The following is a 144,179-nucleotide window of genomic DNA, read 5'->3' on the forward strand; positions in this document are numbered from 1 at the left end:
AATCAGTAGAAATGAATATCTGTAAGGCATGAGATTACTGGGGTAAGTTTTAAAGAACAGATTATAACTTTTAAGTCTGAAGTTCTTGAGTCAAGCATTGTAGAAAATTGCATTTTTTTTTTTTTTTTCATTTTAAATGTTGTTAGAACATAGAGGTGATAAAAATGTCAGCTCACATATTGTGCAGAAACCAGTGTTCATTTTCTACTATTTAATGTATGAGATTTATATCTACATGGTGACATAACACCGTTGTTGTAATTACAGGCAATTGAAATGCCATTGTCATCTTTATCTTTCTTCTGCATTACTTCTTATGCTGTATAACCTCACAATATAATATTGTGTGGGTTGCAACCTTGTCTCACTGACTCCTGCTTTCATCCACTTAACAAAGTCCAAAAAAAAAAAAAATCTAACCTGTATAACTTTGAAGCTACCGATGTGCTGGTAAAATTTCTATGAGTTTGTAAACATACACGTAAAGGTGATAATACATAATAATAATTCATATGACTACAAAGTCAAAATATACTCACTCAGTGTGTGGACCTGTGAATCATATAATCTATAAATTAAGGCCATGTAAGTACCAGTGAAGATGACTTGAGGCTGAAACACTTGTACTGTTTTCATTCCCTCTTTTCTAATCAAAAAAATGTTAAAAGCATTTCAAGCATTCGGACCAGTTCTGTGAGTCCATTTCATGAGACAGTTTCTTCCACTTTTGTGACAGTTGGTTTGGTTAGAAGCACGCAGCTGAAAATAGCTGACACAAAGAGGCGGTCGAGTACAATGCAGTTCCTTCTGCAGGATGGTGGAGTTTGCTTTGTCTGGACTTGAATCGTGCTCAGATCTTTTCACCACTAAAAGGTTCTTTGGTTCTAACAAGGACTGAGCATCAAAGCTGTAGTTGTGTTAATTTTATTGCCATATGTGCTGAGGATGATTGAGCCATAATTTTTAATGCACCTGTGAATCAATCTTCACTCAATATCTGAATATCCAATTTAAGCCTTTTCCTCTTGCTGGTTATTTGAGTAGACTTAGATGTTTCATACACAGTGAAAGGCTCTACATGCCTATAAAACCTCGTTTTGGCTGTGATATCAGATTTTATCAGCTCTGACTTAGCAGGTTGCCCCAGTGTGTCTCTCCTCCTTGGAAGTTCTTAATTATGGGCTTGTGAGGTTGCAGAGAGGCAGCATGAAAGTACCCACTATTCTATCCTCTCTAAAGCTGTGGGCCATGTCAGCTGGTTGAATTAATGATTGGGCTCACGCATGAAAACGAATCAGGCTCACCCAAAGGGTGCACTGACCTGTCAGCTGGAATAATGACTGGAGCGTAGCGGATCACTAATGAGAACAGTAAACAGTCAATTGTTCAATGGTATGGCCAGAAGATAAAAGAAGTTGTGCTACAGCATGATTAGACTGTAATACAGTCTTAACATGGTGAGAAACATCAGGTTAAAACTATTACAGAACAATTTGCAGTGTGAAAAAGTATGGGGTTGACAATCCAGTGTGTCATGTTTAAAAAGAAAAAAAAAAAAAAATGAAGCACCAGAACACTGCCCTAAAACAATTAGTAATGGTTAATGACTTGTCGGTCGAAAACCCTTCACACTCCAACAGACTAGTATTTGAAACATTATGAAAGCAGCGAACCAAACAACAGGGACTAACACAGTGACAACAAACATAGACAAAGGAGAATATTGAAATTAGGATTAAGGAGGGATTAATCGAATAATGAAGGTCATTGTTTGAAAATTCATGTCATTAAAAACAAACAAAAAATAGAACAAAGGAGAAATCAACTGCAGGTAATGTACCTCTATTCAGAGATGAAAATAAAATAAAATATGTTTTGCTGTCCACCTATCTGATAAGAAAAAAGCCACTGCAAGTGTTTACATGGTCCAGACCACGCACTGATGACACTTCAGGATACTTGGACTTAGTAGCAAAACATGTTGCGACATGGCTGTCAACAGTTGAGGAAACTGCTAAATCTGAGAGTAAAACAAAATATTATCTGCTTAAATTAAAGGCAGTTTGACTCAATCATAATCATCACAACAAAGAACCAGTAGGCCATTGACATGTGGTCAGGAATCTGATTTCAGTGCCGGTGAAATACACAGAGAAAAGCCTGAAAGCATTCGGAGGCCTTGGTGCTTGGTTGTATTTCAAGGCGGGATTTCACTCTGGTTGTATGTGGACATCTTTGTACAAATATTTTAATTTTGTTTCAGCTTTTATTTAGAAAACTGTAAGCTTAGCTAGGCCTGTTTTGTTCATAGCTAACACTTCCACCTAGTAACTTTATAAAGTTGTGCAGGTAAAACACAGCCAGAGAATGACTGGGCCCCCATTGAAACTTGCTGCGGAGAAGAGAAGGACAGTTTTGATAGCCCATGTACGGCAGACATGTTTGCATGAACCAGCATTGATGTTTGCAGTTTTGTCCAGGGTGAGGTTATGCAATGACACACCTTGTATTTCATTGCCATGTCAGTGGCTTCAGACAACAAAGAAAATCTACTGCTCTGAATGGTCCTCTATAGATACAACCTGTCCCAGAACACAGTAGAAAGGTGTGAGTCATCACTCAGCCCTCTGAATCACTTGTTAGGAGGCATACACCAAGACCATGTCATCAAAAAAACAAAATTTTGATGTAATCCCCACTGGATTCTACATTTCTCCACAGTACCCCCATCTTTCTGCATCATCTGATGAGAAGGTGTCTTGTGACTGTTGCGAGAGAGCTTGGAGATCAAATGTCAGACACTGTTAGAACTGTCAAAAGAAAAAGACTTTTGCTTGGTTGCATCCTTACCCTCAGATGTGACATTGGAACTTAACAGACAACACAACTATTTCTTTCAAGTACAGCACAAGATTCAGGCTACAAAATTACCACTCTGGGACTTTGTGTAGGGACACCTTCAGAATCATATACTAAAAGAATAACCTCGAATTCCAATTTTGACTGACGTGTTATGAAGGCAACAAAGTTTTTCAAGTGTGGAGTGTTGCCAGAATTGCAAGGAAAAATGGTTTACACAAAATGCAGTGCTGAATCTTGGTGTGCCATCTTATCTTTGGGCCTGTTTCCTAGAAGGGAAAACAGAGCCAAGAAAACAACTGTTTGTAATTTCAAATGGGAGATAAATCCCTCTTTACACAAGGAAAAAGTACCACGGTTGAGTCACTGTACGACTGGGGGGCAACGGTACTGTGGGGAACTACTGGACCTTTTGAAAGGCCTTAAGTTACTGGCAGCTGCTTGTGGACTGTTACCTCATATGTCTCTAACTCACATTTAAAGGATCAACTTGTTACATATAGAGCTAAACTTTTGTTTGTTTTTTTTAACTAAAAGATGAAACACAATTAGTGATTCAGCATATTCCCAGTTTGTGAAAACTTTGTTTTCTGTTTCGTCTTCTTCTTGTCATCTATCTGTCATCACATTTTATATGGAATATATCTGTTTCGAATCTTGGGCTTGATAAGGGCTCTTTCCCCACTTGAGGTGGTAGCATGTCTAGAGCGACTTGAAAGTTGTGTAAAAACTACAGAAATACTCAAAGCTATAAGAGCATATTGATGAAAATCAATGTTAAAAATTTTCTTTTAGACTGACTGAATGTCTTCAGCGTCACAGTCAAGATATCGCGGGTTATTTGAATAAAATTTTACCTGAACTAATGTTCACTTTGTCAATGCAATGTTGTCCTCCACTTTGCCACTTTGTTCCACTCTAATGAGGCTTAGAGACGAAGTTGAGCGCAGAATTGTATATTTCTGCCTCAACATTCAGATCACACTCAACATGGATTCCCACACGAGAAATTTCTCAAGCAGATTCAATCTCCTTGCGGCTAAGCTGTGTCTTCCCTCGTGTGAATAGAGGTGTTACTAATTCTGCACAAAATAAGCCAACACTATCTTCTGCTGTGAAACCCTGGTCGATCAGTACCAAGTCCCCTGGCAGGATCTTGTCAAGGAACCCTCTGTGTTCACCAAGGTGTTTGAGACACCTCCACCCCAGGCCTTTGGAACAAATGAGATGGTTCATTGTGAGAAATTGAAATAAGAACCTTAATAGTGTTGTGTTGTTGTTGTAGTTGCTTAATGTTTGAGCTTAGAGCTGAACGATTTATCGAAATTGAACCGCAACCATAATTTGAACTAATGCGATTTGCAAACCTCAAAGACTGCGATTATTTTTACAACAGAGAGTCAGTGGACGTGTCGTCACACTTTTTTTTAGCTGCTTCACAGTTCACACACAGATTACTGCAGGACCAACAGAGCGACAGGCTGTAAACTTTACAACCACATCTTGTCATAAGATGATAAAACAATCAAACTAGCCGAGTTAGATACTTGATGAAAATGGAGGCAGAGCGACAGCATGAAGCAGGCAGTGTGAGTGTAAGTTATACCTGCATGCCCGTCGCGAGAACGGACACAGCTAAAGCTGAAACTACCGGTGATATGATGAGTTAAAAGCAGCTGACAGTGTCAACAGGCCGGCGGGGGATGAGCTGTGACCAAGACAGCAAGTTTGTCTGCAGCATTTCGGCTATACATATTTTGTAGCAGCAGCCCGCTGTGGGAAAGTTGTTGCCACTGATATTATAAAGTTGCAAAATACCCAGCTGAGCTGAGAAGGAGAGAGAGAAAGAGGAGAAAAAGAGTGAAAATCTACCAGCTCTCTCTGTGCCTGTCACTCTCCTGTCATTCCCTCTCAGTGTATCAACATTTAAAAAATCACCACAGGCAGCAGTATGACCGATGTAAAGTTACTGCAAAGAAGGCAAGCAAACGTAGTGCTACTGTTTGTTTTGTGAGAATTCTTCTATGGTTCATTATATGTATGTTCTATACCACTTATTGTTAGAACAAATACATTGTGGATTTGTATATTTTCATTCTCATCCTTGGATTAGTACATAGAGCAGTTAATATTTCAATGATCTCTTAAATGGCAATGCTCCATCATGTTTTACATGTATATAGTGAATCCTGGACTGAAGCTTGACTTTCAAAATTTTATTGCAAATCAAATCGCAATCATAATACCTGTTAGATTTTTTCCCAACAATTACATGAAAATCTGTAAGTTGGGTTGTCCTGTGAAAAATGTCATTTTGCTGTCATCAAATTGTGAACTGTCAATAGTACAATGTGAGCTGTGAGCTAGCTCTCTACTAGCGTTGACAAGTCTTTTCTCAGAAACTTCTTGAGATCCTAGATTTCTTTCCAGGTTGTAGACAGCCAAAGTTCAAACTGAACAAACGTGGCATGTAGTCAGAATGTAGAGAATCATTGCTTTTTTCCAGTTATTAACCAGTTGCCAGTAACTGCAGTAACCAGTAATGTAATATTCATTTATTTGCATCTCTGCACAGGAAATATACATGGTTTCATCAATACTTACGACATTTGACTTGTATAACAGGGGTATATTCCACAAAGCAGGATTACGAAGGTAGCCTAGGAATGTGATTCAGCCACCTATAAGGATGCTAATAATAAACAAAGTTTCAACATATTTTGCAGAGTTTTTTTATTTTAATTCATTTATTTGTTGGCGACCATGTACAATTTTGAACATAAAAGGTTAATTTACATCTGCACTCCCCTGGCAGGTCACAATTAGACAAATGACATCAACATTCAACAAACAACCAAATGAGCTAATTTTTTAAGTTATCTAGCTAACTGTCTAAACTTGCTTTGTGTAGTTCCCCCTTATAAGGAATACTCTGTTAAATGGTTACATGGTTGCACAGTCAATCACACAATGGCTCTTTCCTATTTTAGATGTGTTTTTTGTATTTTCATGAGATTTAAACAGAACCCTAACACTTCCTCTTAGTAAGAGTCTTTTTGTGTGTGTGGGTGGGTTACACTTCTAACAAGAGGGAGAGAGAAAGACAAACAGAGAGACAAATTGTACATGCGAATTAACTTGATCTTTTCCAACCACAAACCTTATTTATCTTTTTTGGGATCACCACATGAACACTATATCAATTTATTTTGTATCTCTTACATCCTGTATACGCCATGCACTTCACCTTCATTAACTTCAAAAGTAATGCTAACAACCTGGCTCTTTATCTATTACTCTATACATTTTTTTTATCACAATAATTGGAAATATAATTGTGCATGCTTTTCAACTTTTGCTACAGTAGTAGGGGTCAATGTGAGACCAAAGCAATGCGTGCAAGGGTGCTTGTGTATATGCAGTACCTTGTTATGTCCTTGTGTGTTAAAACATAATTGTTTACTGACTTGTACATTTTGCTTCTCGTTTTCCCTTTTTTCTCCCAGTGCAGAATGGGTTATTTACTGTGTACATGCACCGTGTGGAGGGTATGGACCGCCATTTAGGCATGGAGTCACATCAGCTGTTTCTTTTCTTTTGGCAGTGACAAGCTTGACTGGGAGGGCCTAATCCACATGGAACCTCTTGGCACACTGTTCACCCCTGAAGATCCCACTCTGTTGAACCAGTAGGAGTCATGAGAGCAGTGAAGAGAATGTGATCCCTAAGCCACTTTCCACCTGCGTGCACTGCCAATTGTGTTTGCTGGGGTGTCTGGCCAAGTCAGAATTGATTCTGCTGGGGACTTAACCAGAGAATCTGAAATAGTTGGTGAGTGAGATTGTTTTTGTTTCTACAAAATATGTTAAAAGCTAGATATCTAAAAAAATTAGCATCTCAGAGCAATGAGTTTCCAAGATATGTGGTATCCTACATACTTTGGTGATCCCCAGCCTGTTCCTCCAGGGTCACTATCAACCCCACATATGTGGCTTTAAGTGAAATATCCTGGCAATTGTTGGATTCATTGTCATTCATGTCATACTTATGTTTATGACAAAATACCTGCAAAACTAATGACATTCCCATCAGCCTCAGCTGCACTGTGGGTGTAAACATTGTCATTGTGAACACGTTAGCATGTTGATGTTAGCATTCAGCTCAAACCACCACTGTTCCTAAATATGAGGGGGCTTCAAAAAAATTGTGGAAAAAGTACATAGCTAAAAATCATATGCAGGGATTTTGATCTCAATGCACCTGTATGTTCTCATACTAATGTGTCATAATGTGTTCTAAAATGAACCCTTAAATGCATGTTGCAACGCAAAAATAAACATCATAACTTAAACCGTTTTTTCCAACTGTCCTTTTTCTATGAACTTTTTGAAGCCCCCTCATACAGCCTCACACAGCTGCTTGCATGGCTGTAGACTCTAAGCAGGATATTTACTAAAGTTTGTTGCAAATTAACGTCAGAGTGCAAAATTTTGTGTCACCCCAAATTGTGAATTTAGTTGAATATTTACTATTTAGTTGAATAAGACAGATTAACACAGATGCACTGATTTTCATATAGTTCTGCAATGACACCTGTAGAACTACAAGCTTGTATTTGTCCTGCAAGTTGAAAGCTGTCTATGAGGGACAGTTTTCTGTTGTCAACTCAACAAAAAGATCAGTAATTAGATAAATAAAAAGTAAGTATGGGAGACTTTCTGGTCCAACACATTTGACTGGATTATTGCTGAAAACAGAATAAAAAAAAGATATAAGGGTCCGTATAATATTATCAAAATAAAGCTGCTGTGAAAGATTAAAAGTCAGGAGAACTAAACAGGAGGGATCTTCACAAAACAGAAAGGTAAAGTCATATAAAACATGTCAGGTTGTTGCACCGCTGCTCTTTTGTGTTGCTGAGCTGAGCAGAGAGTTCCAACTGTTCCTGACTATACTCCTGACTATAGTCTCTCCCTGCATGTGTGCCCGATACAACGGTGTCACAGATTTTACTCCTGCTTCTCTCCGATGTAGAATGTCAGACACAGTTTCCTCTGTCGCAGTGGTCGGTCTGTGTTAATGAATCAGATACAGTGGCTTTTTGCATGAGTTTATATTCCTTCCTCTTGTATTTTGTGCCTCTTTACAGGAATGCCTTAAAGTATAAAGTACATATTGCATGAGACCAAACAAGCAATTTTCTGTTGTGTTGCCTTCCCTCATTTTCACCAGTGCAAAACCCCAGTGGTCCTTTAATAAATATGACAAGACTAACGTAATTTGACTGTTTAGCGCAGACAAAAGAAATATTTAGTAGATATCCCATTCATCTCAATTTTAACAACTTGTGGGGTTTCCATTATCAATAATTGTACAACAATAAACAATAACCTATTAAAACTTAATTCTGAAGACAAATCTTAGTCAGACAAAAAGCAATGTATTTCTAATTGCACATTAGATCAACTATAAAGAATGTGGCAGAAATCATTCAGATGTTAGAGAACATCAGGCACTCTCAGTTTGTTTTCCAGTGGCCAATGATTGAACCTACAGTAAATTTTATAATATGATATGACAATATCAGCATTTGTAGAATGAATGGTGGAAAGTGGCATGAAAGCAGAATTTTATCTTCATAAAAGCAAATGTTTTAAAGTGATCCAAACATTCAAAGTTCAGCTGTGATTCAATCACACTGTATGTCGTGTCGTGCTTAAGAGGGACACACTGGGTTGTATTGAATAGGCACATTGTGTATGTGAAACTCTTAAAGAAAGGTTCTCATTTTATCAGTCCTTATGAGACTGGTCCTGTTAGGCAAACCTTGCTGCTCTTTCATGCCGTGCTCATATCACCATGGCAACACACCAGCCCCTGCAGGCGTCTGCCAAATTGACAGTGTAAAACAGAGCGCACACATCCACCCATTCATCCAACCCCCTCGCTTTCTTTAGCACAGAGACACCAGTTATATAGTTAATTAGTTTATATATACGCATCATACTCTTCTTTTATCAGGTAGTATTGATTGTCCTATGTTAGCAATAAAATCAATGATTGCTTTGTTCCTTTTTTAAGGGTTAATTTGTTGAAATTCAGGAGAAGTAAATTGCAATAGGTGCTACTGACCAAAAGCCTTACAGGTTGAGATAGAATCAGGCGTAGGAGCAGGATCACAGTGTAGGAGGATTTAATAGACCCTTACCTGCAGGGTATACAGGCATTTTCAGCAATTGAGCTGTGATGTTAGTAAGCTGTTAGAAAGCTGGAGATGACACACACTGTGACAGTTCACCACTGTCTCTCTACATAAAGACCATCCATGTACTTTCAGGACACAGCATGCATGAATAGATATGCTCTTTAGCATTACAAATCCATTATTTTTGACATTTTGTTATTTAGATGAAAGAGCAGAAAACCAAATCTGGGTAATTGACATGACTAACATGCAAAATTGCATGCAAAAGTCCAAAATATGTATCTGAAAATGTACTTTTGAATGGTACTGAGTGAACAGCAAATGAACTGCGGAAGCTTGTTCGAAGACAGTGAACTGATAGCCTGCAGTCTGCAAGGTCTTTGTAATAGACACTCCCAAAGGACTGTAGAATGCCTAGATGCTCTGAGGCTACGTATGATGCACTTCTCAGTCTCGACTTGTTTTTGGAGCAGTGAATGTAAATAATTACAGTTAAAATATTTCTGATTACAAAATAGTCTTGTAGATATATAAGGGGGAGTAAATTAATAAAGTCATTTGGAATCTAAGCAAAAAAAAAAAAAAACAAACAAACAAACAAACAAAAAAAAACCCTATGAATATAACATATAACATGTTCCAGTAGATGGTAACAGTAGCCCAGATGGATGCCTAACACAGTCAACCAGTCATACTTTATGCTGTAAACATACATATGAAAAGATATTTCCAAATATATGGTCATAAGTGGTTGGTTCGGGCCCCACTGTGCTAAAGATTGAAGTGATCTATGCTCATTAACAGTCCCTAGTGCAGTCTAATTAGCATGTAATAGGACACCAAATCCAGCACAGGAGGCTTGTTATTTAAGGATAAAGCTCATCTCTCATTTGAATGCATTTTTCATAAGCTGCTCTAATTAAGTTTCATTAGCATTATTAATTAAACATGAAACGCTTCTCATTTCCTCTGTATCATGGCGTCTACTTCAAAACAGCACAGAGTGACAGTTCTCATAGTAATGGAAATCTCCATCATGATATCTTATGCCTCAAAACATGACGTTGTCCAATTCTTGAGTACTTGAGAAGAAAAACCCTACAAAATGTGTGTTCATTCTGTGGCTGAGTTCTCAAATCATCTTGTCCTTTTTTATATCATATATTGAATAACATTAAAAATGACTACCTGTGTCAACCCCTTGCCCAGTGTGACCCCAAGGAACAGACTGGTGCTTTGAAACACTGTGGCACAAAGTAACACAATGGGTGGCTGAGGACTCCAGGAATAGATTACAAAAGCCTGCTGCTCACAAAACTGCTGATCTGTATCCCCTAGGTTCACTCAGGATAGCTCTGTAAGTCACAATTATTCATTCTCAGTCAAAGTTGAAGTATCATCATCCTTTCAAAGAAAAGCCTCTTGAAACTGTCTTAATTCTGTTTCCCTGTCGCCCATAAATCATGTAGAGTTACAGTTGTAGAGCCCATCTGGCATACTGGCAAAAACTGACCTTGGTTTTCAGCAAGCACATTTTTAAAAAATTTGCCACATTAAATATGACTCATTTCCACATGACTATACTGGCAATTTATATGCAAACCAGCATTTTCAATTTTACCACCCTTCCCTCAAAATCGCCTTTAAAAATGTCCTTTGACATTAATCTACTATACACAAATGGAAACATCTCTGAAAAGGCTTTATTGTAGTTTATCAATAGAACTGGTCTGATGTGATATGAAAATTGGTTAGGCAAACTGGAAAAATACGTACAAATTAAAATGTGAGATGTTTCCCTGAATTTCTGTTCCTAATTATAATACATACACAAATTCTGTTGACATCAACAACAGTCCCTCTGGTGTTACCACTGGTGCAAAGTTTGACTTTTCATTTTCATGCCTCATGACATCTATCACAAACCCCTACTTTCCAGTTGTTCTCACAGTCCGGGCAGTTCCCATTTTGAGGCTAAGTTATCAAAGGCACATTTTTCTTTTCCCGATTTAAATTTTCAGCATATGCAAAAGTAGTCACTGTTTGGATGCCCCTATCAAGTGAAGTTTGTTTGCAACATGCAAATAAATTTGGCAGAAGAGGAAGTAAACATCTCTCTACATTGCTTTGCCCGATCGTTATCAAATTTCTTACTATACATACAAGTCTTCAGTGTATCTACATGCAAATTTCCAACAGTCCCTTTAGTACCACCCTGGCTAAACTAGAGGCCAATTTTTGTCCCCAATATTTTGCTTGTTTTAAAAGGTGTATTCACTATGCTACTGTAGTGCTACTAAAGAGCTTTTGGGTGTAGAACATTAATAAGTTTAGAATCTGACTCTTTCACAGATTATAGCCTGGTACAGATAGAATATGTGGTTAACATATTGGAAAATAGTTGGTGTTTAAAACTGTACACAAGTAGCAAACTATGGGTTTATCTGAGTTTTTTTGCTCAAAACATCAACCTGCTACAGCTGATACAATGTTGATGAGACTTGTGAAAGAAAATTAAACAGAAAGTCTATGGGCTGGGAATCAAAAGCTATGATCTTAAACAGGCTGTAAATCTCTCTAGATGTCAGGAGGATTGCAGAGATGGGTGAAAATTGGTCAGGTTCGGCACTATGAGGAACCCCTTTAATCATTATACATTAACATTAATATCACACCAGCTTTGCACTACAGACAGAACCCTCTGGAATCATCTTGTGAGGCTAGTCATATATCACAGGACTTTATAGTTTCTTTTCACACCAAAAATGAGGCAGGCAACATTAACATAGATTGAGTGTTTTGTTCACAACAATACCAGACAAAGGTGTAGCCACATTGTCCAAAAAGCCTTTGCACAGCATTTGCACTTCACAAAGTTGGCAAGACATAAAGGGAAGGTATAAAATGAACAACAAAACAGAGATGTGATTGGGCCTGCATTGATTTTGTGGAGGCAAACAATGAACAGGCTAGGAAATAACTAACAGCAAGGAAAAGTGAGCAAGGAAACCATGAACTGGCAAAATACTTTTTTATTGTTATGCAGGAATTTTTTTAGGCATGTTGGCCTTTTTCTTAGTAAGAATGTACTGTACACATTGAAAATTACCATGGAGCACCAAGTTGCTTATGGATAAATGTTGTATACTACTATAGTAGCATTTTCTTTACTTGGTTGACAGTTTTGGTAAATTTTAATTGTAACTGCAATAACTGCTGCTAGACTAAGAAGATTACACACATGCCAGACCACACTTCCTCTATCTGAGCTTCTCTGGGCTGGTTGTCTGTTACTGTTATGTGTCTGTTGTTTCTCTGTTCAAATTCATGATTTTATGTTGTACTGATTACCAATAACACCCTGGTATGTCTGAGAGAAGCTACCTCTGATCTTTTAACTTGAGCAAGTATGTAGCCTGACAACCTCAGGACCCCCTTAGCCATTCTGCAGTCTAGACTAAAGACCAAAGGCAGTTCAGTCTTTCCTTTCCAAGCCCTCAGGCTTTGAGAACATCCAACCTGGGGAGCTTAAATTGGTGGAGTCAGTGCACCTTCTGGTTTCTTTATTAGATGTCTATGAATAGAAAAAAAAACATTTATAAAATTTAATCATTACTTATGTAACTCAATGGTTTTTGACATTTTATTTTCAAATAGTCCTATTTATTTATTTAAGATGAAGATTATTATATTTCAAATTTTAATGCTGTGTGTGAAAAGTGCATTACAAAATCATCAAATTACAGATTACTGCTCTCTTAAATTATGCCATGCACCAAATTATTTGGAAATACTTTTAAACAGCCTCAAAGAGCAACGCAGGCTATCATAACTTAACCACATTCTTCATGTCAGTTAAAACTTTTTTTAATGAAGAACATCTAATACATTTTAATGATGAATGCATCCACTGTGTATAATTTTTATCTTGTTCTTTTTGTTCATTTATTTTATCTCATTTGTATTTAATCTTTTAAATATTTATTCATTATATTCATTGCCTTTATTTGGCGAATCCAACAAAGGTCAGTAGACTCTTTTGAAAGAGGTAGGGCCAGGTCAGCCAGTGAATATTTACAAATACAGTTTTTCACTTGGAATGCATTTCGTAAAATGTGAGTAACAATTAGACTGTAAGAGCAATTCTTATAAATCAGAAAAATTAAGGTTGTTTAAGTCTAAGTGAAATTTGAATTCTCCTCACTTTTTAAGTAAAGAAATATGTGTTTATACTACAGTTGTTGTTTTTTTTTTCATTTTGCAATAGAGGATAAACCTCTTTTGGCCATATTTGTGGGAATAATGTCTAAGCTTCAGCTCCTATAGCTGCTGCTCACTGACATTTGAAAGGTGACACACTGTCAACTTAAGTGGTCCACTACTGACAGGAGCACCTCATAGACTTGCATTACCTGCCGATTCTGGTTGTTTTTTCTCTTTCTCCTTTAACAACAGCCAACAAAGCATTTGTTATGTACAGATCGACATTTGGTGAGGACCCATTATGCCATTCAATTTTTATTCCAGCTGGAAAGTGTTGACTACCAAGCTAGCTAACTAGCTTCCATTTGTAAAGTGTAAATTAATTAGCTTAGCTTGCTAATGTGAGCATTGATTCTTTCCATGAATTTCCTTTTCATTCATGTTACTTCAACACCTGCTGAGTCATTAGCAGCCCCTGCACACAAAAAACATTGCCACTAATTATAACAGCTTGTGTGGCCTTTGGAATTATAGTGATATTTTAATGCCTGCCCTACATATTAGACCAGTCAAATTACCAGCACGGCCACTGTCAGTCGGAACCATTAAGTCCCATTCCCTGAACAACACTACCGTAAGGAGTACTATCCCAGACAAACTAATAAACTTAAATTTTTTTTTTTTTTTTTGCCCATTAAAGCATCTTTGATATATGATTCACAGCCCTAATGAGTGCTTAAAACACACCCACATAACTGGTTACTAAAGTTTCAAGGCAGGCTATGGCACAGGGGACAGGGAAAATGAAATTTGAATGAAAAATTTTCTAACTGTATGTCCAAGCTTATGTCAGCAGAAAAGAAAAACTCACAGGACTTTGCACTACTGAGCTGGACGTTATAGCTTAAATAATAGTAGGCCTTATAAAGTACTCCCCTTTAGAAAATAAAGGTATGCCCTACTTGAGCTCATGCAAGGGCAGGGATTATCAGCCCTCAAATACAATGTAAAATGGTGACTGAGAGACTGCCCAAAGAATGCTTGAGGAAAGATAATGCTTCAAACTCTGAACCCATTTAGAGCAGTGAAGCTGCAGTTTTCCTCCCTGTGTGATGTAGACTCACTCTAGGGTACTTTCTATTGATAAGAGTGCATTTTCTGCTTCAGTGCCAGTTGCTTGTCAGTTGAACTAGTCTAATTTGAGCATATAAAATCTTAAATCAAACAAACAAACTGCCAAAATAACTTTGCTTGTTTACAGTACAACTTCAGACAGCATGATCATGCCCTAAATCCAAGTCTTAGTCTGTGGTTTCGGTACAAAGTACTATTCTCAAATCCTTGCAGCATCATTTACTATAGCATGCTGAGATGTCTGGAACTGCTATTTTAAACTGTTCTTGACAGTCAAATTATAAATGAACACGAATTCCCAAATAAATGATTCTCCACTTTGAATGACTAGTTTATATTTTATTATTTAATTTCACATCATGTTGTCAAGTATTCCTCAAGGAATAGAAATAGCCCAGTATGTAAAATGAAAGAAATCCCAATGGTAAGTCTAATTAAAATTTGAAGGCCAGATGTTTTGCCTTCTCTCTTTTCTCTAAAGTATTCTATTGGCAGCCTCCAGCCTCTGTGTTTTTCAAGAAGCTATTTGGATGCACAATAAAGCAAGAAAAAATTCTTTCATTTTCAGCCAGTGGATATTCTTACATAGACGTCATTTGCTGAATGTTTTTCATCCAAAAAATGCCCTGTAAGACCAAGGGTATACACTGTTAGAGGTCTGCTTTCGTATTATTTTCTTTTTGCTTTATGACCAACATGGTCAGCACCAGTGAAAACACTTGATTTGTGTCTCTTCCTTTGGATATCTGCCATATTGGCTCCCACTGAGGAGAGGAAAACAATAATTTCTTTCAATGGTATAACTATTACTGACACAAGATAGCACACTGAGGCTCTTGTTCTTTGAGCTATGAGATTTAGGGATAGCTGGAGCTATTATGAATCACTTTTTTGCAGTCATAAAGATTTTATTATGCTCATCACATTCATGTCTAGGGCTGATAGAGATTTTCTTCCATTTTGGAAAGCAAAGGAATTCCACCTACAGTATACTTATCAGCCTCCTATCAGTCTCCAAAGTCCTCAAAGCTGTTCATAAAATAGTTCATTCTTTAGACTCTAAACATTAACAACAATAATGATGAGTGAATATAGTTCATTCATTTATAATTGTTTTCCATGAAAATGATATTTAAACTGGCCAGAGTTGAAAGGTAAAGCCAACTTTCCTACCACAGGTCTGTCTTACATCCCTGAAGAAATAGGTGTCCATTATTCCAAAAAAAAAAAAAAAAAAGTATATAAACCAAAAATATTCAACTTTATGTATAGGTTGTAGACAGAATAATAGAAATTCCTGATTAAATATGAAAACCTATACAGTATAAATTTTAGTGTAGGATTTACTCAGATGGTGTTGATTGCAAGATAATTGGAATGTATTAGATTAGATTTTTACTGTTATTGTATCCACCTCTTTGTAAATGTCTGTACTGCTTGAGGTTTGTGCCATAAATCAGCCTCTCACAGTTTGTCGCAAATTATAACTTGGAACAAGGAGAATAACAGATGAAGTGCAACACAGATTTAGTTAATGCACAATATTAGACCACAATGGTCTTATTTTTCTGCTAAATTTATTTTCAATTCCACTGCAATTAAGAAAACCTCTCAACACACTGAGACATCACTGGGGACTTAGAAGTTTGAATAGCATTGACATTGTGATTGTGGATTCGACCCATATGGCTTCAGAAAACTTTGTTTAATAGTCTCATCAAGCCTGCGCAATGAAAAACTGTAGGGTGTATACCTCTTGAACTTCTAGTCTGTATATTCAGTATAAATTACAGATAATGGTTACTTGTTAAAAACCCTCGCACTGTGCTCTGTCTGAACATCAACTAAAGCAGCACAGGCAGTGAATTGTAGTGGATAAAATTGGATTTGTATTTTGAAGGACATGGTCTTTAAATGTAGAACAGAATGATATGGAAAGGGTCAGAGTGTGCGGGTATATATGGTGATGGTGCAGTTACTATAATGTTATACTGTATTTAAGATTCAGGTTCTGATATAGTGTCATTTCAAGATATACTTGACATACACACTGGGAAACAAAATGTAATTCCTGTTGGATCTCAGTGTTAGATAGAACAGATATACGAACACCACACAGTCTTAAAGGCAAGAGTCAACACTTAGCAGCAGCAACTTGAATTTAACCAGGATCCTCTTGTGACAAACTTGAGATGTTGGTGGAATTTTGGCAAAACAGTTTTTAAATTTGCATGATTTCAGTCACCAGTGATGATGTGGTGCAGGGTGTGCTGTTCCTTGATCACCAATGCTGCTGTACAGCTCTCACAGGTAGACCTCTACAATAACAACAGCACTGAACTCCCTCGGTAGGTAATAAGGCCAGCACTTCACAACTGTAAACTCCACCTGCAGAGAACAATGTGGGGCACAACCACAACATTTGTGCATGTTTCCTGTGGATGTAAACACAGTCCACTGCCCTGAGTCCCTGCAGACAGGGATGATTCCCTGACATTTCAGAAGTGATTCAGCCCATTCACCCTGTTTCATAATGTCTTCAACTCTTTTTTTTTTTTTTTTTTGTTTGTTTGGAGTTGAAGACATAAAATGACAATAGCACTGAAATATTTTGAAAGCAAGAGGCTGCTATGTCGTCACCATGGCAACTAATCTTTTAGATAGTTGTATAACTCTAAGATTGCACGTAACAGAATAACAAGAAAAATGAAATAGTTTTTTGTGTTTAGGCATACTGGCTGTGGGTATGATGTCCTCTGATTGTTTGTTGTTGATTTGGATGATTAACTAGCTACAGGTTGACTGAATGTGTTGGATGTCATTACCTACAATATGCAGAGAGTACACTTAATATTTTTGACTAATTGTTCTCATCTTTACAACTGATTTTGTTTTATATTTGTTTTAAGTAAGGCTAAAAGATATAAAACTAAACCAAATGACTGAGCTGCAAACTTACTGTATATTTAGTATTGTGGTAGTTCAATGGTGCATATGCCATGAAAGATGATTAGTTTTGCTTTCAAGGACAACAGTGTTGTCAACAAAAAGCAAGAAAAATCTCTCAAGACCTGTGAGTTGAATAATAAAAAAAATAATAATATAGAAACTAATTTAGATTCATAAAACAGATCTGTAGGTGGTTTGATAGGTCAAGATCAAGTTTTTGAAAACCTGAAATTAATGTAAAGCCTCTACCTGGCTACAGTGTCTTTGAATAAAGCTGTGTGGGTGACCTTCAGCAATCATCAGATAACTCACTCTCACTTCAGCTAGCTAAAGCAATTAGCAGATGTAGCATTTATAAGACTATTGAATCAATTAATGGGTCAACTTCTGTCATGGGTGGGTTCGTGGGTGAGGTGTAAAGGCTGCTTTTCCTAAGGAAACACTTCATCTATCACACTTTTACTGCATGCAACAGCATTTGTGTGACAGGCTGACCAACAGTGACTCTCACACACAGACACTGCCGTGTTGTTGTTGTGCATCCAAAAGGAAAAACAGATTTGTTGTTATTATCTTATAAGCATCATAAATATGGTGTTCATTAAGTTCACTTTAATAATTTGAAAATGATAAACAAAAAGTGATTTCCTGCTTTAGCCCTTGCCTAAATTTCTTTAGAGGCTTGAATCTGATTTTGAACATTATTAAAGTCATGGAAATGAGATCCCATTTTACTGACATCTAATAATGAAAATAACAATACGGTTAATACAAAGGCAGCTTCATCTGTCCACTGAAGCCTTTCTCCTTGCAACCCATATATTTCCTTGACATTTTTAAGTTTCATATGGAATAATATATCACACGACATGGAACTTTTTCCCATCATCAGATTTTCAGTATTAGATTTTGTGCCAGGACATGTCAAGATCTTTAATATTACAAACATAACATTCATGATAATACATTTAAAATGAAAAGGGTTTTGCATCTGAGAATTTAAGAGGGTGAATTCACAGGTCATGATATGTACAAGTGAACTTATCTAGTTTGCCCAGTCACTTCAACCATGGGAGCTCTTTGGAACCTGAGCTACAACTGAACAGTGTATTAAAGGTGCTATATGTAAGTTTCTGCTATGGCCACATAGCTGTTAACTTACCAGTCTAGAAGAAATGTCAGCAACAAACTTCATTCCTTTACTTGCCAAGAGCTGTCTCCAGAGGTAGAAATGCAGTAATAACTCCTTTTTCTTCTGCTGAAGTTAGCATGCTAACCACCTAGCTCTGTTCCATTTCGTTTTTTAATGCCACTTTGTAATAGTAAGTCACAGTCGCATCTAATCTGCCCCCAGACTAATGTAAGAGGATGAAGAAGTACTGCTGCCCAGAGGGCATATTCTAACCTCTTGTAAATGCAGCGATGGCTGAAGCTCTTGGTTAGTAAACAGCTGATAATGTTAACATTGGCTCTGTAGCCATTACAAACACTTACATACAGTAACTTACAGTGTAAGTTATAGTCATCATAGAAAATCATGACTTATGATTAACTCTGTACATCATCCTCTACTAAACATAAGTACTGATGATAAATCCTGTCACACTTCATGTCACTTAGTCTTCTCCATTATGCACAGGACAAATATTTATCTAGAAGTGGATCACTGTGAAGTAAATATGAATAATTAGTCCAAAATGTATCACTAAATCAAGAAAATAACTGAATCACAACCTGTTATTTGTATTATCTTGTATTATTTTATAAGTGCTACCTAGCAGTTGGTCTGTTATTCTCATTAGGGTTGGACATGTCTTAGCAAACAGACATCTGCAGCAAGATGTCTAGCCTGTTAACCCCACTTGAACCTTTTTGTTTTTCATCCAGCCATCTTTTTCAGCTCTGCAGATGTTGCCCAGTGAGAATGTAGCCATGTGGATGATACTGTACCCATATTAAAGCCCATAGCTAAGAGCTTAGAGAACTCTGTTATTTTCCTGCAATTATATCAACTAGAGCATAAAAATCTTGAAACCTTCCCGCTGCCATTAGAGTGAGTCTGTAATCAGCTGAATGGTTTGGCACAATACTCAGTAAATTAAAGAAAAAAAAAAAATACAAGTTTGGAAAATGAGACAAAATAATTTGATCCACAATTCAATTAGTGGAGCCTCTGATTCAGACTGCAGAACTAGATGAATGCTACCATTTGCTAACCCATTCAAATCTATAGCATTTATTTATGACTTTGTACATAATTTAATCTTTTTAAAAAGCAAAACCAAACTGCTAAGTAGCTTAATTTTCTCTCTCTCTCTCTGTGTGTGTGTGTCTTTGTCTCTCACTCTTTTTCCCAGTTTAGTTAGATGGTGTAGGGTTAGCAGTTGAGCTGTTCAGTAAATGACTGCAGGAGTGTTTAAAACCCACTGTTTCACTATCAGAAATGTTATTGTTGCTGCTATTGCGTGCCTAACTGTCAGGATCATGTGGATATAATCCCAGCCCAGTGGCAAACATAAACAATGAGCAAGGAAAGCAAATGCAAACTACTGTAGCTCCTGGCACGGTTAAACACACTGCAGCCCCCCCAAGCTCTTCTATAAGAGAAAAACTGACATCCAGCACTGCTACATAGAACCTGGAATAAATGCACTGAATAAGATAAAGGGAATATAAGACAGAGACATGTTTACATGACAGTAACAGGATTACTCACCCCTACAGTGCAGTATACTCATCGCATACACTGTGTTAGAATATTACATTTAAAAATAAATTTATAGGTTGCTTGTTTGAAGTCCAGATTTGTGAACATGAAGGAACTGTTTCTAAAGCACCTTGTTTTCTCAAATCCAGATATTGCATTTTATACAGGAGGGAGGAGTGATGCGGATCCTCCCACCTCTTAATACTCTCTGCTTGATAGAGAGCCCATTCTGTTAATTAACCAAACCACATGGGGCCAAACATAAGTCCAAATGTTCTCTCTTGTTTTGATTTAAGTTCACTGTATATTCTCCCAGTGAGTACGAGCTAGCGGCAGAGGCTGCTTATGAAATATATATGAATGTATACCTGTATGTGCAATGCAAAGAGGAATTGAGGGTCAGGCCTCACACAGAAAGAATAAATGTTCTAAGTATGCCGTTCACCTGTGACCATAACCACCCTTGTCCTCCTACTCATACTGGCTTTGTCATACTACTGATGGCCTTCTTATTTTCTTCTTCTTTTTTTTTTCCGTGCATCAGTGTGCATCAGTGCCTGTCTTACTGCTAAGCTCCCCACCTGTTTCATGTGTGATATTGTTTGGAAGAGATGAACAAGTGTTCAGGAAGTGAAGTGATAACTGAATTGACAGCTACTGGTGGAAATATTAGTGGAGAAATTGTCCAGCCTTTGTAACTGCCAATCAGAAACAGCACGCACACACATGCACACATACACACACATCCACCAACACACACACACACACACACACAGCTAAATCATGACAGGAATGATGGTGAGTTGTTCATGTGTTGCTGACAGCTTTATAAACACACTTCTTTTAAATCTCCTCAAATGCCAGCATGCTATTAGGAAATCAGTTATCCATTAACACATTTCAATCTTCAGATTTCACCAGCCTTCAGAGAATTATGGCTTCTCTTTTTTATTCATTTCTTTCTTTCTTTTTTAATTTTTTTTTTCTCTAGCTCTTATTGACATGAAGAACATCTGAATTGTCAGGTGAATTTTTGAGGAGACATTTGTAATATAATAATAGCAAAATTAAACTCCATCTACATGAGAACAAATGAAATAAAACGCAAACACATGGGAGTAAAAGTGGGTGTTTGTTCAAGTATTTGAATTTAACACCCGCCCTGTTATAGTGGCATTAAGACTTCTAGAGTGATATATCAACATGTTCATTAAAAAGGTTTACAAAGCTAAACCTGCTCCAATTATACTGTAAATAATCCTCACTTCCTATTCTCCTCACTAAGTGGGGTTTAAAGGTGTGTAATGAATTGGTGATACCAAAATAAAATCTCTCTCATTGTTATATCATGAAATTATTTGTTCAGCTGAGAAAAAAAAAGTTTACTGGACCATGCACAATTACATTATTAGGAAGTTATGTAAATTGTGCACCAGACTCTGAAACTAAAGCAGAAATTAGTCATGTAGGAAATTTTACTGAAATTGGGCAGAGTACAGAAGAGAGTTTTGCTTTTAAGATCAAACTGTTACAGCTGATAAAATCTCAAGAAGTACTAATTAAATCTAGGAATTAAAATTAAGGATGATGAATGGATATGAATTCCCTGTTACTGAATCAATGCCCACATTTAGAAATATTTCATAATTAGATATTTTTTAAACACAGATTCACAGATCTACATCAGTACGTTTAATTCTTTCCTAATGACTCTATTGCACATGGTTCTGAGCAGTTCAAGAATGAGAAAGTTTCCTTTTTGCATCACTGCTCTTCCTATCCCTCAGCTGACCCATCTGTAAGTACTCCTGCTTCATAAGTGGATGTGCTTCAAATCTGAATGCAACATATATATTTTTTTAAACTCGGTGTCTGCCTGAGAAGAGAAAAGTGAGGAAGGTAAATGATATTTCTCTTGGTAGCTGAAGATGACATATTGCAGACTGTATTTTTATTGTGGTGACATTTAAAGGGTAAATCCACACCAATACAGCAGAAAACTGCTGCTGCACTGATGCCTGTGGGCGTCAGTGTTGTAGCAAGTCTGGCCACACCCAGTGATGTCACTCCTGGACATTTGTATATATAGAGAGCAGGGTAGCAGCAGATATTTGCCCACTCTCATTCAGTATGTGTTTATTCTGTACAGTGACAACTCTTCTTTTACCTAATTTATCCTCATTTGTGTCATATACATGGACAATACAATGTACAACATATATGTGTGAGTGTATCTTTGCATTCGTCTGTTTTAGTGTATGTCTTTTCTCTGTATATTCCCCCTGTGAAAGTGTATGTGTGTGTTTGTTGGAGGGTTGCTTCTCCAGGTGTGGTATGTGATAAGAGAATAGATGTAAATGTATACAGATCACATTCACTTGCTGTGTTGCTGTGTGCCGCAATAGCAAACAAACCTTGAGTTTGGACTTATAACATTCTGTCTGCCTATAGAGTATTCAAGCATGCCGAGCTTCAAAGTTTTCAGCATCATTTGACGTAAATGGAAATAGGTCTCCGAAATACATTCCTTTAGACAAACTCGCCAAACACTTGAGTGATGATTCTCAAATGTGTTTGTGTGACTAAGTCAGTTTTGAAAAGATCAGACACAGCTTAAATACGAGGCTATAATATTCAGGGCACCGGCCACAGACAATGTGCTGGCCAGGCACTACATGGTGGGCAGACTCTTTTGGGGAATTTGGGAGAGTTTGAGGGCATTCTCTGCCTTTGTTCTGATACACCGATTACCCTTGCCTTGTCCTTGTTTTCCCTCTCTCTCATATTCAAATGTGGCCACCAGGAAAAGGTGAGTGGGAATCAAACAGGCTTGCACTCTTTAAACGGACAAATAAAGACATCAAATGAAGTATTTCAGCCCACATTCAGTTATACCTAAAATGGACAATGCCACAGTCTGTCTCTGCCTACACTGATAAGCTGACAACACATGCAGTCAGCTGAAGTGTAATTATCTTGAAACTCCTATTTATTAAATTCCTATTTTCTTTTATTAAATTAGTACAAAAAACATAGCTGCAGCTTCAGCGAAAATATTCAGTTAAACAGCGAAAGATCATCAACCTTTATTTCTGTTAACTGACAAGATTATGAATTTAAATAGTTCCCATTCACATAAGGCCTTATTCTAAATGAGGCTTTAAAACAACTAAAATGAAATGTAATTATCTGATTCAAATGGCTGGTCACTCACTACTGGAACACTGACTTACTCAGATTCCTAATTATATAGTTTTGTCTTTTATTGGTATACATATAAATCTTCATTTCTGTTCCTCTAATGTGTTTTTTCTGCCTCTCTTTCTACCTGCTCTCCTCTCAGACAACTTATGGGCCACCTGTGAAAATACTTAAATATTATTAGTATGGCTGGTGAGGAGCAGCATAGCATAGCACTGCGTGGGCGGGAGCTCTAATATGATTGGCTCAGGGACACTGTAAGCCTGAGTGGCAGCCCTTAATGGGAGCCCTGGAGAGGTAACCCAACAGCTGTGTGTTTGCAGCTAATGAGAGATGGGGGAGGAGTAAAGGATCACAGACTGGAAACACTCTGATAAACTCTTGCTTCAGAATGGCTGGGGAAGATAGGAAATCAAGTTTTCTCTGGAGGACATTGCTTAAGGCTTTCCTTTGTGACAAAACCCGCGTTTGACTCATTGTTCCTGGTCCATTGCTTACGCTTAAGCAGCTATGATCACTGGCATCTGTGTTTGGGAAGAAAGGAAGAGAGTAACTGTGGTGTGGGATGGATCTCACTCCCTGCTGGGCCATGCTGATTTATAGCCCTGAGCAAAAGCATTGGGTTTTTTTTTTTTTTTTTTTTTTTTTTAATTACACTGCTGCAGTTTTAATAGATGATGTCAGATATAACTAGTTTATTCCAATACACACCAACAGCATTGCTGATAGTCATTGTCTTAAATGGCAAGAAACTAACATTATAACGCGCATTACTCCAACATCAATCAACATTAACGCTCAATTCCCCTTATTTCTCCAGCTAATGTGGAGGACTGTATCACTTCCCTCCTATATTATAACCGCCTGAGGGTGGCGCCAAATGAATAAATAGTGGCCAACCAGCTTCCATTTTAGGCCACTCATTTTGCTACATGGAATGCATATCAACAAGTAAACTGTCAGAGCAGGCTACCTGTTACATCAAATTTAGACAAGTTGCACAATCAGTGCATTTTAAATCAGACGGAGGCGCCGGTCGTTTTCGGCAGGAATAAAACCAGTGCGGGACACACACACACACACACACACACACACACAGTGACTGCATGACACGCTTATTTAATAAGGTGCATTCCCCTGCTTTTGGGGGTGACCCAGTTTGATGAGATCTTCTTAAACTGCAGGAATCACACAATTTCCTGGTAGGCAGCCCAGGCATAATGTGATGTTGAGTGTGAAGTTGCTGTGTGCTGCGGTGGATGGGAGCCCCACCTCCTCCCACGCTCTGATGAGTAGAGGGAGAAGGAGAGAGAGAGAGGGAGAGAGGGGGAAGCAACTAACCTACCCACAGTATCTCACCACTTGCTCTCTGGAAAATGCTTCAGATGGGCTCCTTGTTGTAGGACCGGTTCGCTGTTCCGTTTGCAAAAATGACATTCATGTTGCTGTCGTTTAGACATCCAGTGCGTCCTCGGAGTGCGCTCTAGGCTACTTATATCAGGGGGAAAGCGCTGGAGAAACTTGGACCAAAGGGGATGCGCCAGCGAGTGTATATCTTGGCAGGAATCAGTTATTGAGGATTGAAAATGGCACACAGTGGGCTCTCTTTATGGAATAAGACTCTTCATTTTCCAGCTCTGTCATAAAATAACAGAACACAAACCGCTCATAACTTATAATATTCTCACGGACAGAAAGCTATATCCGCTCCTCAAAAACCTTGACGGACGAACAGACGCAGGATCCAGAATTTTGATGCGGAAAGTTCTAAATGCTGTGACCGGATTCTGTGGCTGCCGAAGTTATTTTGATGCCAGCGCTGTGACGGAGGTTTGAGGGTTAGACACCTGCCTCTGGGAGCACCGGTGGACATTATCAGCTGCGGACGGATTGGCTACGCGACAAGCGCTCATAGAGAAGTCTCTGGCTCAGGTACTGAAATGACTGCAGAATTATCCAAAGAAAGTTGGTTTGATTGCTCGGCACTGTTGAGGATTTGCGTTGCGATGTGAATGAAGTTTCTTTCGAAAATATTCCTGACTTGTCTCAAGTGATGTCTGATAACGCAGGCCGTTGCCCAAATAAACTGTTAATACAACAAGTTGCCCGCGGTGCACTTTATAATGGACAAGCCGATACAGCAGCTGCTCGGTGTTACAGGTTGATGTAGGATACGGTGATAGAAAGGCAACCGTCTAGATGTGTCACCCGCAATAATGATGCGCTGCGTGATTGCAATAAGATGATCCACTGCAATTAAAACACATCCGAGTAGACTTGAGGTCTAGCCTCCATGAGTAATGGCATCAAGTCATTAAGTCTGCATATCATTGCACTTCAGCTACAATATGAGTGCATGCACTTCAGTCTGATCTGTGCTGGCGATCGGCTAATTGCATTTTATTATACCATTATGATTATGTGAAGCAGAAAATGCGATCCATTTATATCATGTCTCTCTCGCCATTTCTTTTACACTAGCTGCAAACATCATACTAATTGCCTTTTATCAGTGAATCTTTATTTGGAGCTGTTTACTCACGAGTAACGATTTCTGCGCAAATAATTTTGACGTAAAGCCTTCCATGTTAATAATTAAACGTCAGTTTTCCTATGGAGAGATTGGTGCATATAATTGGAGAGAGAGAGAGAGAGAGAGAGGGAGAGGGAGAGAGAAAATCTTTGATCAGCGCATCCGCACGGGTAATCTCCTCTGCTCTCCAGTGAGAGTCTGGGGTGTTGTTTCTCGCCACTCCACCGACCACCAGGCACATTTTAATAGTCTGCTCTACATAGTGATGTCGGAAGTTCCCACACATACTGTAGGCAGCAAGGCCGACAGAACGGACCGGATCAAAACAGGCCTGTAACCCAGTTTTAGCACGTATGTGACGAACTGTCTGAGAGACAGAAACCTGATGAATGTGATGACCTAAGTCAGTTGATTATGAAGCAGTTGTGTGATAGGAGTTTGACCAATTTGCTATTCTTGTGAACAAGTGCTATCTATCTATCTATCTATCTATCTATCTATCTATCTATCTATCTATCTATTCCCTTCCACTTGTCAAGAAAATACACATTGATCTACAGACAATAACATGCAATGTGTCATGTAATGTTGAAGGAAGCCTAACTGTTTGCCATCAAGTTAACATCAAATCACAGAAAGGGCTTGTATGGGTCCTCTGATATGACTCCTCTAACAGCTACCTGAGAGAGAGTGAACCTTTACAGAATAATACAAAAGCAGTAAAATACTCCTGTAAGGAAATCTAGCTAAACTCTGCTTTTAGTCACACACCAACAAAGAATAAAAAGTGTATGACCTGTCAGCGTGTTCATATCTCCCTTTAAACACTCTGATCTGAACGCAGCCTCTTTGATCTCAGTGCAATTTAATGGAATGTTTTGTGGTAGGAGTGACCCTCCATCAGTGTTTTTGTGTGGAGCAGCCTACATGAATAGCTAAATCAAATACCCATGCCCGTAACAAGTGTTTCCAACCAAAGGCCATTGCTTTCTCATTACCTGTGGCCAGGGTTTACAGTCACTAGAAGTGTGCAGGGTAACATTTTGCAGTAAATTCTATTGGTAGATCATCTGTAAGGAGACCCACACCTGTGATACTAGCCATCATAAATCATGCTGGTGGGAGGGTAATGGATTTTACCTGTTATACTAGCTAAAGGCGCAGAGTCAGCCAATATATCAAATCACATCAGAAAATCATTAAATCATCCGTTATCTTTCCACACTGTAGCAAAGCAGGGAGGAGCACATCCCACAGTAGAAATTCATGAGCTTGATTTGTACCAAGTAACAGGTGAAAATTCTGGTAGTGCAGAGGAAGGAAAAGAAGACTGATGGTGCTGCTGAATCATAATCATCCCTGCACTTATTACTACAAAAAACAAGCAATTTGTAGAAAATAAGCAATTTAATTACTACATTTGGATAGTTTTATTCCAAACACAACCCTAACCCTTTGACATATTTTTTTATTTTGTAATTATGCCTCAGTTAATTCTACGCTTGAGTCATTTCTGCTGGACCTGTGGAGCGGCCAGCTTAAAGAGCAAATGTCACCCAGTCAGTCACTGAGTTGACTCAGTCAGTAGATAGTCTGTCTCTATGGCAACCAGGACAGGGGCACATGCTCAGCAACACAATTATATAGCTAATTTTTTAAATACCTTTTTTATGTATTTTGATAGCACTCATGCACTTTAAAAATCTTCTTTAATACATTTTAAGATAATACTGTAATTACAAATTGCACATTGCATATGCATTTTACACATATATTTTCCACCCTGTATTTTTTCCTAATAATCATTAACATTAGTAATTGATATAATATCAGAACAGAATCTATTGTTGCAGACTTTCCATATATTCCTTTGCTAACCACATGACTACTATATTAAGAATCATTTCATATGAATGCTTTGTGCACAACACTGTTAGACTGCACCAATTAACCTTATATTCTTCATTGCTTCCGTCTATAAAATGTCAACCTTTCTGGAGACAGTTTGACAACTGCCTGTGGTGTGAAAGACACACACCAAAACATTTGTGGAGCAGTTTTTGGAGTCAGACTGAACGAACAGGGTCCTACCATAGGAGATGAGGTGATACAGATATTTCTACATTCTGCGACTGGGTTCAGCACCTCTGGCATCATTAAGGCAGGGACTCGTATCTCTCTTGGGAATGTGGCCAACTGCGTGCAATTTGACACAAGAGAATGGACGTTGATTGTAGACATGTAGAAGTTGAGATATTCTACTGAACAGTTGGGTCAGCTGGGTGGTGCAATGTGTGAGGGCTCCAGGCGAGACTCAATCAGACCTTGCAGTTTGACTGATGTTTAGCTGCTAGTGAAGTCTTTCACCTTCCACACTGGCACTGGGCAGGAAGCCTTTAGGGAGAGGTGGAGGGCTAGAGGATTGTCAGCAGTTGCTAGGATGAATTCAGGAGTTCACTGTCATTCAAAATGGCATTGGGGGGAATGGATAGATCCATGAGGTAAAGGAGAGATCAGAGGGAACAGGAAGGGAGAAAACCCCTTACCTGCTGTTGAAAAGTCTTCTCTCTTTTAGTTTTTGAACTTGTTGCAACTATTGTAATGTTCTGATTATAAATGCATAGTCTTTGCTTTGTCCTCTTTTGCATATTTTGTTTTCTAACAAATCAAATCCACTTTCTTTAGTTATTAAAGGGTTATATTATCAAGTAAATAAACAATAAATATATATATATATGTCCCTGAACTTTTGCACATTTATAGAGCTTTGAGTATCAGCAGTAGAGTGTAGAGTATAGTCATGTAGTCATTTATTAATCACAACACTTCTGTGTTTCAGTGACCTCAACCCTAAATGACAACAGACTTGTAGGTGACACAGTATGCAGGAGTGAGAACCATTTTCTCTTAGAGCCACTCTTATCTATAGAGGTCATTGGCAGGTGAGAGGGTATGCTTGGGTGAGCTTCTCCTGCAGCTTGTGAGTCTGTGGACCAATGGCTGTGCTGAGCATGAGTCATGAAACACTGACTCTGTAGTCCGGTCTTGTTCTTGGGCTTGGCACCCCTGATGGTCGTAATAAGCTGGGTTTTGGCCAGGAAGTGTTCTTGCAGAGTGGCAAGCCCACTCTGTGATGTTCTCGGTCTTACACTCCATTGCTGAACAATTTTGCCTTGACTGCATTCTTTGTTGCAAAGTTAAACATTTTCACAGGAGATGTAGCAAATGGCAGACCCATCAGGCAGTTTTGAGACTGTCTTTGAAAGTCCACTTCCATACTGCGGTACAGGCTGCCTTCAGTGTTTCTCTGTGTTGGAACCATCTGGGCCATTGCATGATCACAGCATGAGCCTATGTGCTGAATGCTGCTTCAGTGCTTGAGTTAAAGTTCTCTTCTCACTCAGACAGTAGATGCTTTGATTCTATTTGGAAAGATATTTCTTCAGAATATTTGTTGCTCCAGAGCACCTCCATAAGTGTTTGGCTCAATGTGCTTGTTGGTTCATCTATTTGAGCAGGATATTTTTTGCAGCATACAGTGCTTAAGGGAATTACAGTATGAGCTCTTTAGGCTGTGTAGGGCCCTAATAGCTCAGCGTAAAGGAAGTGCAGTGTTTACCACACTCATACAAGTTGTAGTGCAGTAGGGGTCACCAAAGAATTTGCCAGGTCTAAGTTGCCTGTGGTGTAGCTACCACAAAGTACATCAGCTTGCGATTTTCTAGTTATAATGGGGAGTCAGTACACAAATGAAAAAAAAGTTTTTGCAGTGATTCTTTCTGTTAAACACCACAGTGCTTGCTTGTTATCAGGGTGAGTTGCAGTAGTCAAAAGGATACCAATTTCTCAGCCTCACACTTCCTACGCACTATACACTTTGTGTATATTTGTGTTGCGTTGCCTGATCCAGTTGCAGTATATGCCCCATTTGTTGCCATTCTTACTGAAGAATACAGTCCTTACAGAGGCCAAAATCTTAATCCTGGAAACAATAAAGTAAACTATTTGATTTTAGACTAGTTAAAAAGGAATCAAATATGACACATTTGAACACAGTGTAAAACTAACCTCTTCCTCTTCCTCCATTTGATTTTATGCTGAGTTATGTATTGCGATCTCCCTGAATCAGCGTGCAGTCTTGTGGGTCTACCACACCATCTGGGATGGCAGATGATAACCAAGTTTTTCAGAGAAAAAGCGCTGAGATGCAGGAAATGTCACTCCTAGTTGTGTTCAGCAGTTCTAATTTATCCATTTTACTGCTCAGGTAGTGAACTTTGGTGAGACATGTAGCAGTCCACGAAGTCTCACATCCTCCAGTAGTGAAAAAATCTCAGCACAAGTTCCCCTTTGCCACCTCAGAGAGCTTTGAGATGAGGGAGAGAGAGAGAAAAAAAGTATGCTGTCAAGCTTTTGATAAAATATTTGTGAGATAGCTGAGAAATGTGAGATAAAAAACCCAAAGGCAGGGTGTCAATAATATTCAACCGATAAGAGACTCTGACTGAGTGATGGCAAAACTCGTATTTCATGAACAACATGAATTTTAATATAAATGTAAACAAAGAAAAAAGAACACCAATTCGCTGTGGCTGCCAGGCACAGTGCCATCTGGAAGACAGGCATTATGCCAACTGGAAGACATTAAGTCATGAGTGTCATCAACCATAACAATCATGTCACTATCAAAGCATGCCTATTCATTCTAGAAGTGGCTGTAATGGCAGGGGGACATTTAGTGTATAGCTAAACAAAACATTATCAAATTAATTATGGTTTTCATTCTTTAATGGTCATTTTTGCAAAAATAATTGTACAAACTTAAATAATGAATATTGAATAAAAAGAGATGAAAAATTATATAAGTGTTTAACAGAATAAAGAACCGTACCATGCAACCATAACATTATTGACTTGTGTTTCTTCCCTGGGTTTCACTACCATATCAGAAATAGTTTTATAAAGGAGTATGATTAGGTTCTTCAGAACGCAATAAATAGCTCTTGTCAGTTTGAGTGATTCCGCATCTAAATGTATAATGTCTTTATTTAACATACCCTTTTTACATGTGTTAAATATAGGCAGGGACAGTAGTGTGAAACATTTACAATTAAATGTAGAATTACCTTCACTTACTACTTTACTTTTATTAAAACTGATGATGTTTGCATGTTAAGTGTAAATTGTAGTTAAAAGAAATGTGTCCTTGCGTGTAACCTCCGATCATGTTTTTACTCCTGGCTGCTTTTTTTTCCCTGCACACATGAACACAGAAAACATGCTCGCTGTTCACGCCACATTTACTAGAGGCTCCCCAGCAAATGTAAAGAGCGACACATCAATAACTGAGCAATTAGTACATCAATAACCTGCACTTTCAATTTTAATGTATTCAAAAGGAATTGGATTTCTCATTGAATTTCTGTATATTTGTGTTTTGCTGTCTAGCTTAATACACATTTGCTTTGCTCCTCTTTGGAGCATTTTTTCATGTGAGGATACGCAGAATGTACTGTATTTTAGCTCAGAATTACACTCCCTGCTCATACTCTGTATATTTCTATCTTTCTCACGCCCGCACAAACTAAGGCTGCTCTGATCCCACGTGTTTTTCTTCTATATCTGAACTCAGAGTATCGGCCGATACTAGATGCAGGACCTATACTGTTATGTATTTTTTAATTCAAATCTGTGTGGAAATGATTGGAACCATTCTTTTATGTATAACATAATGTAATGCCCCAGCAAAACAACACTTTTAAAACTAAAAATGGAAACATCAGTACACTAATGTTATATATTAATGTTTATAGGCTGGTGCAAATTTTAGTTACATGATTCAGTAAAGTTTAGAAAATTCAATTTTTCCAACTTGTGACAGTGACTGAGAAACAGTGTTTAATATGGACTGGTCTAATCAGTGTAGCAGTAACAGTCTGCACTGAAAACATACAGAGGACTGAACAGTACCTGATTAGTGATTAGACACTCGCAGATGCAGCACGCACACAGAGCTGGTAAAATGTTGCCACCAGTTTTCCAGAGCACTGGACCTTGATACTTAACCTCAGTGTCTGCTCCCATTTCAATTACCAATAGAACACTAGACAACACGCACACACACACACACACACAGAAAGAGAGAGGAAATAATTATAGCCTAAAATCATTGCAGCATGAAAAAAGCCAGAATTCTTTAGCTGGAGGGAATAGAGATCAAAGAAGACACTAAAATAATGGGTCGTAATTACAGAGTTGAAAGGTTCAAAATCAAACAGTGATTGCAGTGTTTGAGCTAGCCAGTAGCAATAGAGCGTGGATGGGAATTTTTGCATTGTACATTGTTTCAAGCTGCATGTGGTGATAATGACCAAGTTGCATAATCTGCATGAGAAGAAATGGCCTCGCAGTCTCTATGACCCTTACTACACAAGCCGTTGTCGTTAGAGGCCTCTCTGGTAATGAAATAAATCAAACAGTTTAGCTCTGTCAATACACAACATCTTGGCAGGTTCATAAGGATTTATTTTTGATGGTATTTTTATACCATAGGTTATTTTTGAGCTTCATTGCTTCACTACTCAATGTCTAGTAGTGTAATACTAAAATAATGAGTCTCTTAGGCTGTGTTGAATCTCTGAGATTTTGTATTTCATTTTTATTTGATTACGCAGCTGAAACAATCCACACTGGCCCTCCAGTTTGTTTTGGTATAAGCTCACAAGATATAATTTCTTGTTCCTACATTCATTTCTACATGAAATTTGTAAAGTTGAGACATTAATTTAAGCTACTGAAGCTCTGAAACAGAAGCAAAACCATGCTGGGATATAGTTATGATTACGTTTTTAAAAAATGCCTCTTCCCTTTGTTGTTGTTGTCTAATTATATTGTGCTTGCAGATCTGTTGTAGGTTTTTGTACAACTTATTGATAAAATAACAGAACAAAGAACAGAAAGAAGAAGAATACAATTACAACAGTTTTTCCCCTGCTGACTAAATGTATCACTCTGGTCCTAATGACTTGTTGATGTTTTGTTGATGTTTCATCGCTTAATCTTTAAAAGTATCTTCCAAAAGGAGACTACATTTTGACGCTGATTTTTCTTTGTCATTTACAGGCAGATCTTCTGATGACCTAATGGAACTGAATTTACGAGTAGTGCTGTTTTGGATCCTGGTGCTGCACTGTGGCTCTGCTAAAGGCAGTATCCTGTACCGGGTCCAGGAGGAGCAGCCTCCCAACACTCTTATTGGTAGTCTGGCAGCAGACCAGGGACTGCCAGACTCCGGTCACCTCTACAAGCTGGAGGTTGGTGCCCCTTACCTCCGTGTTGATGGAAAGACAGGAGACATTTTCACCACAGAGATTCCCATAGACAGAGAGACCCTGAGGGACTGTCGATCCCTGGCTAAGGGTAAGCCCTGCTACCTGGAATTTGAGGTATCAGTGACAGATCTGATACAAAATCAGAGCCCACGACTCATTGAAGGACGCATTGAGGTACAGGACATCAATGACAACACCCCACAATTTCCGTCTTCTGTGCTCACCATCTCTGTCCCCGAGAACACGATCATGGGGGCGCTATTCTCCATACCCTTAGCTACAGACAGGGACTCAGACAGGAATGGGGTGGCTGACTATGCGCTGACTGCAGGGCCAGACGCAGCAACCCTGTTTGGTTTACAAGTGGCTGATGACAGGGGGGGGAAACTCCCACAGCTGATTGTCCTGGGCAACCTTGATCGCGAGTTGAAGGATTCCTATGACCTCACCATCAAGGCAGTGGATGGAGGAAACCCTCAGCGCTACAGCAGCGCTTTGCTCAGAGTCGTAGTCACCGACGCCAATGATAACTCTCCCAAGTTTGAGAAGTCCACGTATGAGGCAGAAGTTTCGGAGAATAGTCCAGTGGGGCACTCTGTGTTGCAGGTAAGATTGTAATGCTATTCTTATGTTAAATAACTTATTTTGCTGTCTGGAGTGCAAAGTTAAATTGCAACGAAAATTGTTTTGTGCAGCTTGATGTACTGTTTGGAATTTTAATGTTCAGCTGCTAAGAAACACAGCAATTCTGAGCTAATTTATCATGATGATTTAGAAAGAAATATCTTGTGCATCATTTTTTCACAGTATTTATTCCCTAGATGCAGTGCTAATGTGTAAATCCAAATCAAAGATAGACATTTTTACTCTGGTGTTGGGGTTTAAATATTTTAAATAGTGTTACAAGTCTGAATGTTCAAAATTTAACCTTATGCAGAATTCTTGGGAAACCAAGGCCACAGTTAGTTCTTGCTGAATCACATATCACAAAAGTTTAATTCACTCCTATTGCTCTAATGTGCATTTTTAAGTATTATTACAAGTATTAGAGTATCAGCACAGTATGCTTGTACAGGTAATTAAGCTGCTTATTGCTTTTGTTGTGCTATTATACTTGAAGAAATAGAGTTAGAGATACACAATGCGAGAGTGTAGGAGTAAGATCCTCTGTGTAGGATTTTCTCTGCATACTGCTGTGAAATTGCACTGACTGTCATGAAAGAAACAGCAGCCCTTAATATTTTACCATATGTTTTCATGTGAACAATTTCTCTATCCCGTTTCCTGGGATGAAAGAAAGGGGACAAAGAGAAAAAAGGCCAGTGACATAACCACCAAAGGCAGAGAGGAAGGGTGATAAATAAAGCTGTTCCCATGCTGTGCTTTTAAGTGATCAGACTGCAATTGATTAATTTATTCATTAATTCACTGACCACTTATTAGTAGATAAACTTCCTCACTGACTTCCTTTAATTCTAACACTAAATTATTGCACATAATTCACACCTTTAACTATAGAAATATCTTTTATTGTAGGTCAAAGCGAATGACTCTGACATGGGCCCTAATGGAGAAATTGAGTACACCCTCCACCAAGCAGTAGACCCAGTGCCGAAACTCTTACGCATTGATCGGTCCACTGGTATCATCTATGTCAAAGGACCACTGGACAGGGAGGAAATCAGCAGCTTGTCTTTCTATGTGGTGGCCAAGGATAAGGGTCCTCAACCTAAAAGCTCTAAGACATTTGTGACCATTGAGGTGACTGACCAGAATGACAATGCTCCAGCTGTGGAGATTCGTGGAATTGGTCTTGTGACGCACAGTGAAGGAGTGGCTAACATTTCAGAGGACATGCCAGTGGGAACAGCCGTAGCTTTGGTGCAAGTGTCTGATAAGGATGAGGGGGAAAATGCCGTTGTCACTTGTGTGGTTGCAGGAGATGTGCCCTTCCAGCTTCGTCCTGCCAGTGACTCCTCCAGTGACAACAAGAGGAAGTACTTCCTACAGACCACCACTCCTCTTGATTACGAAAGGGTTAGGGATTACCGTGTAGAGATTGTGGCTGTGGATTCTGGAAATCCAGCACTCTCTAGTACAAATTCATTGAAGGTGCAGGTGACTGATGTGAATGATAACTCGCCAATATTCTCCCCAACCTTGTTTGAGGTAGATTTTGCTGAAGAAAACCAACCAGGGGAGAAGGTTTTGGATGTAACAGCTTCTGATGCAGACAGTGGCACTAATGCAGAACTCCTGTATAATATTGTGGCAGACTCATCCATCAAAGGTCTGTTTGAGATTGACCCAAATACGGGTGAAGTAAGAGCCCGAAGCCCACTTGATCGTGAGCATAAAGAACGATATGAGTTCCGGGTCACGGCGGCAGACAAAGGATCACCAGTTCATAAAGGAACAGCAACTGTTGTAATAAAAGTCCTCGACCGTAATGACAATGACCCCAAGTTCATGCTTAGTGGCTACAGTTTCTCAGTTTTGGAAAACATGCCTCCCCTCAGTCCTGTTGGTATGGTGACAGTCCTTGATGTGGACAAAGGTGAGAATGCTCGTGTACACCTCTCTGTAGAGCCTGATGGAGGGAAGTTTGTCGTTCAAAATGGAACGGGCACCATTCTCTCAAGCATCTCATTTGACAGGGAGAAAGAAAGCAGCTACACTTTCCGTCTAAAGGCAGTGGATGGAGGAGAGCCACCCAGGTCGTCATATGTTGGCGTTACTATCAATGTACTGGATGAAAATGACAACGACCCTGTGGTCACCAAGCCCTCCAATTCCTCCTTCAGGCGCTTGTCACCTCTCGCCTCCCCAGATAGCCATGTTGAGGTAGTGGAAGCTGAAGATCTGGACAGTGGGCCTAATGCAGAGCTGGTCTTCAGTATTGCTGGTGGAAACCCTTACCAATTATTTCGCATCTCCCCTTCCAGTGGAGAGATCACTCTAGCAAAAGAAATGACCCGAAAACACGGTGGACTACATCGTCTAGTGGTACGAGTGAGTGACAGGGGTAAGCCTGCACGTCATGCCACTGCCCTGGTACACATCTATGTCAATGAAACCATTTCAAATGTCAGCTTAGTGGAAGCCCTAGTTGGACACAGTCTTTATACTCCGTTGGACAGGGACATTGCTGGTGATCCTGACAATGGCTTTGCTGCACAGCGTAGTAACATTTTGTTCGGAAGCCTTGCCGGTGTGGCAGGTGTTGTTATGTTGATTTTGGTGGTGGTATTTATTCGACACCGCATCCAGAGAGAAACTAAGAGTGGGTATCAGGCCGGCAAAAAGGAAACAAAGGACTTATATGCACCCAAACAGGCACCAAAGAACACCAAAGGCAAACGAGGAAGGAAAGGCAAACCCCAGAAGTCCCCAAAACCACTCGGGGAAGAGGAGGAGGTCAGCCTTCAAAAGAGTCTCAAGTTCAACCTTGATGGGGTCAATGATAGCCCCAGGATACACCTGCCCTTAACATATTCACCAGGAAGCCCTGATATAGGCAGGCACTACCGCTCCAACTCCCCCTTACCCTCCATCCAGTTGCAGGCTCAATCCCCATCAGCTTCACAGAAGCACCAAGCCGTCCAGGACCTGCCCGCTGCCAACACCTTTGTAGGAACGGGAGGGGATGACAACTCTACAGGCTCAGACCAGTACTCAGATTACAGCTACAAGACCAGCCAACCGAAGTACAACAACAAACAGGTAAAGTCGTGCCTTGCAAAATGTATCTAATGCCTAGATAGTGTGTTAGAGGAGTGGATGGTTGGTGTGTCACGTCGTTTGTGGGTATTGAGGAGGGACAGTTCAATTTTATAACTCTATAATATATTATCCTTATTGTGTGCCACAGTTATAAAACATCCCATAGAGTGAATTATTCTCATGTTGTCAGCTACAGTAATATGTCATCATATTCTTAAAAGACAGTAACATGATACCAAATTTGAATAATTTGTTATCTTTGTGCCATCATTTTGGATTGTAAAAATGTAAAGTGATACTTAAACATTTATTGCAGATATGTTACTGTCACTTCTTTCTTACTCATGATTCCATTCTCTGGAGAACTGTGCATAATGTGTGAGATGACAGATTAAGAAGAGACAAAATGTCTGCTCTCATTTGAAATCATACTTTATAAACTGAATTAAAATTGTATTCCTTTAAATTCTAGTTGCCATTAAAATGTTTCTATGGTCACATGGATGACAGTAATATGCTTTGGGAATAATCTAAGTATGATATTTACAGTTTTTTGGAATCTAGTTTTAGATAGAATATAACGTCAATTATTTTCTTAATATTAAGTGCAGTGACACGCTGTCTTACTATTTGTTTTACTCCCATGTAACTTCTCTGGAGGGTGAAATTGGATACACAAGGAAAGTTGCTGCCAAAATGATTAACTCCAGGTTATGTGTTCATGTGTTGCACTTCTATAAAACTCAGATGGCCCTTCAAATTTTGTTTTTTCATTGGTTTGGCAGTGGAGTTGAGCAGGGAAAGTACATTTCTCAGTGACTTACTTCTGCTCTTCTGCCTGACCTCTAGTGCTCTGATCTCTGCAGGTCACTTGCTCTTATCTCCCTGCTCCTTATGCTCTTATCTCCTCTTATCTGTACAACATTTGGCAAGGTTTGAATCGCCATGGAAACAGAAATATTAATAGACTCAGAGGGGATTACGAACAGAAAAATTGTAAAGTCGAGGGACAGGAAGCTAGTGTGTCTCTAGGTTTCTGTGTCATCTGCAAGTGTGTGAATGTGTGTCTTGGACTAAACAAGTGTAGATGTGTATTTGTGTGCATGTGTGTGCACAGGAGGATAAGGCAGACTATCATAATCCTTTAATAGTGTAACATTCTGTATTATGCTGCAAAATGTCCAGATGTCTTGATCCCACCAGTTTATTAAGACAGATACACTCAGGCTATTGTTTTTTTTGGAACTTTATTTTATTTTATTTTTTATTAAAGAGAAACACAAACATTCCTTGACAACATCACAAGTTATGTAACAAAACAAGGACAACAAACAAACAAGGAAAACAAACGAACAAAAAAAAACCCTGGGGCCCAGAAAGCTGAATATTACTAGTGAGTGAAAAATACTAAATAGATAAATAGGTGGACAGTTAAGACATTCCAGCATACTGTGGTGTTCCCCTCAGTTAAAGAGGTATCTTGCCATAGGTAGCCACCTCCTCACGAAAACATCAGACCTTAATTGTAGATGAGCACATTCAGGCTATTGTAATGCATCTCTCTTTTTCAAGTAATTACTGCACTCAACTCTCTTTCAATGTGAGAAAAAAAAATTCAGAATCAGTATGAAGTAAAAAACAATATTACGTGACTTCAAAGAAACCCCAAATCCAAAGACTGCCTACTACAGGGGCATTCTATCTCACACAAATCATAATCAGCAACCTAACATGACTGATACTGCTAAACTTTTTCTCAGTGAGATATCTGTGAATCACACAAATATTAACTAACTCTATGAATGCAATATTCTTATTGTGACAGTGGCATTCAAGAGATCCATCCAGCCATCATTTTGTACTGAAAATGTCTGACATTGATGTATACAGTTTATTTTCATTCAAGACAAGTTCACATGGGCTTCCAAGACGCTTCTATATGTTGCATAGTGGTGTCATACATACAGAAGAGTTTGACATTCTCCAAGGCTTTGCAGATAAAGTTTGCCACATAAAAATTAGCAAAAATAGAAGTGGAAAATATGCAGCTGAGTTCTGAACATGTGTAGGTGACACATTTTCTGTGGAGATATCTTCAGAGCCAGTCTCACAGTTGGCTGGTTGGTAGTTTCAGCAGATGCTAGCTGACAGCTTAGGTGATCACAAGCCTTTGTGGGTGGAGTCAGTAAAGAGAACAGTCACCACTGTCTCCTTGATGGACAACATAAGGGACCAAAATGACTGCAAGCCACAGGGTGTGTCTGGGTATTTGTGTGTAGTGCCAATCTTTGCGTATGTGTGTAGATTTTCTGCTTATTACAAGAGTGTTAATTGTAACTGCAGCACAGATGTAGGCTCTCAGCACTTGACAGTGTTTGTGGTTTCTCAATATGATAACATAAATGCGTATGAGACATGACTCAAGTGATTGACAGGTTGTGCAAAAACATGGACAGATGCTGAAGCTCATGTGACATACCTCAGCAGATGTTGTCTCATGTATGGCATCCCCTCTCACATCAGGAAGAACAGATTGTCCAAAATATATAATTAAATTAACTGCCAAGTGATGTGACAGATGTAGAGTGGTGCCCTTGCTTTAATTAACTGTGCTACTCTCGACAATGGCTTTTCTATGGGAGTGTGGTCAGGTGGCTAGTTTGTACTAAACTTCTTGATATCATATCTGAAAGTTACAGTTGGCATATAAACAGATTTTGAGCACATGAAATAAGCTATTTTTATTTATTTTTTTTGAAATTGCCATTAGAGCTCAGTTTTAAAAGGTTTTGAAGAATTGTACCACAAACAGAACTTAGCTCTGTAACTATGTGCGGCATTATCATTCTTCATCTCCAACTCCCTCTGGTTTTAATTAAATGCGGTCCACTTATGAACACCAGCCTATTGTTGGGTGAAATTTGAGTTGCTGTTCAACAAACCAAAACAGTCTGATCCTGAGACTAATATTTACTTCATGTGTTTGAAACCTGATTATATTTTGGGCATTTTATTAAAGGACTTCTATCTTGGGGTTAAGGTAAGAATTTAAGATTAAAGTTAGGGTTGGGGTCAGACAGTTTGTCATGAGGGCTCAGGTTAAGATTAGGCACTAGGGAATGCATTATGACACTGAGCGTCCACACAGCCACTGACAAATGACAGATGGCCCTCTTGCAAACGGACAAATGTTTGCAAATGTATGCATGTGCATAAGTAGTAGATTAGGTAGGTAGTGGTAGGTTAAGGAAGTATATAGATATTATTTCAGCACAAATGTACAAAGACTAATAATAGAGACAACTATTAGACATACTGTATTGTAGGGGTATCTCACTGCTCTAATATTTATTTAGATGCAGCCTTGTTTCCTTGACCTACATAACTAGATTTTTTTTGCACACATCAATTGATTCATCATTAGATTTTTTTTTTTTTTTTTCATCAGAGGATGTTTTCATTTTATAGAAATGTCTGCACCTACAGATGCTAGTCTTTAGAACAGTCTGAGCCTTTATAATAGAATATTCAAACACTGTATTCTCTAGAATGGCTTGTTGAGGATGCCAAAACCCAAACAGATGTTTAAGATGCCCTAATTAGATCACAGTATTATCTAAGCATATGCCAGCTATATGTACAAAGCCATATTTGGATTTGGTATTTGTATCCCACACTAGAAGATAGCACTGTTATCAATTCAGAAGCGTTTTCATCTTCTCCCAAGACTCTGTTGAGAATTTTACAGCCCTCTAATTGCTTTAGATTAACCCACTTTGGAACAGAATTCCTGGAATGCAGTTTCTGCAATATAGTATATTACAACAGGCATACAGCTTCTGAACACAGTTGTAGACAGTTGGGCAAAAATATCCATTGCCTCACAGCAAATTCAAAATAAATCCTGTTTCTAAAATGCTTGTTCCAAAAAAGAAATGAACCAGTAAATGCCAGAAATAGACTTAGACATCCGAAACTCTTAACCACAGTTGTAGCCAACGGTTGTCATGTACTGTATGTGTCTTGAACCAATGGAATTCAGAACCATGGACAGTGCTTTTTGTTGCCAACTGTTTCACAGCCTCTGTGCAGACAGAGTACCATGATATTTACAGTACGCATCACAAGTGGAGAGAAAGATGAAAGGCCCGCGTGAGGCAGATATAGATGCACTCCTGTCCTCTGTGGTCCTTTGTCAACATTCTTCAGAATTATATCACACACTATGCAAAATTAAAAAAGAGCCATCATTTACTTGTAGGTGGTGAAAGCCCACCAACAGCTAGAAAATCAAAAAAAGACCTGATCCATTTTCTCCACTATTTCAGATAAGACATCCTATTTTTCTTGGCAAGAAAATGCCTTAGCAAGTGCAAATGTACCATCAAACAAATCCAAAATGTTTCTATACTAGATTCAAATGAGGGTTCTGTAGCTTTCCTCTACTGAATAAAGGTCTTCACTGTTGCTTTCATATGGCTTGCACCTGTTTGGGTAATATTGTAATTAAAGTGGGGACATTGGGAATTTTCCTCAGGGTCTTGGCAAGTTAAACTATTCTCAGGTGTGTGTCACAAATTTGTTATTGAGCTAGGGTAGGCATTTGCATACAGTAAAATGTGCATATTTCAAAGGAATAATTATAAATGTAGCAATATCCTGTACTGTTAAACTACATGATGTACACCGTGTTGTATGCAGTGTGGAGTATCTGAGTAGACATTGCAGATGTTCCAGAATTATGACTTCATACGCTTTACATGTCCCAAACAAGAGAAGAGGAGGTTTGTGCACCTTTACAGCGACTATCTTTGTAGATTTTAGTTCCCCTCCTTGTCACCTTTGAATGTGTGATATTGCATGATGGTTGCTGGAGAAACCAGTGACTCACATTAGCCATTAGAGCTGATAATTAGCCCTTTTGGGTCCAAGAGATGGCACCTTTTTTCACACCTTGTTTCATGAGAATCCTACATCCAAGAAAACATGCTGTGAGTGGTATGGAACACTGAGAATCCTGTGTTACACAGCAATCATGACAGTTTAATAAGCTGTAAATTCATTCTTTATATACATTCACGCTAGTAAAATGCTTTATTTATCCAAAATGGATGAATGTTTTCCCCTGTGGGGGTACTCGTTTATCTCCTTTCCTGTCCACAGTTACCTAGAGCCAATCCAGTGAATTCTTGGAGCAGGATAGTGGGTAGAGTGAGTCAGTGAGAGTCTTAATTAACCTGCTTCTTTGTTAAGCAGGGCCCACACTTTGTGAACTTTAGGCATCCCTTTGAGCTGGGATTAGCCCAATTTAGCCCAATACTACTGTTTGAACTCAGCAGAGGTGTATTACAGACGAGGGCCCAAGGCAAAATTTGCACTTGTTCTACAAGACTGTGACACATTATTCTCTTTTACTTGTACTCAAGACCAGTGAAACCTAGAAATCATTGAAAATATGTCATCTGCGTTTCAGTGAATAGTTGAGAGAGCGAGGAGTGCAGCTGACTTATTCTCCCTATCTTTTCCTATCTCGGCTTCCAATCTGCCTGCCAGTATTTTTCAAACAGGAACGACACACACAGACATACACACACACACACACATAGAGACACCCACACGCACACGGCTCTTTGTGCACCACATATTTGCCCTGGCTGATTACCCAGAAAAAGAAGGCTGGAAGGAAAAGTGAGGTGAAAAGCATTGTGGATGCTGGAATAATTTACTTTGCTTGTATACCGCATGTTTTGCTTACTGTTTTATGGCATGAAAGCGTGATTCAATACATTGTGTTGGCACTGCATTGTACTGAAAATACTGTGTGTTGTTTAGTTGCCAATATTGCTGCCATTTCACATCTTAACAACACTACTAGGTTTTTAAATAAATGATAGAGATCTTTGTTCAGAATGTGGTATACCTAGTACTGAGTGTGTTTTTATAATTACAACATATTACCCGTGAGGAATACTGCTAGCACAGTTATATAACTGAACTTACTACAAAACGCCTACTATTTTCCAGTGTGTGTGTGTGTGTGTGTGTGTGTGTGTGTATATACACACCTACATACCTTCAGTTAAATGAGCTAGTGACTCTAGATTCCATGGTTGTTGCTGTTATTATGCACTATTAACAGTTTATTTAAGCTACAGCACATAACTTTTTCCAAATATTTTTTTAGGTGAAGTATGTTTCAAAACATATCTTAACATATCAGTTACATGAACACGCTTTTGGTCTACTACTCTTCTCGCATATTAGCTTCAAGCTAGTATTATTTGCTGCAAGATGCCACCATGGCTGACATGCTGGCTAGCAAGCTATCGATTCCTGCATTAGCTGAGACATCAAATAGGACGAGGATGTAGGTAAAGGTCTGGGCATAGCATAGCAGAGTGGTTTGCTTTTGAGTTTCTTGCTAGCACTAGCTTGATTTCCAGAACTTGCATATTGTGGCTTTTCAACAGGAGCATTTCAATATTTTATATGTTAATTTATTTAAAGATCTGCGTTTTATGTAATTTTATGAAAATATTCAGAAGTATACATTTGGTTTCAGTACCCTAATTAAGTTTAAAACATCAACCTGAAAGCAATTTGGCAGAAAATGATCATTTTTGGTTTAGATAAGGTGACAGTTCTGATACGGAAACAAACACTGAAAGGTTGGTTTAAGAGCAGAAGCCAGTAATGAATTTATGGTACTTTGATCCAGTCTTGATGGAGCCAAGGCATGGGTGGATCAAACAAAGTGATAAAGATAACAAGAGCAGAATCTCAGGAGGAAGCTTTCATAGGTTTGAGTAAATTTTAATTGGAAATCTTGCACTGCGGGAGAAAGCAAATAACATGAGGGTACAAAATAACGCGCACAGTGGACCCGTTTGTCATAATGCCTCATACTTCACCTCATTTTTTTCCCCTCCTCCATGGTTAGTACTGCGTCTGCTAGGACTGTAGTTTGGTCAGATCATACTGTCACATTCAGGTAAGTGAAAGTTGGACTCAAATGCAGACAACAATGGGTGAAGTAATTTCAGGCTTATAGCCCGGAACAGGGTGAGTGATTCAGTCAAACACGGTATAAATTGGCAGGATATCAAATGATGAAGATTGCAGGCAGGTACTGTAACAGACAAACGTGTAACAAGAGGAGTGGGTGGAATGCCAAAGCAGAGAGGTAACATGACCTGGCAGTGAGCAACCCTCTACAAATACTGGGACTAATTGCTGATGAGTAGTAGCTCGGTAGACAGGGTTATAGGACCAGGTGATCTACAGTGGAGGCAAAGAGTGGACAGGGGAGTGACAGAAACAGAAAAATTTCTGAAAACACAGAGACAAGAGAAAACAGAGGCTGTGTCTGAATGTGCCTGACTCTTGCCTTTAAATACTGTGTGCTTCTAATTTCATTTTGTTTAGGATGGCTGAACAGGAAGACTGAACTGGCAACTTCCCTTCCCTGGGACAATAATTAATTTCAAGCATAATGAAGTATTATTCACACATCAGGCTATTCTGAAAGTTTTACACAGGATAGACACAACAATTCTGAAATAGTTGAACAGTATATCAAAAGATGACAATCTTAAAATCAACTGCTTTCTTCTGACAAACTACTCTCTCTTGTTGTTATTCATTAGGACAAGTAGCTGCTACTAAATTTGGGCATTATCGACAGACTACAAACATTCCTAATCACCAGTAATCAGACACAGAGTGAATATTTCCAAAAAAAAAAAAAAATGGACACATGTTGGCAGGATGATGGCATCTATGTCATTTGCAAGGCTTTCAAAATGATGGATCTGTCCTTTATTCAGATATCTCAAGTCTTGCTGGATATTGAGGAGGAAGAAGAAAATGTTTTGATGTGCAACTATGCTGGATGCCTGTTTTGATTGGGTGTCAATCTGTCAATATCAACTAATCTACCACAGCGTTAGCTACGAGAAGAAGCATAACCAGGAAAAAAAGAAACTCTGAAAGTGAAAAAAGGAACAGAATAATGTCAAATCAAATTTTTTTCATTGTCAAATTTGTTTTTTTGTTTTGTTTTGTTTTTGTTTTTTGTATCACAAATCAACAAATCATGTGGGTAACAGAGTTAATAATAGAGTCTCCTTTTGCTCATTAGCCCAGTTGATAAGGCACAAGGCAACAACATTTATTAAAGATGTAAAAGAAATTTCAGTTGCTTCACCCTAAAATCAGAGGTTTGTCCCTAAACCTGCCTGTTTGAACTGCTGCCATACAGTAGCTCCAGCAGCTAAACATGTGCCAGTGACCAAATTCAATCTAATAATATTAATAAAACCATGACAAACTGATCTGCCTAGAGTATGACTTTATTTTCACCAGTCTAGTAATAATTTCACTGTAGAAGTCTCGTGGGCTAGTGCTTAAAATCCTTAAACTCCACCCCTTCATATCTTCTTTGGTGTGTCTGCTCATTGCTATTAAAAACTGCGCTAGGCAGGTGGAGATAAAGAAGCCAAAAATATTCACATAACATCCCTAGACATCCTTTGAAGTATCTTGCCAGGGTAGAGAGGATGTGTGTTACCTTGAGTTACAGTAGACAGAGACGGATGTCAGCTGTACGATCTGGCTCTGCATAGTATAAAAGATGGCACAGCTCAATAATCAAGGCTTATGCAGAAACACTGGGTGCACAGACCGCCTGCTATGCTCAGCACATTTATAGTGTCCTGGCACCCTCTGCGTAGCCTTCAGATGCTGTCTTGTTTCATGTTCACTTAAAGACTGGAGCTCCTAAACATAAGGATACATCCTAATTATTCAGAGGCCAATCAGCCGTTGAGACTTGGAGGGACACAGTATCTTTAAGTTCTTGTTCTTTAAGTTCTTGCTCATTAGCACGAAGATTTCTGGCTTCTTGCAACAACAGACCAGCAGAGGTGCCAGAGTTATTGGTGTGATCCAAGTAGCTGAGGAGAGAAGATTAAAAATCGACTTAACCGAAAGTCAGGATCAATTGATAACAATGCAAAGTTGGACACACCTGGGTTTTACATATTCAGCACCTGAAAGCGCACAGCTGGCAAGAGGCTGCGTATAAACAAATTACTGAGATAAAGAAAATACAGTCATTGTTTAATGTTGTCATTTAAATATACACCACCTCACACCAGGTTACCCAACATCTCCTAATCTATTCACCACGCAAAATTATTTGCCACCATTTGTGTGAGCAGATAGTATTTAGATGTTTCCCACTACCCTAGGTAACAGAAGGTATTGATTCAAAATGCCCCAATAAAAAAGCCTTTAACTAGAGGGATGATCAACATGGTGGGGGCATCAGAGACAGCAGAGAGCCAAATGACTTCAATTAGCAGGCTTGGCCTAACGAGAGAACCATTCTTTGAACTAGGACATAGGAATTGATTTCATTTGCACCTCACTCTAAGACTGAACGATCAGAGTTAGCCCTCTGAGATTGGTTGGTCCATTGGTGTGGCAGGACTGACAGGTGTAGATAATGGGCTAGGACCATGTGCAAAGAGTAGTCAATTTTTCAGTATATTAAGCATAATTAACATACTTGTCCGCTGCTATCTGGAAATAACTATTTTACCCATTTACCTGTAAAAGGCTGAAATCTGTAACTTTCCACACATTGCTCTCTGCAGAGGCAAAAAAGGCTTTTTTAGCAAAACATTACAAAATTTGGAAAAGGTACCAATAAAGTCTGATGCCACTGGGCTTATGCTGTTGATTTTGGTGCATGAAAATACTAACCTAGTGTGAAACTTGTTACTTCCAGTAACACTATGCTTGTTATTTTAAGCAGATTTTATTGGCATTGTACACCAGGTCTGGTGCTTGACTGTGATTGAATGTGATGAAAATTTCAGTAGCAGTCTATAGAGATCATCTCCAAGATTTAATGACACTTTTCATGAAGACTTCATGCATCATGCCAGTTTTAATGTAATAATTATGCATTAAACACATTTTAATAATGTGACAATGTATTGATTTAAGCGCAAAAGGACCAGGGACAGAAGTCTTCCTGATGAATGGCAAGAACTTTCTGTGCAGCTCACCCTGACTGTCAGCCATGAGCCCTCTTGATGTCATCAAAATGCCCAGCAATGCTGACTTGGTCTTTGATGTAGAGGGAAAATAATTAAAGTGTTGCTAGTGATCTATATACGTATTAAAAAGTGATGGGCTCTCCCTATCGATCAAGTCTGATGAAATGTCTGATGAAAAGCCAGTGGTTCACAATGATCTGCTCTCATTTTTCCTCAGGCTTATATGTATGCATTTGGTGAGTGGCACACGGTCAGATTCTGCCTTTTATGTAAAAAATAAAATAAAATGAGTAACTCCTTAAGGTAAAGCTGTGTGGAGGCTCAGCTCCCTGATGGTATTGCCTTTAGCTGAGATATTATATCACCACACATCCCAGCCTTCTTACCTTCTGCCAGGCAGATTAGTGCTTTTATCAATAAGCAGCTTAGCACCAAAGTGTCCCTCAATAATATGCCATGGTTATTTTTTTCTCCCGCTGCTTTAACTCCTGGGCTTCTCTTTTCGTATTTTTTTTTTGCTCTTACACATTCTCATAACCCCACATTTCCCTCTTTTCACACCCTAAAATTCTACACTTTCTTTAACTATATTAACCTCTGACTTACAGAAACAGCGATACATTATGTATTCTTCTCTTCAGGTCACATTAGGAACCTAGACAGGGCCCAAGAGGGCCAGAGAGCAGCAACCCCATCAGACATACTACCCCATTAGAAGCCTGCAGTGCACCATAAAACCCATTAAGGTCCATTAGGGAAGTGCTCTGGCCCACAGACACCTTTAAGACCAGCCAGCCACAAAGGTGCACAGTTACAGATGGTGTAAAACTTATTTGATTTGTCACTGAATCGCCATGTTTTCCTTCTGGATATTTATCCAGAGCTATGTGTCAGATACTGTTGCACAACAAGCAGTGGTTCATGTGTTAAGTGTTTTTTGCTACTTGGTTGCAACGCAGTTTCAGAAATGTCATCATCCCTAAATTCAGTGATGTTTAGTGACAGCTGTTTTAACTATATAGTTATCACATTATTCCTCTAGTTAGCAGCCCAGCATATAACACACATTATCACAATAAATATAAATTAGCATAAGCATTATTAAGCTAAAACAGGTCCCCGCTGAGATTTAACTCAGTCCTTTTGTAACTGCCTGAACATGCTCTTCAGCCCAGCGACAGCTCTTTCACCCTCCTTGGATCAGAACAATCACATACAGCTGTGAGGTTTCAGCATACTGCCTCTCATGTGATTAGAGCACTGCTTATTACGTTTTGATGAGCCTGACCCAAATCTTCCAGAGGCAGGCACATTTTTCACAGCGAGTTTGAAATTCTAAATCCTAGATCAAGTCAAAGGTGAATCCCTGACTTGGCCATAAATTGCTATTTCTGGTGCTTTTCTGTGGGAAAACCTACCATTTCGTCTTTTGGGGAGATTTTCGTGACATTTAATAAACATGGTGAAAACAGCCATGAAATGTGTGTACCAAGTCTTAAAGCAGCATGAAGTGTCAGAGCCGCATGCTCCTGATAAACCAAAAGTTTGCCACACTCTGTTCTGGAGCACTGCCTAATGAATGGCGTTTAATTAGCTTTGAGGAAACATTTCTCTTTGTGACAAACTGTTGTGGGGCTATGATTAATTTAATGTGTTCTGTGCTTTTTTCTCACTCAGTTAACAGCAGCAACTGAGGATCTCATAAATTCATTTTTTTTACACAACCCCACTCAAAAGTGTAGTTTTTTTGTCGTATTACTGTAATTGTTTAAAAAGCTGATGATGACTGAACACATGAACATGATCTATGTACTTTAAAAACATGATACAAGTCTGTATAAGTGGTTCCTATGCATGGTAGATATAACAGCCTTGCTTTACTTTTCCACTGGATTGCTGCTAAGAATAGAGTTATACATTTGTCCTGTAGGATTGTACCCTATATGCTTGGGAGGACCAAGATATTTTATATAAAAAAAACTCTTCCCCTAAAGGGTTACATAATACAAAGATCCATTCATAATTCTATAACAGAAAGAATTTAGTCCAAGTATAATAAATTGAATGTATTCAGTCTCCAAATACATTCTGGTATTTATATGAACACTGTTATTTCCAAAACAATTGAGAAAACAAGAAAATTGAGATAAACTTTGGAAAAAGGGAAACCACTTGAAATACATTGCCTTAAGTGTTCCACACTGCAATTTTCCCATTTATATTACAAGTGGTTATGCTCTCTTCATTCCTCTGGTATTTTGAATTCTTTTATCACCGTCTCCTCTTTAAACCCCTAATGTCTCTGACAGTGTCATTTGCAGTCAGATATTGTAGCTTGTGAACCTTTTAATTGCATGAATATTTCAGCTCAACAAAATAATGTAAATGTGTTTACATACTATTATGAATCTGCAATATTTTGTTTCCAGCATTCACAAAGGCCTCTTTGTGTATCTTGTAGATGGTAATACTTAGTTGAGCAAAAATGTAATCCAAATCAACAATGATGTGGTCTTAGCCCAAGTGTGTTGTCCTTGATATTTAAAGTAAAAATTTGGAATAGAGGGATAATTCCATTAAAAGGCTGATGACAGCTTTGACTTTATACCAATATCTAATCCAAAAAGATGAGTATTAAATTGTTATCAATAAGATGTTGAAATGCATTGTAAGTGAGTAAAAGCCAAATGAACGGGGCTAAGACTACAATAATGTGACCATGCCATTCACATTTCTGATTGGAGACCTCACTGCTCATTTGCTTTTTAACTAAAGGGAGAAATGACGGAGGAAGAAAAAGAAAATTATCAAAAGGAAATAATCTCATTAATTTTGATGTGCTCAACATTTTGAATGTTACTTCAGAATAGTTACATCAAAAAGGTTTTACTTTATTAGTGGAACTGTCAAAGACCTTCATTAACATTAGTGACAACGTAAGACTATTATGATTATGTCAAATTTTTGTTAAAAGTGGAGAATGTTGTGACACATCCAACTCTTATGACAGCTATTAAGCAATTAGACTCAGTTCATTTTACATTCAGATACAACTGCAATCTCCTTGAGTAAATTGTAATTACGTTTTAACTTGTAAGAACTGTCAGAGCAGCTCCTGTGAACATGATAACAAGCTACAGCTTCTTACTTGTAAAAACCTTAAAGGAATATGCAGATGTTTAAGGATTTTTTTTATTACCTGTTTTCCAAGTGCTAGATGAGAAGATAAGTGCCACATGTGTGGGTTGACAGTCTTCAGAAAGACTTTTTTCTTCTTTTGTACTTTTGATAGGGGCTAGCTGTTTCCCCTGCTCTCCTGTCTTTGTGCTAAGCTAGGCTGAGCATGTCACAAAGATACATTTTTTTTTCCTCAGCAAAAATTAGGCTATTAAGGGAAATTTCAACACATAGTCTACCTTCCTCCTAACATGCCTGCAACCTCAGAGGCTGAGTGCTGCAATTACAGATGTGAGGATATTCGTACTTGTTCCCTTTGAGAGTGTTTTGTTTCCATTGCCTGGGGGTGATAGGTTTGGCTCCACTGTAGCCGCAGGACTCTTTCTCACCCACACGATACAGCATGCTCTTGTGAGGCTGGGGGGGTGATAGCATTTGCCTGGCTTGTAGGCCTCCTCTGCCCGGTCCTTCTCTTGATGTTGGCAGTTCAGGTCCCCCTGCATGGAACTATTCACCCTTTTGGGATTTTCTTGGCGTGACACCTCAACACCTCCACTGATGCCCTCTCCAAGATGTGTCACATCAGTATCTAATAACAAGTCAGACCTGCTTTCCCCCGTGTGAAGTCACTTCTGTCCCTCCAGTCTTCTTTACCTGCACACACCTGTCTCATCTGCCAAACTTAAAGGCTGTCTAAACCATACCTTATATTATTTTACCGTGCAGCAATACCTGTACCTTCTGCCTTTTTATTTGAGCACAAATTTTATTTATGCACTAATATAGTGCTTTCAAAACTCCAACAATGGAGTGGGGGAAAAAAATAGTTTCCGCTAATAATACCACAGTTTAATTTATAGATACAGAAATTACCATTGAGCTAGTCTACAGTGATGATGCAAAAAAGAAAATCTCAATTTACAGCTCACTGTACAGTGAACTGTTGAGTGTCTGAGGGAGTGATTTCAGATACTTATCAAGACCTGTCATGTCCCTATGTCAGACAGAGAATAAAATTGTATTGATCCTGTAATCTAACTAAGCAAGTATTTCACAGTGTTGGATATTCCTTTAAATGTTATATAAAATATATTATCATACTCATGAACCTGGGAATGGTTGCATATAGCTGATTTTTACATACATTTGGTCTATTCAAGAATGTTAAAATATACATAGAAATGTGGTTTGGGTAGAAAATAAAAGATGAAAAGAGATGAATGAATCATCCATCATATTAATGTAACTATGTGGCTGAATGATGAAAAGAACTCAAAGTAAAAGATAAAGGAAATGGGCAGATAATATGCAGCCGGAAGAAAAGGAATGAACAATCCAGCTGTCTTAAGGCAGAGAGGCCCCGACAGGAAAACAGTTCTAGTAAAAGAAACGAAAAACTCTGAAGTAAGAATTGGTATCCTTATGGAAACAGTCACGACCATTCTTATCATTTGGAAACTGAATTGCTTGTCAGATAACTGCATGAGCAGCAGAAACATCTCGCAGTTAGGTGCAGTAATTGCAGACTTACCTACACACCACAGACAATTCAGGTTAATTACACCTGGTGAAGGATGCGTAGACACATTACCCGCCAGGGACTGAACATGCATTATGATTGCCAACTACGCCACGCTTCCTGAGCCAAAGAAAGTGTTTTTTAACCTCCAACTGATAGATTTTTTTTAGTGAGGAAGCACCACCACTGTACTCATTACAGGGCCCAGGTTGGGGGTAGACACTCAGCCAATAAAAGTTTGTCGAATTCTGCCTGTGATGCATCCAGGAGTGCTATATCAGCATGCTGCCTCTGCTTCTTTGCAGGAGGTACATATAGAGAAGAAAGAGAGGCCATGGTCAAACTGAGCTATAAGCAGCTGTTCTGTATTTGTATGATATTCAGTCCAAATCAAACATTCATCTTCTATTTAGAATGTGGGCTTTGTAAAAGACTACAATTGCATGGATATGCCTCATTACTCATTAATTTAGCTGCTGAAAGAAATGCTAATATCATTCAGACATGCCTTTGGATAGATAATTTTACTCCAGGCTATAGGCTGCTACTGTTACTGGGGCATACATTTGATTAAGCTCAGTGAGCATGTCCACGCAGGCAGACAAAATTGTGTGTGTACAGAGTGCACCGTAGCATGGGCTGCATCCTCATCTCCAGTGATAGGAGAGAGGGCAGGTGCTGGCAGAGGTTGGAGGATAGATGGTGATGGGTGGTTGGCTTAAGAACGGGGAGGATCGGGGGCTGGGTTGTGGGCCAGATCTCGTCCTTGCAGTTATGAAGGAGAAACAAACTGATCTGACAGTGACAAATGAACCATCTCCTCTTCCCCAACTGCCAGCTTTATGCCTCTCAAACTCCTCTCTCACCCTCTGTCTCTCCCCTATTCCCCCACCATTTTCTTCTTGAGCGCCCTCAACCCCTATCTTCCTCATTCTCACCTACCGTGCTCTTTTTCAGCCTCAGTTTCCCCCGTCCTACATTTTTTTAACTTTTCTTTTGTTCTCCTCATGATGCTCTTTCACTTCTCTGCCTCCCTCTATTACCTTCCCATTCTCTTTTACCATTCTCTTTTTTGCTCTGTTGCTTTAGAAGTATTTGTGGTTTTTTTTTTTTTGCATCTGAAGAGGTCCTGCTGCATTTTATTATGTAGTAATTTCAGTGGATTATTTAGTCAATTTAATAGATAGACTGATTCTAGTGCACAATAATTACTTCTCTGGTTCTGTTTCATGTCAATGATTTGACTAACATGGCATTTAAATTCTATAAATTGCCTTGCATGTATCAAAATTTTATTGCTTTTGAGTGGAATTGTCATAGCCGGGTGCCATTAAGCAGGAGACACTGAAGTAGCACAGAGGATGAAGGCATAGCTCAGCAGTGATTATTGTTGAGGTTTAATGACTGTCTTGCTCCTGTAATAGACCTTCTGGGGTGCTGAAATGAGATGCCAAGCAGAGAAGACAATTAATTGCTTGGCTTCCTTTTGTCCCCGCCCCCATCCCCCTGTGTATTGGACTGAAACCTGATAAGATAAAGGCTTAGGGCCACCCTAATACCTTAAGAGACTCGTTGGACTATCTTGCATTTGTTGTGGGTGCATTGTTTGAGTTAAGTTACCTTGTGTTTGTATTTGACATACAGGATGAAACCCCTAATGCTTGGCAGGTGTGCTTTCTATTGATAACAAGCAAAAATGAATTGAATAGTGAATGTATACTTTCATGTGGCGATGTAATTTAAACAATCCTGGTTTCTAGAAATATTTTTATGGCGCTACAGTACCACTTGCTGTCATACTGACAGGACGCCTTTGAGAAAGATTGATATTTAATGTAAATAACAGGATATTGTACTTTTGCACAGTGCTATAACAATACAATTACAATATGACAGTATGGTTTGTGTGTTTTGGCTGCTATTCTTAGTGCTCAGCATAAATTCGATTTTATGCATATTGATGTAGGAAGCAACACACAAAATGATAGCAGAATAAGAGTCTCATGCGTATTCTGTCCTTATGCAGTCTCTAGAAATGTACTGTGCCTCAGTGACAGGTTATTAATATGTGGATAATCAAATGGCATAACATAGCACCCCCTTTGGGCCAATCTGTCTACATCTAAAAATGCACAATTGCTGTATTGGCATGTGTAATTTCCCTCAGTTCAGTACAAATTCAGTCAGTGATATCTAAGATATTATGTGTGATGCTTGGAGGAATGAGTGAATACTGTAGTGGCCCCCCTGAGCTAATCAGTAGAATATTAAAAATGCTAAAAGCCAGCAGTGACATGCATAATTCCCTCAGGTTTTGTCAAAAGCTGATCAGTATCAAAACATCAGGTCTCGTACACTATGATAAGACCCATACTATTAATTAGAAATTTCTCTCAAAGGCAAGCTTACAGTACACCCACATCACAGCTGCTCCATAGCTAAGGCCAAAGTCAGTGTAATTTTAATGCTGCAGATGACCACTGAGGCTCGAATTCTGCTTGAATGTGTGTCTGGTACGACACATTTTCACCATGATCAGTCTCGCACAAAAGCAAAGAGCAATTTCATACCAAGGAGTTGCTACAAATGCCACGACCATATACACAGTTAAATGGTGGAGTAAACAAATTCTGTGAAAAAAAACCACAGTACACACTCTTGTTTATGAGCATTAAAAATGCATTGGTGTTCTAAATCATTATAATGCAAATTCTGAGTCTGTTAAGCAGCAGTACCCTGCACACACTAGATGAGTGCAAATCCATCAGCCAGAGCTAAAAAAATACTGTGTACTGAATGTAATTGGAATAACAAATAGTAGGCTATATCATTCAACATATGGTCAATACCATACAGATTGGAGTCAGTGTAAAAAAAAAGCAAAATGTGCATGTTTGCCACACCATTTCCTTTGGGCAGGCACAATATGCAGTGCCATTAAGAGAACAGCTCGCCACGGGTAATGGAAAGTGTGATGAATAATACAAGCTCAAATAAATACTGTCAATCAGTTAGAGGTAAAGATTAATAGCAAACAAGGCCGTCCTTAATGACTTCATACAATTTTGTTTACATATTTATTTAATACTTGCATATTTTACTTGAGAACATCTTGCAAACGACATTGATTTAAAAATCTGATATCTGTCTCTTCTTGCTTTCTGGTAAGTGTCAGTACAAACAAAGCACTTAGAGTGAAGACTAAAGCATTGCAGTGTGGAATTTCAGCTCTCAACATAATGACTCTCAGAGGCTGCTGCAGCAGCAGCTCATATGGGGAAGGATTGTTTCTGGTTTGCAGTCATATGAAATGTCATCTGGAATTTGACAAGATATGAAGAAGCAATCCCCTTTGAGAGCTCCACTGAACCGCACATTTTCTTATATTGTTCTCTTGTTATAATCAAGCCCTTACGGGTGACCCATGTCATTGTGCGATAAAACTAATTATTTGCCACAAGAATTATTGTGGGCTCTGCTGTCTTGAGGTCAGAATAACTGGCAGCCTTCTTATACTATTAAACTGATTATACTGTGTCACTGGCCAAGAATTTGCACACTGTTGTAACAGAGTTGATATCACTTAGCCAAGCAGATGCCATGCTCATGTTTTTTATTAGCTCTACATTGTCATGGTAAGATATTAACAAACATCCTAATGTGTGTTTGTGTAGTTCTCCTCTGGTGTGTGATTATTAATGCACTGCCAGCGAAGAATTAACAAGATTACAGTAAGTTTCCAAAAAGCAATTGACTAAACAAATTTCAAATGTTATTTTAATCTATGAAAAAAAAAAACCTCAGAGCACAAATTAAAACCCTCTACAGTGTCCCGGTTACTTTCACTGGCTACAGTAGTCTGTCAGTTTGTCAACCTTTTTTCAAGAGCAAAAAAGATCAGTAGATTTCACTTGTCCATTTTCATTTCTGAGTTCACGATCCCCTTCATTAAGCTATAGTAGTTCAATCTAATTAGAATTCACTAGCAATCAGAATGGTGAAACACACTTCCCTTTGAAGTCTTGCTCACAGTTGCACGTTACATTTGAGCATAAAAAAAAGTGCCCTGATCACAGTGCGCTGATCAAATAATAGCATTACTCGCTGTTTCTCTGATATGCATCTGTAGCATTCTCACACTTCATAGACTGAAGATCAATAGTTGTCAGCGTTCAAAACTGAGTTTTTCTTTCTTTTTTGGTTTGTTTGTTTTATATATATATATATATATATATAAAAATTTATAATTCATGAGTCCACAAACTATCCTGGCTCTGCTTAAGAAAGCCCTGTAGTCAAACAGCAGCGGATTGGTCATGAAACAGGCCTGTCCAGGTCGAGTTTTGGGTTCCAGCTGTTGAGAGGTTCAGTGGCACAGCTGGAGTGGGTTTTCATCTAAGGCTTCTTTTGCTCAGCACATTGATATTTCCATGGCTGCTCAGTTAGAGCTCCAGGGCATTCTACAGTAGGACGATTGTCCAGCTTCCACTTCACTTCAAACAATATGCATCTGCTGCAGCTGCATTCACTGTTGTGTACAGAAAGATATGTTTGTGAATAGTTCCTGTATAATCAGAGAAATATGCATCTCATATTGTCAAACTGAGATTCTCCCCACATTTCAAGCCTATGTGTTTAGTGTGTGTGTGTGTATGTAAAGTGTTTAACACACTACTAGTACAGCATACTTTTACTGTTTTTAACTTCAGCACTTAAATCAAAATGTATTCAGGATCACAAGGCATACCACATTCCCAAAATCCAAGTTAAATGGAGACTCACTAGGAAAAAGAAATTCTACCACAAAACAGGTTGCTGCAGCAGCAGTTTTCTGCTTCTTTCTTAATGTGCAGCATAAAAGGCTGTTTTAAGCCCACATCATTCATGAGGTGAAGAGAACTGAAAGGCTTATCACATTTTAGCAAGTGTTTAAAACCTAGTATGGAGACTCAGTGTGAAAAATACCCACTACAATTTATGACAGATTTGTTAATTACTGTAACATCGTAACTGTACATTTTGCACTTTATGTTCAGTCTTGTCCAGTGTTAAATTACAATTGACAGACTGACAATACTTTTAATACAGGCATGTTTTTGCTGTCAAGTGACATTCCTAATACAGAATCTGCCAGCTTAAAGACCGCATGTTATTATAATCAAGTTTACTTTTGTTTCCCATCTATTGCTGCATACTTACAAAGGTGTCTCATCTTAAACTCAGCCTCTCAGGTGTTTACTTTCTGCTGCATTAAAGTAGCCGAGAGCCCTCAAAGACAGAATAGATATCTGGTGATATGAAGACAGAAACATAACTGATGCACTGTTTTTATGTAAATATGCATAAACCCTGAACCTATGTGTGTGTATATATATATACACACACACATATATATATACACATATATATATATTCTTAACTGACTAATGTCCAGTAAATATTGTTCAATTGAAAAAGTGTTCTGTTGTTCTCATTGACATTCCAGAGGCATTGTACTGGGGCAAGACCAAGTTACAAATGAATTAACTAACCCATTAATCAAAATGAAAAGAAGCGGCAATTAACCGTAAAATGCCATTTCCCCTTTTTCTAGGTGTCACATCAGCATACTAAAGCTACAGTGGGGTAATATGGCCCCTTGACATGACCGTGGTATTTACCAATAAACTTCTACATGTACAAACAAGAACTGTGCCACAGTAGTATTTGAGACAGGAAACTTGTTAAAACACGTCTCTCATGGATCACAATTAAAATGCAAATCTTTACTATTACTACGATTTCACTTATTTTAACTGATTAGTTTTCAGACTTTATAGGCAGTCGGTCAAAAGGAGACACAAATTTCGTGAGTCAAGGCGCAGGAATCATAGTCTAGTTAAGAATGCAGTGTGTGCAGAGGGAGTGGTGACACAATTTTGGTGTGTGTGGGTGCACACAGAAGTTGGGTTGGATTAGGGTGAATCAATTTTTATACATAATAGGTGTGTGCGTAATGGGTTGTTTAGGGGCTGTGGCCACAACTGTGGCCAATCATATTGGTTCCTTTATGCTCTTTAAAAGCAGTGACAGTTATTAATGGAGTAGATAGTTGTAAGCACGTTCGCCTATTGTTCTCATACAAAATGTGCAGAGTTCCAAGTGCACGTATACTGCAGTCATAATATGCTGCCAAAGGCAGATGATGTGTCTTTTTAAGGTAAATATCACATTCTGCACATACTGACTGTTGTCACCATGGTTTTCATATGTAATGATTGACTAACTGTGCTTATAGACCAGGTCAGCACCTTGGGCCGACAAAGCACTATGGGCCATTGTCTGGTGGAATAGAATAGAATAGATCTTTATTGTCATTGTCTAAAAAACACTGAAAGACCATTTAGTAGCTCTAGGATAAGGATAGCCAAAAACTATAAATATGAAACAGATATACACAATGAGGTAATATATACAAAGTAATACTGCAAAATGATAACAATATGAAGTACAGAGTGAAAAATGAGAGTGAGAGGGGGTTAATGCACTTCCAGTTCTTGGGGTGGGTCACCTCAGTCTTGCAGTCTCTGGTGAAGGGTCTTACATATATAAATACAGTCCACATACTGATATACTATATTTTGGGTATTCATTGTATTTGTATCACATTTGGGTTTGCAAAGATCCACAAAACAGAGGCATATGCTGCTCTCTAGTAACAATTTTAAAACAGTGTCTATCAAATTCTTTCCCTTATTTATCTTTATCTTTTATCAACCTTAAAAGTTTCTTTAAAAATCACATTTTGCCTTGTCTAAAAAGATCAAAGTAGCCTCTTGCTTGCAAAAACTCATATTTACCCTCTTAACAACAATCATTTCCAATTACACCATATTTAAATTTAGCTAACACAGCCAAATGAACAACCATGATTCGTGCTGTTCATGCCTTTTACAGGCTGTATCAACTGAAACCTGACACCAGAGCTGAGAGAGAGAAAAGCCCCATTGTACCTTCGAAAAACGCCACTTTGTTCCTGCACAGAGTAGGCATGTAGCCTTATACTAAAATTAGCAGAGAATGAACAATGATGCATGACACGCACCGTTAACTAACACGTAAGACAGCAAGCCAGTTCCTCATTATACCATTTACAACTATATGATCATTCACATTGACTGCGCTTATACTCAACGCTTCAAGATATCTCTAGGTGTTAAGTTACAGTGCCCCACCAAGGGCAGTTTCAGTGTTGTGATGATTACAAAATGTTAGTGAAAGGTTTCACCACCTCGAGGAGAAAATACAAGCAGCTATTGCCCTTCTCCCCATGTGGCTTGTTAAAGCCAGAATTGCTTACCTGCGATATGAGGTAATCTACATTTGAGCTAGTGGTTTAAAAAAAAAAAAAAGAGTGAGAGAGAGAGAGAGAGAGAGATCTATGATTACTTGATTTGCACAAGTGATACACCCTTTGTCAGGAATACACACCCACCACAGTATATTGGTTATCTGACAGAGGCTCCTTATATCCTCCCTCAGTTGTGTGCTTCCTTTGACTATTCCCACCTTGTTAACTGAGTAGCAGGCAGTCTGCAGAGATGGATAAGCTCAAATACAATATATCACAAACCTGAGCATTTCAGAGCCTGTTTGTGAAAGCCCCAACCCAAGAATATGTTACTAAAAGTCTATGCATTTAATAGTGTTTCTGTATATACTTGATAAGCATATGTCTTAAATCAATATGCTGCGAGTGTGTGATAAGCCTCACATTTGACTATAGCCCTACATAAAGCCTGTGCCTTTGATCTTGTGGTCTCTGTGCATTTAACACTGTTTTTTGATTCTTACTCTGTGTAATGTTTTTTAAGCTTATGGATAGTTTGTAGTAGAGAACTCAATGTCTCGTTTCATGATTTTTATTTTTGCTGAACAGGGACTTGGTTGCATTCGGACAGTACCTTTGTGCTTTTAACTCTGTAAGCAAGAGAACCCTCCTTCCCTATGCCATAACATTGAATCTGGCCAAAGGTTATAAATGTGAAGCTGTGTTTTTGAAGCAGACTCCTGCAATGCCTCAGTGATGAGCCATCTTTAGCCATGCCCCTAGCTCTGTATTGTAAACTGTATATTTTATCCCCTCCAGGGAAAAAGCTAGGGCTATAATATTAACTGTTCCTTTTGTAATTCTTCATCTATTTATATCTGGTTAAGCCAATATGTCAGCTTGATTCACAGGTGTGCAAGATGTCTGGTTGCGATAATGGTGTTATTTCATTTGGGTTATGGTTTTGATAAAAAATCTATGATAAAAGCACAGAGATAGCTGGAGCTCTGGGTACTGTATGTATTTGATTACTGCCATTTGCAATTTGCTTGATTTTGTGAATTTGTGCATGTATCTCTCCAGCTGGAAGCTTGTTTGTGTCTTTCAGCTTGTCTGCCTCACTGTCGGAAACAGTCATTGACTCAGAAACAATTACCCTTATGACTTGAATATAATTCAATTAATTTCGTTCATTTCACAAGTAATAACGCATAACAGAGTTCGTTTTCTCCATTCCTATGAAAGATGTAAGGTTTTTCACGAGAGAATACCATTGCCGTTGGCTTCTACTTTTCTGCTTTCTTGGAGACACAGTTCCATAAAAGTCCTTAATCTTCTCCACTCATTTGGGATGATTTATGAGTTTGCAATGAAACCTTACTTTGTTTATCAAATCGACCGGTGGACGGCAGGATGATAAAATAAGCGCACACTGAATCTTTGTGTGTGTTCATCTTTTTCCCACTTCTCCCCTTTTAAACTGTTTTTCTCCTGCCAGTCACAATAGTGATGATTGAATAGGTTGGGAAAGAGAGAGTGACTCACACATTTAGTTTAAATGTATTTAATAAATGCCACAACCCCTCTGCAGACAACTTGACACCTCTAATCTACATCTTGATGACATTTGCTGTTATGTCAAAAATCTCATACCAACCTTGAATATTTTCAAAGAGCTGGGCTTTGATGAAATGTAAAAAATTCCATTGGCACAGTCTTTCCACCTCCCTGAAATCTGTCTCTCGTTCTTATCAAATGGTCCTCTGGTATGTTATTTTCTCCAGGACAAGATAAGAGGTTAGATGATGTTAGTGATGCCCTCCGGTTTTTACAGTTGTGGTAATAAGCGTTTTCCTTATTGCAAAGAATCCTGCAAAGTCTTAATTGTTCCCCTGCCCTGAGCATTTCAGGATTGATTCCAGTGCTTCCTTGGGGTTTTTCTCTGATAATTAAGGGTTCCTGTAATGTTTTCAGCTGTTAGGTCAAAGCTTATGCCCAGAGCTTCAGGAGATATAGGGATCTCACAGAAACATATGTATCAAGAAAGAATGACCAGAAAAAGTGATCTCCCTTTTCTTTTGACTGTAGACCAGTACGTGGCAGCAACACATTAAACATGTTTGACATTTTGAATTACACATGTGCAAAATCCACATAGAAACATTGTTGAAATGGATAAATAATAGAAGCACAAACATTCATATGTAATGAATAATCCAATATATTTCTAAATAAGATACAATATGTAGAGCCAGAGCACTGGTGTTGAAAGTAAAGCGGTGTTAGCTGCCTGCTTGATAGCTTCTGATATATTTCACCAGTAAGGTCATCATTTACGTAACTGACTTTGTACGTGTCAGTTGACCCTCATATTTTAGTTGTAAACAAACACATCAAACTTTGTATAGACACACGGTCTGCAGCTGAAACCAGTGACACGCTGTGCTCTTTGTGTCATTAGGACTAATTAGTGAATTGCATTTGTTTGGTGTCTGTCCTGAATTTGACTCAGTTTCTTCTTGGGGAAGCATCTCTTTCCTGGTCTTAAACTGACCGCTTCACATTGCTGGTTACTGTGAACCTGATGTATCAGCAATATCTTTGATGGGAGAAAGGGATATAATCTCACTAACTTTTGGATTAAATTAATCTTGTTTTATAATCAGAGACTAAAATAAAAACTCTTGTCCAATTAATGGGGAGATTCTCCTATAAACCTGCATTTTTGACCCTCTTTCATCATCTGATTTAAGGAGAGGATGAATATTGCAGCCGAGGAATCAAAGAAAGCAATGCATTTTTAAAGCAGGGAAGTTCCACAAAGTGGAAGTTCAATCAGGTGAAATCACTGTGTGGTAACTCAAAAGCAGCCCACCATAATGCACTGTATGTGTCAAAGTGGACAAAGTCCAGAACTATACAGTTTATGTATAGAATGCAGTTAGAGAAGAGAAAAGCGGAGGAGCATTGAGGTTTGCGTTTATTATTTTATGTATGTCTCCACAGAAAAAAGGAGCAACAATGAGTGGGTTGAGGTGAAGGTGAAGAAAAAGTCTAGTAGGAGATGGGAGGTAGCTGCTCACCTGGGGATTGGGTCAGGTGCAGAGAGCAGAGACAGAGGGCAGGGAGAAGTACGTGGGCTTGCTGAGTGGGAGGATGTGTGAACGTTACTGTATCGTTTGAAATGGAGGGGGGTTGCTAGGATACGAGGGAAGAGATCAGATGCTCTCGGAGAGCACACACAATTTGCCGACTGGATTTGGCATCAAGAAAATTAGAGCCAATGATTATTACTTGTTTAAGAAAACTACCAAGCGTTAGCAATTTTGTGATCACAAGACCCACTGCAAAATCAGCACTTTGCCACCCAAAAAACATGAAGTGTATATTGCAAAGCTTTGCAAATTTGGCCATCTTCACACTTTTAACATAAAAAACCTCTTTCAGGTGTCACCTGCAACTTTTAAACTACAACACTAGTGACGTCAAATATATCTGTGAAATCCAAGGCCAGAATGGATTTGTAAATGAAACAAATATGTGGTCTTCTCTCTCTCTGAAGAAGCAAGTCTGACACAGCAGAACACTCTGCAACGTGTCAAAAGGAGAAATCACTACACACAACCTTATCAGCTCTGTGTATGCATAATTTAAAGGGGAGATGTTCGGTAATTGGCAAGGTTTAAATATCTTGAGCTATGGTAATTGAATAGTCTCCCCACTAATGGAAATGTGTCAGACATGCTCTTACACCCAGCAGACCGCAGACAGTGAGTGACGGAGCACCAGGGCAAGAGAGTGAGACATGGAAAGAAGAAGAAGAAAGGAAATGCCTGTCTTATTATTTGCTTGGCTGTGGAGAAGAAGATGTCATGATGAGAAAGAGTGGCTGGGTCATGTTGTTCTGCTGCCATCGAGCTGCTTGGAATTATTCCATCTCTTTCTTCTAATATTTATCTTATGATAAACCCACTGTTACCTCCAGGGCTATCCGAGTCCTGTTGGTTTTGTTCTCATCATAACCCTCCTGGCTATTTAGTTAGGTCTGACTGCAGACTGAGGGAAGCCGTTCTATTCTTTCCAGTGGGAGTTATCTTTCAGAAATAGAGATTTTTTTAAAGACACTTAGCTAATTTGACATTCATTTTAGCAGAGCTGCAGTGGTTACATGTCAGCCCATATCTGAGGCTGTGTTTTGGAAAGCACCACAGAGTGAAATGCATTCTTTTAACACACAAAGTCAAAAGCCTTGACTTGACCCCAGATAGATTGATGATTGTATTTACAACTTTACAAATGTTCTCAGTGCTAGAGACTTGAATATATGCTTAAAAGTTAGCAAAATAAATGTTTCTATTGTGCCAAATAATAACTTATATGGAAGTTTAGTGCCAGTATGATGCAGCCATTATGTGATTACAGCTACTAACCACCAGGCACAATAATATATCTAACCAAAGAAATAAAAGTTTGGCAATGACATTTCAGAGTTCTTTCTTATAGAAAGAACTGTGAGCAATAGTGCCAGTCTATTTATTTATTGAATGTGGTCCAGACACAGCCTATTTTCCCTACGTTTTCACAGTGAAAATTAAACCTGTCCCATCAAATCTGTCTGTGTGATGAGGAAATAATCACAAGGTCAAGTGGTCAAGTTACACTGCTGTTGTTGCTGAAAAAAGTATTTATACCATGCAAGTGACTAGCACCACAGCAAAATGGTGTGAAATGGCAACAGGCAACAGGCCTTTTTATATTCCATTCTCACCCTGATAACATAAGAAAAGAGTGTTGTTTTGGGGGGTTGTTAGCTGCGGCTTCCTGTAAATCAGAAGCATATCTTGTAATATTAACAGTGCCAGAGAGGTGTATCGGAAAGCTTGAATACTCCATTTCATAACTGAGTTTCAAAACCTAGCATTGTCAAATAATTTTCTTTTTTTCCAGGAAATTTCTGGTATTGTTTGAAATGATAATGAGAAGCCGAGGTGAACAACCCTGATGTGCTGGAATTTCAGATTCAGAGTCACGATATGTCATGCTCTGGAGTCAAAATAACAAGATTTGACAATGACTGCTGAACTATGAGAGAACTATGAGAGAACAGATTATACTACAAAATAGGATTAGAATGTAAAGGATGCACACAGATCTGCATCTGTTTTCCCACAGATCAAAGCCACACTGTGGCACAAAATGTTTTTTTGTGGGTGCACATAGAGCTTCTCTGCAGTTATTCTGTACAACCCTTAGTAATTGCTAAGTTCAATACATCTTGTTCTTTATAAATCAGATTAGCACATTGATCAGCCAGGAAGCTATCTAATAACAACACTGAGTGGGCCAGTAGAAAATAGTGCCATCACTCTTTTGAAGTCTGCAGCACTTGCTTCTTTTATACAGTAGTTAATGCTATAATACATTCTTTTGTACTGGTAGATGTCATTGGTTGAGCCCAGCTTAACATACTGTACAGTAGATACCTGTGTGCATAACTTCAGCAAAATGCAGCCAAAATAACCACAGTGCTGTACTACTGTGTATGATTTATTTGTGGCATTGCACAAACCTTCTGTTCTTTCAAAATGATTTAAAATTCCCTTTATTTCCAACAGAGCTATACTAACAGACCCCTTGTCATTTTAGCTTCTGAATATCTTTAGTTGCCTTGGTATGAGACAGTGATAAAGGGATTCTAGCTAGAGGTCTTTGTTGAACAATTTGTCTTTGGTGAGGTGAAATGCAAAATGTCAGCAATCTCTCCTGTCAGACAGCAGGAGTTGCCTCAGAATCAATGTCGTGAGGACGGTTCAAACTATTTCTGTTGTGATTGACTGGCATGTCAGCAGCTAAGCAACCATCACCAGCTGCAGAAATAACCCCACATGGGGTTATAGCTGTTTGTTTTATGGTTTGATTTTTGTGGGTCAGGATGCAGAAGGAACATTACTTAGAAAGGAATATTTAACAATCTGCCAAAAACTGAATATCTGGGGACACATACTGTTGAAACCAGGACATATTCATCTATTTCAAAGATTCCTCTGGACACCTACTGTGTCACTGAAACTGGAGACACGGGCTACATTTCAAGTTAACTGTCTAACAGTTCCAACTGTGACAGGATGTGGCATGATTTTTGTCACTTAAGCCAATCAAACGAATGGGCATTCCCCATTTGATCACCAGAACAATACATTTTAATAAGGTATGCAAGAAAATGCCTAGATCCTGCCATAGCCAGGGCACTATTGAGCCTAGCTACATTAGCACTGCCAAATATACTGTTTCATTCACTACTTGAACCTTCGATTGCATCACCTCACAGGATAATAGGCCCTCTGTTCTTTCTGCCTGGGTCCACTATGCAAGTAATGAAAACCTGTATGTGCTTAAAAAACAAGCCAGAATTTGACTGGTGGTGCCTGAATCATTACCACCACCAACAACATAATATATACTACAGTATATCATAGGGTTGCTCTGTCGTAATATTCAGACCATTTGTCAGGCAGTGGACAAATAATTGTGCTTCACACTATTAAACTAAGAAATGGGGAAGTCATTGTAGATAGTGAGCAAGAGAGAGATGGATTTGATGGGGGTTGGGAATAACAGTCTGACACGAAAGAAATTAATCCTCAATATCCACTGCTCCCAATGCACCTCCACAATTGCAGGCTCCGTCTGTCTAGTCCATTCATGAATCACTGGGCCTAGGAGACACGCAGGAGAAAACCACCAGCTCTCATAAATAAAGCAGGAACCCTACTACTGTAGTGCCAATGAGTCATCCAGGTCTGTTCTCATTCAGTTTTGGAAAGGGGAAAAGCATGACAAACCACTTCCAACACTAGTGAAAACCTGCCATGACTGTATTTACTGTAAAACTTAACCTCCCTGCCACTGCCTCCATCAGCCCAGGAGTGGTGTTAGCCACCATCACAATGTGAAAACACACTTTGGTTATGAGAGAAACGTTATGAAGATTAGATAAGGAACACACATTTAATTTCCTCTTATTGATTCAGGGTGGTCATCTGGACTTTGGCTTCGGCGATCGATCCGAGATAGATGATACAAGGTGGTTATCGGGCACAGATGATTTTTTATTTGAACATATATACCAGATTCCTGCCCAACTCACCAGAGACGCTTCACATCAAAATGTCACTAAAATGCCACCAGGGAAATAGAGCTATTTTTTTCCTCATATGCCTCTAATGTCTGACGGAAGAAAAACACAGTTGAATTCCTGGAGTGGTTGTTCATTATCTCCATCAAATAACACGGTTATCAACCCAGGCCTGTCTGATGATCCACAGTCTTTGAAAATCAGTACAGATGTAAAATAAGGAAAGCTTTAGCTGAGGATTTCTATAATTAGCAAAAGTATCAGGTTGTACACCATTGAAGCAGCATTTGAAATCTATAGCAGCACAATTGAAAAACTCATGACAAACATAGACAGGCTTTTCACCTAGAGGTTCAGGAATAAAATTTTAATTTTAAAGTTAAATTTGCAAAACAGGTTTCTAACTTAAAATATCTAAGTCTACACTCACCGTTAATTAACAAACGTGCAGAAATGGTAAGCAAGTTTGCAAAAGCAGTCACAACACCCAACAGTGTTAACACCCATCAGGTGTTAATGTACAGTAACCTTATGAATTGAGTGGGTTTTTTTAGGACTGAAGTTGGTGTGAAAGTTCACTGTTTTAAGCACCTTCTACAATGATCGAGACTATTAAGACTCCTATATAATCAGTAGTCAGCAGGTCTCATGCTATAAAGATTTTGGATGGCAAGTCGATAAGATCTCATTATTCATACGTTCTCAAGACATTAAGCACGACAACTTTCATTGACTCTGCGATGCTCAACTCACTGTATCTATAAATGTTTTTATAACTGCTCTGTGCACTCAGTGACATGGTTAAACCTCTCAGGGTTTCTGGCTCAGTTACTCAGGGAATTTTCCTCTATTCAGGGGATCAATATGTGGAACTCCTTACTACAGAGCTCAAAAAGACTCATACCAAGGACCATTGTAAAGCTAACTTAGAACTGCTTCTAAAGCACAATTATCACAGATCTCCATAGAATTTGATGTACTTTTCCAGGACTTGAGTGTAATTTGTATTGTTTGTTCATAGTGTCTGTTTTGTATACTTAGATATATATTTTTCATTGCACTGATTTTTTTTTCACATTTTTTTTTCAAGTCCATACAGGGACAAAAGTTGCATATACACTATAGCCTGTAAATGCTCCAGTGTGTGACATTACTCAGCTCAGTGAATTTTCTATGCTGTGTATCTGTCGCATAAAAAAATAAATAACCATAAGATGTCAACTCATGTATGATGTTCTCCCATCCAGTTTAATTATTTAATTCCCACCCGACAAGCTAATGTCAGTCTCTATGATATGAACTATAAGGAGCTGTGTCCCCACATACAGTATATTATATGGAAAGACCTCAAAAGTATGTCCTTTATCCAGGCCAAAGAACTTCATTTTAAAAATGTTTGAAGTTATGATGTGTATTATTTCCTGCTGTTTTGTCAAAATCAGATCAATTAACGTGCATGATGAGAAGGGAGACAGACAGTTAGAAGCCAATCCACGGTCTTTCTTTGCATTAGATTGTGGGGACAATAACATATTCAAATTAATGGCACTTCAAGGCTGATAAAACACAAGCTCGCCCTTAAAAATCACTTCCATATCCATTAATTACATTCATTGCAGGCTCCAGAGTATTTTCTCTCCAGGAAAACAGAACTATGAATTAATAAGCAGCTATACACTTTGAAAAAAAAGCATCTGTAGCGATAAATATCAATAAATATAAGCTATTATCTTCTCTCAGATATTATTGAACAGCAGGGTTTTTTTTCCTGTGTAAAGACACAGCTAATCTACACCGTTGTTCTCTTGTTTGTATCATTAACTAAAAAGACCATTGTGACACATTGGCCGACTAAAGGTCACAGGTTTCATATAACCTTAGGAATGTCCCAGACACATACTGTGGGTTATTGGTTTCCGTAAGAACGATATGCCCATAGCTAGAGGAGCAAGCTCCACGCTCCTGCTGCCACTGGATTCCTGTAATCTTGTGAAGTTTAATTCCTTTCAGGTAGCACTGAAAATGTCTAGCAGATGGTGATCAGTATTGACATTTAAGGTTGTTGTTGAATGTTATGAGGGAACAAATATGGCTTGCTGGCTTTTAGGGAGCCTATTGATCTGTGCGACATACAACATATTTCACAGCAGACTCTGCATTCTGACTTTTTCAAACACAAGTCTGAGAGTTAAGAGAATAACATGTTTTCATTTTAATTGATCAAATAAAAGGTCAATTCTGGAAACCCAGAAGTCATAGTTGACTTGCCCCCAGTTGCTCCCTGTGTCTCACAAACTGGTGCTATTATTTGGAGTTATTCAAGTGTAGCCATCTATCTGTTACTGACAAAGGTTGGTTTGTGACTCTATAGAGTAGAGGCTATGAGGTTTTCAATGTGCTGATGGACAGGGTCAAACACCATGATCTGTATTTATCAGCAGGATGCTGCTCTTGTGCTGTAGATGTGATTTTAAAGCCTCTTTATCCTCTTTTTGAGGATTTGCAGTATAACAGATCACATGTGAGTCTCCCTGCACTTAAGCTACACTATCAGCAGCCCAGTAGGCTATCCATAACACATACAACCTCTTCTTATTTTGTTTTTTGTATTTACCAAGGATCTATACTTACTGGATAGCATTCAAAATCATGCAACAATCTGCTGAGTGCCATAACGTTACTACTTTAAGCCAATGAAAGTATTGTGGAAAAATAACAGTGCCGCATCTGTCTTTGCTGCCTAAGAAGCTCAATCATAAATCACTTGTTCCCACTAAAATAAGATTAGATAACCACAGATACCACACCAGTTTGCAGATAACAGCATGGTGTAGTTTATTTTGGAATAAGGTACATATTGGGCTTTAAATTGCATCTTCTTTTTCAGAAATTTTAGCACTGCTATAGTGTTTGTGATAATACACAGTGAAATGAAAACAGATGGAGACTGGAGGGACCAGCATGTTTATTCATTCAATGTTGAAAGCACCGCGAAAACTGACAGTTTGTCGATAGCATTAGGGGAGATATACTACGGCTAATACTTCCTTTGTGGTTGAGTTTCATTACAGGAAAGTCAGACATTTGTGTTTACTAATTTATGGAAAGACTACAGCGCGGATCTCTAAAATCAAGTTTATATCAATGTCCTGCTGAAAGCATTGTAAAATCAAATGGAGATCATATGCAGAATTGCATTGTAAGGTTACAGGCCTCTCATGGTAATTACAAAGCACTGTATGCTAAAGATATACTAATGAATGTCCATTTTATCAGACTGTGATCCAATAAGCCACCTGCTGTCTTCATTCACCGAGGATTCATTGATGTTATAGTATGACTGCCCCTCGGCACACACACCCACCCCACCCCCCAAAAAACCCACATTTGAATTGTAAAGGTTAGATTTGAGATTTTAATTCATTTCATAGCCTTCACATTTGATGCTGATTGGGGACTTCATTTTATTTCCATGAACTGAAGGTACAAAAGCGACTCCTGGATATTCATGGTTATAAATATCTGCTGATGTCAGAAGAATATGGAAATCACATAAAATAAAGAGTTTGTTGATCAGGGCTTGCGGTTATTATTGTTGCGTCTCCCAAGCCTCTAAAGCTCCAGCAGTGTCATCTCATTGTAAAGATGGCTTTCTAACATGACATTATACAAGCTTACAAAAAGCAAAGGTAATACGTAAGTGAATCTATTTTGGCAGCATGTTCTGTAACCACCCAAACAGACTTCATAGGGAATAAAGAAAGTGGGGAAGCTGGAGGGGGAGGCAGCCAGCGAGGAATCATGGGCTGTCAGAACCGTGTCTGTCTAAGCTTCAGGAATCCAGGAAGCTAATGCTGTTTGATGTATTAACCATGATGGAGGGGGCAGCGTCTGTGTGTTCATGAGCAGTCCTGTAAGGATTTGGGTACATTGTGTCTGTGTGCGCATGGGGGTGTATGCACTTGTGTGTGTGTGTGTGTGTGTGCGTGAGTTTGCCTGTATATCGTGTGCGTGTGCGTGTATGTTCCCATTGACAAGTGAAAGAGGAAGGAGAATTGATGTTGTTTGATGTATTAATCATGCATATGTGGGATTGAGAGGGGCTGTGATGGGTTGCTTGGGCACTGATTCTATCTTCAATCAGAGGCTCATTTGGGTCCCTTTGTGTAAATGCTTAACATCGTCTGCTTAGAAAACAGTTTATTTGTGTATGCTTGCTTGAGTGTGTGTGTGGCATTTGACACAGAAAGGAGGGGAATTGGAGGGGGTAGCAAGAGTGCTTCAAAGATTTTTCATCTTGTTCATACATAAAGTATATTAGCAGCATTGTTTTCCATGAACCCATTTCTGATATGATTTTTAGCTTTTAGCATCCAAATACAAACAGGAAATATGTTTTCAAACAGCAGGTCTGTGTACGAGTTAATCAATAATTCAGAGGAAAAAAGGCATGACACTGATCTATACGCTATCATGATTTATCAGCTTCTCGTCCACCCTTGTGATATTTCATAGATTCCAGCTGCAGGCAGATGAATAACTGCATTCCATTTGACAGCCCATTTTAAAACTACACAGTTAATTAGTTGTGCTTATTTTGCGCTCATTCAACCGTGCATATTCAGGTACAAGCCGGTGTTCTGAAAGTTATTAAGGCCCAGAAAATTATTTGCCTTTTTCCAATTCACTTCGCCCACCTTAGCTATTGAAATCTTGTCCAAGAGGCACTCCTACTGTCTAAAATTTAATCCATGTTGCCTTTGGATTACAAATGTATTTCGTTTGACACTTTAATTCACTGCAGAGCTCTAGTTCTGTTGCCAGGCAACTCTGTTAAGGTGCACACAAAGGATCATTATAGATTTCTTGGGTGGAACTTTTAACTTCTTTAAAAAGATATTGTACCATTCTGTATCCAGATAAGGCTCCTGTTTGTTGTATTTTCCTGTGCTTCCAGTATCTCCATCCCTCATGCATTCCATTCAATATAAAGTAGTCAATTTTTTATTCAAATAAATAGGCCTCCTTGCAAAAGTTATTCCTGCCAGTGATTTCGACCAAGTCTGGTCTCAAGCTTCTCTGCAGTGCTATGAAAGAATCAACTTGAGTGCCTCTTCTTATGCATCTATCAGACATATGTTACTAACAGGAGATGACAGCATGGCCCACAGTATTTAAATGGTTCATGGTGCTTGTACTCTGATGGCTACGATATGACATGATGAGCCATAAATATGTCAGATATGACTCAAATGAGCTCTGAAAGGATATGGCAATAAGAGTATTCATACTAGATATTCTGCTTTGGGGCTCTGTCTAAAGCCCATTGTGGAGCACTCTACCAAAATTTCATCAGAGGACTAATCAAATCTGTCATCAATATCATACCATATCTGTATCAACTGTGTTTAGTGAATTCCCCCACAGTATTACCAAAGCTGCAGAGAGACTGTGACAAACACAAATCTGCTCGTATTCTTCAAGATTTCAAAATGAGAATTCCCTATGTTATTATATTCAAGATGGTTTGATTAGATGTCTTAATAGCTCCCTTTTTAGTGATACATAGTGTTTATAATGATGCTCTACCTTCGTAATGTGTGCACACTCGTGCATTCCCCTTTGCCTGGAAATGGCAGATCACTGTGTTTTGGCTTTATCAGCAGGGAATCAGTTTTTTTCTGGATGGGAGTTGTAAGTCATGATTTGTTTGAAGCCTGCAGGAAGATCATTGCTCAGTTGCAGACTGTCATTTCTTGGGGGGGGGGGGATGCAACTGGAGGTAGGATCTGGGAATGAGTAGTGCAGTAGGATTACACGTGCATGTTCGGCAAATGGGCGATGAGACAGAGGGCAGGACTTGATACTTGTCTGTGAGTTTGCTTGCACTATGATTGAGATGCAGTAGGTGGATTACAGGGCTCTTCTCACAAAAACACGCTAACTCCTAAAGGCCTCTACACACAGAGCAGCTCACTCAAACGGAGTAATCTCTTCATCTGATGATTTTTGATATGTTGTTTTTCTGCCTCGTTTTACTGCGCCGGGGCTCTTCTCAATCCCCGGGTCTGCAGAAAGATCAATGTTGAGAACACATCCTGCTTCGGCAGTGACTGGGCGCTTGTAGCCAGAGATGAAAAAGGTCACTATGAATCTAATTAAGCATGATTTTTCAGTTCCTTGATAAGATGGAGGAGCATGAGAGCTTCCCATCCAGTTGCATTGAAAGGATTACTTTGGGTGCAAGAATGAGATGCAGACACACTTCCCAAACCGTCGAGCTCTTGGAATGTATTGCCAATCGGGACATCTCGGATGCAGGGTAACAAATCAAGACAAGCGAGACCACGAGAGATGCTATTAATAGCAACACATACATGTGCATGCACACGCAAACTGAAACGCAGAACCGCACACTCTCATGCACATATTAGAGGATGGCCAGGGGAAAAAAAAAAAAGTTTTAAGCAGGGTTGAAGGCTTTTTCATCCCTCCTCCCAATCCAATTATGTTCCAGTTCAAACAAATGGAAGTATATGCATGCTTCTCAGCCAGATGCTGCAGCAATAGAGATATTAACTCTGGAGATGGGAAGTTTGAGAGGCAATAAGGTACCCAGCAGGGAGTGGATATTGAGGATTAATTTCTCTCATGTCTGATTCTTTACTTCCCCCCCATCAGCCCATCTTCCTCTCTGTCTATCTTTCCCTTCTGGTGTTATTAACTCCTGATATGTCTTTCAGAGAGACAGTTTGGAAGATGCTTATTTTACAGTGTATTATAAGAAATGGAGAAAGGAGATACATAAAAGAAGCTAACTGACAATCTGCAATGAGTATATACACTCAAAGAAGTAACAGAACATCTAAGTGGGTACTTGACATAAACCTTGTTCAATTTAGCTTACCATTCTTTGCTGACATGAATACACTGACAAAGTGTATACTGGCCCACAGACAGCTATTAAGGTGTGGTGACTGTGCAACTTCTGCTCTGGGCTTAAAAACAGTATATATTGATCGGTTTCACAGAGTTTGAGGCAACTGCTTGCGAGCTAAAACAACTAGAAAATGTATTGTAAACTGCAAATATCAGCCATATTCCATGTCAGACAAGGCAGTGAATTGACACCCAAAAAAATATATATATTTCCTTCGGGTAAAAAATGATATTTATTTCAGTAGCACGCATTGCAACACTCTAGACAAGTGTGCCTCTGTGACCTCTTTCTCCTTACCATCAGCATGGTGGGAAATCGGTTCACTGAATTAACTCCTTTTCATGTGTTTTCTTTAAATTTGTATTGCCTTTAAATTCTGCTGGCTTTTAATTCAGTTTTGTTTAGCACCGCAGCTCTTGGAGATTGAATTGGAAACTTGCCCTTGGGACATTATTTAGATAAAGAATATATAGCTGCAGTTGACCATTAGAGGGCTTTGAACCCATACGCCAAACATACACAGATATTGCAATTTGCAAAACTGCCAAAGCGTCTGCTCAGCAACATTACAGAGCATGACCAGATGTGATCTGACAAACTTTGGGGCCAATTCCAGACACTTATGTAAAATTTGATTTCCCTTGCTTTTGGCATAGAAAATGAGAGACTCTACTTAAAGCTTCAAGCTCAGACTCTGACCCAAGTTACCAGAGTTAGATCATTTGGGTTTGAGCAAAAAACTTTTTTACCTGCAGTTCAATAACAGGGGCCTGATTATGATAAATTACATATCATCGTTGTGGTATGGGCTGCCCTCTATCATAGCCAATAAAATCAGCTCCTCCTGTTAAAAGCAGTGTATGCTCCACCAGTGCAGAACTGACTGTCTCTCACCAGAGGAACTAGATGGAGTAATGTTCTTGTTTCAGAGGTGCAGAGTCACACGGTGCAAATATATGCCACCTAAAATATCCTGCTGAGGTCAGATGTGTCAGTTTTTTAAGTTGAAGCCAAATTTCTGGGAATATTAAAATCACTGTCAACATATTTTCAAACATGGTGATATGAAGCCATAGTTATGGTGTGAGATGATGATTCTCAAAAACACAGAAAGAGGACTTCAGAGCTTTTTGCAGTGTTTCCATTGTGCAGGCGGTTTGCAGATTGTTTTATAAATTAAGTGATCATGAAGGCTATATTGTATATATGCAGTACATATAAAAGTGAAACAAACAAACATAGAAAAGTGTTACCTGTAATCTCACTGTATGAAAACAAAGATGAACCTTTCTTCAGTAAATAGTACAGGGTTATAATCATCCATCTATTTCCTAGAGCTTTCCCTGCTTCTCACTTACCCTGCACCCTCCTGGCCTGCCTCCAAGGTACAATGTAGTCACTCTAATTCACAACAGTTCTTCTAAATGCAACAGTTGTTGTGGTTGCTGGAAATTATTTAGGCTGCAAATGTACTTTTGCCTCCAAGGGAGTGTTAATGCTAGGTCGGAGGATCAGCTCAAAGAAGTTGAGTTTAATCACTCAAGGAGAAACAGATGAAACCCTCAGTCTGAATGGGTCTAGTATGAACTTGGACCCGTACATAGGGAAAATAAAATATCTGAAAATTATTCTAAAAATTATTAAAATGTAGTAATATTTTAATTGTTGTCAGTGAGATATTTAAAGTTTTAATAACTGTTTAAAGCCTGATCCTGATGGGGAATGGATGAACATGGTAAAGCAAAACAGCCATTCAGTGTTTAAAACCCAGCTCTACTCCAACATCACTCCTCCTCAGTAAAATCTTCTCTAACTTCAGATCACTATCTTTTCTACCAAAAAGCAGTCTCTTCTTTTTCCTCTTCATCGTATCCCCCATTTCTCCTGTCTGCTTACTTCTTTCATCCTCTTTTTCGGGACATTGATTCCCTTCCAGAGAGTCTTCTAGCACTTTGCCTGCAAAACCCCAACTCTAAAAACGGTGTTCAGTCTTTGAGATTTCTTTCGGCCCCGTGAGCTCATACACATTAGCATATTTAGTCCCCACAGTTTAAGACAATGAGAGTGTCGGTAGAAAGACATCACCATCTAAAGCCTAAACCAATCAAAATTTTTAATCCTGTGCCCTTCCCAATTAAGTTTCACCACTGATCCTTTCTCTGGCTTCCCCAAAGCTCATCCCTTCTCTCCAAATCTCTCTTGACACTAAAGAATATTACATTTGTGTTTCCCTATTCCATCATCTTATTTCATTATATCAGAAAAATACCAATTAACCAAAATATATGTATTATTAGCCATTTCTGACTTAGTATGTATAATAACTTAACACCCACACAAACTCAAATAATTTTCTTTTTACTGATGAACCAAATGTAAATTAACTGAAGAACACACAAAATGATTATTTGATAATTAGATTATCAGCAAACACTGTGTTAGAATAGCAGCCTTCTATGCGATCACTATACTTATACTAGAACAGGAGGTATTTTGTTAGCTCATTATATCAGCTAACTGTGGTTTCGAAAGAGCAGTGGAGGTCCCATTTTTTTGGGCTATGTTTATGTGGTTTTGGGTTTTGTGGTTTTGTCTCTTTTCCTGTCCCTATGTGCCCTCACTAACTGATGCCATTAAAATAGCACAGAACATCTCCACATGTGGTCTGTGTAGGCAGAGGCGCAAATGCAATTTTTGATAAGAGTTCAACAATTTGTGCTGCATAGACACAACTCTCCACTGCCTGGTGTCAGAACAAATGAAGTCATGGCATGCCCCAGTATCACCTAACGGGTGCAGACAGGGGGGAACACTTTTGTTCACACAAGTACCTATCTTTCACGCAAAGGAGTTGTGCAGAGTGAAGATTACCTTTCGGACTTTGATTTATTTTTTGACGTCTTGTGTTGGAAGCATTTTACGCTCTCATCAGACACTAAATGAGCCTAATTTAGTTCAAACCCATTCAGTGAAGGTGGGAGGTTTATGTGTGGTAGCTGTGGCAGTGGGACAGGATCATTGCTGGATGATGCCCCGCAGCTGACAGCGGGGAACCGACCAGAATCAGTTTCATACACTCACTTCTTGTAATGGAAAAAAAGAGACATCCATAGCTCATTGTGGGACAGAGGGGCTGACGGAGAGCTTTTTGTCGAAGGGTGATGCATTCACACCAGCACTCCCACATCCTGTCACATGGAATGGCGTGAACAGTCAGATTTGTCATTAGATGTGGCAGCTATATTCACACATGGTGGGTCCTGCTGCAGTAATACTTGGTTTTACTGTGACAACATTATGGTATTTCAAGGCCAGTGCTCCCATTGAAATGAAATTCTCTGTGCTGAAAACTCCACAATAGGCGGCAGCACAGACAGTGAGGAATGCGAATTCAGTCTTCCCTATCAAGACCATTAAGGTCTATGTGATTGTTTTTTAATGCATTCACTCTAGCCTTTTTTTCCCTCTCCATTTACAGTACGTGAACAAAGGGACTCCTGGTCTTTATCCACCCCTCACCCCCACCCCTCCCCTGTCTGATCACTTCATCCTCCACCCAAACCCATGCTGACTCCTCTGCACTCTTTCCCCCTCCCCGCCTCCTGCTTATGTTCTTCCCTCCCCCTCTCCAGCGTGTCCCCTAGTTTTCTGGTAGCTGTGTCTCTTTGATAATCCAAGACTCTTTGAAGACTCCAATTCCACGCTGCTTGCCTTGGAGCTATTGCACCTACAAAAACAACTGTGTGTGTGGGTGTGTGTGTGTGTGTGTAGAGAGAGACAGAGAGAGAAAGAGAGAGACAAGAGAGAGAGCAGTAGATGGGATGAGAATGGAGGACATAATGGTGGAATGGAAAATAAAAACAGTTCCATATGCATTTCCTTTGCAACTGCTTTAGTCTTTATGGTTTTATGCTTGCTGCATACACTGAGAGGTGCACTTCTTCATTGTCATATTTGTTGGTGCAGCTCATTTTTTCTGTGCCTTCAGAGGCAGCAGCTCATTGATTCCTGCATACACGCCCAAAATGCCAGAGCCAGGATGTACTCGCAAACACTGTAACTAAATGGAAATTCTAGGTCCCACACTGGGAGAACTCTCACAGGCTGTCAAGGATGCACATTTTGGAACTAATGCTACACTTTGAATAACAGAAGATGCATATACCATAGATTTATGATCCCATACACCAGTGTACCTGTGGTTGAACTTTAGTACTTCACTATAGTGTTGACCTGTTAGATCGCAACAAAAGAATGATTTTCTCTGTTTCTGTCAATTGCTGCTGCGAGGTAATTAGGGAAAATTAGCTGGCTATACTTAAAATGCCACAGTGGTCAAAATTAATCATTACTAAAACATTTTTCTTCCAACCACTTCCTTTCCACTTTGTATCGCTGTCTCCTCCTCTTACCTTTCAGTAAGTCTGGCTGCTCTCTGTGACTGTGTCTCTATTTCTCCATTGTTTCAGTCTCAATCTTTAGTCCCTCTTCTTCCATCTTAGTCTCCAGCCCTCCCTTTTTGTCTCCGTCATTCTGCCGCTCTTTGGCAGAGGAGCTTGCCATCGGGATTTAGAAGAAATTGAATTGAATTATGAAGGAATTTCTCTGCAGTACGATTGGCATCATTTCCTCCACACAATAGAACATCATTCTCATATCTCTCAGTGTGGGGGAATGAAAATAGGCCGTGCACCATTCTTTCTCTCATCCTTTTAAATTGAATTTTTCATATCACAGGGGCACTGAGACATCAGCCGTTTCCTTTAACATGGGCAGAAAACCCATTTCATAATATCTGAGAGACACATAACTGTGATTCAATAGGAAAAGTCTGGCTTATAGCTCCAGTACACAAACGATATACCTGAGCTCAGGATTGATAAACAGGGCCACATAGGTTTCCTGCTGCTTTAAGAGTTGAGGGCATTCCAGTAGAGTATACTTGAGCTGTTTGGCTTCCCAACTGCTTAAAAACACTCCATTGTAAACTAAATGAAATGCAGCTCATGTTCATATCCTCATAGATTCCTTTCTCTCCCCCTGTCGGTGTCAAACATATAGACTACATTCTTTGCCATCTGAAGCCTCCCATTATACCAGTTTGCTTTTATTAGAAGAAAAGATACAGCATGCTAACGGTACCCTTATTTTCCACTTGGAAATTGCTCCCAACCTCTTATACAACATGCAATTATTGTGTTTAGCTGGTTATTATCCCCATGCATGTGTCTTCTTCAAAGTTATGACTTGTTGTTAAGACTCTTGTTGTACTTTGCTCTGCCAACAGAAATTCTGAATATTCAGCATGTTTCAGTGGCCACAGTGACTCAGCTTAAAAAAATACCTCAGTGTAATAAAACATTTAAATAAAAACATTTGGCAACAAACTAACTGTGACAAACATATTGTTACCCACTGGACATGGAAAGAACAAGAAATCTTACTCAGGTGCAGTGTTGGAGTACTTGTTATATTGTTAATTATTTCAACTTTTGGAGAAAAAAAAACAATGAAATTTAATGTGGTGATATTAGATTAGTTTTTCAAGTAGCATATCATCTATTTTTACAACTTGACACCAATCTAGCACACGTCGTTATTTGTCACTGGAAGAAAATGAAGAACTGGATTGATTAAAAAGGATTATTTTATGATTAATTCATTAAAAAATGATGTAATATTTGACTTTGATCCAGATAGATTTTAGCAAGCAGTCAGAGGAGCACAAATGGAGATGCAATCAGAGTGGCATAAATGGGGTACCAACCACTTTGGCTTAAAATTCAGAGGTAGATATTAAAGGATGTATTATTATTAAGATTCATATGACATGGAGGTATATTTGTCAGTGAACTACCAGAGTACTATCCTGCTATGATAATAGTAACGCTAATGTAATAATAATAATAGTATATTAATAATGCTTGTAATAATGACAATATCATTTTTTGTTATATTTATTAAATATACTCGATTATTATGTTAATATTCTGTCAAACCCTGCTGCCTCAACACTATGGATTGTATTTATTTGTACTTGCTGTGAAATACAATACACCAAGGAATTACTATTCCTACAAAGTAGTTGGAGGTACTGCATTGTCTATGCAGTCACCAGCTTGATAACCAAATGTTCACACAAAGATCATAACAGAAATACATACTTGGAAGCATGAGGCAGAGATTCAAACTCTGAATCTAACTCACCTGCGACTCTGCTGGAAGTCTGCTCAAAAAGTGGCAGAGAAGATGGAAAAGCTTTCCCATCTGCATAAGTACCAGCAGCCCTGTGCACTGGCAATCAGTGAGGCTTGGCTGGATGACAGGACACCTGACGGCAGAGTGGTGTCAGGTAGCTCCGGGGCATTCACAATGGACCGGGAACTCTGCGCTATGGGAGGAGCACAGCAGCAGTGGGGTCTGCTGTCCCATCAGGAATCAGTGGTGCAAATCAGCAGTGGCAATTGAGATGCTCCACAGTCACCAAAATGCTACCGTTGTTGCTTAGACACAGCCATTTGCCCCAGGATTCCCTTTTGATTCCTTCATTCAAGCTGCAGGCAAATACATTATTTTTTTTATTTCAAATCCAATCTTTAGGACAGACTGTCCACACTGTTATTTGGAAGTGATTAGATATAACTGTTAACGATAACCCATCTGTGTCAGTTGCTGTGGAAACGACACATTCGCATTTTTCCAATACAGACACAAAACGACGGCATGCCGCAGGCTGGCTGAATAATAGAGATGTATCCTCTTACTCTTCACACCATAGCAATATCTCGTCTCAGTGCAGAAGTCCTCCATCACAGCAGACACCATTAGTGACAGAGGTGGTTGATACCTGTTTTTTGTAGCAGTCGCAGCCAGCTAACAGGGTTCCAACAGCTCTCTGGACATGACGTCATTATTATGTGTCAGATTTCAAGTGATGTAAAGGACAGTTTGAAAGCCAGCTTATAAAGCAGATATCAAACCACCCATGAATGTTGTTTAAATCTGATCTGATAAATGAAATATTCATTCTGATGTCACAGTGTGCCAAAGATCTGATACGGGCTGTCAGTCTCTACATAACTGAAAAATGCACTCTGAAGTTCAGACCTGCAGGCTTCTCTCTTTCCTTAAGCCTTAGATTCATAATTTAATTCACATAGATCGTGACTTATGATTATCTGCTTATCACTTTAACCATAACCAGCTGTTGTTTGGAGCTATGTTATGTAACATTGTTTTGTGGTATCCTATTGTTTTAATATCTGATATTGCAACTCAAAAGTTGTAAAATTCACTATTAGCTGAAGTGTAGTCTTTATTATCCATCCTACTAGATTTATACCATATGTATGTGCCTATATTTCATGTTGACTTATAGAAATCAATTGAATGATGAGAGGGAGACAAGGTGTAGCTCATATGAAGTGAATTGTCTCTTCTTATAGACGTTTTCATGTTACATCAGTAGTTCTTTTAATTAACAAAGCCTGTTCATGTCTTACATAACAACTTCAAATACAAGCACATCAAAAGGCTTTCACTGCACATTTTTTCCTTGCTGTGGCTCAAAGTGCCCCAAAGAATTTTTCTGAGTGACAAAGCTTTTTAATTGTACGAATGCTTTCTCACCTAAAAATCCAGGAAAGGCCATTGCCCTAGTTGGATGGCAATATTAAGTCTATTTCGTGTTGAAGTATCCACAAAAAGGAGGAAATATCAATCATAATCAACATATTGCCCTCTTTGTGTAGCATATAATTTCCATGAGTTATCAAAACTTTTATAAAACATTTATATAAAGATGGGGAGGGAGAGACTTTTTTATTATGTGTCTTGGATTTCTATGGTAAGCAACAAACCTGAGAAAGCAGCTCAGCTTGCATCGCCTGATTGCCTGCAGACAGTTCATGTAATTTCAGTTTGTAACAAGTGGCTGATTTGTTCATTGAAAGTTTACTGGCTCAGGCACTTATCCTGGTTTTTGAGGTATCACTATTGTGTACCTGTGAGTCTGCAGGCTGTAAATAAAGACACAGATTGCCATTCAGTGTAGGTGTACAGTGCACAAGTGCACTATGTTCAAGGTAATAAAGCAACACAAGCTCAGCTCTAAAGGGATGGGGTAGTTTAGGTGCTGATAAGTGGAGATAGCAGCCATTCTCATGTGTTTTTGTTTTTTTTTTTTCTATTTTTATTCACATAATGCAGTGGTGGACATCTTGCCATTGTGTAAGGGGAACCAACTGACACAATTTATATAACTATGCGATTACTTATTAATTTTACTCTTGTCGATGAGATACCTCATCATGACACACATAGAAATAACTATATTCTTATTGAAGTGGTAGCTTTTCTGGCCTTTTGGCACATCAATAGAAATGTTCAGCTCTACCCATGTGGAGCTGGAGAATTATTCTGAGGTAGTAGGCCGTATGTAATGTTTCTGGGAGTCTGACAGAAAAACTGGGCTCCAAAGGGTTGCGAGAACTCTGGGTAGGCAGTGGATGATTGCTGTTTATTACTACGATAAAATATGTCTTGGTCCCCTTGTAAAGACAAAATCCTGCTGTATCTTTCCATCTGCGTTTGGGTTGTAATATTAGGCATATAAATGAGGCCAATCTAAATGGGGTTATGAATTTAGATGTCACCATAATTGTTCCCTCTTTCATTCTCAGCCCCATAGCTTCCTACCCTTACCACAATGCCCAACAATCTCACTCTCCCGCCTCCAGTCTCCCAGAATCTAATCCTTCTGCATGTCCCCTCCAGCCAAAGCGCCGTCCGTGTCTGCCTGACCAACTCCCCACTCCTGCTCAGCCTCCCCTTCCATCCTTCCATCTTGCCGCATCCCTGCAGCCCCCAAGGCCTGGCAAAGGATTTGTGCTCTGACTAAAAGGAGAATCTATTTCCCATCTCTGCAGCCCCAGCTAGTTATCATACCCAGGAAACAAGCTGACTCTCTGGAGTGACGCCTTGAGGAGAAGTTTAAGCAAGAATCCATATTTAAACAACTAAATGCCCCCTCACATTTAAATAGTTGTGGAATCTTGGAGGCCTCCAATCATATTTAAGTATGTACCATTGAAATATCTAGCTGCATGAGTCAACAGTAAGTTTACTGAAATAACACAGAAGGGATAATAGAATAACTCATTATTGTCTGGCGTCATGGAGGAGTTTTGTATTGAGACGTCCTGTTAAGTATGCCCTGTTTTGTGTTTTCAGAACTGAAATTAGATGAATCAGTGTAATTTCAGTTCTTCTTGAATGAATGATAAATGGTGTGTTCTTACTTTGTATTTTCAGCTCAACACATAGCTGATAAACACATTTTCACAGTAAAAAATGTAGATTCACCAATCAAAGAGCATGTTTAATAGAGGGGGAAAAAATTCTTATTTTTATCCCTCAAAATCTCCCATTGCCCTCATTTTCTCATGTTAGAGGCAAGCACACGGATCCTTATCACAAACAAAGACTTAAAAAACTTTTGATAGTTTTGAAGAATATTTAATCTGCGGTTGAGAAGTTGGCTTAAGGTCCATTAAATGTTACAGGTATCAGGTAGGAGATGTCTAAAACAGTTTTCTTACTGTTTACTGTGTATGATTTATTGATGTAGTGATGTAGAAGCCTGGCTGGGAGAAAAACATATGATGTACCTCAGAACTCAAGTAATCATTATTTAGATCAAAGACCAAGAAATGCATCTGTGCAGTGAGAAAAATATGGCTGAGACGATGGGGAGATGAACAGGTTTTCTGGAAACATTGTGAAGCCCCACTAATGGTATTAAGAATACAGTGTTGATAGCTCTTACCTAAGCTCTAAAAGCATTTCTCAGTATCTGGTGTGTGTGTGTGTACTAAAAGGCTGATGGTTCGAATGATTTCTAGCATGGATTTGTTTGCCAGAAAAGTGGTCGAATGGTAGAAAGCACAGACCCGTGGTATTGATCTGGGCTGACTCGTGTAGCAGGCACAGGCCTGTTCTGCTGTATCAGTGCTTTCCTGACTTTTACAAGAGGTGCTCATGTGTGTGGGGGCTTGGGGGAGAAGAGTGCAATTGCATGTGCACTGTAAGGAGTCATCTTTCTGTTGTGGATGGGTGGTAAGTAGCCATTAGTAAACTGATCTTTGGAAGAGGAAATTTAATGGTCTCCTAACTGTATTTACAAGCCATTCAATTTGATAAAGGGTGTGATCTTGAATGATTTATTATAATGCCGCTCTGCTCCTCTTCAAGCAGAAAGATTCAAGATTTGATCAGTATTTTTATTCATTAATTTACTCTTTCATTCTTTCATCAAATCTTATCAGTATATAAGAATGAAAGTGGATCCAATAATATATTCTAATCCTGGCAAAACAGTGACTGTCACAAAGTATATTTCTAGTGCTCTGTTTTTTTAAAAACTTTTTGTTAGCCTTATTTAGATCTCCTTGGGATTCATTTTTAGTTAAATTGCATAAATATTGTCTAGCTTTCTGCTCGGTTAAACATCAAAAGCTGTGGAAAAGGGAAATATTAAAATATGGAGATAGGAAGTAGCTCACTGGGGCTACTGATTAGTGTACCAATCATTGTCATCAGAATTCATTTGGCAGCAGCAGATTGAGAAAATGAAACTTTTGTCTGACTAGTAATGATAATAACAGCAGTAATAGTGCTTTCCACACTCTCAGTCTCTGCGACACACTATGACACTTGCTTATAATGTTTGCTTTCACCTCCATACAAATATATAGACATTGTCTCCATACATGGAAATCTCTATATACATCTATATACAGAGTGTGATTGTTGAAATTACTGACAGTAGTCCACATGTCACTCGTACTGTTATTTCTGAATACATATTGTATGTCAGTTCCATCTGGAGCTCTTGATAAGACTGAAAATTAATAGCATAAATACACATCTTCACATTCTGTACCCTGGATCTGCACCTACTATTGTAATATCTTTACGTCACATACAATATCAACATGCTGGGATTCTTCCAACAAATGTATGTAGCATTTTTGTAGACACATTACTACACATGAGTTTTTGAACATCTTATTTATTATCCACTGCATACAAAATATATTTGAATCTTTACATATACAGGCCATTGTCATACAGAATATTTAAACACATGCCCCACACAGAGATACTAAATTTATGTGGTACAGAAAGGAGATATTTTTTTAATAGTTCATGTATTTTTTGTCTTATTTTATTCAATTTCTGCTGCTGCTAATTTGCACATTCTTATTATTGGAGTCCATAACCTCACTCTGTTCATATATTTCTACCTTATATAATCTTCAGAATAATAATAGTGCAAGAGTCTATTTAATATTTAAGAGTGTTTAATATTTAATACTATTTTCTGACTTGTGAAGAGTGAACTTTAGGAGGCCAGCAAAAATTCAGACCATCGTCCTAAACTGTGGATTTAAGAGCTGTAACTGTTACCATACAACCAAAGCATCAAACTAAAAAATAAATAGAGAGGGAAAAGTGCAGTTGAAAAATACTTTTTGTTTGTTTTGAAGTTTGAAGTTTTGAAGAAATTCATTTGTTGTCTCTCTCTTTTTTAGCATCCCCATCGGCGAGTGACCTTCTCCACCACCAACCCCGTGCAGGACCTGCAGGATGCCTCTCAGCACAGTTACTATGACAGCGGCTTGGAGGAATCGGAGACTCCCAGCAGTAAGTCATCGTCTGGTCCCCGCATCGGACCCCTGACCCTGCCGGAGGACCACTATGAGAGAACCACTCCAGATGGCAGCATCGGAGAGACCGAACACCCGGAAAATGGTACGATGACAATCCCTTCCTTTCTGTCGTGAGCTCTATGAATATGTATTTAAATGTAAATGGCCTTAATAGGCTGTGGTTGTGTGTGTGTATGTGTAGTGTTTGTTGGCGATAGAGGCATTTCTGGTAGATTTGTTTGTGCTCTGTGGGCCATTTTAGAGTGGAAATGTTGTGGCACCCGTGACGTTGACTTGCTGTGTTTGTCGATGACTGTGTGAAATGTTATTGGTTTTTAAGCAGATCTGTGCTTGTGTAGGTGTTTACGTGGGCATGTGTGTAGGTGAGGGCGTGCGTGTATATGTCTGTGTGTGTTTGTGTGTGGTATCAGGGTCGGAGTTAGCAGTGTCTCCATCCTCCTCATCAGCAGGTCCTCTGTCAGACATCCTTAATGACCCTCTCTCACAAGTGTGCTAATTAAAAAGCCCAACTAATGGAGCATTTGCCCTCTAAATAAATCTGAACCATGACATCTGTGCCGACAACACTGTGTTTACTCTAAGCTTTTTCTTGCCTCCAGTTGGACCCATGTTGCACTGCAGCTTAGGCGTGCAGGAGCCATAATTTCTAGGTACAGTAATCAATCCACGGGGTGACCACCGATGGTCTCACCACAGGTTCATATCAGGGAAAAAAAGTCATAGCCAACACTGTAACCATCATACTGTGTGTCATAATAAAAATTTTGCTGCTTTAAGCTGCCAGACATAATTCATTACTTGTCTCATAACACGCTATGATAAGTGATTCACATGGCGCATTTTCAGTTATTATAGTATTGCATTAGTATTTGCGTTGCATTGCTCCCTGAATTAGACACCTTAATACAGTGATATTCAGCTGCTCACCTTGAATGTCTCGCTTTTCTCCTTATATTTGTATATCATTAGTTTGTAGTATTAATGCATGGTTTTTCTTTATCTCTGCTTTTTGTGCATAGGGTATGGATTTTAGAGGTGAGTAATAAGGCTTTCACTGCCCACTACAAAATGGGCCATGTATCAGCAAGGGCTTGATAGAGCTGTTGATCAACATTGACAGTTACTTTGTCACAGTCTGAGTGAAAAAGACACAGATGTATCTTTTGTCAATGGGACTGTACATTCCAAGTGCAGAGAGATGTCTGCCTTTTTTTTTTTAAGCGAAGAGAAAGAAACAAAAAGCCTATTTCAGTCTCAAGCACTCCCTGCAGAATCAAAGGCTAAAATGTGTCACCATCATGCCAAAACAGCAGAAGACAAAGTTCTATTATTAGTATGGTGTCTTGCATTGTGATGCATTGCCTCTTTACTAGACAATTGTGTTGGATTTCATTAGATAGCTTATTCATCTCTATTGCAAATGTTTATTGTTTATTTGTTTATGTCAATTAGTGTCACCATATTTCAGAAGCAGGAGGGGGCAGTTGGTGTGTAGGAGAAGATGAGTCCAGACAATGGTGCAGTTCCCTCTGGCCCTATAGAGGTCAGAGATTGCTCAACATTCCATTTAATGAATAGTTTAGTCTCATTATATACTGGCTAGCTGTTTATTGCCCAAGAGCCAACATTCGACTATTTCCATTTTCTCACTACACTGTGTGTAAAATATGCATTTTCGCTCCCTTTTTTCTATTGTTGTAACTGTTTATTGTGTTTTTCCCATCTGCAGAACACAGTTTTTTGTCAGACAGGGTGCTCTTTGTTGTCAGCAGCAGGAGAGCAAGATTGTGAGAGGAGATGGAGCAGTTAAAGAATGAAAAGATGGCACAAGATGGGGGAGATGTTAGACTGTGACAGGGAGCGGGGACTAAGAGTCTCTGACAATGAGGCAAAGCCCATAGGATGAGCACATAGGACACGGAGATGCAAAGATGAACTGCTAACTGAGGATAGACCTAATTAAAATGTGATTCCCACTTCAGGGAGGTAACAGAGAGCCCACATAAAATGAAGGATTAGACAGAAATATCAAACCAGACAGTGGAATTCCTCCCCAGCTCCACCTGAACAGTGACGTGAAGTCTTTTTTTAAGTACTTGAGTGACAGAGTGACAGGTTGTACTGGTGCGGAGCTTTATTCATTGCAGTAGAGATGAGTGACAGGCAAAAAATGGGGAGGTGAGGATGATGTGTCATTCCATTTAAGTTGGATAAAACGCAATATATGAACCCCAGACTGTCAGCCTTTGCATCACTGGGCGCCGGAAATATCGACATGGATGTGAGTTTTGTTATACAAGTTGAACTTTGACAGTGCCAAATCTACATTTTGAGAGTGTCAATGGCCTACAGCGGAGCATGATGTATAGTTCATGATCCATTTTAGTTTAGCTGTTTGTTGAAAATGTGGTATCATTCAGACCTTAACTGAATTAGACTGGAATTAGGTCAACTGCTGGAGCTTGGTGGACCTCCTAGTGTGGTTGCATCCTAGTCTGTGCAATTTCTTTATTCAAGACATGCTAACGGTAAGCAATTAATGCCAGGGAATGTTCCAATAATAATAATAACAATAATAACAATTCTATATATTTGAATATATATACACACGCACAGTATGTATAGATAGATAGATAGGTAGAGACTGAAAAATCATGACATTGGTTTATTAGAGTGGGTGGCAGAGAGGAAAGAGGTGTGTGTGCGTGTGTGTGCGTGCGTGTGTGGGTGTGTGGTCTTTCTGCTTCACTGAAGTCGACATCAACATATTCCCTTATGGTGCTTGGCTTTGGAATTAAGAGTAGTTTCAAACTACAGTAATAAAATTTCTGATATATGACATGAATGCTGCCTGACCTGCAGCAATTAATTTCTGGAGTTCCTTTTTTCGTATGCCTGAGCAGCTGCTCCCTCCTCCCACTTTTTTCTAATTCTTATCTCCAGGCTGTGTTAGAGTGCACTCCATTTCAGCTTCCCCATGTGTTTTTTTCCCACTCTCATGTTCATGCATGTAGCGTGCACATTGCTCAACTGCTGGTTAATCTCATCAGAAATCTTTATCCATTGGATGCGTGTGTGTTGCGTGTGTGCATGCATGCACCTGCATACATGTGTTTTGTTTGCATTGGTGGGTGTTGCATCACACCCTAAATCTCTAAATCATTTTGATTACAGTGCTATTTTACTTTAATAGACTCTCATCATAATCACTGAGCTCTGTAATTCTCTTTAAATTGATTGCTGTAGACAGCATGAAAACTGCTTATCTTGTATGTCTGGTCGCTGTCAAGATGCATGATTTGTCCTCCACAGTGAAATCAGATGAAGGCTGGTTTGTCCCATCTGTCCATCCTCTGTATCTCACACACTGCTGATCAGATTTTGAAAAGTGGTCGTGTTGAAGCCATTTACAGCGTTTGTTAATGGTTTACAGGGAGAATGCAGCATTTTGGTGGTTTGCTATTTACACTGATTGGTGTAGGTTTGGTTTAAGAAGTGGGGAGGGGACAGACACATGAAGTTAGAAGGTCCTCAACCAAACAAAAAAAAAAAAAGAAGAAGAAGAAAAAGAAAACAACCAAAAACGTTTCATGTGAATGACATTTCCTGTATTTATATATTTATATAAATCAAGCAAATAAGAGATTATAAAATTGCTTATTGGGCATTCCAATTGTAGTCTCATTTTAAAAATATTTTAAAATGCATGTAAACTGTGGTATTATTGGTACACGAACCTCTGTGTTTGTTGGTAGAAACCTGACAGTTTAAGATAGATAACCATTGTATTTGTTCTGTAACTATAAAACACACTTATCTTTGCTGTCTTATCTTTGATATTAAAAAGGGTTTGTTTTGGGGAATACTGACATATATAATAACTGAAAAACCCAGAAAGAGTTTGCAGTGTTTCTTCGTTTCAAGCTGCATTTCTAATTCTACCAATCAGTGCATAGGGTAGAAAGTATTTTGCCTGAGAAGTGGAAAAACTATTATTTGTAAAAGATATCAGTTACACTAAATGATCAGTCAACTTTAATTATTTTATAATCCCTGAGTTGAGTTTGATTTTGAAAGATTTTTTTTCTTAATTAATTCCATCAATTATATTTCATCTCAATGACAACTGATAAAAACAGTTAAAGAATAACAAGTTAAAGAATATTTTTTATCTACATCAATCCACGCCAGTGAGCGTATTTAGTGCCTCAGCACACACACAAATTGTTTAACCTCCTGCTGCCCCAGAGCCTGGAGTGTGAGTCATCCGAGACCTATGATAGGCCTCTTCTCTTTTCTTGGGACACAAGTTTGACTGGCAATCCCGTCATGTCCAGTCCAACCCAGACAATAATCACTCTTCTGGGGATCAGCGGTTAGGCATCTTGGCTGTGATATGAGGGCTAGCACCGACAGGACACAGGTGGATTGAAGGCAGGTACCAGCGTGCGCACACACACAAATACACACACACACAAATACACACACACACAAACTGAACTGACCACAGATGGAGGAATTTTGATGTGGCCGGTTGCCCAGTGTGAGGTCTCACTGTGTCTTTCTCTGTACGGACTTACTGCCATATGGGCTATTGAGAAGGGTGAGATAAAATGGAATAAATGGCGTTTGCATGATAATGAAGTTCTTTAGTAATGCTGTCTGATTTTCCAGCCTTAGATCTCTCAGATGATGCATGTAGCGCCGTATATTTGTTCTTTTTGAACTCCTGTCAGGGATTTTCCTCTGCTTTCAGTGCTTGCCATAAAAGTATCAAACCATTTTAGCCATTACTGCTTTAACATGAGTTCCCTGTGAATATCTGGTTTGTGTGTACAAAGCATGAGAGTGATTTTAAACAAAGGAAGATGTGGAGAAAGCCGCTGTGCAAACTGAGAGTCAGGACGTCGGCCTAATGGGGCTTGTTTGTCCTATGAGTGCCAGCTTGGTCCCCTGCCCGGGCGCCAATATAGTGTGCTGATGCAGGGGTGTGGGTTTCCTCAAGCAGATGTCAATGCGCCTGTCAGAGTCCCTGCCTGTTAGTACTTTTGAGTGGAGTAGACCCATGCCAGCCTGTACCAGCACGGTGGCCTATGCCAGCCACTGCTGGAACTGCCACCACCTGAGAGCGGACAGGTCATGGGACTGGCAGTTTTGTGGAGGCTTCTGTGGAAGAAAAGTCCTCACAAGTGGTCCCCCGAGGCAAGTTGTCATGAGAAATACGCCCATAATCCCGGGCTCATTCTAGCACACACATTATGCTCTGCACACATCAGCTGCTATTTGTTAACACCCCCACCCCCGATTGTTTGGAATTTTATTTTGGAGCAAATAGGTCATTGGAAGAGTCTAACTGGAGCAGAATTAAACTCTCTAACCTGGATTAGGCTTTGACACCATGGACAATGGTTTACTATAGCAACGACTTTATGGGACAGTGCAGCTGAATACTAAATGGAACTGATGATGTGTCAACTCGTCACACTTTTGAATGTGTCTAGATTTCCATTCGTCCAATTTGAATCTGAAAATGTGCTCTCGCTTGTGTGATCACCAACAATACTGACCTACACGCTCATCCCAAACTTTGGCTGCACACATTGCAGCGTTTGTCAAATGACTTCAGACAGGCCAGACCTTTGAACAGGGCTAAGTGAGAGAAAAGACATGGTATCACAGACCATTAACTGCAGCCTGGTATGGACTTGGCTTATTGTCTTTTAGAGTGAACTGACTTTTTATTGTGTGGCAAAGATTGCAGCTACATGTGAAATCTAGATGGAACCAGAATAGAAGTCCCATTATCTCAATAAATCTACCCCTTGCATTCAATTTCATACTACCTTCTTTTACACATAAACATGATTTCTCTGTAGTTTCATCATTATGTCCAGCTGACTGGAAGACTACACTGATAATAGCATGTTTTGTCACAACCTGTATATTGTATGTTATAGAAAAAAGGGGAAAGCAAAAAAAAAAGATTTAGTAGACGATTTCTGGCACATTCCCAGTGCTCTTCATTTAATTGAGGTCTGCACAAGCTACTCAGCTCTATCTGCATGTATATAACATGGATGAAAACCCAGATGAGTGTTCTGAATTATGCCCAGAAAGAAAAGTACACACATATGAGCACACATTAGGCTCCATAAATAGTGCTTTTAACGCCATTGCTGCCACAATGTCCGGTTTTAGCACTAAGCTTGTAAAATGAATGAGTGAGCCAGTATGCCTAAGCCAGTATCCCTAAGCTTTAGATGTGCTCATGTATTACTCTAACAGGAGTGGATGGCTCTCTGTACTTAGGCAAAAATTGGATAGTACGCTGCCTACTCTTGCCACGCCAGTGAGTCTGGGAACAGCATGCTGAAGCAGCAGGTTTGGAGGTGGTTATGTGTGAAACGCAGGCTTGAAAGTACAAGTTTATAAAGACACATGGAGAAAAATTTCTTAATTAGCCTGGTGCCACTCGTAGCCATAAAAGACACTCCTTTTAGCAGAGTGTCCACTGGCAGGTCCATGGGATCTTGAGTCGAAACGTTAAGGATAATTATGGAGGCAGAAATAGAAAGTGGTGCTAGAGCTCTGTAGCTCTCAGTGGGTCTTACCTAGTCTCACCCCAGATGTGATTCGAAGAGCAGGTAGAGCGGTGTGCTTCGGGGAGGGGGGATGCTGGCTAGGGGCCAGATCCACTTCAACCTCAGTTGGTCGGGCAGCTCAAGCCAGCATCAGAGAAAGGCCCTGGGGGTCATCTCTCCATCATAGTGTGATGGGGACCGAGAGCCGCTGAACCTCCCTCTAACTAGTGTTCTGCCCTTCAATGATGGATGGCACTTGAGGGACTGGAATTGTACTGTTTGGGTCTGACATGCATTTCCTTATTTCCAGTGAGTCACAGAGGAATGAAGCCGCTCTAGCTTTAAGGCTTTCTCACAGTCAGCTGAGGATATTTTAGAATTCACTGCAGTTAAAAGACCTTACAAACTCAGTATGGACCACATCCTGTGAAACTGGAAATGTTGTCTCTACACTAAACAGAGAGCAGCAGTATGTTTTTTTTTGTTTGTTTTTGTGTTTATAAGTGGAAATATCCTCCTGGTGAAAGGATCAATTCCTAATTTACAGTTTCATGTTCACATGGTATATCATGTAGTCAATATCCTACAAGCCTTAAGCTAAATAGAAAAAAAAATAATTATTTCCTTGCTTAACCTCATGGCCAAGCATGTTATAGGGTTAGTCATTTAAAGTGGTACAGCTTACATTTTTCTTCCTTATTACACAAAATCATATACATATTTTTACAGTGGCATGACAAGGTTTTTGATCAATACCACATCTAAGTGATTACTTCACCACTTCTGGAAATTTCTAGCTTTCAAAACTCACTTTAAAACTTACTTTCTGGTGCGAGCTATCCCTGAAGAGCCCTTGTTCTCGAGCCAAAAGCAGAGTAATTCTGACAGAATATTGCATGACGGTGTAGCTTGTTTCCACCATGCATTTCTGCTCTAATTAGAGAGTGTGTTTGACTACATTGTGAAACCGTAGCTGATTTTTGTTAGTTCCAAACTACAGAGCTGTATCATAGACGCATCAATCATCATGCAATTCCTTGGTCACCATCTGAGGTCAATTTTACTTAAAGCAATTATATGGATTTTTTTTCTCTTTACCTTTGGGTAATTCCGTCTCAGATGGTCATGTTGCAAGGCCCCAACACTTGTCACTCATCTTGATGAAATGTCTACTTTGAAACAGTATCTAGCCTCGAGATGAGGTACCCATCAAACACGCCGCCACCGCAGGCACTGAAAAAACAGATGGCAAGAGCAGCCACTTTAATAAAAAAAAATGACAGCAATGTTTACTCTTGTTGTGCATTTGCTGTATTTTTTTTTTTTTTCATCTCTTACTGCTTCCTGGCTTTGTTGTTGTTATTGCTAGGGCTCCCTTGCACTCGATTGCCCCAATCACCACTAGCCACATTTACATGGCACAAAAGCACAGTGAATATGACCAGTTTGTTTAAAAAAAAATCTATCTCACTGAAGAGTCTCTACATTTCTGCCAAACACTGAGATTGAGCCATGCACATCCAGGGTCACAGACAGACCCGGACTACTGCACTGTGTACATGACCTCATTTACACATCATTTCATTAAATTTTCATTTTACTGTCCCATAATGCAGCGTATGTCCTGTCCATTGATGTTATTTTAAAGTGATAAAACATTTATATCGCTGTTTTATGCCCTTTTAATACACAACACAGCTCTAAAGTGGAGGTGTGGTCTACATTCAATTAACCGAAATATGTGGTGTCCCAGATTTACCTAAGTATTCCAGCGCACACCCTCACCCCCTACATTTTCTCCCATGTCTCAACAAGTATTAGATCAAAGGTGTCATTGTGCCAGGTGATTATTTCTATTGGAGGGTTTCAAAAACTTGAAGAACATGAATGTTGACCTATCTTCACCCAAGGTCAATTAAACTCAAGTAGCTGAAAGAAATAAATCATTAAGGAACAACTGGGGAGGGTAGAATCATGCTGGCCTCAGAAGCCAACATGATGACCCCCTGCTGCTGTCTGTGTTTTGCATTTCTCTTTAAGTCGATATTTAAAGACTGAAATGTGCAGTTTCCCTTAATAATTATATATTCAATCATGCTCTTGATTCCATGTGATATTTTCTTGCCTTAATCAAAGCCTTGTCAGAAAAGCTATCGTCTGGCAGAGGGTACAGACGGGAAGAGCAGCACTGGGAGAATGCTGCGGTTCTCTTCCTGTTGCCTCTCTGCTACACAAAAGGCAATTTTCATAATTCATCATGTTGTAAATTTGAATTGTCCTGCTCCAAACGCATAGCTGTATTGTTCAGAGCATTGTGGGAAAGGAGCTTTCCATCTGACTGCGTTAGTATGCTGACTTTCCCAGTGAATTGTCAGTCATGCAGCAACTCTCTCTCTACAGACAACGGTCAAATACAGCTTTGCCTCTCCAGGGTCATTATTTAGCTGCTGCATGGACTGCTTACATGATTCTAAAGATCGGATTTTGTGAGATTATGTTGATATTTGTCCATACTTGGCATGAAAATTAAGCACCTCCTGTGACTGTATTATTTAAATCTCTGTGTATTAACTTTAACCACAGTTATCTCTTTTTATCACTCATGCTGATATATGCATTTTGCCTGGAATGCATCCAGATCACATACAGCGCAGTAGTACTCTGATAGCAATCTGAGCCTGACCACTTAGTTTATGGTTTGAGGATATGATGTATGATCAGATGATTAAAAGTTGTCCTGTAACAACCATGACCACAGGCGAGGCTGTGTAGCCCACGAGACATGGAAAAATGCTGAGGATACGTAGGCTCTCTGAAACCGTGTTTACCATTTCTGTTTTCTATTCACATGTCTACGCAGGTGTAGGATATTCAGCAGCTAATTGTAGCTCTCCCAAGGTAGCCATGTCTGACACTGGAGACTGTGGAGATCAAAGGGAGAATTAGCAGAGAGATAACATCTTGATCGAAAGGGGAGGAAAAACAACAAATGGATCATGGAAGACATCCGTTCTATGTGTCAATAAGATCAATGAGTGAAAGATAGTGAGCATGAAAGTGTTGCATTGGAATTAACTCCACAGGGCAACGTCCTTAGAGGAAAATCATTCCTTCTTTGATAATTAGAGCTGTAGATCACATGTAAGTTTTTGAATAACTAATGAGTCACACCCACATTTTTTGCTGCAATTTGAACATAAAAGCAGTAGTATCCAGTTTATATATTGGCTACACTAAATTTCATTTTCCCATCCACTGGTGAAAATTCAAGAAAATCAAGGAAGCGTATTCTGTAATGGGTTAAATGGAGGCAGGTTAGTACGTGGCAGACAAAAATAAAAGCAGTAACATATTGCGACCTGAGTAGAAAAACCCATTACTGTAAGTGCTCCTGGGAAAATTTGGTTTTAGGGAATAAACAGCTTAAACACAATGAACATTAACAGTAGGACTTGCTTTTGCCTCTTTTGCTGTTCCAAAGAAACATCCCCTACCTGCTAGTATGAGGCCATGGAGCGCTGCCACAGTGGTAGAAAGGGCCACAGAGTGCAAATGTGAAAGCCTAAAGCAGGAAGAAAGCTTCAAAGGCAGAGTGCAAGAAAGAGACATTCAGATGAAGAAAGAAGGTTTGGGTGTGAGACAGGAATAGACAAGTGACTCCTCAAGTAAATGTCATGCAGTAATCACAGAGGGGTTGGATGATAAAACAGTCTGTTTAATTATCATGACATCAGCTTGACAAAAAAAAATAAAAAATTCTGTGTTCATTTTTCTCAATTCTGTCTTCACTTCCAACCTCAGAGCTGTCACCAGTTGTTAAGTAAAAAAAAAAAAAAGTATATATATATATATACACACGTGTGTGTGTGTGTGTGTGTGTGTGTGTTTATTTGCTAATCTGCAAGACAAACAGTCTTCTGCTGCTTGTTGACATACACGTCCAACAGAACGAAGCAAGGCATACTCAGTCAAGTTGTTCAGCTAATATGAATTTTTGACATTTTGTAACCAAGTTTGTGTCAAACTGATGAATACCCTATCATCTTCTTCCTTGAGCTGTGCGGAATTTGTAATGAAGCTATATTTGTGGCCAAAAGAAGTAAGGAAAATCATCAGGCTATTGACTGTCACCATAGGGTTTTAGGGTATATTTCTTTGAGCTTCTTCTAATTATATTACATGCAAAACTGAATGGGAAATAAGCTTTATGACTCCAGTTTCCAATAGTTCTCAATATACTTAAACAAAGTGCACAGTACCAGTGACTACGTCCAGGGAAATACACATGGACATCCAGTAAAAACAAGGACAGCAAAGCTGGGCAAAGATAAATAAACATAAACATATGACAACAACAACAATGGACGCAACATACAATTGTCTCTGTACAAGTCAACCAGTAGGAAACAGTGTTGTAAGGTGTGGGAGAGTACAAAGAGTGCTGAAATAAATAAAGTGGGAAGTGTAATAAGTTACTTTATATACATAGAGTAGGTGGTTATGTATAGTATGAGCATGTTTACACATTCATGTTCAGCCTGCTTGCATTTACATTTAACAAGTGATGGATGATATATATACATGTCACTGCACAATGTTTAAAACTAATATCAGTATATTTGTAGGAAAGCAGACATGTGGGTTCATCAAACCTACAGTAAAATTGACATTCAGGTCGTCAGCCGGTTGATGGTTCTCGACAGTGCTGGTGGACAGTTTCCTGTAACCAGTGATGTCCTGCAGGGCTCTCCACGCTGATGCAGGGTCATTACCTCTCGGTTTTTCATTGTAGCTTCTCTTTGCTACGCTGATCTCCTTGGGCAGTGTGTTTCTGGCCTGCAGCTGCCAGAGTTTAGCTGTAAACCAGAGTGTGCTGTAGTTGGAGGTGGAGAAAGTCTTAGTGGGCTTACACGTATCCTGACAAAAAATGATTTACAGTATCAGTGAGTTCATCCAGGTCTGCAGTTGCAACCTCAGTAACACTCCAGTCAGTGCAGTCAAAGCAGGTTCCAGCTTCGCCTCATCTGTCTTCACACACAGACAGTGATCAGAGAGTCCCTAACATTTAATTTGTTGTCTGTGTTTTTGCAGTTTGTGGCTGCTCAGTTTGCTCTGTTTAAGTCACGTAAAATAATCAACAGGGAGGCTGGATGTTTATGTTCGAAGCTGGTTATCTGGTCGGCCAGGTGTTTTAACGCTTCACTAACGCAGGCCTGCGGTGGGATGTAAACGCTGACCAGAATAAAAGAGAAAAACTCCCGCAGAGACCAAACAAAAGTTTACAGTTTATGATGAGAGTTTCTGAGTTTGGACTGCGCGTTTTTTCTTAACAACATGGCATCTGTACACCAACCTTCATTAATGTAAAAGCAGATTCCACCTCCCCTCGTTTTCCCAGATTGCTCCTTTACGCTGTCCGCCCGGTGTAGATGAAAACCAGGCAGCTGTAATGAGCTGTCTGGGATGGACTCACCGAGCCAGCTTTCAGTGAAGTGCAAGGCAGCCGAGCGTGAAAAGTCCAAGTTTGTCCTGTTGATCAGCAGCAGTTCATCCAACTTATTGGCTAGAAAATGGAAATTCGCCAGGTGAATGTATGGGAGTGGTGTTCAAAGTCCTTGCTGTCTTAACTTCACCAGCACACCGCCACACTTTTCTCAGTAAACTCATGAACCTCAAATGTTTATGCAGTAATTTATGCAGTAATATTCAATTAATTATATCTTTTACATGATGTAGTACAAATTATAATTACATATTCATGGCCTAAGGCAAATGATTAATATTGGTCCAGGTACTGCACACTATGCTCATATGTGTTTCCATTATACTGGACCGTTATACATACATAAAGGTGTAGATCGTTGTACTAACACTATATTTTAATCCAGATCAGCATCCCTACATTAAGTATTACCTTCCACATCAACTGTGGCATGGCCCACAATAAAGATTTAAATGAACAGCATTAATAAGATACCTGTATTGGCCCAAGGAACAAATGCAAATTTCAAAATTTAGTCACTGATGTCTAACTAATGCATTTCAGACTCAACATGCACATTCCACTCTGAGTCCCTGAAGCCCTCTCCGCATGAATATGAGATTGAACACAGGATATAGAGTAATGCTGTTTATTATCTAAGCTGACTGCTGTGATTAAAGATTTAGGCAAAAAGATGTGGGCATCCTTTCTTCTCAAGGCAAAGTTAACTTAAACTGAAGGTCTATGGTCAAGACATACTGTACTGTAGGCAGGATGAATAGGTTATCCATTGCATTATTATTGATTATATAAGTATGAATTATTATTCACTATTATACTAGATACATACATTTTTATCACCATATCTATTGTACTTGGTGTTACTGGTATTGTTTGAACTAAGTCTTGAAACTGGATATGATGTGGATATGATCATAAACTTGAATCTCTTATGTTCACAATAAATAATTTATTTTGTTTCTTTTGCATTAGCAGTCACTGCAGATCAATATCTGTTGTTAAAGTTCAGAATGCAATTTCCATTCAGTAATTGGCCAACAAGCCTGACACATTGTTGTGGGCAGAGGCATGAAGCTGTTCTCCACACAAGCATTTTACAAACACCTCTGTGCACCAGCAGAGATACGATTATATTACTTACAAAAACAAACTATATTATCATTTAGCTCTGTTTCCTCCCATTCCTCTGCCAGTGTTTTGAATCTATTTTATCTGACGATGCCTTGTGTGTGTCACAGCTTGACAAAGCCTTAGTACTGGTTGACATATCACACCGCATATCAACTTCTCAATTGGAGGAGCTGGTGCATAGCGTGATCTGTCAGCAGGTGCTAAGGCTTTGTCAAATGCAGTGATATAAAAGGCAGTCTTCAAATAAAGGAACTCTAAGACAAAATGGTGGATGGCGAGAGAACTGACAGGAGGTGTACCATCACCCACTGAACCATCTACAGCGGCTTTTCCTGACGGGCCTCTGGCCGACATGTCCACTCATCAGCCTCTGTCAGCAAGAGGCTCGCCTGCACAGGAAGCCAAGAATTCAGACCTTACTGAATTTGTGAAGGAGACTTTGACACGTGGACCTTAAACTTCAACAACAATTGTTACCGTGGCATCGTGTTCTGTGGACAAGTGATTAACCTGTTTGCCACCATAACGTTTAAGCATTTACACTTAAAAACAGGGACAGACTTATCTCTGGTGATAAAGAAACTTATCCAACAAGACTATCTAAGAAGGCAGGTGATGTTGTGCATGGAAGTAGCATTCTTTGGAAACACAGCAGTAATAGAGGCATACCAATTATCTGTAGTATAACACTACAGTATTGTACCTAAATGGTTAAGTCCTGCTTTATCTCACCTTCTGTAAAGGCAAGATGACAAAGCCTTCAAGCCTACACATTGTAAATTTGCTCGCTTGTGAAAGTGCACGTCTAAGGTTTGTATTCCATTACAACGAGCAAGGAAAATGTGCATGTCAACACTATGTTTGTGTGCTTGTAGCAACTTTTACTCTCTTAAAAATGCACCTCTGGAGAAAAAAAAAAAGATTGTTTTTGGTAGCTTCTGCTTGCCGTGAGAAAGTGTTCTGAGCACTTGAATAACAAGACTTGACATATCATAGCTAAAAAAAATACAAAACCCTGGTTTCTTGTTGTTTTTCTTAGCGGAGGATAACAACCACACAGTACATCCACACAGTTATTATAATGATAGCAAGCACCAGCTGCTAATGTCTGCTCAGATGTGGTATATTTCTTCTTTTTTCCCTTTTGTTTCTTGGAACTTTTTAGTCATTTACCACATAAACTGTTTGCAGGGACCACAAATATACCATTAATATCACTCACACACTCCCAAACGATAGTAGCTGTTTTCCCCTCCGTTATCCCTCCATGAGCTGTGGGTCTCTCATATTTGTTCGTCATCGATCATAGCAGTGTGGCGCACACGCTGGAAAGCAGCCGGTGGGGAGAGGCTGCAATCAAACAGAGAGGAGCAGTGTGAAATCTCAGGAAGAGGCAGCTTCCCCCATGCCCGTGGGCAGGGGATCAGACGATGAGGAAGCCTGCCTCAGACACTCAACACCTCCCACTGGCACCCTGATGCAAGCTGCATGCAAACCCACCCCTCGCATGTATCTGTCAGCCGGGGGGTTAAGCTCCGTGTGTACCCCCACTCTGTGACTGCACTGAGGAGCGCATGTTATGCCACTGCATTGGAGGTGCTTTAAGAGGCTTCGCTAAGCTTCAGAGTGAGTCGCTGATGTGGTACTGAAGGTGGTAGAAGGTGGAAATTACTGTTTTTTTTTTTTCGTAATATTGCTTTAAGCAAGCAGATGGGACTGACCCAATATAAAAAGGAAAAAGCTGCAGGTGCAATCTATCCCCACGACTGGAAGAAAAGAATTCTGCTGTGCAGAGAGGAAGAAATGTCATTGAGTCACTGCTCTTCAAAACCAAATCACAAGCTCTCTAAATCCAGTCAGCCTGTTCCAGCCACTGGCATAATAGTGCTGTGGTTTTCCCATCTGTTCTCCATTGTCCACCTTGGCTTTCCATCCATGACATACAAGACTATAAACTCTAAAGGGTTTGTTCCAGACTGTGAGCAGATTTATTTCAGGTATAGGTACAGCACAGAGCAGGTTTGAGTGGGTGAGAAAATACCAATTTTCCCACTGTGCCTTTGGCTGCTCCCTCACCCCATGGTTGACTCATTTGCCTCATCATGTCCACCAAATATTCAAACAATGATCGTTGCAGCCAAGTGTGGGAGTGTGTTTTGATGTGCAGAGCGGACAGTACAGTATTCTGCCACACTGTAAGTGGGTACTACAGCCACAGATGGCTAATGGCCACAGCAAAAGGCAGACACAAAAGTATAATTTTCAGTATTGATTTTTTTTGTACAGATGGATTTGAGTGTGACAGAAAGGTCAGTGCAAGCAAATGTACAAACTCGTGCTTTCACAAATGATACACCCTATCATAACCTGCTGTTGTACCAACAGTTTATTATTATCACATGTTGAAAAACTGATGTGTGACTGTAAATGATATGTACTATAGAACGCTAATGACACCGTGTAGCAACAATTACTCCAACATGACAGGTTACGGGTGAATATAGACTTCACATTTGTTAAATTGTCTGTTAAGACCAGACTGTATGTCAAAGCTACTTTATAAATAAAACCATATAAAATTTAGATGAAACACTAACAGACAAGGTAATGGCCTACTAAAATAGCTGGCATTAGTGCGTCTCTGTTCCCTCTTGATGACGTGCGATATGTGCCTTGGCACTGTCGGAAGAAAATGGCAGACTTTGGCACACTAGACGGCATATTTAGCTGTCATTGCTGATTTTCTGGCCCTTGATGATGATGAGCACAGTTCAGAATGTGCTTTAATTCCTGTCACTGGTGCATGGTATCATTTTACATTACATGTTTTCTTTTGGTTGGCATTCCCTTTAAACAAGTCCAAATTATATTTTTTAAAAACACAGTCGACCCAGAGTCAATTACCAATCTCACTGTCAGTGAAGATGTGGCAATCAGTGTTTAACCTTTATGTCTTTTATCTCTTCTTTTGTGAGACTGAATGAGTTAAAAGACAAATTATACATTAAATAGGTAAATATGACCATTTGTGCATTTCTGTGGCTAACTGTGAGTTAGCATGCATTAAACTCTATGACATGCACACACATAATGCCAATTTTCAATTCATAAAGAAAGAAATATGCCCAGTTGTGTCATGTGAAGTGTTTCGGAAAACCTGCGTAAGTGTACCTTTTTTCCTCCCATACACTGATTTTTAGTTGTGGAGCTGCGCCAAATTTTACACAAGGCCGCTTGGTGTGGCATAAACCTCCTGGAAGCTGTGGAGAGGTTTTAATCAAGTGTGAAATCCTTTTGGAGTAGATGCCTACACGACTGTGCTTGTGCTTAGAAGCATACTCCTCAACCCTCTCCCCAACTCTCTTCCCATGAACATCTTTTGTACCAAGAGTCCATTTCACTGCAGTGATGCATACAGACAACGCTCTTAGCGGGGCTGAGAAAATGAAACTCCAGTCATCATGCATCAGGCTGTGTGCACACACACTCTCTTGCCTTGGTTGCCTGTCTTTTCTTAAAGCTCCCAATTCAGTTTCTTCTTTCTTAATCAAGCATAAAAATGTAGTTCATTCTTTTGAAAAGAATCTTAGTTCATTGACATTGGTCTCGTAAATAGAGAGAAGAATTCGCCACTTAAGCATAATGATATAATTAAGCATGAATAAGGCAGAACATTGCTCAATTGTGAAGTAAATGCATTAAATAGCCTAAACATCTAGCTATTTAGGATTACAGGAACAATGAGATTAACCGCAACAATAGATCAGGCTATGCATTCTTCTTGTCTATTCATTATTATTTTAATAAACAATGGGACAATTGTATATGGATTATCCATGACAAGATGAATATTTTAGACATAAATAAGGAAAATGAAATGAGGGCAAATAACTTCCATTAATTTATATTAAACTACAGCAAAATCTGAAGTCATACACAGCCAACACACAAGCTGTTTCACTTTGGCTTTTGATTGATTGAAGCCTTGGTGGGCCAGATGCAGTTTTTCCAGCCTCAGAGGTCTGACATTTTGTGGGATAATTATCTTGCCAGTGGTCATGAGTACAATGCTGATGGTACGTCTCATAGGCTTACTGTCAAGCTGGCATTTTCTCTATTAGCTGTGAACTCTCGCCACCGCCTCTGATACGTCATCTCTTGTGGTTGCATCATTCGCATGCAGCACCGTCTTTTCTGCCGGTTGCGTGTGCGCGGCACCGAGCTCTCGGCTTTCTTACTGTGAAATCATTCACTCTCTTTCACACACTGTCCAGTAGCCACAAAAACAAGACAGAGCATCCATGATGGACGTCCTCTTTTCGTGGTGTGAACAGCATTGTGGCACTACAGTAATGCATTTATCACAGCAATCAAAACTTTACATGTAGGGGACATCACAGACTCTCAGATCTTAGCAGTCAGTTCCTCTCTTCACAGACATTGATTTGGCTGTCCTAGTCTGAGACTGAGGGGATAACAAAGATAAATTGAGTGGCATTTCCATTTAATCTCGGCTGTATGTTTAGCTTGTCAACAGGTGGGCTGCTTAACAAGCCTGTTGTTTGCCAGCTGCACATCTCTGGTAAACAAATATGCAGGTTCCTCGGTGCAGTTTTACTCTCAGAAACCGTGTGATACACTTGAGCGACAGCTGAGGCAAACTTATTTTGGAGCTTTCGCAGATTGTACATTTAAATGAGGTCAGTGGGTCATAGACCCATTTATTTAATTAGGAACAGTTGAATAAAAAATGGATGATAATCAAGGGCAGGGAACTCATTTCAGCCCTGTCAATCAATAACTCATTCAGCAATGGTTTTGCCCAAAGGGACCCAGCCATTCTCTTTGTAACCAAATTCAGTATGTCTACAGTATGTGTTTGTGTCTGTAGTGTTTTGTCTCTTTGGTCATTACTTTATGTTGACACATATCTAGAGCACCATTAACAGCTTACAAATCACATGTAACAGAAGTCAATGTGTCGCTATTGAATGTGTTAACAATACAGGGATATATTACAAATATATCAAACAAACTGCTCTTGGATACTTCTAAATTACACAGACACAGCACGCTATCTCTTGAATGTATCACATCAGCTAGTGGACTACACACACAGTAGCGCTCATTACACAGTGCATAGCAACAGCTACATAGCAACTGCTGCCGACTGCTTAGCAACAGCTGCAAAGACCTCAAGGAGGGAGGGGTGGGTTTCATGGGGTGTTTCAGATGACACCATTTCTGTTCACAAATGCCTTTTTATGCCTTTTTTTTCCTTTATGAATATTGCTCCGATGTTTATCACTATCAAGCTCTCTCTGATGGTGCTGTTTTCTCTCTCCTGCCCACAGATATCCGCTCCCTCCCTGATGTGGCAATGACCGGAAACTGTACGACGGAGTGCAGCGAATTGGGCCATTCAGACGCCTGCTGGATGCCCGGGCATCCCTCCCCCGTACGCAAGACCAGGAACCCCCCGAAACTCTCCACCTTCGTGCCTTACCAGGAGAGAGGGAGCCTGGGACGCCTGGCAAACGGGAGCGCCAGGCTGGGTGGCGAGGAGCACCGGTCGCGCCTTCCGCCCTCCCGCAGTGCCTATTCCAGCAGTGGTCACGACGCCAGTCAGGACTGCCCCTTAGAGGAGATGCCCCTGAGTGTGGCCTCTGAGTTTCCACCCACCTCCCCCTCTGCCCACACCCCAAAACGAGAAATTTACCTGTGAGAATTACCGTCATCTGATTGGTGCACACAGGAGGAAAGATACACCCACTTTGGAAGGAGAAACAGGCTGTCCACACACTAAAGCCAATGCCCGTTTTGTAGGAAACAATAGGCTGTGACTCATTCAATCACTGGCATGAACACTTGTTTTTGTCATTTCCTCCTTAAATTATTAATTTATTATCATATTTATTAAGAATTCCACAAAGTTAATTGATGCACTCTCATCATTTATTTATACAAAATCTTGAAGGATACAATTCAGATCAAACAGATCAAAAGGAAATGCAGATGGTAATTGCTACTTTAGTAGTAAGTAATTATTGTTGTAGTTAGCCAAGTCCCATTCTGTGAAGTGATCTCTTGAATTTGAAAGTTGTGATCAGTGCTCTTGTGCCATTATTAGATATAATTTAATAGACAGCCAGTCAGGCCCCATCAAAAGGCAAGACTCTTGACTAACAATCAAATGAAATGGTTTATCTTAATGTACAGTGCTGTAAATACATTTGAATGGTGTGTTCTACATATATTTTTGTCTGGCATAAGCTGAAAAAAAAATTGCCTCAGAATTTTAGCATATTTAAGCTTTTCTTTGCTGCTGCTGTTTAAACTTGATTGAAACCATCTCCAGAAGTGGAGCTCGATATTGTGGAAGGCATTTATCCGCTCCGCGCAATCACACACACACACCTTCGACCCCTAATCATAGTAGAATGGCCTTTACCTCCGCTCCCTGTAGAGTGCTGCCACTGGTGGAGAAAGCTGTGCGGCAACATTTAAACTGACATTATGTTCCACTGACTCTCAGCACTGTGACCTATCGTTCATCATGAAAACGGTTGACTTGGCCACAGTACCCCGGAGTCACAATGACCAAAACACAGAGTACTCACCAGACACGTTCTGATTGGCTTTTCTCATAAAACCTTGTGACTCACCCTGTTGATGAAATCATACCAGTATATCAGTTTAAAAACATTTATTGTGACAATCAGACGGGCTTGACGTGTAACTCACAACCTTTTCCTCTAAAGCTCATGGTTGTTTCCCCACATGATCAGTACGAACTTCAGTAGATCTGATGAATGCATGAGTTATTTACACAAAAGGGTACTTGAGTGTTGAGAGCCACTGGAGAGACAGTACTTTTGGAAGTTAATACCACACAGATGTGAACTAGACAAGTGCTCTGCGTTCAGACTGATTTATTTGTACTTAAAAGTATGAGTACTTACAAGGTATTTTCTTCTTCAGCAGTTAATTCAATACAAATACATTCATTGAGATGAAGTAACAGACAATGTGGACCGCTATTTGTTACCTAATGAATACGTGGGTTTGAAAAAATTACTGTAAAAGGCTTACTGTCAATAATGTGAGGGATTTCAAAATAAATATTGGTTGCAGTATCAGTAATTAACATCTGCAAATGCAGAAAATTGTTGAGTCTAAATGTAGGTTTTGATAGTAGGAGTCAGGCTCAATTTACTGCAACTCCAGCTAATGATGATTTGCCTTGTATTGAGGACAACATGCTTAATAAGTTATAAGGCATTTTTCCTCCTCTGGCTATTGAACAGAGAATAAAAAATAGGGCATGCCCGTGGGCTTCCTTTATCTTTACAAAGATTTTCCAAGCGAATCTGAAGGATATGTCTGAAGGACACCACATATTAGTCAGTAATTGGATGTTAATGATGACTACACTAGCCTGCCTTACAACATCGTAGAGCTGGCTAGTGTCTTTGATTTAAGCATTGATTTGATTAGATTTGTAGATACCTCTCACCTCTGCAGAGTATTTCCATAGTGAGATTGTGTCTCTGAGTAAGGGTGGAAGAGCCTAAAATGGACATTTCCTAATTAGGGTGAGTAATGAGTCCTGAGCTAGGGCATGTGTGAGCACACCCCCAGGACAAGGCACCCACCAGATAATGCAAATCCACCCGCAGAGCTACAATCAGTTAAAAGGGGTATTTTTATCAGCACTTACCTCATCACGCTGCCATTGAAAACTGCGTTTAGAATAATTAAACTGAAAACATATGGAAATGACTGGACATGGCCATGATTAAATAATGTGGGCGATTATCCTGCCTTGAGGGGGAGAAAGCACATTATGCCGTTTTCAAAGCCATTTAGCAACTGAAATAAAATTCAAACAACAGCCATGATACACTGTGATTAAAAACCCCCACGGCTCCCCCGAGCACCCCTCTCAGAGCTGTGGATAGCCGCTTCACGAACTGAAAGCAGCGGGTAAGATCACTGACCTGGAATTAATGACAAGTGAGAAAGATAGCACCAAGTGATAAAACCAATGTCACATAGCCTCAATCATAACTTTATCTATTTAAATGCTTTGACTTGATTCCGATTCACAATTGCTTCACATCCAGATTTATCTCTGGGGTTAAATCTTAACCTGATTTCAGCCTGAGTACTCTTATCGCGTTAGTGAATCAGGAATGTATCTTCAGAGTCGTCTCTTTGATCACCAGTACATTGATTAAAACGGGGTAACTCTTAGCAGATAAGTTGTAATCATCAGTTGTTGCAACAAATGGAATGACAGGAGTTTGATTTAAGTCCTCTGCAAAACAAAAACAAAGCCCGATCCTACCCCCCAAACTCCCTTGCGATGACTAGGACTCTTTCACTCCAGCCGATAATGACCTCCTGCTACTCACCCCTGGAACAATATATCACCAGATTTGACCTTTCTTTTGAACTCATGCTGAATGAACTGTGTTTCCTTCTTTCTCAAACACAGACCGGTTCTTCTTGATCAAAGTAAGAGGACATCATGAAGCACCTAAATACACTCAAAAGTATGTTGAATAATGTTTAATTTGTACTTAACATTGATTTAATGTTGAATTCACTTGAGTATCTTTTGCCTCTCTGTAGTGTGTATCGTATGGTGATCATTTATGTGGACAGATGGACAAATTACTGTACTGAAATTGGCAAAGGAATTTTTTTTTTTCTTACTGATCAAAGACTCTTAGCAAACTGGTTGTGTGAAAAAATAAAGAAAATCTGTTGGTGGTGTAGTGTACATAGATCTCCACAACCATGCGTCTGCTGTCAGGCAGGCTATGATTTTAGCATGAATTCCAAAGATAATTGGTAGAAACTGTTTACTCTCTTTTCTTTTACTTTCTGAAATGTCAGTGCTGGTTCATATTCAAAAGGCCCTCTCCCAAAACGAACTGAAATTAACTGAACATTTCATCTTTTTCACAGTTCATCTAGAACAAAGACAATTGCCTTGAAAATATGTCTTTGCAAGAGAGAAATCTAGTTGTTATCCTAATTGTTGGTATATTTATATAGGATAAAATGCTTGTGATGCCATGTTTTTGTACAGTTTTATGTACATACAAGTGAAGCTTTCTAAAAGTTCTGAGAAAAGCCGATGGCATATAAAAATTGTAACATGTTTTCTTGAGATGTGCACATCTTGCCTTGGTTGGATTGACCTTTGCTGAGTCAGCGTGAATGTGGCCGTTCTATGCCTGCACTGTAGTCATTCACCGGCTCCCACCTCCTGAGGACTTAATCAGTTTTTATGTTTATTGTGAACAGTGGATTGTCTTATCTTACCAGTTTGTTAAACTCCTGTGTTCTGCTTTGTTCTGTTTTCGCATGTTGGCAAATTCTCTTGTAATACTGTAAGTCCTCATGAACTTTGTAATAAAATCACTTCAGGGAAAAAATGAATGCTGTCAGTGTTTTCTTTGTTTGCTATTATTATTCATCGCTTTTGAGTGTTAAACAAGAGTTTGGTTGTTACATTTTTATAAGAGGCTCTGCAGCCTCGAAGCTACATTGTGTAAAATGTGTCTCACTCTAGGACCCAGGCTCATTAAGAAGAACCAGTATTCTTGTCATGCAGGGAACTGCTTCATTTCTAAGTCAGGAAGCTTCAGAATGTTGAGAGGGCTTGAAGTAGGACAGTCCCAGGACCTGTGTGCACTACTTCAACTAGAGGAACAATGTGCCAGAAGTACACAGTCCCATCATGAACTTAAGCATTGATGAGCTGCCCGTTGCTACACATTTAGTGCATAGCTTACAAGAATGCTGTCTTGAGATGTTAATTCTGAGTCTAAGTGCCTTTGCTTTAACTCACAGAGAACAGAATTTTTTTAAATGGACAATGAGCCATGGTTGAACGCATTCAGTGAAAGAGGAACTCTTTCTATGTCTGGATGTTCATGCTCTGTGCATTTCTACGGTGCTTGACCATTAGCAAATAAGCTGTGAACATTACTGGCTTAATCATTGTTGCACAGATACCATATTACTTAATCATCTTTGAACCACAGTTGCATAACATGAGTGATGAATTTCCAGCCTGTTTCACAAACATTAACTAATAGGTAACTCATTAGTATTGTATTTCCCTCTCATATAATGAGAGAAAATATTACTACATAACTACATATGACTACAGTATATCTATGACTCTTCAGACAAACTAATTTTAACTCACTTGGAGTATTAAAATGGCAACAAAAACATGCCCTTTATAATCATTATAATGGCAGACAATGCATATAGATTATTTTAACATTGCAAGATGTGTCAATCAAGAACTGGTCACTTCCAAAACCCAGGAAAAAACAAACAATCAAAAAAAAAAAAAAAAAAAAAAAAAAAAAAAAAAAAAAAACTGAGAGAAGATCAAAAAGCTAATCTACAGCCCTATTAGCAGCTTTGAGGCTGTAATATTAATTGTAATGAAAACTAAAGGTATGAAAGTTGAGGTCCAAAATTAATTTTCATCTTATGCAGTTGCGGTGAAGTCGAAGTAGCCCTGACTTGAGTATGATGTCAGAATAAAAGCCTTTAGCAACCTATATCAAAATTGTGTTGAGAGCACACAAGTGTTGAGAAATGTGCATGGCAAAATGAGTTTATTTTTCTGAAGATGGTGCGAGCAGAAAACTCATCATGTTAAGGTCATGTGAGGGTAACTCTGGTATATATTTCAGCCTGGTGTATGTGCCTATTGCGGCTCTGTGAGTCCTGATATATTTGCATTTGCCATCAATTGTAGCCAGCCTCCCAACTTTCCAAATGAATGTCATTTTACATTAATTATTTCAAATATTTGATACTGAATCAAAGACAAACACAGACTGTGGTAGTAGGGAACGGCGATTATGTTATATGCATTATCCGGGTACTTGCAGGCTGACCTTACTCCGGAACCTGTATATTCACCTGCACGTGCCGGGTTCGTTAACGTGCGTAAGGCTAACTTTCACTGCAGTTAGAGCCGACGGCCTTCTAAGGAAACTGAAGGATACTTTTGAAGAAATAAATAAACGTAATGGTGGATTATGCCGTGGACTATAATGTGGAGGAGTCACTGTGGCGGTTGATTTTTATCCGAACATGGAGTGAACAGACAAGGAGCTAATCAAACAGGCAGAAAAGCTAGAGGGCCGTTCTGAAATACCTCGGAGAAATGGTTCTCAGCTGACTGAGAAGGAAACGGTTTGCTGCTGCGACACTTTGATTCCACACTCGGATAAATTGATGTGTCCATGGATGATAGTCATTCCAGGAGTGTATTTCAAGAAGAACATTTTGATCATGGAGACTTTGGTTTCACCTCCCCCAAAATCGACTGAAGAGAGGCCGGCTGGATAAATGCTCAGCTCTCCATACGGTAAGAGAAGCAATTACAGCACCTAAAACACTGTGAGATGTGATTACAATATATGTGTCCCACCAGCAATTAATGCTAGCATCTTGTTATATTCCTGGACCCTCTATAAACTGAAATTATAATGGAATCTGAGAGGAAATAGTCACACTTCTGTTGGATAATTAGCCCCAGGTGAGAAACATATCCCAAAATAAAACTGGAGTGACATCTCAGAGCAGTATTATTAAGGGGGTAGGCCTGCAAGTTCAGCCTATGTGAAATGTACTGGAGTTATCTTTTAAGTTACCAGTGAGCTAGCTTTCATGGGATCATATCTAGAGCTGAGCAAAGATGCTAAACATGAGATTGATATTCAATTCAATATTCAATTCTTTATTGTCATTGTCAGTTACGAGATTCTGTTGAGCATCTCAAAAGTGACATAGCAAAATTAAATAAAAAAATTAATAAATGATGTCCCTCTGAACATTTAGGCATTAAACATTTACTAGATGGCTACATGGCACCAGCTGTCATTTTTGTTTAGTTCAAACATCAGAATTGTCATCAGTGTTTACCACTGTAAACATCTTAATTTGGCATGTTGGCTTAGTTTGCTAATTAGCACAAAGTGGAACAGAGGCTGATGGTAATGTCACAGACTTTGAAGGTATTGGACAAATGGAATTTTTTATTTACTGATTCTGCTATATCAAAGTCCAGGCATCACCTAAGTTCATATTGTGTTCACGTTACAAAATGGGTAAACTGCACAGTAGTTCAGTCAGCACTCACTCATCAAGACATTTCATTCTGAACCACAAATGCCAACCTGCTAGTGACACAGAAGGAGAAGTCAGACGATCACCAAAGGGCTACTCTGACACTATGAATGCCATGGCAATCCATGGCCTATGTTAAAGTTTTTGGGATATTTCAGTTTGGACTCCAGCAGTGGCCTGCAAGGCTAAAACAGTTCATTCAGCAGTGTAGGATAGCCAGCACTTTGGCTTTTGAAATTGCCTTTCATTACTCAGTAACAGGGGCCAGCCTACTGTGCCTATATTATACTAAATTTGCTTCAAAAATCAAACATACGCTTTGAGCATCCTGCGACTGCTGAGCAACAGCACTGGCCCAACAGAACTGGAGGAATTAACTCTTCTGGAAATAGATAAAAAGGCAACAATCTTCCTTGTATAAGCCTGTTAATCTACACTCATTAGGCACATCGTCCTCAGTCATGGCTGGCAGTGAGCATTATGGCTTAGACTTCAGTCAGTGTATGACATTGTTATATAAAGATTTCTGTAGTCAATAATTGTATGCATGCTTTTCAGACATTATCTCAGTGAACACTGGCAGAAAGTGACTCTGAGCATAAAATGGTTTTACAAAAATGTCTTATCACATTCAGTTGGATCGTGCAGGTGTTAAGGATCTCTTTTTTAAATATCTAAATGAATATATACCAAACACAATGTCACATTCAGTCATGTATAAGCAGAGGCAGTTAACTGTACATATCACTTCTTTGCTGCTATCACTTATCACTTTTGTTGTCTATTCCAAGTCTATGTGCAAGGTTAGCTACTCACTGTACTCAGCAATTGCCTGTCAATATGTAAATATGACTGCTGCCTAACTGTGCACTGTAAATACTACATCACAGGTTACACACATAGTCATCTACACATATATCAACGCAGGCCGTCACATGCCCAGGTCTCTTGAGAATGTAATGTGTGTTCTTGGATATGGGTATTGCGCATAGCCTCTTGCTCCCATCGGCCTTACTAGTGATTCTTAGCACAGCCTGAGGCACAGGAATGTGCATTGATGACAGCAATGCACACAGGAAAATGGGGGCAAAGGATAGACTAATGGAGAACAGCATACCACTCACAGGTCTTGAACCAGAGTTCAAAATAGACTGTAAGAGAGACCCTGATACACCCAACATGTAAAAGTAGGAAACTTGCCACAATCTCCCCTATATAGGCCTGTGACAGCCTTTTGACAGCATAGCAGACAAAGAGCTGCTGTGCGTCGCAGTGCACCTGTTGCACATAAGATGCTATGGCAAGCGCAGGGCATACTTGCAATGCATGTTTTTTTTTGTCCCTGTGAGATGGAGGATGAAAAGCTTCCAAGTGGACCATGTTGGACCTGCGATAACTCTCCATGCTTTTAGATATGAAGGATGGGTTCTTCCCCAGCATGGAACAGCTCTGGTCCAGTCTGATGAGTTTTTGACTCAGATGGACCAAGAGATCAGAGGTCTCTCACCTTCTTAACTGATGTTAAGGCAAGCAGTAGCCGTGTCTAACTAGATAACAGCTTGAGAGGGATTCAGCTGATGGGTTCTGAAGACTCCCTATAGTGAGTGCCTTGAGGATCATTGCACAGGGAGGCAGCAACAATACATCCATTTAAGACATTTTCTACCCCACACAGAATATTTGGAATTACAGGATTTGCAGTGGAGGACTCCTTATAATAACAGAGTCACTTAACAGCTGCTTTGTATAATGGCACCAGCAAATTAAACAATACTTCTCTGAGAAAATGTTGAACTACTATTCTGGATTGCATCAGACTGCACAGTACCTAGTGCGCTGGTTCTGTCTGTGTATCACTCACACAAATTAGCTTTTAATTTGAAAAGCCAATGCAAATAAAAAAACAATCTAAAACTTCTTCTCATCTTCATAGTTTCTCTCTCTCTGTCACTCCAAGCAGCTAGGTGGAAGTGCGTGAGCTTGAAGAGACACAGTTGTCTCTTTCAGTTCTCTCCTTGCAAATAGAACATTGCATGAGCAACTTTACTGACTTTATCAGCTCTGATGCCACGCTTAACTTGCTGCTAATTTTAGCCCACCCTGCTTCCCAGGGAGTGAGAGGAAGCCAATATTATCAATAACATGCGACCTTAAAGGTGGACATGGGGCAGCTGTCTGGCTTGATATGCAGACAACATCATCTACTACTAGAAACAGCAAAGAAGTTTAAGCGTGCTATGAGCTACAGCACAGTGACTAACAGACTTGGGATGCTGTTTTATATCTTCTACAAATCCAATGTGCCCAACATTGAAATAGCAGGGGGATGAGTCAGAAGTATTACAGCATGCTGGTAAGTGTAGGACTGCTTGTCCAAATGGTTAACTGTTAACTGTAAGATTTTGAAGCTTTTGGTTAAGGAAAATTTCCTTTTTTTTTTTTTTAACCATTCAAAGATATTTTGTGATCTTAGCAACACTGGTTAAATTGTAACTGAGATATTACAGCATATCTGGTCTCCATTGAATTTTAACTCAGGGTAAGGGGCTCCATTTTGTAATTTATTAGTCTATTAGATTTGCTCGGCATTTCATTTCACTGTTGTAGTGAAAGATGACATAACTGGCACCTTCAAGACCTATTTGCTGCTGGAAATTTCTCCTGTGGCAGGCTCTGGCCTTCTCAGAATTGCCGTGTAGTGCTGGCTTTCTATCTATCAATTATTAATGTGTCTATGTTCTGCTGGATACCCTCTTACTTGAGGGATGTGCTGTCTCAGTATTATGGTTATTATCTGCTTTTTGACTCATGGAAGTGTTTTGCTATTCAGGGGAGTCACCTGGAATTGGGCGAGAGAGACCTGCGACCATGCAGTAATTGACAACGCAATAAAGATGAGGCCAGGAAGATGATAAATTGAAGATGTTAAATTGAGTCAATAACGGCATACATATCTCATGAGCAGCCTGACTTATAATTCAGTTTCGGCGATCATATTCCTCTTACACTGTAGCAGGCTGGCATCAGCTGTGGTATCATGTTTTAAAGTTAAAAAAGCGTGAATATCAAACTGAGGTATCTCAGTAAATCTAAAAAGAACATCAGGATAGAGGTTTGAGCCAAAAATAAAACTGAGGCCAAAACCTGGCTTGCACTACTTGGATTACAGAACTTAAGAATGGATACTCAACTGACATTATAGCTTAGTGACAAAGAAATAGCTCCAATAATAAGAAACAGTAAGTCACTTATATAAGTCAATTAACAACTCCTCTTACAGTATGTTGAATGAATAATTAAACTAACGCAAAATTCAGCTTGCTGTGACACATGTCAGCACATGAAACTATAATACCTCACAGTAATAAACCGTCTGCCTTACAGTTCTTTTTCAGATAAAGAAAATCACTTGTAACTGTTTCAGACAGCTTTTAGGAGCCAGTGTTATGTTCAGTGACAAAGCAGGATGCTTGTAGCACAACAAAACGTCTGCAACCCTGTCTCCTAGAAATTACAACCTAAACAGCAACAGCAAATACATTTTGTAGGTGACTAATTATATTTTCTATTAACATAATGAGGATATGAAATATGTTGATACTGCATGTATCTGTAAAATGATCACATCCAACGTATTTTTCTTTTTTCTGCTTATGTTTAGGTTCTCACAGAGCTTGGTTCAGGTTAAGCAAAGATTGTGGTCTGCTGTAATATGGAAAAAGTTCACAGTGACGCATGTTTATTTACATTTAACCAAATCCCCCCCCCCCCCCAAGTATGTCGCATAAACCTAACCACAGACGGTGTACTGGATGCAAACCCTGCTCTCTGGCGTGATACTTGTGTGTAACTGCCTCCTGGTGACTGTGCTGCTGTTAATGAATGTAGCACTTCATTTATTTGAACAATAACATTGCCTCTGCACATGTAGTCTTACACTAACAGACTTTCAAGGAGACAGGGTTGAAAAGTGAGGGTATGGATGTCAGGGTAGTGGGGAAGTGTACAAGGGGTCTCTGTAGTCATTCCCTAAAGTCAAATGTATGGAACATGTACCTAACCTACCTTTACACTAATTTGCCATGAACAAGCTCTTTGCCTGGTCTTATCCTAGGAGAAAGTAAAACCAAAACTTATCTACAAAAAATATTCCTCCTTTTTTCGATTAGTAAAACTGTTTCGTCCTCTGCCGAAAAATATCTCCTGGTCAGAAGTTGATTGTTGCTACTTGAAGCAACAAACTAAAATGTTTTGCTCTATTCAAAACTAATATATATTTTCACATCAGGAAGGCTAAAACAAATTACAAATCAAGTGCCAAAATTAATTGTCCCTTAAATATACTATAGCTGTGGCAGAATTCTCACATTTTCAGAGTTTATTTTGGAATGCACTAACACACTATCAGTTATGAGGTAAGTCAGAGAACTTGTTAGTCCATATCACGCTCTTGCTATTGCCTTTCCCAAATTACTTGCTAGATCCCAGCTTGTTCAAACTCTGAACATGTTTCTCAGCTGAACTTGACGGTTCTGTTTACAGGCATAATCTTGGATCATCCAAGATCATAATGTTCCCGCAGTCAACAATCCTTCCCTGAATCATTGGGGATTTGGAGACACTCCCTTTAGCAAGTTTTTGCTTTATTGCATCCATTACTGACCGTTGGGCTAATGCAACACATCGGCTATGCTCTGCCTGTCTTTCTCTTTTCCTGCTGGGTATAGTATGTCCTACTTGAAACACATGACACACATGAATGCAGACCATTGGCGAAAAGAAAGAAAGCAATTTCTTTATTAATGAAATTTGAAAATAACCAAACCTGAACATGACCCAGGGCTGGGAAAAAAAAACAAAAAACTCACAGACAAGGTATCTGATACTTTTCGGGGCCATTGGGCTCGAGTCAGTTTGCAGAAATGTACTGCAGAGGTAATGATGATCCATTGTGGGCATCCGTGGTTGAAACGGTGCAAATGGACACCCTAGAATAACAAAGAAACTGGACTGATATATATTTGTAAGATAAGCAGGGCAAAAAATGACTAGCCTATTTCTTTCTTCAAACTTGAATACAAACATCTTTCAAAGCTCTGTCCCTGGTGGACTGATGCACTATTGTACTTCAGAAGTGGCCTATACAAGTCTAATCCTGTAGTTTTGGAGGAAAATTGTTCCTCTGGTGGAATGTAGATGCCTTACTCTACAAGCTTGTGCGCATTCTTCAGCAGCATTTCCACGAATATATCTATTACCGTATAGATATTCATTTTAGAGCTGCAGGAAGCACTGCAGGGAAACACTGCTCTCCTGTAGCCTTTTCCTCAAGATGAAAACACTACTCGGCTACCGCTGCTGTTGCCTTGGAAACCTGGTCACTCTCACTCTTTTACCCACACTCTTCACCACTCGCTTCATTAAGTGCGTTGCTGCTGGCAATTAGAATAAAACCAGCGGCAGGGCTGGCTGTCTTGAAATGCAGTCTCCAATTAAATACTCTCAAATAGCAATGTTTCTTCAAGCTACATCTGCTCTCTATATAATAAACCATGCACCTGGGAGCTGTGCCTCTCAAAGCTTGCACTATGGTTGCTATACCGATGAATGACTTCAAATATCCATGTCTTTTAGTACCTCGAATACAAATGTAACACGAATCAGATGCTGCCTTGTTACTGGTTTTTCAAGCCTCTGCGCTCAAATAAGCAAAACAATGTTCCAGACGTTGTCACGGTTAGTTCACAGGAGGACAGATCAATTCAGATCTGCATCCTTGCGCGTACGCCACTATGTCAAGCACTTGAAAGAGAAACACAGACCATTTTTTGCACTCATCCATTCGAGGCCAATTCTATATAAATGATTGATTACAGAAATGTAGATGGAACAAACGGCAGTCACAAGTCTTCAAGTGTGATCACACTCAGCTCAATTTATATTACTGCCTAGCGTTTTCACTTTGATTAACGAAGGAGTTTATTGCTGCATTAAAACTGATGAAGTAAATTTAAGTGAATAATCATCACAGGACGTTTGCTTTAAGTGAATAAGTACTCTTTAGGTGTGTGCTCTGTGTGTTCCATGTACGGCATCATCATTAATTAAATCTTGCCCGTGGTGGTCAGTCCTTCTCACACATACTAACAGAGAAAAAAAACATGTACTGTATGTGCATCAGCTGGCGATTAAAGCAAGTCAGTGCAGCCTCTCCCCACTCAGCTTAGTCTCTGAAGCTTTGCATCACTCATTTAACACTCTATTACCTCCCACCTGAGTGTGCTCTCTGTCATTGCTGAATTACCTACAAGCTATCCATTTGCATTGACATACCTTTTGTAATCGAGCGACAAGCCCTCAAACAGACACAACATTCATCTTAAAGACAATGTATTTAACCCATCATTTGTTTATTTTTACCAATGGGGGTTTTAGATGAATGAAATCAATTTATCACAAAACAGGCAGGTTTACTTCCTGCCAAATTTAAAAACTAAACCCTTTAACAGTCCACAGAATCCTCAAATTTGGCCGTCACTCTCAGTTCCTCTATGAAAACACCAGAAAATAAATTTGCCAGTTAATATCTTCACTTCAGTAAATCTTTGTCTAAATAGAGCTAGTGGCTGAGTGCGCTTCAAAATTAATTCAAACGATGAGGCACGCTGCCACCGAGATCGAGGACTTGACACAACACAGAGACTGAATTTTTGTTTGTTACAATGACTTACAAGGACAAGGCAAAATGACTGCGAGGTTAAGGGGGAGAGGGCTTACTTTAATCAAGGATATTGATGTTAAAAAACAAAACAAAAGATGAAAAAAACCCATCTCTTCAGTACATCTGATTATGTCAGAAAATAACTAGTCAGATAACAGGTCAGGAATCTTCATGTGCAATTACTTAGGTGTGAAACTGAATGTCTTATTTTCTTCCCAGGCGTGTTGCCTCTCAGAGAATTCCATTGGGAATTGATCTTTGACTCTTGCTCCATGTTAGTTGAAGGTGGTATGTAATATAGGAGAAGGGGCTGCTCTTCTTGAAGATTTTCCCTGCAAAATAATCCTATCAGCGCTAATGAAAACAAAATGATAACTTCCCATGATGATAATGTTTTCCGATTATATGAAACCATTATCTTCTTAGCTTAAAACCAAATATGTAGATATAGGAAAGCTGTGCAATTAGTTTGTTTTCACAACATGCAATATATTTTTTTTTACTTAAGTACTCTCATTGAAGTACTGAAATGTATATTTCAGCACTAACATATAATTACATAATATGACAGGATGAAACATTAGTGGAAAGTAACACCTGTTACATTAATGGGATCAGTATTATGTTACAATTAGGATTATTATTACACCATAAGGTGCATATTTCTATCACATGAATGGTTTATGACTTTAATGTGAAATTTGAAACAGTCTTTTCTGCACATGGATGTGTAATTTTTCATTCGTTTATTCGACAGTAGGTAGCTCCGTTGTTCAACACAAAAGTCTCCAATTTCTGCATAAAGACAACAAAAACCTACTCTGGAGAAGATTAATAAAGCAACTGTTCTTTCCTTTGACATGAGCCAAGCTTTGTCCGCAGGTACCAGTCAACCCCCCTGTACCCCTCCACCCCCACCCCCCATCACCATGCACCTGCTGGCTCTCAGGGTCGGGGCTGACGAGTTAATGCGGCTCAGGTGTTGTAATTGAAGATTGCCACCAGCTGGTTGTGGTGTAGCTTGGCAGGGCAGAGCAGAGCCGAGTTGGCTGTCGGGCTGAACAGGTGAGCGGTGCTTCAGTGTGCTGCTGGCCTCTGTTCGCAACAAGCCCCTTGTTCATGGAGAGGCTCTTGTGTCTCCAGGCACCGCATTCACATAATGACTCTAACAGTAAAATAAAAAGAAAAGAACATGCGCTTCATTGAATATTAATTTGAATCTGAAGATACTCTAAAATTAAAACCAACTAACCTCATTAGCATCATCTCGATGAGCAGCTGAAGTAGACAGAGAATGGTGCCAAAATATCAAACAGTCTTTCATTGTCCAAATACTTTCTGGGCTCACTGTAGCACCAAATATTCATTTAGTTTAATGTAAACCACCCACATTCTCAAAGGCTTGTGGGCTGGTAACGATCTGTATTGGATTAAATCAGCCACAAATTCTGTTCCAAACTCTCCATGAGCTCTCCGTTAGCCAGGGAGAGCTCGCTTTCTACCTCTTTGTATCCTTACAGGATACATTTAATGCTTTCCATTTACATCTCTAAACCTGATAAACATGACATTCAAGCAGTAATCTAATAAGCAGCCACTACAGGTCCAAATGGATTAACACAGTTTGCATTTCCCTAAGATGTATTCAGCATATACATACATGTCTTCAGATGCCTAAACTACATTAGCACTTTCTCCCTTCTCTCATTTCCATTGAAGCCCAAGCTGTGTGTTTACAATATCTAGTACACCCTGCAATAGCTAATAAAGGCTCTTGACTTCAGAGGTCATGGTGGCATTTTCCTTTTTTTTCAGTTAGATATACTGTTAGAACTCCAGCCAAATCTATTACAAACACACATATATGCTTATAAAAGTCATGGTGTATTATTAAGGCTTGAATTTTATCTCTAATGTGAAGTGAAAAGTATCCAAAAACAATAATAAGCATATCAATCACATGCCTAATGCAAATGGACTAATCTGGAGTAGGCAGGCACACAAGAGCACACACTGTACATGCTTGCAAACACAAATAACCATTTTCTTCATCTTTTTTTTTGGCCTTTTTTTTAGCTGCTGCTGCCAGAGGGACATGGAATATGTGTGCAAATAGTATCTTTCCCAGTGCACTGCTGCAGAGAGAGGAGTTTAGATTCAGTGGTTTATGGGACAGTTAGTGTAACCATCGGCGTTTCCTCGCAGCTCTCAAGAAATTTGAAATCGATCATTTCATTTACACACACGGTGGCACCTGGGTGGGGATGGGCGCATGCCAGCACCTTGTGCCTTCTCAAACAACTACAGTGGCACTGCACCGTGAGGAGCAGTGCTGCTCTGTAGAGAGACAAGTCAATAAACAGTTACTTGGGCCACTGGGTTGTTTGTTAAGTGCAATTACAGGAAAGAAACATTTTTGAGACCGATGTCAACCGGTTCAATCCAGGTAGCGATCGGCAAGGGAAAGTGAGCCCAAATGATCGGAGAATGGATTGGGAGAGGTATGTGTGGCACTTAATGCTCTGAGTAATAGGAGCTGCTGTGGAGAACCACAAAAGGGCGAGAAAAGGCTCTGCAGAAAGACAGCTTGGGGCAGACAGGGGCCACATATGCGTGTTTATCCTGAAGTAGGGGAGGTATAAACAAGATACTGACAAATACTCAAAACAGGTAAATATATAAAAATTATCCATAAAATATGCTAGAGAGTCAAAGGCATGATTCTCATTCCTTGAAAAAAGAGGGGAAAAAACACAAATAGGTCACACATAATATCAGGGTGTGTGCATTCATTAAGATTTAAGGTTTACCAGCAAGAGAAATAGCATGACACATCCTAAACCATCTGTAAGAACACAGGAAATCTCACAGCAAATAAAATGTTAAACAAGAGCTATGTGTAGAACACTGTAACGCCTGAGGACATTGCAGTCTGTTGTTGGAAGCCAGTCATGGCTTATTATATCTTACAGGCCATGATTTGTAATTAAATATTAAGCCCAATTAGCAGAATCGTTCTTGGTGAGTAATTCACAGCATCAAGGTACACCTCAGTGACTTCAAATGCAAGCATTTATGTAGATCTAGTGTCAAAATCTTAATTTTATTGTGGAAATAAAAACAGTGCCACGGTAGATCTCACATGTAAGTTATTCTGCTCACTGTATACCATTGTACCTGCTGCATCAACCACAGTGCAAAAAGGGTTTCTAGAGTTCAACAAAGAAAGCGGTTTCAACATTTGAAGTGTTTCATTATGTTTAACTAAAAAAGTGAGGGAAAGCTTGTTAGGGAGTTTTTTTTGTGGAATATTAGTTTTCCTTCTATTAGTCCTCGTAGCAGTTCTTTAAGTGCAGAGTTCACAGCCCAATCATCTGACACTTAAAACTAATCACCTGCCTCATACAATTCGTCAACCTTTTATAGAGGCCTCTAGGTGATAGAATAATTGGTTGTGGTTCACTTTCTTGTGGGAGGGAGATGTTGTAGTTCCTTTTTGTTTTATGTGTCTTCTTTTCTCTGAGGGTATTTCAGTTTAAGTGAGGGTGGAATCTCATGCAAAATAGAAGCACCTAGTGACATTTTGCAGGCAGCAAGTTAACTTTGCTGAACAGTGCGAGCCAACTGTCACTTTAGCAGATCCAAATAATTGATTGGCTCATTATCCTAACGGCATATTTTCTCTGTGTAAGACTTTGCGTTGTTTGGTTGCAGCACCCTATTATTTCACCAGGAGTTTTATTGCTGTAGTAATTTGTGAGTGCTTACTGATCTCATAACTAACATACTGCACTGTTTAAACACTGCTGATTTTCTTCATAATCCAATGAGTTTGAAAGTGCCTGTTAAAACACGAGTCCAGAATTAAACTGGATTTCACAGTTTCTTAACATTTTACCAACCACAATCCAGCATTTACTGACTGGACCTATCTGTGCTGAGCGGCTGTTCCAGTGAGGATCAATATTAGATGCTAGCAAAGTGTGTATTAGTTTATTCAGAACCTTTCAGAGATTACTTGCATACTTATTACAGTACAGATTTACCCTAAAGAAAAATATTGAGGTTATTTTCATATATGTGTGTGTGTGTGTGTGTATATATATATATACACACACATATATATATATATATATATATATAAAAGTCATACATATTACACTGGTACATATATTTTAAAGGATATGCTGGCATTTTTAACCTAGGCTTTATTTTCCTCATGCATTTGAGTGTAAATGATTGATAGGGACAAGAATCAGCGCAGTATTGAGCAAGAACAGTGTGACAACCATGAGAACCTGACAACCATGAACTCCAATTTAATCTAGTGGGCAACTGTCCACTTCAAAGTAGGTATACAACTTCATTTTTTCCACTGACTGGCTCAGATTGTTATTATAAGTCCGACAACATTATGGATAGGATCCCTACAGAGATAGACCTTTATATTAAAGATTAAGATCCTTTTTGTTTAATCAGAAACACTGCTATATATTTCTACCAGACTCCATTGATAAAAACTGGAATTTTACCTTGCAGACCTACTGGAATACAACTTTGCCGATCTAATAGGTTCTTTGTCTTATTTTGACATACTTTTACTTATGGGGAGTACTTACTTAAAGGATCGGTATACTTCTTCCACCACTGAAAGTCACACAATAACACAAACAAACTAACCTATCAAGGCAGCGGTATTCTAGCAGCTCCTGTGGTCTGCGGGGTGAAATTCCTGTTTTTGTCAGCGGAGTTTGGACCTGCTTGACATGGACAAATGCCTAGTTGGATTACAGTGCAGAAGCTGTGCACGGTGGCTGGGTACACCACTCTTGCTCAGTGCTGCACTGATTCTAAAGATTGTTGTCTCTATCAATCATTTAAGTCGCAAAACATGGGGAAAAAAGGTTAAAAAATATCAGAGTTATCCTTTAAGAATTCCCACCTTGCACAGCTCCCTATACAAACTTCTTATTGGTCCATCACTCTCCACCTAATGTACAGTAATCACTAGCTGATTGTAATCCTCATGAACAGCTGACCCTCTTCCCTGAAGTGACAGAATGTAACCTTTAGGTGGAACTGACCCATCTCCTCAGGGAAAGTCAGTGTAGACAGCAGATTCACAGCAACCAAGTCTTTTTAGAGGCAGCTGAAAGGGCACCGGCTTGTTGGGTGTGTGGGGGGGATACGCACACAACTCACGGATGTCAAACCCTTGGAGCTTTGCCTGTTCACCGCTTGATAATTGGTCATCCATCTACTCTCCTGTGATCACCAGTTTAGTTCCAGCTCTGTGGGTCAGTCATTTATTTCTGGTCTCATTGCTGCCTGTTTGTTTCCACTTGTGTAGTCAGCTGTTTACTTCTGGTCCTATGATCAGAAATTTATTTCTGGTGCTGCAGTCAATGGTTTACGACTGGTTTCAAGGACATTGTGTTGGAGTGTTTGTGGTGCCGCAACCACTTTCTGCCTGATTTTATTAATTGGCTCTGCGCTTATTTAATGCAATGGAAACAGTGTATTTTGGTCGTAAATACTAAACAGGGTGTGAAACAGTGTTTGTCCTATATATTTAGGTGATATTCTAGCATGTAAAAGAACATCTGTGTGTCATTTCACACCAGAAAATATGCATGTCTTTGTCGTGTGTGACAAAGTGTGAGACCTGAGCAATTGATTCTGAAATGTAAATAGAAAAGTAGAGTATATGGAAAAGTTTTGTTGCAGTGAGAGAGCTGTGCTTGTAAAATGAGGTTGCGTGGGACACCCTTGTGCAATTATTGAATGGAGCCATGGGAGCGGAGTGGGATCATGGCAGGATGAGTCAGCTCTGTAAATGCAGAGAGAGAAGTAAATAGTAGCTTATATATTGATTGGAGATGGGGTTGATGTCTCTAGTGGAAAAGATATGAGATCTATATGGCAGCAATAGCTTGAGGCCCTTGGAGAAACTCTGTCAAGAATACAAACTGCTGGTTAATCAGTGATGGCGGTATCTCCAAATTTCCAAATTTGATATATATTTGGAGTAAATGTTGCTCCTGCATGAGAAAAAAATATTGATCATGTGGTACCTAAATATCACTCTCTTTCAGTCAGCAAGTTTATTAAACAGACTGCTTTAAAGTCACTGCGGGGAAAGATTTCAATGTTTCATTTACAGATAATGATTGCTTTAACTTATAAGAATTCCAAAACGGTTTCAAGGGAGATAAGGACCACTTTCACTCACTTTACAATCATTTAACCAGTTCTGTTAGACTCCTTCAAAACTATTTAGACTCCATTTGAGAGAAAATCCAAATTGAGAAAGACACTTTGGTGTATTTAGTATGTGATAGTGCACTGGTAAGGGTTTTAATTCAAGATCTCAGTAGACTGTAGGTATAAAATATCTATACTCACCCAGTTTCTATGTGCTACATAACCCAACTTGTCAAAGCTTCACATGACACAATGCAGGTCAGATTGCACTTATGGTCAGCTAGGAAATAGTTTAATGTAGCTCTAATCAATATTTATATATTATAACAATAGATCAAATGACAGTGTAATGTCAAAGGGGTCACTCGTGGTGATGAACCCACTGAGAATTATCACCAGAATGTAGTTCCCCTTACATTAGCTCATTAAAGCTTTTAAGCATCTTTCAGCGCTTGTTTTGGTTTTCTGGTCCACAACTCTACTTGGTGGAGACCAAAAATTGATTGTATCAATTACAGAAACCTTTCACTTTCTGATGTTTTTTTTAATGTAATAATGGGTATATGTTTAAAATGAAATACTGTATATGAAATGTATTGATTATGATCATGGAGATGACATATTTAATGTAAAGTTTGACAGTTTAGGAGTAAAGAAAAATCAAAGAGATTACATAACATTATTATTACAATATGCAAAAACATTTTAAGGTTAAGTGACCATGGCAACTATTTGGAGAATTTGTACAGAAATATGTAAGGAGTTCATGTTGATTTTCAGATGTCTATGTTGTACTTTCCTCAGCTAAAGCTGAGAAATGGCACAAAATGGCAGCCATTGTGCTAAGATGTCTGAGAGCAGTGAAAAGCATAATATTCAATGCCAAATTGCCCGATTTGTATTGACATTTCCCTTTAGTGCACTCGCCCTCAAATTTTGTTACCACTAATGTCATGGAGAGCCATGAAATTACTGAAGGGGCGAAGGCAGTAAAATACCTGCTTGTGCCCTATGAGACTGTCACTTCACAAGGTCGTTGAGCTTGATCTGCTGTGGTACAAAATTAGGGGCCCTTGGTATCATGGAAATTAAATTGACAGGAAATTCATTCGCTAATGAAACGGACAAAAGAACTAATCACTTGTTATCTAAAATGTCGCCCATAGTGATTCAAAATACGCTGTCCATCTCTCACTTTCTCTGCTTCCTTTCAGTTATAATGAAGTCTCTCATTCAGTTGAGTGATCTCACTTTCAAAAACGCTTTTTTCGAACATACCTAATTAGACTTCACAACCTCTCGCTGTCGATCTTGTCTAATTAAAGGTCTCTCATTCTTTCCCTCACCTCATGTGTCTAGTACTTGTCAAATAAAGGTCTCACTCTCTCCCTTTTCTTTCTGCTCCTAAATAAACTCACTTCCTCCTCTTTCCCTCTGCTTTTCACGTCTTTACTAAATTAGAAAATCCGTAATTGAATATCACTTTCTGCCTCCCTAGGCTTTCAGCTTTCTTCATGCTCCTTCAACACACCTCTCACCTCCGTTCCCAGCCAGTAGGGCTTTCTCACTTGTTTACTTCCTTCCTGCAACTCTGATGCTCTTTCTTGGAGTTCAGCCCATTCCTTCAGATGTTTAAGATCTCAACATCCAATCTATTTCCTGCACTGCTGAAGGCTCTGGTTGCTTCTCAGGAGGCCTCTCTTTTGTTGGCCTAGACATAAGGGGCGCAAATCTGTTCAGTGAGGAAAGCTCAAGCATCACATCTTATCTTCTCCATAGTTCTCTCCCCATTGTATAGCCTCCATAACAATAGATAAAAGTATTCTTTTTTCCAATATTACATGACCTGAAATTACCTGTGCTTGTTAATATGTCTTTAGAGGGCATGGTACTGGGGTTACTTACACTTCTTGTTCTCAAAATGTTGCTTCAGTAAAATCTGCACTAGGTTTGCATGCCCATAGAATATGAGGGAATCAAAACTATATTCATTTTCATTTTTTCCATTAAAGGTTTCATGTGCATGTTACACATCTGTTACAAAAATCCACTGCAAACATACACATGATTCAAAATCCTAGGTCACAAGACATTTAATAGTGGGTTCATATACTGTATTAGAGATGTTCACATCTGACTTTTTTCCCTTTAAAAATGATTTGCACTACCTAAGTCACATTTTAAGTGGGACTGTAAGTGCATGCACATCTCTGATCAATTCCAATATAAATCTGTTGTTTTTCTGTTAGTATCTGTCAGTTTTAGTTGTTTATTTGGGAAATGACATTAGTCCCTTGAGGTCTGCACTTCACGCTGTGCAGGTGTAGAGGGCATGGTAGGGGATGGCTGAGGCTTGGGGAGTCAGAATGTAATGTTAGGCTGCAGCACCTGCTCACGTCCTCTAGCCTGGCTCTTTATCTCCTACTGAGCAGCAAGCGTCTCTGCAAAGTGATGTGGTCTGTCTCGCTGCCAAGTGCAAAAAATTTAACTTTACTTTTTCTCCCATGGAATCTATTGAAGATTGAAGACAGCTTTATTTCGTGCTGCCTAATGAGCTGACTTAAGTTCCTGCTTGCTATGTATTTGTGCCGCCTATTTTACCAAGGATAACTTGGTGTAATGGAACTTTCTTAAAAAAACAGTTGGGAGTCTTAATGGTATGTCTGAAGACAAATTCACAAAAAAAGTGATTTGAGCTCTGAAAGTTGAACAGTTGGGGGACACTGCTTGCCAAGCACTGAATGGCAGCAACTAATCAGTTTTGAGAAAATCAGGACTCAGTTGATTACAAATATCTCTGGAAATGCAGACCAGAATTTTGAAGTCGTGTTTTGCTTGGCAACAGTGCATTCAGTGATGATAACTCATTACACAGTATTTAAGGAAATCTCAAAACAGTGATGAAATGTGAGTTTAGTTAAAGTGATTTCAACACAATACCTGCCGTTGTTTACCGAGATTACAGAGTGTTGTTTGAATTCACTTGTCTCCTGATCCAGCCTGAAAGTTTGTGAAATGAGCAAAATGTCCTTAAATGCAAACACATGCTGTGAGCACAGAAAATGGGAGACAGACTTTTTCCCACGCTGAGAGGATAGTGTAGAGGAGACGCAGCTAGAAATTAGTTTTAAAGATGATACAGTATGTGTGAATCAGCTAATTGGCATCTGGCAATTACTAGGCTTGAGTGGTTAACACTGGGAATGGTATTTTACTGTTACTATTTAAAAAAAAATGTTTATTATGGTATGGAGGGATTTCTGCTGAGGTTGCATCTTCATTTTATTTTTATATGTGTTTCTCACATGCTTCTTTATTGGCAGCAACTCCAGTATTTCTGGATGTATTCCAGCTGATATTTATTGTATTAAACATGCCAGAACACATTAGCCCTCTTTCAGAAAGAACCCTGTTGTCTGACGTACCAACACTTACATGCCACAGTGTGTAGGCTATGGATGTTTTGTTTGTTTGTCTTTTCATTAAATAATTGAAAAACAATTATAGTAAGGGAAGTGCTATGGTGTTTTTGCACTGCACCTCTGAGGGGTCTGGAAGTGTAAATTTTTGTGTTGGTATTTTCCCTGTCGCTGCTTATTATTTTCCAATTTAAAACCTTTAATGAGTAGAAAAAACAAATGTAGCCCAATGCAGGTAATTTATCTAAAAAGATCATACGCATTTATGATCTTATCTCTGCTTACACTGATTCTACAGCTGTCAGACCATAAATCAGATCTTGTTATATGCATGAGACATGTCACACTGCCAGAGGATTTCTTTTTTCAAACGCAAATTTTGTCCTTGAATGAATACATGATAATTAATGTACCATAAAGTACCAAAACATCACCTTTTATATGACAGGAGATTATTATTTATATATTAAGGTGAGAACAATAAATAACGCAAATGTTAAATCTTTCATCACCTGAAAGATTGTTGTATTACATCATAGATACCATAAGTAGTGATTTAGAAAATAGTTGATAACCAGTAGTGAACTGAAAAACTGAATTTTTAAAAAGTCAATTTGTTAGCTGCCAAGATACAGTAACATATTTCACTCTCATAATGAGATGTTCTTTCACACTTGACTAAACCTGTGCTCTTACGGGATGGAGGCCATTTTTGCCCTCTTAGGCCATCACAGTAACAGTCAAGAAGATTTGACAAGCATGGCAGGTTTCTCCTTCTCAGCCCCGAAATGGAGGACAAGCAAGCTGCAACTTCTGAAGCCAATTACTTAAGTTCTGTCTGTGGATTGAATGAAAAGCTTTCTACAGTCCCCCTATCATATGGTAATAATGTACCATGGCCTGCATGTTTTTATGCGCCAAGTCATCTTCACATCATTTATTCTCTTTATTTTGCAGTGCATTCTAATCTCCCCTCTTAAAAAAGGTACTTAGAAGGTTCTTTTGCAGAATAGCTAGTTTCTGTGCAGCTGAAGTGTGCCTACGGGGAACATTTACTTAGAGATTCTTTGCAGTGTTTAGATAAGACTTTGGATGCTGGTGACAAATCAAATGCATGTCTGTGGGAGTGTGAGAGGACAGCAATACAGCCAATCATGCAAAGCTGTGCTGCCTCTCTGCCAAAATGAGATTCACATCGGGAGTGAATAGCTGCGTTATGAAAAAGCAGCACTGAATAGTACAAAAATATCCACCAAAATGTTAAAGAACACATATTTGTGCCAAATAACTGTGATCAATATAAAACTGAGAAAACAGATAAGGAAAAAAAGTTCCATATATCTGGGAAAAGTGACACCTACTCCTGTAACACCCACTGCTTCATTTAATACAGTGTTAAAACAAATAAATAAATAAATTGTGCATGTATAGTGTGTAACTTGAACCCATGGATAATACATTTTACTGATATATTTTAGAGATAGTAAAGTAGTTTTAATACACTGCATAGCAAAACAACATGATTGTGGTTTTGTGTGCAGAATAATATCATTTATATGCTTATTTAGGTTGTTTTTTACTTGTAGTTTGAATTGGAAATGTGATGTTTGTGGCTTCATCATGAAATCTTCTGCCTTAAGGTCTGTGACTCTGTCAGAGGGCTAAAGTTAAAATGGCCCCTTTCCCATTCTTGCGTGTTGGCATGTTGTTTTGCGTAGCCGGAGGGGATGCGGTGAAAGAACGGAGGAGGAGGCAGAGCAGGTTGCACATCATCTGTCTGTGTCTTCCAGCATTGTAACAAACCGTCTCTCATGGTTCTGTGAGAGTAGTTAAGAAAATTATAGCTGTGCCTCAGACAAATTACTTACGTCAAAATGCTCCCAAGATAAAAGTGTGTTTGGAAAATTGTGTTCTGATCAGCACAAAGTACATGATGATCATAAGAATGGAAATACTCTTAGAAAATAGTTTTTTTTTCTTTCTTTTTTTTAGCACTGGTGATAGATCATATTGGCCAAGTGGCAAATAAATAGAGAAAACATGCATTGAAGGAAATGTATTTTATTAAATATGTGTATAAATTTAAATATGCCCACTGACTTTATTAAGTATGTATTTTTAATACAGTACAGTTCTAATAAAAATGTGTCTGTTTAGTAGTCATTTGGTAATGACAAGAAAATGACTAGATCCTGTCATTATATATGGTCTCACTTTGTAACATATCTTTTGCCTTCAACTTAAACGTAAATATAGACATAGATATAGATATAGATATACAGAAGATATAGATATATGGATAGATATAGATATATTTGCAAAGGAGGTGGTAACATGTCTCAGTGGGACTGTCCTCACTGAAGAAAAGGAAAAAAAAAACCATCAATACAGATACTGTAACAGAAGAAAAAATCTATAGCACATACAAGAGAGAATAAACAAAACAAAATCACAACCTAAACAACATGTCAAGTGTGTTGCAGTATTGTCAACACTTATAATAGCACCTACATTTTTATGAATTTAATAACCATCACTTATTTCATGATTGCAATCTTTTAGACTCCTGATTTTCCTTTCGTCTTTCATTTTCTGCACTAAATGAGTGTCTTCACATCAAATCTCTAATTGTAAGTAAAGGGTGGGCTCTTCATGTCTTGAGACAAGTGAGTTGACATGCATCAGCCATAATAGCCTACAGATCATATGCCTTTGTTTCTGTTTTCTTCCATAACACTTACACTCGACATATAAACTCTTAGACCAACAACATGTAGCATTTATTATGTCTACCGTTTATATAGACCATATTTCATATTTAAAAGATTTGGGGGTTTTCTCTTTCTCTATTTTATACTCACCAAACTTGGTACACATTAGATAACTAAAATGCATAAGCACAATATAAGCCAGAGACCATTTCATAAACTATTGTGCTGCCACTAACGAATGTGCAAAAAGACATGCACATGACAGAAAACTCACAGGATGTGAAGTAGGACAGAAATAATAGTGAAATAGAGACATATGGTAGCCACCCATTTGTAGGCTTGATGCAATACTATGGTGGAAAAAAAAAAAAAAAAAAAACTGTTGATATGATGAGCCTCAGGTCTTCAGACCATTTGCAGCTATTATACAACAGGGCACAGGTGTAGTTTTTCATGAGATGTAACTCCCATATATGGGAGTTAAATATATGTGTATATATAGGCTAGCACATCCTATTTACAAGTTTACATGCCATTAACATGTGTAGAGGCAGTGACAATTTGGCAGTCACACCCTTAATCCTATATCTTTGAAACCGTTACGTGGATGTGTTAACACTGGAAATGTCACAGCAGCCAAAAGGTGTTATTCCACACCATATTCTTACCACAACTGGTCTGGATGCTATAATTATGTTCCCAACTCAATAAGGGGGCACAATGAGAGATGAAGCTGAACAGCACTAGAGGCCATGCTACAACTTATGTCATATATGTTAAGGTTTGATTACCTATCACAGTCCCTGTTATTAGTTGAGAGATGAAATTCTGTAATGAGACAGATTCACGTGTCCTGTACGAGAGAAAGTCCAGCTGCATATAGTCCAATAAGTCTGATGAATTGTCAAACTAAAACTGTGATGTGTGTTCTCTCATAAAGATGTCTGTAAAACTTTGCTCAAATTGATTGATGGGTGGCACTAATAAAGTTACAGTCTATTCTCTTTTCGATTGACTGTCACACAACTTGTCACTTTCATTTTTGATTCTCCCCGCCAGCCTGTCAAAGTTATGATGCTATAGCAGAGTCCTCCTAAACCTAAACCATAAAAAAGGTGATCACTGAAGTCCTCACTTTCATTAGTAAATTGTGACATTGATTTGGCTCAGTATGTGTGGTCTTTGCCTCTTAAGATCAAGATTGTTGATTTTTATAACTTTGCCAAAGAGGGATGACGAGGAACAGGCCAGGGAATAAAAACCCAGTACTGATGTCCACCAAACTTAATACATATGGTAAATGCATTAAATTTGTCCACCAGTAATCTGAATGAATGAAAGGCTGTCATGGAGAGTAATTATTTAAGTATGCATTCAGATTCTATACTATTCTTAGTTTGTTTTTACATTAAGATCATAGTTTATGTTATGAACTAAATTATCTGGATTGTGACTATATTCTGTGATGCTCCTGCTGCTTTCTCTTTCCATTCAAACTCTAAAATAACAGTTTGTGAATCTGGAAATGCTTAAGTCATTTGTCAAGTCAACTGACATTGTTTTCTGTTTTATGACTCATACATAGACTTTGTGCACCTACTGGTTGTATAAAAAATGCATTCTGTTCATTTTTTCTGTGTCTGATATGCATGGGTTCTTTTAATTATCTTATTATAGTTGCACTTGTTTCTTTCTATATGTTTTGAGTTCTCAGAGACCGCTAATCTTAATATTCAGAGTATATCTGTCAGACTTTACTGTGATTGGCACCTCAGATCTCAAAGACTATCAAACTCATACATACTTAGTATGTATGTACAGTCAACGTAATGTAAAACTTATCTATGATTAAAAAGAAAAACACTATAATAAAGTACTGTACAAAATACTATACTGTCTGTTTCAAATTTACAGCATGCAGATTGTCAATCTCAGTGGGTCATAAAGCCTCTGAACAGGCCAGTTATTTTGTTATAGATTGACAACCACTCTGACACAGTCACTAACCTTTTGTTGAACATGCAGACCCCAAATCATGGTTTTGACCTTTCCTTCATTTCATACATTCTGACAGTTGGAGCCTTGTGCTGTCAATATTTAGTTTAATTTGGATGGTTTTATGTCTGTCTTTGTAAATCAGCCCTCACAAAAGCCTCTCCCCCTGCACTGCATTAGCCTATCTGTATTAATTCAATAAAACTGTCTGCTTTTTGTCATTTGGTTTCCTACTTTTCTTCGTTTGATACTACTTATTGTGTACCCACTGCCCTTCTAGTTTGATTACAGAGACTTGACTGTGATCACCCATTTGAAAACAAAAGCAGTGAAAATGTGAAAGCTGTTACTGAAATAATACATTGTAGTCAGACAGCAGACACCTTTGGAAAAAAATACAACAGATACCTCTTCTTGTCTGTCAGACGAACCTGAGAGATGATTGTTGAACCTCATCACGGAGAACATTTGTTTACACAAATAAATGTCTCAAAACATACTCAGGCACACAGGCAGCCTCAAGGCGGAGTTGTGGCATTGTGTCTGAGATGAAAGGGGCAAACTCTTTTGCCTCAAGAGATTCAAACTTGGCCCTCAGTGGGCTGTTCCACTGTAATTAATTCAGCTCTATGTGTCAGTATTTTGGAAAGCTCTCCGCATCAACTGCAAATGGATTTGTAAAACTTTCAAAACTTTATTTATGTGCATCAAGGTTCGTAAACCTCCTTCCTAAATTTGTACTTCTTCCTGCTCTCCCGGTGAATGCAGTTTTGTTTGGATTGCCTTTTACTGCACATGCATATTCATGAATGCCTGGTTTGTGTCCTTCCAGTTTCACATTCAGGCATTCGGGGGCACTGAAATACTCTGCAACATCACACAGAAAAGACAAGTCGCTTCGGCTTTCATCCTCAAGCTTCACAACAACATTTCTCTTGCTGCCCATGAAACTGGTAATTTCCTCACACATCTCACAGAATCTGGGCTTTGCTTCTCATAGCAAATAAGACTTCTCCATGCTCTCCTGTACACATGCCTCATGCACCTTTTCATTTATAAGTCATGAGCACCAACTATCTTTGTTTACGTGAGACATACAGCTGTATTTCTCAGTTACTGGACTCCTACCATTGCACATCAAGGCTTTGAAAGTGTGTTGAGTGAAGAGGTGGCACAGAGGCAAAACACTTGCCACTGGAGAATCCCAGGCTCAATTCCCACTTTTGGTACCTGTGGTTTGGTTGTGTGAATCAAACAAACAAACACAGTTGGCTGTGTCCACTGATGGGTAACCAATGAGGAATTGTCTCTTTGTTGTTTGCAAAGCCACACCTTCTCATTGGTCAATGGATGTGATCTTGGGGGATCATCCTAACTTAAATGCATGTTACTGCTGCTTAGTAGAAGGTGCAAAGAGTGATGCTGTGTATATCAGAATACATGCGGCTGTCTACACCCTCTCGAGGCCAGCAGTGGAGTAGAGCAGAGACAAGCACTGCAGGGAAGTGGTCATACCAAACTGTGAAGCAAAAACACACAGGGGGGGTTGAGGGAAAATTAATAAAGTGTGTTGGATGATATGACAGCTCTGTCTGTTTTGTTTGCACTGTGCAGTTATGTGCTCTGTGTGGCAACTGGGACAAGTATTCCACCTAGATGGGCGAGAATGAACTGACAACAGAGATTCATGTCCTGTGCATGCCAAATCAAAATTTCAGATGGGCTGGATTCCACCTGTGCCTCCAGTACAGTGACAGTCAGTCAAGGTTGACAGTGATGGTAATTACACTACCAAACTTACTCAAAATAAAACTTCAATTTGAATGTCAAGGTAATGATAGTACAATTGAAAATAGCTTAGAAATCAAGAGTATGTGTTCTGACTTTGAGTATAAAATTTTATGAATTGAATCGCTAATTTATAATGGACTCCCCTTAATAGATAAAGCTGTCACTATGTTAGTGCTGTGGTCTAATATGAGTGAGATGCTAGGGTAATCTAATGCAAATGTGTATGTCTTGTTGGCAGGCGTGCAGCCTGCTCTAATAGTCCTGCGGTGTTGATTTTGGCACAGTGGCAGTACAAACATGTTGCTGTGGAAGAGGCTACTTCCACCGTAATGTATTTACTGTCTAATTTGTGTCTCAGTGAGAGACCATATATCCTGTTTAGGGAGTGACACCTCTCCTCCTCCACTTTATGGAGCGGCGCAGGCATTTGATGGCGACTTGAACATGCTGCGCTGATGGATGAGCTTGTCAAGGCAGCCCCATGATGCTCTGCTCCCCACAGAATGCACAGGGCTGGAGAAACTCAATCATATAGAAAGGCATCACTTGAAACATAGTGAATAACTCATTCATAACACCTGAAAATAATCATCTTAACAGTATATGCTTCACTTGTGAGGATTGGTTTGCAGTTTATGGTGGGTTAGGCTGTCAACTTTTATTCCATAGTTAAAAACATGACATTTGGCAAAAAATGCTAATTTATTGTGTCGTGACAACTCAGTTTTTTTCAGCTGATAAACATGCCTAAGGTTGAGGCTGTACATAATGTCAACAAGGTGTTTTTTTTTAAATCACACTGTTTGTTGTTCACACTGTTTCTTACCTTCACTAGTCTGCCTCAGCTGCCAGTGTACAATGTTGAACACTGTGCCTCTAATGTCAGGAATTCAGCTCAAGACTGAGAGTTTGATTCCCTGAGGCAAAAGTTCTGAATCGCTGACAGGTGTTTCAAAGTATTCAATTTGTGAGTGTTCTAAAACAAATTCTTGAAACATTGTGCTTTAATATGTCCCTTTGAGTGACTTTCGACATTATTTTTGTGCCCTTTTTTTCACTCTCTGTTTTATAATGCAGAAAATTCCAATCAACAGCATTCCTGACTGATGCCCAAAGCTATTCTATGGGGCTGAATTGTTAACAAGTAGCATTTGAAATTATGATAATTATAGCTTCAGCCTATTACAGTGTTCGTGTGTAACTTGTATTAGCGTTGAGCATATCTGAATACATGTTACTGTAGGGGGTGTAAGGCATCATGCTACACTATAACTGTGTGCTGATGTAAATGTTACCAGCATGAGCAATCAACCTGAGGCAAGCTGGCAACAGAGGCAGCACACACTGGCCTGTAATTCCTCCCAGTTGACTGCAGTAGCAGAAGCAATAAGCTTTCTTACTTACAAAGACTTAGACTCATACAGTCTTGTTGAAAATAACAATGCAGATGGATGGCATGCCAGCTGTGGAACTGAGGTAAATAAATGCATGATCTCTTGGGGGCTGCACAAAAAGTGGCCTTGTCTATTACTTCTTGTTGTTTCCTATTGTTGGTGGACAGTAGATCTGATTTTTAAGATTTCAGTACTTTACACATGAAATAATTCAGTTTCTCTTACAAATCAGTCTGCATTGTTTTCATTTTGGACCCTGATCCAAAATACCTAATTTTGTATAAAAGCAAAATTGTTTCTACACAGCTTTGCTGGTTAAAGGGCCTATTTGTAAGTTTTCACTGTCACCAAATGTGTCTTTTGAGCAGTGGTACTTATTGAGGGCAGTCTGGACACTTCAGTGAGTTGCTATGGGGAAAATGACGAGACTGGGCCGGTTGTGCCATGGCTAGCTGGTTATCAGGCTAACTTCAGTAAAAGAAGTGAGGTGATAGAACTAAAAGCCAAACATTGCTGTCGCTTTTTCACTGCTTGGTGACTAAAGGAATGGTGTTTGATACTGAACTTACAGTGTTTCAACTATACTGGTAAATAAATGGTCGTTAATACCAGTACTGGCTATGTAGTAAATACTTCCTGTAATGTTGATTAAATTGCTGCATTTACAGATTCAACATCCTGTGAATAAATTCAACTCACATGACTAACCAACTAACTAACTAACTAACTACCCCACCCCACCCCCCCACCCCCCAGCTGGAGCCTGCAGGTGGATACTGGGGCTGAAAGAACTGGCAGTAATAATGATGCAGGGCATCAGTGGCATTGACAGGCAGAGGAAGATGTGGGAAATTTTTGCAGCTTAAGAAGACCTCTAAATTGGGAGGGTGTGTGTAGTAGATGATTGTGGAAAGTGAGGCATGTCACGTGTGTATAGCAGTGCAGCTCGAATTTGACTACCTGAACTAGCTCGCAGGCGTCATGCCATAATATGTAGTTGCTGCATGAAATTGTCAGGTTATTCACATCAGTCACTGTAAAATTATGCAAACATGCAAAAGCCTATTGCATATTCACACAATTTGCCATAAATACAAGTCAGCACACATTGTCAGAGTATGGACCTGGACCTGGACCTTGGTCTGACACTGGATATCTCCTGTAGCGCTGCCATATAGCAGCTTTTGTGTTGTTATTCACAGCCATTACACACTGTAATTCGAGCCATTACAGTCTATTCATCAGAGGCACACAATCTAAAATTTCAAATGCATTATTTCCACAATAACTGCACATCAACAGTGCAGTTTAAGTGATATGATATAAACCTATATATGTGCCAGAATAACCACAAAACATAAAACATGCTCATGAAATGAAAGAGATCTCTGCATGCATATTTATATAATATTATTTAACAGGTAATAGTGCTAAAAAGCCTGCAAATAAAATGTCAGCCAGTGTCTGGGTGAAAAGTGGCACATGCATCTATACAGGCAGCGACTGATGTCTACTAAAACTCTGACAGCTGACAGGTAAATTGTGAAATATTGCATGGATCTGTCAAGCATCTCATACCCACCTCCTCTCTCCACTCCTAGTGAACTCAAGTGTGGTTTCCGCAGTAAACACAAAAGGTCTTTAAGACAGGCAGCAGAGGGAGGGACAACACACACCATATTTGCTTTTCATATTAAGGAACGTTAAGGATTGGTAAAGAATTACAACACTGACTGCCAAAGTTGTCTTAGAGAGACTCATTCCAGCACACTCACGCCAATAACCAACCGCATCTAACAGTTTGATCAGGCAACATTTCCAAATGAAATCACAATAAAAACTACATATTGATTTTTGAGCCTTGTAACTCGTGATGTGAATGCAACCCCACTTTTCTGCCAGACAACAGTGTTGTCATCGAAGAACACCTTGTTTCCTCTCAGTGATGCTTTTACAGATGCATCACTCAGTGCTGTTTGAAAGGGTAGGAATTCTTTCAGGGTGTGTGGTTTATGGCAGTAATACACTTTTGGAAAAACATTTAGATTACATGACAAATACAAATCTCACATCCATCAAATCCGTAGTGGCACTGATTCCCCCCTCCTCTTGCATGAGTTGTCCCAAAAATACATACACAGTATTTCTGTGGCTGTGTGACCCTGAGAGTATGTCTGGGTGATTTTATGACACTCACAAAAAAATTTGCCAGTTTTGCTGACTGCATGTCTTACACTGTCAGTGGTGCATAACGGATTTCCCCATTCAAACATGCTTGTATATACTGTCTCTACACACGCTCCTCTAGTGCACTGAGGAAAACAAATTCAGGAAACAAGTGTTTTGTAGCAGGAATGACATGGCAGGTGAAACATGCCGGTGTTGAATCAGATTCGGCTGCATCCCAGAAAAACATACTTTCTGATTGATTTATGTCTCCCGACATGGTTTAGAATGTGTCCTTTTTCACTGTGGTGTTATGCTATTGCTATTCAGGTGACTAAATAATTCAGTATACAGTTGTCAAACAAATGACAACTCTTTTGGAGATATGCTCTTTGCTTTAACTGCGGAACATGTTTTGTGTGAGGTATCAGTGCCGGGCATTCCTGGTTGCTTTTAGCATTAGATTGATAATTGGTTGTCATTTGACTTGGTGCTTTCATGAGGTGATGTGTGAAATACTCTTTGTTTTATTGAGTTGCATAGCTGCATAGAAGACAGAAATCGATGTAACATAATGAATGCAGTTATCTCAGTTTTACTTTGAACAAAACACAAAAGGCCCTGATTTTAAGTGTTCTTATACTCATAAAAACGTAACTGTATATCTGAAGTTTTGGTGTCTCACTCATGTTTTATATTATTTTGTAACAAATAAAATTATTAATGTTCATTAAGTTAAGCACTTTCAACAGATCAGTTGCATTTCCATTAGCTCCATTTTATTTTATTCTCTCAGCACTTGTATGACTTAGATTCATACTATGCAGGCTTTTCACACCCACAGTGAAATTCACATGTCAGTGCTTGATGTTTTTAAAGTGGTGAGGGCAGTTGTAAAGGGAAGTGACTCCCTGTCTCTCATCTCCTTAAAAAGCAACCTGTGCGTGAACTTTACAGGACAGAAGCACTCCAAAGACGAGTAACAAGTATATTTAGCTGCAGTGTGTCCCTGGCCACAGAGAACTGTATTTGCTTCAAACTCTGGCATGTAAGAAACTGCTCAGACTCTTATTCTGCCATTCCCTTCAGTGTAGCCAGAAACTGATTTAACTTAAACTGTGACTGATAAGAGACCTAGACAAACAATACTCTTGAAGACAAGGTGCGATCAAAAAGTTCTGAGTGGTTCTGCTGCTAATGAACAGAGCATGGCACAATAATGTTGAAGATTGCAAAGATCTCCTGCACCAGGAACTGGACGACCCATCCGTTATATCAATGATCATGAGGGTTGGGTCTGTGGCTTCGACCCCAAGACAAAACAGCAGTCTTCGCAATGGAAGAGGCACATCAGTTCAGGAGTGCAACCAAGAGCATGCTTGTCGTTTCCATTGACATGTGTGCAGTTGGGGTTGTGCAAGGAGAATTCAGACTGTTGCTGAGTTCCACTGCTTCGCTCTGAGGCGTCTGAGGGAGGACATTCAGCACAAATGACCTGAACTGTGACAAGATGGCAATTGGGTGCTCTATCATGACAGCGTGTCTGCTCACAGTGTGTTGAAAACGTGCATGTTTTTTGGCTTCACCAGCATAATGGTCACTCCACATCCACCACACTTCCCAGATTTGGTTTTGACACAGTAAAGGAGATCCAGAGCAAGTCACAGATGTCACTTGATGCATTTACAGGATGGGACCTCTGGGGAGCATTCCAAGCATTGGTGCATCACTGCACACAGTGACTACTTCTAAGGTGGTAGTAGTAGGTACAGTTGTTAGTTTTTTCTAGGGGCAGTCTCACAACCTTTTGATGGCACCTTATATCTACCTGTCCCCAGTGATTGCTCTAACAGGTCAAAACTAGCAACCACCATTTTTTTAGCTCACTGTGTTTATTCCATACAATACAAAATTCCAATCAGCAGTTTAGCTTTTTTTCTGACAGTTCCAGTTTTCACTCTGAGGCAAAGTTTCTACACTGTGGCATTAGTATGGTTGGATGGAGATGTCAGGATGACAAAATGTTGTGCGTCAGATTAAAAATCTGACCACATGATTCATAAAGGTCCATCACTCAGTCAAATGACAGACCCTACAAGGTACATTTTAGGGAAGGATAGCCTGCAGACAATGAATCTAACACGAAAACACAACTGCCATGATATAAGGATGTTCTTTTAGCTTAAGATAAGGATAGTTTAAAAGGATTTCTATGCCGCTCAGATAAGAAATACGTGACCTTTAAAAAAAGGTTTGGAGATAAAAATCTAAAAGGCTCTTTATATAAAACTCATTGAGCTTGGTTTTTGACTTTCATTGTGAACAAAAACAGCATAGGTAAGAGGTAAATGGCTGCTGGCAGTAGCAGGTAGGGATGATCAATACATGGTAGCTTTTATCACATAAAGGAAAAAAAACATCAACTCACAGTTTTTCCTTGTCAGAAAACACAAATTTAAGCATTCTGTTTTTTTTATAGGTGCCCAGGTTGTTAATTGAATTGGAAAATGAATTACAGACAGTATATGTAGATCTTTAAGTCATCATAAGTCATTCAATTAATTTTTTCCATAAAATTTTACAATCATAAATGATATTCATTTTCCTATCAATGTTTGACAAACAACCGTTAGAGGAATTAAAAGGAGAAATATAAACAATCAATTCCATGTTTGTTGCACCTTGTTGCTGTCCCTTGCTGTGCATCTGTTTCTGTCCACAGGAGAAGCTGGTTAGTCAGTCGAAGGAGAGATAAAGGCTCTCTCCTATTCAGTAATTGGCAACATGTCAGTTTTTTCATTTTGTCTGCAGTATCAGATGTGCGTTCAACTTCACAAAAGATTCAAACTGCTTTTTAAAAATAATACCTGTATTGACATTTTTAGTCAAAGGAAGACATTAGGATCGAACGTATCAACACTTCAGTATTGACTTGCACATTTTAACACTCTGGAGGGTTGCACATGGATATAGACAAACATATTCACACTTATATTCACACCTGTGTACAGTTTGCAGTTTAAAGTTCATCTGAGCTGCATGTCTTTGGATGGTGGGAGATGTATTGAGCTGACAAAGAAAAAAAAATTGAAATAAACAGCAGAATTCAAACCTGTGGGCTCATCTTGCTGTGAGGCAACATGATAATCAGTAAAAAACACTGTATGTGTCAACATATACAGTGGTTAGGCAAACAGAAAATACCCAATGAATATAATTAACATTTTTCATGTATTCAGTTGTAATTGTACAGTATTGCACTGTATGTCATACATGAAGTAATTTACAAACTAGTCACACTTCACAGTTGACCCTTTTACAATACTGATATGCCCTCCAGTTTCTTTCCACGTCATTTGCAGCAGAATATTTCCATCATCTCTGTTCTTCATCCTGCAATTATGTCCTCAATCAAAGCTTAATTTGGTGTGCTTCACTTCCCATTGCATACCACATTTGTGAAAAGTAAAAAATCATTTCAGTCCATTCCTTATACCACTGAGCACAGAATAACAGTATCAGGAAACAACTAAGCCCAACTTGTCAGTAATTCAATGTCTCCATTAAAGGATCATGATCTGTTTCATGATTCACGATGGCCATGCAGGAGAGTCATGTAATTGGAGTATATGAAAAGTGATGGCTCTCTCAACAGGATTTCATCTCTGTTATCGGAGTAGTTACCGTTCCAGTGTCACTTCTTCTTTCCCTTTCTACTTGCACATCATATACACATCAAAGTCATATTCCAGCAGTGCACTGCAGTAATGAATGCCCTACATTTTTGCTGCTTAAATTTGATGATGTCCCGTTGAAGTCTTTTTTTCACTGGTTTTTCTTCATGTTCTAATTTCACCAGGTTTCTGATAATGTAAGTTTATTATATCATAGTTATTCCAGAATTAAAGTTGCATTGCAATTAACTATGTTACTAGAATTTTGCTGATGTGGAGAGCTTCTTTGTTCAGGCATGATTTTTTTGAATCAGGGAAGGATTTCGAGAGAGTGATAATTATTTAGTTGTAGAAATAAGAGTAGAGCATGTGTAGGGCAAAATAACCTCGTTTTTGTCCAAAACCTGTTCAGTGTCATGTCAGTGACCCACCATGTTTGCCTGCGTGGGATGTTCCTGCAATATGATGAACATGGCCACTGTAGTTTATGTTGAGTTAGTTCCCAATTCACTAGCATGCTGCAGCACACACTCACAAGGTGTGCATTAAACCACAGCTATAAAACAGTGACCAACAAATGCAGTATTTACTCCTTTGCTATTTCTGTGATAAGTTCTTTCATTTACGGAAACCGACGAGCCACGCACACACAAATAAGTTGTGTGTACTGAGAGGAGGACAAACTTGTTTTTGTTGAGAATAAACATATAGAAAAGTGCCAGTCTTATCATTTAAAGTCTCTCAGCTCAAAAACATATGTTTTTTGTTACTCTTCGATGTTTGACCTTCACTGTGCAGAATGATGTATGTGCAGAGTTTGACACCCGAAGGCAGTTTTCACATTCATCTGCTGAAAGGGGAAAGTTTCTCTGTGCTCACCATAAATCTGAGTTTAACACGTTCACACACAAGATGATTTTGTAACATGACAACTAGTTTGGAAACCAATCATGGCCTGATAGGATGTGATGTGGAAACCTAAAACCTCCTGAGAATAAACTTTTCAGTGAAGTGGGAGACATTTTGCATCCAGCAGTTAATCTTTTGAAATGAAAACCATTTGTATATTCATAGTTTGTGCATTGTACAGTGTGGGAGATGGAGTAAATGTAATTTAGCTTTTTGTGTTTAAAAAAAAAAAAAAAAACATATCAGAAACAAATTATTATGCCAGGCAGAGTATTTTCATATGCTCTCAGGCATTTCTGGAGGGTATGGTAAAAGTGTTAGTTTTAGTTTTATGATTATACTTAAAACAATAAAGTGGTAAAGTAACATTTTAAGGTCTTTATATTTTTACAGAGGTCATTTTTAACAAAGATCAAGCTAGACATAGCTTACAGACATAGCTTTTCCATCCTGAGGCTGGAACCTTGTCACTCAATAGAAAAATCTTTGCTTTATGTGAATGAGCCATCCCAAGTTTTGATGTATAACCACTTTAGAGCATATTAAGTACTAGTTACATTCAGCCTAAATATAATTTCCAGGAATGGAACAAAACATTGAGACAGAGAGATTGCAGTGACATGGGCAGCTATGTGTGAAGACATAAGAGCATTGGACAGAATAAAAAATTGCTTGTATATACAAGAAAAGAATAGTGATGATAATGTCACTTAACAGACCACTGCCAAATATTGGAGACAAGTAAAATAGATATAAACCACTACATGCTTTTCAACACAGATGTGGCCTCAAGATAATTAATCTGTCAGCAGGATCATAATACAGAGTCATTAGTATTATTTTAGGTACCATAGCACAGGAAAAGTATTTCTGTGATTTAAACAGAGGGCATGAGTCAAGTCTCTAAAATCTGACAAGGAACAAAAGCTCAAATGATGCTGTATGGAAGTCTGAAGTATTAAAAACGTAATGATGACTGTAGTAGAAGCACAGATTCCTTGACCACAGTGACCTCTTCAGCTCAAGTGTTAATTGAAAAAGACAAAAAGAAAAACAAGCAAGTATAATCTGACTGACTGCAAAAGTCCATTTGAAGCCTGACTAGACCTAAAAGACACTCTGAAGCTCCTCATTTAGGTGTTACAGTACCGGTGCCATCATGTCTAGACTAATGTTTTTTTTTTAGTAAAGAAAACTTATTTTCATTTCTCTAGTGTGAGTTTGTTGAACTAATTACACCTGTTGACATGCAACATTAAAACCACTGAAAGGTGAAATAAATAACATCTCATTACAACGCATTGTTCTGCTAGGAAACGTTGGCTCCTGGCATTCATCTGGATGTACTACCCACCTAAATATTGTTGCAGACCAAGCATACCCCGCATGGTAGCTACACTCCCCAATTACAGGGGCCTCCCACAGCTAGACTGTGTGGCAGCCACACCACAATAAAATGTTTAGAAATGGCCCTAGGAACAGAACAAAGAGTCCAAGGCATTGACCTGGTTACTAGACTCCCCAGATCCCAATCTGATCAAGCATCTGTGGGACCTGTCTAATATTGTGCAAGTCCCACTCCTACCACTAAAATGGCTCTGACCCATCGGGGCATGGACACGGGGCCTCTGGGGGTGTCCTGTGTTGTCTGGCACTAAGACATTGGAAATGGATCCTTTGGGTCATGTGGGTTGTGGGGCCTCCATGGATCTGGGTTGTTCCAGAGCATCAGACAGATATTCAGTCAGATTGGGATGTAGGGATTCTTGTTTAGTCAATGTTTAGGTGGGTGATACATGTCAAGTATCATCCAGATAAATGCCAGGACCTGTTTCCCAGCAGAACATTGCACTTTAATAAGATGATCATTGTTATTCACTTCACCTATCAGAGGTCTTAATTTTGTGGCTGATCAGTGCATAGTCTTCAGTTAAATCATGTGCAACTATTCTCATAGCTGTTCCTTGAGCAATAAACAGATTATAGCCTTGTTTTATGTCCCCGTCATTTCAATTCAGTCGCAGTCTGTGTCCCTGGCAGCAGATCTATAATAGGTCTAAGAGTCATTTGGTAAGATCAAGGGTGAAATCAGCTAGTGATCAGTGGTTTGCTTTAACGCTTATGCTTCGCCCAAGCAGTCTGATTGCCACTTAAGTGTGAAGGGCCTGTGGGCACCCCCTCGGTTCTGGTGCCGATGCAAAAAAAAAAAAAAAAGCTTTACTTACGTTTTCATCTCATATAAAGCAACCATATTTAGAAACGCATGATGGGCTGTTGATGCACATGAATTCATTCCATATTTGCTGGGTGAATTGGCATGTGGGTCCCTCTGTGGATAGCGATACAATGCGTTATGATGTTTTGCAGAATTTCTTGCCTGATGCTGTGTCCAGACGCTGTCTTCTTTCCTTCAACCATTGCTGCAGTCTATGATGGTGCATATTAATGCTTTTTTTTTTTTTTCACTAACGGGGAGCTCCCAAGGTGATAAGGTTGGCGAATAGGGTCATCAAGCCAAGGGTTCTGTGAGTAGCCTCTGTCCCCTAATGATGAAATTAATGTGATGAAAGGTTGAGAGCACACAGGTTTGGAGTTACTAAATGTCAAGTCTCATGCTTACCAACAAGACAGCTATCCTTGAGGATAAGATAGGAAACTGGATTACATTTTCAAAATCAACAGAATGAGGACTTGTTTCTAACAAATGTGTCTGCCATGTTCACTGACCACACAGATTGCTATACAGTTTCTGCCTGTATCAAAAAAACAAACAAACTTGTTTTTGGTTATGCTGATGAAGTCACAGAACTTGGTTAGAAGCAAAAGTCAAGAGTCCTTGAAGTATAAGATAGAACATGTTTACTTTATTAACATCCATCCTCTAATCCTACAGTCTTTTCTAACCCTAACCAAAGTGTTTTTGTGACTTTATTCTAAACACATGCTAGATGCAAACTCCTGTCTCCTGGACCAAAGTCATGCATTTTGTACGCCCACCATCTCCGACCTCCTTCCTACGCTGTGTGTGTATGCGGTACACAAACCTAGCACTTCACACCTGGAAAAACATTGCCACTTAATG

General features: G+C 39.1%; 1 protein-coding gene across 1 annotated transcript; it reads left to right on the forward strand.

Moving 5' to 3' along the window:
* The first annotated feature begins 24,055 nt into the window (after positions 1 to 24,055).
* Positions 24,056 to 107,392, forward strand: pcdh1a (protocadherin 1a). The gene is made up of 5 exons (XM_018692232.2): positions 24,056 to 25,190; positions 32,914 to 33,728; positions 34,659 to 36,845; positions 84,587 to 84,806; positions 103,294 to 107,392. The coding sequence occupies exons 2-5, from the start codon at positions 32,934 to 32,936 to the stop codon at positions 103,662 to 103,664; spliced, it is 3,573 nt and encodes a 1,190-aa protein (XP_018547748.1). The 5' UTR covers positions 24,056 to 25,190; positions 32,914 to 32,933; the 3' UTR covers positions 103,665 to 107,392.
* Positions 107,393 to 144,179: the final 36,787 nt, after the last annotated feature.

Source organism: Lates calcarifer, linkage group LG20 (assembly GCF_001640805.2).
Source record: "Lates calcarifer isolate ASB-BC8 linkage group LG20, TLL_Latcal_v3, whole genome shotgun sequence".
In the NCBI taxonomy this organism is placed as follows: Eukaryota; Metazoa; Chordata; class Actinopteri; family Centropomidae; genus Lates; species Lates calcarifer.

Bases quoted from the DNA above. Each gene is read 5' to 3' on its own strand.
- pcdh1a (XM_018692232.2), top strand. From the start codon at position 32,934: ATGGAACTGAATTTACGAGTAGTGCTGTTTTGGATCCTGGTGCTGCAC. The intron at 36,846-84,586 runs GTAAAGTCGTGC...TCTCTTTTTTAG, and splicing joins CGAAGTACAACAACAAACAG to CATCCCCATCGGCGAGTGAC. The intron at 84,807-103,293 runs GTACGATGACAA...TCCTGCCCACAG, and splicing joins GACCGAACACCCGGAAAATG to ATATCCGCTCCCTCCCTGAT.